A 134,258-nucleotide genomic window follows, 5' to 3' on the forward strand; every position below is an offset into this window, starting at 1 on the left:
CCCCCTGCCTGACTCACCCCGAGCTCGGTTTAGGGAAGCGCTTCCCCAGCGAGCAGAGCGGGGACACAAGCCGGACGCAGATCGCCAGGCGCTCTGCCACGGGACCCCCGCCCACGGGGACCCCAGGCCCATCCCTGCCGGCTCAGGGAGCCCGCCCTGCCCCACCTGGTCGGTCTGGTCTGGGGAGGCCCCTGGGAAAGGGCAGCTGCGGCATGGAAGGCACAGGTGGGCCGCCAGACCCAGGGTGTCACCTGCCAGGTGGCCTCCGAGCACCCTGGAGTCTCTTGAAGACACAGGGAATCTGGCAAGGCCAAAAGTCCATCGAAGAGAAGTGAGCTCAAAGAGTTTCAGCAGCTGGGTGCAGTGGGTCACCCCAAAAACGTTTTTACAAAAATGAGGTGAAACGTAGGTGGTGTGGGCAGCGAGGTCAGGGCCCTGTAGTGGGTCAAGCAGGCCCAAATCCTGTTTGAAAAGGCCTGGCGTTGCTCCTGGCCTCGGGCAGGAAAGTGAAAGTGTTAGTTGATCTGTCTTGTCTGACTTTGCTATGGACCTTATGGGATTCTCCCGGCAAGAATATCGGAGTGGGTTGCTGTGTCCTCGTCCAGGGGGCCTTCGGACCCACGGGTTGGACCTGGTCTCCTGCACTGCAGGCGGACTGCTTACTGAGGCCTGGGGTTGCTACGGGCTGTAGGCAGGAGGCTTTATCTTGATCTCTGTTCAGGGATCTGGCTGTGCATTCCCTGCCTTGGGTTCTTGTCAACAACCAAACCGCAGAGAGCCAGGCCCAGAAAAGCTGATCCCCATGGAAGACAAAAGAAGCAGTGAGGCGATCTAGACTCCCAGCCCAGCCCCGGATTGCTGGGCCCACGGGGAAGGCTCCCACCCCTACCCGGCACCAGCCTTCTGAGGAGGGGGTGCAGCTGACCTGCCTGTGCGGAGGGGGCTCTGCAGGCCTGTGGAAGGGGCCGGCGTGTCAGGCGGCAGAGGTCGGCCTTTTTCAGTGTCAACTGGCTTTCAAATGCACTTCCTCATTCCTCTCTGTTCCCTAGGAGCAGAGTCCCTACTGGGACAATACTGTCAGCCAGTCTGCCCCTGAAACTAGGCAAACATTCAGTCACAACGAGGCCCCCAAACACAAAGGTCGTAACTCCTCGAGGTGGCCTTTGAAGTATTTAGCGATCGAGGAGAAGGAGCGGACTCACCATGAAAAAGGCAGGCCGAGGCTCAAGCTCTGGGCTGTGGATGGTGCTGGGTGACTGTCCCTCCTGCAGGTTGGGGAGGGTCCCCAGACATTCTCTGGGAAGGGCCAGTTCCCTGGGGAAGATGACACCACAGCTGCGGGGCTGAGGGGTGGGGGGCTCAGACCCTCTCCTGTCACCTATGAGGACCACGCCCACCGTGGCTCAGAGAGGGGTCGCCCCTGCCCTGGGCCTGGGACACTCCCCCCCAGACATAAGCCAGCCCGGAGAGAGCGGCAAACCCAAGGGCCGACCCCAGCCCTGCCAGCGACCTCTGACCTCAGTTCCTCATCTGCAACACGAGGGGTAAACCTCCTGGCAAGCTCCCAGGGCCACCACGAGCTGAGACCCGCCGGGGCTGTGAGGAGGCTGGCCTGCCCTCGGGGCCCTGCCAATGAAACCTCCCCCCACCCGTGCCCACAGGCGGCAGTAACTCGGGGTGGCAGTCGGCGCTGAGTCTGCAGAAGCCTCTGTGGGTGACCCTGCATCCAGCCCCCCACCCCACGCTGTGACCCCAAGTCCAGGCCCCCACCCGGGGGCTCCCCCTTGGGGACCCAAGTCCCGCCCACTCAGGAGCCCTGCAGTTTGAAGCCAGGCCGCCAGCCCGGGCGCCATCTGGCTCTGGGTCCCGTGGAACAATGCCTGGCTCCTGAATCACATCGCTGCCACCTAAGGAGCAAACAAAGCCCAGCCCTCTTTGCTTCCAGGTGAAAGGGCCTGCGGGGGGCGGTGCGGCGGGCGAGGGCCGCGCCGGGGCACACGTGGGTCCTTGCGCTTTCCCGTCGGTTTGGGGCTTTCTCAAACTAAGATCGTTTTATAGCTCTCGATGAATAAATTGCCTTTTTTCACTATATGTAAAAGAAACAAACATCAAGGACCTACTTATATAGTGCAGGGAACTCTGCTCAGCGTCTTGTAATACACTATAATGGAAAAAATCTGAGAAAAAATGTGTGTGTGTAACGGAATCACTTTGTTGGACACCTGAAACCAACACAACTTTGTAAGTCAGCTAGACGTCAAGTGAAACAACAGGACAGACAAGAGAAGTGCCTCATTTCCAAGGGGCCCGCGGTATCTTGGACGCTGTCTCCAGGGCCTCGGCGCCCCCGGGGGAGACCCGGCCCCGCCCGTCCAGCTGAGGACGTGCTCTGCCTGCTGGCTGAGTGGCCGGCTCATCCGGGTGCCTGGGTGTCCCCTCGGCCTCCGGGAGCAGCGCACACAGCAATCCCTGCAAAGTCCCTGTCGGGTGATGCTAAAGACCAGCAGACCCCCGAGACCTGGCGGGGCGGAGGAAAGGAAGCGACATTAAAACAACACACGGCTTAGCAAGCCCAGGGCCTGAGCGCTGGAGGGCAGGACAGACAGACGGTCCAGGAGACCCCACGGAGCCGGCGGCGCGTCTCACCACCCACCACCCAAGGCTGGGGGGCCCTCACGCCGGCGGGCAGTACCCTCCTCGCCCGTATTGTGACTTCACCCCCAGCACTCCCAAGTTAGAACCGAGGGCTTCCCACTTCCTTTAAAGTCCAAGACCATCCTGCCCTCTAGCTCCACAGTAGCCTCTTTTCAACGAATCTTGAACAAACGTTCACTGTCAGCTCTGGGAACAGTCCTCACTGGCCCTGGCCAGGGTGGGACACGGGCGGGGTAGGGGGAGCAGAGCCTCAGGTTCCCGGTTCCTGCCCGACTTCCACCAGGAGGACCCAGAGCCCCTGATGAGAAAGCGGCGTCCCCACCCTGAGAAAGTTGGCCCTGTAATCTGAGGACTTTGCAAAGAGCTTTCCAAAACCTGCAGAGAAGGGACGGGGGTGGCGAAGAGAAACACTGGACCTGGCTGGGCCCAGCTGGATTCTTGGCCTTCGGCCTGCAGGACGTTCGGACGACTGGAGAAGCTCAGCCACCAGCCAGAGCCGAAAAAGGCCGCTCTGGGCGTGACAGACCCTGAGACGGGGGTCGCCCCGCCAGGAGAGAGAGAGTGGGACCAGGCAGGCCACGGCCCCACCCAGGGGGCTGAACTGAGCTGAAACCCCGACAAGGCTGGCTGTTTCTGGGGGTTGTTCCAGTGGGTTTAACGGGAAGAGGGTCAGGGCCCAGATCTGTGGGGGGACAGGGAGAGAGGGGGACCAGCTGCTCGGAGTGCTCTCAGAGGGGGCGCCCAGCCCTGCCTGCCTGGGGGAGGGCCCTGGGAGGGCGGGGTCGCGCGTGACACCGGGTCCAGCAGGCTGGCCCCACAGCACTTTTGTGAAACCAGATCTGGCCTGTGAGACCCTCCCTGGGAAAGATGCTCGTCTGGACCTCAGACCGCACACGGAGCTAAGACGTCCCAGGCAAGCTCGAAGAAGTCCTCCCCTGATCCACAGGATGTTCCAGGTCTCACCACGACGCTGAGGGACGCACCTCTGACAACATGGCGCTTTTCAAGCAGCGGGACCTGGGGGTGCAGAGGCCAGTCCTGCAGTCACTGCGGGCCCCGCCCAGCCCTATCCTGGGGCCACAGAGGGGCCTGGAAGCCCGGGGCCCTCATCACCCTGACCCCGACCCCCTGAGGGCCGTCAGCCCCACAGGGACCCTGGGAGCCCTCGGCCATGCACGTGTGTGACGCCGCCTCCCGTCCACCCCGTCTGTGTGCTCCCGTCTCCTCTCACCCTTGGCCAAGTGCCCAGCGGCCAGGCCGCCAAGAGCAGAGGTGACGCTCAGGGCCCCGGGGCTCGCAGCCCCGTCTCTCGCCCACCCTGCCCCCTCTGCCGTCTCCGGGGCAGCCCCCAGCCCCCTGCACTCCTGCCCAGCCCCAGCCCAGGCCCTGGATGGCTCAGGGCGAGGGCAGGGCACGGCTGCCCCCGCTGGACTTCCCGGGGGGTTCCCGGGTGGGCTGGCACCAGGAGTGTCAGCTTCAGGCTGCGGAGCCCCTGACCTCCCTTCAGGTCCAGCGGCTCCCCTCTGCTGCTCGTCCCCCACTCGGCCTGGCCCCATGCGGGGGGTCCCCAACCCTGCAGTCCTCCCAAAGGCCGTCGGGCTCCATGCGCCGCACTGGGGTCCCCCGGGGACCTTTCTGTTGATGCGGTAACCAGGCTCCCCTCTCACCCCTCAGAGTGCTGTGGGCTCCCCCAGGGCTGCGGGAAGCCCAGCCACCCGGCAGGCTCCCAGGACACCCCGTGGGGCGGCTCGGGGGCTCACCATCAGGGAGGCCCCAGGCCTGCAGCCTGAGCTCAGGGCTGCAAAACGCGGGCGTACTGAATCGTGTCTGACTCTGCGCGACCCCATGGATTTGCAGCCCGCCAGGCTCCTCTGTCCACGGGATTCTCCAGGCCAGAATACTGGAGTGGGCTGCCATGCCCGCCTCCAGGGTCTTCCCAACTCGGGGATCTCACCCACGTCTGCTGTGTCTCCTGCGCTGCCCGGCGGGTTCTTTACCATGGAGCCTCCTGGGAAGGCCACACAGGAGTGGAGGCTAGGGACTCCATCATGACCCGGGACGCTCACCAGACACTAGGTGGTCATGGGGACAGTGACCACTTCTGCACCTCAAAGACACGGCTGGGGCAGGAGAGTGGGTGCAGAGCCCACGGCAGCCGCGGGCTGGGCAGCCGACCCAGGCCTGTGCGGACCCTGGAAGGACCTCCCGGTGGAAGGGCGGGCGCCCAGCACTGCGGGCGGGCCCCGGGCGGGTGAGGGCGGGGCACGGGGCTCCCCGACGGGCGGGTCTGCAAACTGGGCTCTGTCACCGCCCAGCAATTCCACAGAACTGTGTGGGCCCAGAGACACCCCAGGTGTTCCCAGCGGCAGGTCGGCCCACGGCAAGCAACGCATGAGCCCGCTAAGAGCAACAGGCAAATGGGGAGCGGGTCCTTGCGGTGGGCTGTACAAGCTGAGGAGGCCAGAGGAGGCTGCGCCACCCTGCCTGCGTGACGCCCCGGGAAGGAAGATCAGCACCCAGCACGGACCGCTGCCGGGACAGCGCCTCCTTGAGCTGGACCGGGCTGCATGGGGCTCCAGGCGTGGACTGGGGTGAGCAGCCCTCACTGGAGAAAGACCACCAGACTCTGCCATCTGAGCCACCAGGGAAGCCCCCGGCTGGGTGGGGCTCCCACAAATACTCTCCTGTGTCCACATTAACTCATGGTTAAGCAGCCCCTACCACCACCTTCTTGAGGAAAGTTATGACCAACCTAGACAGCATATTATAAAGCAGAGACATTACTTTGTCAACAAAGGTCCGTCTAGTCAAGGCTATGGTTTTTCCAGTGGTCATGTATGGATGTGAGAGTTGGACTATAAAAAAAGCTGAACGCCGAAAAATTGATGCTTTTGAACTGTGGTGTTGGAGAAGACTCTTGAGAGAAGCTTGGACTGCAAGGAGATCCAACCAGTCCATTCTAAAGGAGATCAGTCCTGGGTGTTCATTGGAAGGACTGATGCTGAAGCTGAAACTCCGGTACTTTGGCCCCTGATGCAGAGAGCTGACTCATTAGAAAAGACCCTGATGCTGGGAGGGATTGGGGGCAGGAGGAGAAGGGGACGACAGAGGATGAGATGGCTGGATGGCATCTCTGACTCAATGGATATGAGTTAGGGTAAACTCTAGGAGCTGGTGATGGACAGGGAGGCCTGGCGTGCTGTGGTTCATGGGGTCACAAAGAGTCGGACACGACTGAGCGACTGAACGGAACTGAACTACCACCTCCATATCTGGGACTTTGTCATATTGCAAAACTGAAACCTGTCTCCCTTAAACATCAACCCCCACCACCCCCAACCCCCGCCCCAGGGACCCACCGCCCTAGACTCTGTGAGTCTGACCCTCCAGGCCCTCATGGGAGAGGCTCCACCTCCGTGGATCTGACCATCTGGGCCTTTACACCGAGACTGGCTCAGTGCCTCTCCTTCCCTGACAGCAGATCATCGAGAGCCTTCCACGCTGGAGTCTGTATCAGAAGGCCCTTTTTTTTTTTTTTTTTTTAAAATATTTATCTATTTATTTGGTGGCTCTGGGTCTTAGCTGCAGCATGTTGGATCTAGTTCTCTGATGAGGGATCAAACCCAGGCCCTCAGGACTGGGAGCTTGGAGTCTCAGTCACTAGATCACCAGGGAAGTCTCAGACATCCTTCCTTTGAAGGTGGAATCCCACTCCGTGGTCTGAATGGCCCGCGCTGTGTTCATCCATCACCATCGATGGACACCTGGGTTCCTTCCACCTCTGCTCACTCACTTTCCTCCGTGCTCCCCTGTACAGAGGCATGGGGAGTGCTTTCCAGGGTCTGTATCAAGCAAGAAACACGAGCATTTAAACTACACTCCTTGTGGTGAGGAGTCACACAGAGGTGCACACACGTGCACACCCTCCACCCCGGGAGGAGACAGGAGGCATCTCAGTGGCCGACTCTGCCCGACAGACGGGGGTACTGACTCTCCGTGGGACAGTTCTCTGGACCCGCTATGTCTGCTGACATGTGCCAGCCTAGTGGAGACAAAAATACTTCACAATCTTTTAAATGAAACAGCTGCTGCAGCCCGCAGATAAGCGGGCCACCCTCAAGTGCCCAGGGCGCTGATTTCTACCCTATTATTACCCACAGCGCAGATAGTGAGACCAGGGCCTGCCCCAAGGTCATGCCCCCCGTCCCGGGCCCCCAGAGAGGGCTGCAGCCGGGCTGGGGGCCGCAAGCGGCTCCGGCTGAGATCCTGGGCGCGAACCTCTGAGGGACACCTGTGTGTATCACAGGGGCGGGGGCACACACAGGCCCTGCTGTGGCCAATTCTGCTGAACATTCCCCACACGGGCTGAGCCGTCACCCCGAGTTTCAAACTTCAGATCTGCTTTGGCAAATTGAACCAAACCCACTTCTCTTCTCGGCTTTCTTTGATTCCGTGAGGAGAGAGACAAGGGAAGTGCGTTTGATGCACAGCCTGTGGGTTGGACAGCTATCTCTCGGCTTAGGGACCTCACTCCAGCCTTAAACCCTGGGCTCCAGTCACGTGAGCGCGGAGAAGGCTGTGCTGGCGCGCACGTCCCGCCTCTGTCGACAGAGAACGGCTTTCTGTATAGAAGCTGCAAGCCATTAATTTCTATTTTCTCAGGGCAATGAGTTAAAAATACATTTTAAAAATAAGCTCTGATTGCCGCTGAAGTTTGCCAAGGTCACACGGGCCTCTCAGAATCCACCAGCTCAGGCTGTGGCCCAACACAGGAGCCAGGTCCTTCAAGAGAGCAGCTCGGCCGGTCAGACCCTGGATGTGAGGGAACGCCGAGCCCAGAGGAAAACAAAACCCAGGGCAGACCGTCTGGTTGCTACTCTCGGCTCCCCGAGCAGAGAAGGGACGCATGTCAGGAAAGCAGAACCAGGAAAGCCGCGTGACTTCAGCTTGGGAGGGGTCACGGGAGGGGTCACGGGAGGGGGTCACGGGAGGGGGTCACGGGAGGGGCCAGGCCGGAGGGGAGGGGTCACGGGAGGGGTCACGGGAGGGGGTCACGGGAGGGGTCACGGGAGGGGCCAGGCCGGAGGGGAGGGGGTCACGGGAGGGGCCAGGCCAGAGCGGACGGGAAGAGTATTTCAGGCGCCCAAGGACAGCAGCTCCTCCGGTTCCCAGGCCAGCAAGGCCGGGCATCAAAAATGAAAGCCGCACACGCCCCAGTGTTCACTGCGGCGCGGCTCACAGCAGCCAGACACGGAAACAAATCAAGCGTCCGTCAACAGAAGAATGGATAAAGATGTGGCCCGTAATAGAACTGAATATGCTCAGCCATAAAAGCAGAAGAAATAACGCCATTTGCAGCGACGCGGACAGACCGAGAGACGACCACAGTGAGCGGGTAAGTCAGACGCAGGAACGCATCGCTCACACGTGAGTCTAAAAAAGACACAGGTGAACTCACTCACAGACCAGAAACAGACACCCCCCAACAGAGAAACAGGCCGATGGCCACCAGAGGGGAAGGGGGCGGGGCACGTTAGGAGCTGAGGACTAACAGACGCGCACTCGGGAATAACCACGCAACGCCCAGCAGTCAGCGTCTCGGGGGAAGCCACAGCCTGGCGGGTGGGGTGGAACTGACGTGATGGAGCCGCAAGGACACAAAGGATGTCGGCTGGCGTTACACTCAGACGCCAGGGACACCTGCTTCCAAGGCCTGCGTTATTCCTCTGCCCCGAAACCGGGCGATTCAGAGGCGCAGACGCCGACTGTCGGCAGAGGTCGGGGACCTGGGCTGTGCCCTGTCACCCAAGCCCTGGGCCGGGGGCCTGCGGGCGGGGCTCAGCCCACGGGTGGGGGGGGGGCGTGCTCGCTGGGGCAGCCCAGGGCATGGGACTCTGCTCTCCCCTGAAAAACCCAAGAAGCCTCTGGTGTTACCTGACGACTTCCTTTCTGGATGTGATTCAGAAAATAGGGTGAAAGTCACTCAAAAGTGCACCGGTTTGGTTTACAGGACTCTCGTCTCGTGACTCTCTGCTGCCCCGCCGAGGTGGCCGATTCGGCAGCTCTGGAACCTGGCAGGGCCCCCGAGCGAGGCTGACTGCGGGAGGTGCCCCCTTGCCGAGCACCAGGGTGGGGGCCGGGGGAGCTTCACGGGATAGGAGAGTGGGGTGCGGGGGAGAGGGAGGCAGGGAGGCCTCAGCTCAGGGCTCCCACACCCAGGAGCGAACACGCCCAGCCCTAAACCTGCCAGCCTTCTGCCTCGTGGCCCCAGTCAGGTGGGAGGAGAGGAGAACCTCCACTCGCCCCGAAGCTGCAGCCTCGGACACATGTGGACCTCGGCCATGAGAGGCCCCTGGGGAGGCCGGGGAGGCAGAGGACAAGGGCCACCAGGATGACGGGGGCGACAGGATGGGGCACATGGCCCAGCCTCGGGGGGGGCGCAGCTCAGAAGGACCCCGAACCAAGGGGGGCCCCCAGGCCGGTCTGATGGGGGCAGCCAAGGGGGCCTGAGGGCGGGCGTCACAGAGCCAGCAGGAATCTGTCCGGGGAGGGTGGTCTAGGGGGCAGGGCAGGGGCAGGGCACTGAGGTGGAAGTGGGGGAGACGTCCCGAGCTGAGCGGGGGCCAGCCGGATAGGAGAGGGTGTGGGCGTGACGGGGCGCGGCAGGGTTGGAACCTGCTGGAACACCTCTGCCTCCTGGCCGGATCCGAGAGGAACCTGGATGAGCGGCAGAGCCTGGCACGCTGGGCAGAGGCCCAGGAGGCCCACGGACAAGGCAGCTGCCCCTGGGGACACGGGCCGGAGGCAGGGCTGGGGCAGCAGGACGGGGCCCGGCCTGGGGGCCCGTCAGCGTCCTCCCTGCCCCCACCGGCCGTGTTACTTGTCCGACAGTCACTGGGAGGCCCCAGGGCCTGGACGCTGCCCGCCAGCACCACGGACCCACTGGAGGACTGAGGAGGAGGCCCGTGCTGGCCCCACACGCGGACGGTTCTGGAAACCCCTCCCGTCTCGCCAGCCCCAGGACACACGTCAGGCTCCAGCACGGGGGAGCTTTGAGGACTGGGTGCTCAGCGACGGGCGTGAGTCCCGGGAAGACAGACCCTGCAGGACTCGCTCACACAGGGGCCCAGAGGAGTCGGGCTCCCGGGACTGGGGGCGGGGAGCCGGTGTTCATGGGGACAGCGCTGCCGCCTCGCAGGACGAGGAGTCACACGGAGGCTGGCGTGACAGGGCTGGGAGCCAAGAACGTTCCGGGTGGTAAAAGCTGCGTTGCGTGCATCTCAGCACAAACAGGAAGCGAGGCTCGTACACGGCGGCAGGAAGGGGTCGGGTCTGCTGGGTGAGGAGCCCGCGTGTGGCCACGGGGCCGCGGGAACCCGGCGCACGGACGGAGGCGTGTGCACACACGTGTTACCAGCAGGCCCTGTGAGCGCAAACCTCAGTCCCCCTGCGGGGGGCGCCGCCAGAGTCCAGGTTCCAGCCTGAGCGGCCAGAAACCCAGCACCCCCACCCCCGCATCTGGACCTGCCCCGGGGTGGGGCGGCAGGCCGAGCAGGGCCCGTTAGCTCAGCCGAGGGGCTGCGAGCATCTCAGCTCACAACGTGGTGAGGTCCCTGATGCCCGAGGGGACAGGACAGGGGGCACAGGTGGTCAAGAGCAGGGCCCAGTGGGGCCTGGGGGGCCCTGGTCAAGCCAGGCAGGACGCGAGCATGTCTGGAACGGCCACGGGAGCCACCGCAAGGGGCAGCAAGTGTGCCTGGCAGGCAGACAGAGAAGGGAGGCCACAGCACCCGCAGCCGGGCGGTGGGGGGGCTCCTGCAGCCCCCAACTCAGGGCCAGGCCACCGCTGAGCCCCCAGGCCCAGCAGGCTCTCCCAGCCCTCAGCCTGCTACCTGGCGGCCTCCCCAGAGGGTCCCGCCCCCAGGCAGGCTTGGCGGTGGCAGGAGGGGCTGTACCCAGGCTCCTGACCCCCAGCTATCCACCCCCAGGAGGTCCGGTCTCCCCCACACAGTCCTCTCACTGCTGACGCGGCCCACCCTGTGGGAGGCCAGCCTCCTCTGCTCAGGACGTTCCCATCCAATCCCTCCTGAGGCCCTGCCTGTCAGACCAGGGCCAGCACAGCCCCTACAGACACACGGACACACAGACATGCAGATACAGACACACATGGACACAGAGACAGACATGCCTACACAGACATGCACACACACACGGACACACAGAGAGACCTGCAGACACAGACAGACACACATGCACACAGAAACACGCACCGACCTCCCACGTGGACACTCGTGCATGCGCAGATACACGACACCCCACAGACGCAGACAACCCCCCCCCCCCCCCGTGATCTGGGCCTCGCTCTTGCCTCCCCACGGGGGTGCCTGGCGCCGGGCTGGTCTCCGATCCCCGTGGACGTCCTCCCCGGGCCTCTGCCACCCAGGGCAGGGAGACGGCGGGGTGGGGTGAGGTGGGCAGGCCAAGCGTCACAGGCACATGGGGCGGGGCTGCACCCCTGGGGCAGGTGGGGGCCTGGGGCAGCCGGGAAGGGGCCTGGCGGGAACAGCCGCTGGTCGGATGATGGGAGGCCCATCAGCCCAGCCCCCACCCCACCCTGGGAGGGCGAGGGCAAAGGGCGCTTGTGTCTGCGGGGGTGTTCCCTCCACTTTGTGAACCTGCAGGGGAAGGAAGAATCCCTCTCCAGGTCACAGGCCTCCCCCAGAGGCAGATGGTCCGGCCGTGGCCGTGGCCATGACTCTGACCCTGACTGGCTGGTGAAGGCAGCCCCTCACGCCCCACCCCCTCCCGGGGCCTGTCTAGGCACGGAGCTGACAGCAGCGGTAGCTCCTGACTCTGCATCGGCAGGGGTTTCCTTGGAACAGAACCGCAGCCCCAGTCACGAGGAGGCCTGGGACCTGGGCGACATCAGCTCAGAGTGAAAGAGAGGCTGGCGCGGGCCGTCCAGCAAGCCCACGGGCGGGCGGGCCCTCCAGGCTGGCGGCTGGCCTGGGCCCCCTGCTCTCTGTTTGGCGGGTCTCCCACGGGGGCTGACGCCCCAGGCCCGGGCATTGCCCCGCAGGTCGTGGCCCGGCGCCTGCAGCCGTGGGGACTTTGCTCTGGACTAAGTGCCACCCAGCGGGGCCAGCGACTGTCCCCGGGTCCCCACGAGCTTCCACCCTCCCCGGGGCCCCCTGGAGCTCACGCTGCCTCTACCTCGGGGCTGTCTGTGGGGGCACGTGCTCCCCTCCACAAACCTGAAAACAAGCCCACGACTGACACATTCCGGTCGCGCTCTACGTGGAGCCCCATCACCGGCAGGGAGACCCCGAGGGCAGGGCGGCCAGCTCACAGGCGACCACGGATGCTTGGCCCACGGCCTCTGCCACCGCCAGCCCAGAAGCCAAACCACAGCTCAGCAGCGATGGGCCTGGCGGTCAGTGATGCGCCTTCCAGCTCAGGACCAATCACAGGGGCCCGGGGCTCCCCCCGCCAGCCTGGGGGACGCCCCCTCCCAGTCCCCTCAGTTTCCCTGGCTGCAGCACCCCCTCGGCTGGGACGCCCCCTCCCCTCCCCACACCCCCAAGCGAGCGCCCCGGCGGGGCCGACCCCCTCGTCCCCGGAGGTCCTCACTCCTCTGCACAGCAAGGCCTCTGCGCCAAGGCCCCTCTTCGTGCCAGCGGCCCTTGCAGCCAAGCCCCGCCTCCCACCCCCATCCTTCGAGAGCACCCTCAGGACCCCCAGTCAGGGGTAGGGAGAGATGGCCGGGCCCCAGGATCTGAGTCGTGGCCCCGCGCCTGAACCAGGGCCCCCACACAGCAGGCAGCCCCGTCCCGGCCGCATTTCCGAGACCAGCAGCATCCCCACCCCGCATAGCACCCCCCCTGCCTTTAGGTTGGGACGATCCCCAGGCTGAGGCTTGTGAAGTCCAGGCAGACACAGCTCCGGGGAGAAGCCGGGCACCGTTCTCCGCATGGTGGCCCCGCGGTGCTGGGCACCTCTGCTGCCTCGGCCAGTCTGAGGCCCACCTTGCTGTGTCCCCTGGCCCTGCCTGACCCGTTTGAATCTTCGGTGACCCCTCCCAGCCTCTGGGGCCAGTGGAGTTGCCCCCAGGGTCAGTTCAGTCGCTGAGTCGTGTCCGCCTCTTTGCAACCCCACGGACTGCAGCGCGCCAGGCCTCCCTGTTCATCAACAGCTCCTGAACGTGTGGGGCCCCTCGAGGACTGCGAGCTGCAGTGGGGCCACTCTCTAATGGGGGGTTCGCGTCATTCGAGGGCCTTCAAGAGGGGGCTCTCCTATCGCCAGCCCCCGGCCCCGTGGGAGCAGGGGTTGGGTGGGGGCAGCCCAGCTGCTCAGGGGCCACACTCTGCCGTCAGATCTGCTCCGGGCGGCAGGTCCTGATTCAGGTCCCCGTTTCCGCAGGCTCCTCGGTCACCCCTCAGCCCACAGCAGGACACAGCCATCCCCTCCGGGGGGCCCAGGTCTCCTTCTCCTCCTGGGGTGAGCAGATGGGGGGCCCCCGGAGACGGAGAACCAGGTTCTAGCGACAGAAGAGGAGCCGTTTGGGCCTGAGCTCCTTTGTCATTGAAACCTGAACGCAGCCTTGCCCTTGGGCAGGTCTCAGTAATCAGTGATCCTCAGGGAAGTGAAAGAACAGGAACAAAGGGAAGGAACAGTGGCTCAGCATAAAGCGCTCTGAGCCCTCCCAAGGGCCCCCGGGGGGTGGGGGGAGGATGGCGTTGCAGGGGTGACGTCCACCAGCCCCAGCCTGCGGTCTGTGGACTCTGCCCCGGTTCTGGGATGAGTCCTCTGCTCAGGCCCCTTCATGAACGTGCCTGTGCCCTTAGTTTAAAGCACTCCCACTCTCGTTGTCTGGGGGAGACCACTGGGGTTCTCCTCACTTGCTGTAAGACTATATCCTTCCTCTCCCGCCCTGTGACTTTTGGCTCACACCCACCAAGAGGTTCCAGATGTTCAAGCTGGATTTAGAAAAGGCAGAGGAACCTGAGAACAAATTACCAACATCCATTGGATCATAGAAAAAGCAAGAGAGTTCCAGAAAAACATCTAGTTCTGCTTTATTTACCACGCCAAATTCTTCGACTGTGTGGATCACAACAAACTGTGGAAACTTGTTCAAGAGATGGGAATACCAGACCACCTGACCTGCCTCCTGAGAAATCTGTGTGCAGGTCAAGAAGCAACAGTTAGAACCGGACATGGAACAACAGCCTGGTTACAAATTGGGAAAGGAGTACATCAAGGCTATATATTGTCATCTCGCTTACTTAGCTTATATGCAGAGTACATCATGCGAAAGCGAAATGCCGGACTGTATCAGTAACCTCAGATAGGCAGATGACACCACCCTTACAGCAGAAAGTGAAGAGGAACTAAAGAGCCTCTTGATGAAAGTGAAAGAAGAGAGTGAAAAAGTTGGCTTAATCTCAACATTCAGAAAACAAAGATCATGGCATCTGGTTCCATCACTTCATGGCAAATAGATGGGAAAACAATGGAAACAGGGACAGACTTTATTTTCTTGGGCTCCAAAATCTCTGCAGATGGTGACTGCAGCCATGAAATTAAAAGATGCTTGCTCCTTGGAAGAAAAGCTATGACCAACCTAGACAACATATTAAAAAGCAGAGACATTACTTTGCCGACAAATGTCCATCTAGTCAAAGCTATGGTTTTTCCAGTGGTCATGCATGGATGTGAGAGTTGGACTATAAAGAAAGCTGAGCACCGAAAAATTGATGCTTTTGAACTGTGGTGTTGGAGAAGACTCTTGAGAGTCCCTTGGACTGCAAGGAGATCCAACCAGTCCATTCTAAAGGAGATCAGTCCTGGGTGTTCATTGGAAGGACTGATGTTGAAGCTAAAACTCCAACAGTTAGGCCACCTGATGTGAAGAACCAACTCATTGGAAAAGACCCTGACACTGAGAAAGATTGAAAGCAGGAGGAGAAGGGGACGACAGAGGATGAGATGGCTGGATGGCATCACCGACTTGATGGGCATGACTCTCAGCAAGCTCCGGGAGTTGGTGATGGACAGGGAGGCCTGGCGTGCTGCAGTCCATGGGGTTGCAAAGAGTCAGACACAACTGAGTGACTGAACTGAACTGAACACCAAGAAGTGGACCCGGTTTTGGGGTAACACCGGGACCAGCCCGTGAAGCCCTCTGGGAGGCGGGTCCAGGGAGGACGTGTGGGCTCCTGGCGGCAGTGGGGGCTCAGGAGGGGAGGGGGTCTGAGCTGGGTCTGTGGCCCCCGGCCCCTCCAGCCCTGCACTTGCAGTCAGCGGTCCCCCCCGCGCCCAGCCACGCGTCCGGAGCGGCAGCGCACGTGAGGCCTCCTGGAGGGCAGCCACGACGATGCCGCCCAGCGGGGAGGCCCTGCGGGTCCAGTGAGGCGGGCGTCGTGCACCCAGTCTCCTCTGCACCCACCCCCCAGGGTCAGGGGGCACCTCCAGACAAACCCGCCCGGCCCCGCGGGCGCCCCTTGAGAGCAGGGTCCTGTGGGTGCTGAGACCCGTAACCACGGGCAGGTGGCCTGACTCAGAAACGTCCGCTCAGCTCTGGGGCTGGAGGCCTGCGTGGGGCCAGAGCTCGGGGGAGCGTGCGTCCTGCCTTGACCAGCTTCTCAGGCTGCAGGCGGTCAGCCTCTGCCCAGGGTTTTACCTGCCCTGGCATTACCCGCAGGCTCCACGGCCCCCGCACCCCCGGGAGGCGTCCTTCTGTAAACAGGGGACGCAGGCCCCGTGTGCCCGGCACAGCCTTGCTCAGCATCGCAGCACCGCCTGCTCTGCTCGTGAATCCAGGGGGACAGGAGCGCTCGGGTCTCCAGGCAACGAGGACAGGAGCCGGCCCCGGGGAGAGCTCAGGTGGCAGGAGGGGGGGTGGGCGCCCCGGCGCAGGTGAGGCAGTCGGCGGACACCTGGCCGCAGGGCCCCTGCCCCCCGTGGCTGCCAGAGTGTCCTGTGGGGCAGCGGGGGGGCCCCCCGGGGGCTGGAGGCGCTGCAGAGCCGGGTCCGCGGGGAGGTCGTCCCTCCGTGTGTCTGTGCCCCGAGCTCCCCTTCTCATAAGGACAGTCAGGACAAAGGCCACCCTAGTGGCCGCATCCACCTTAATCGCCTGTCTAGGCCTGTCTCCAGAGGCAGTCACGTTCTGAGGTCCTGGGGGGTCAGGCCCTGGGCGGAGGAACGCTGGGGACAGCAGGCAGGCCGGCACGCTCGTCCGTCATTGCAGAGGCCCGGGGCGCCCGCCGCCCGCTCCGCCGCCTGTGGTCCCGGGCGCTGCCTGGCCCCGCCCCCGCGGTGTGCCCGGCACCCGAACCGTTCGGCTCAGCAGCCGCAGAGCACACGTGGTCAGTTAGGTTTCACGTTAAACTAATTAAAAATTTAAAAAGTAAATCCCATTCCTGGGTTGCACCGGCCACGTTTCAAATGCTCAGCGGGCACCTTCCCCGCCCCTTTCTCGGTCTGCCTCTCCGTCTATCTTCCTGTTTCTCCGTCTCTCTCTGTCCCCCACCCCCAGGCTGAAGTTACCGCCCAGGGTGCCAGGCAGTGAGCTGCCCACTGACCCACCCCCACGAGCCCCCTCCCTCCACAGCCCACACTCTGCCCTTTGGATGTGTGTGGAGCTCCATGCAGACAAACCAGCTGAACAAGAGAGGAGAATGGACTTTACCCACCTGTTCCCCCCGCGGGGTGGCCGCCGGGTCCTGGGTGCTTGCTTGTGAGGCCAACAGGTCCGAGGAGGCTGTGGCCCTGTGCCAGCCCCCTGAGGCCTGGGGGTGTGACCCACCTGCGCAGGGGCAGGGCTGGGGAGCCTCCAGACCCCGATAAGTCCCCCTGGAAGGGGGCAGCCCGTACAGCCTGGGAGGCGAGCCCATGGGACACCAGAACCTCCCGAGCATCCCCTCAAAGAAAGCCGGAGAAGCCCCGAGCTGTGTTGTGTGTGAACCTCCCTGACGTGGCCTCTTCTGCCCCAGGGCCCCCCTGCTCCCTGGGCGAAGGGCAGGGAGTCAGTGAGGCTGGCACCTCAGCCCGCCAGCCCCACAGACAGCAGGACAGAGGCGGCCGGACGGCGGGAGGGGAAGGCCGCCTGGCTCCGAGCCCATCACAGGGCCCCTGTTGCCACACACATGTGCACACACAGACACGTGAACAGAGACACACATGCCCACAGACACGTGCCCACAGACACACGTGCACACAGACACAGGTACACACAGATGCACGTGCCCACAGACACACGTGCCCACAGACACACATGCCCACAGACACGTGCCCACAGACACACGTGCACACAGACACACATGCCCACAGACACGTGCCCACAGACACACGTGCACACAGACACACATGCCCACAGACACGTGCCCACAGACACACGTGCACACAGACACACGTGCCCACAGACACGTGCCCACAGACACACGTGCACACAGACACACATGCCCACAGACACGTGCCCACAGACACAGGTGCACACAGACACAGGTGCACACAGACACACGTGCCCACAGACACGTGCCCACAGACACAGGTGCACACAGACACACGTGCACACAGACACACGTGCCCACAGACACACGTGCACACAGATGCACGTGCATGCACGCACAGGTGCACACACACGTGCCCACAGATGTGCACACAGAGACACACTTGCACACACAGATGTACATGCACGTGCATGCGTGTACATATGCACACGTGTGCACGCACAGACATGTGTGCATACACAGACATTTGTACACACGCAAGCACACACACAGGCAACATTCCCTGCCCGTGGCCAAGACACAGCACAGAAGTCAACGCCGGGCCCTGTCTGCCTGCTGGGTCCTGCCTCGAGTGCCTGCATCCACGCCTCTCTAGGGCACGAGGCTCAGCCCACCCCCAAGCTCTGACCCCAGAGGTTTGCTGCATCCAGGGGGAAGTGTAGGCAGCTGCGCCTTCCCCATTTCTGGACCAGGCCCCCACCCCCACCCCACTCTGAGCAGAGGACAGACGACAGCAGAAACTGCAAGGAAGGGCGAAGAAGCTGAGCGGTCACGAGCACCAGTGCCCGCCCGCCCTTCCCTCTGACAGGCCTGAGCACCCGCCCCGTCTGTGGCTGGGGACAGCCGGCGGGAGTGGGGGTGCGGGCAGGGGGAGCCCGGTGTGTGCCCCCAGCTGAGGGCGGCATCGAGAGCCCCGCACATCCAGAGAGGAGGGCCCTGGGCGGGCAGGGAGGCTCGGGGGGACGCCGCCCCTTCCCGCAGGGTGCTCGGGCCATGGGCAGCGCCAGGGCCATGCTGACCTGCGCCCGCCCCTCCAGGACAGGAAGGGCCACATGGGGAGTCCTGTGAGACAGGAAGGCCTGTGGACAAACACGCTCTTGTGAGAGGCCTGAACCTGCACCTGCAGAGAGCAATTTAGGTTAAAAAGGACCACTCCTGGGAGGGCCTTGCGGTGTGAATTGATTTCATCAATCTGGCCTCTCCCGGAAGATGGAAGACGGGAGACCAGGGTTCTCTGGGCTGAATGGAGCCTGGGGAAGCACTTACTTTTCCTGTCTGCCTGGCCCCCCTCCTGTGTTTTCATTTTTGGGGTGTTTTTTTGTATTGTGGTAAAAGCTATATGGCATAAAAAAACACTTCGAGACATTTAAAAAGCACAGCTCAGCGGCGTTAAGGACACCCACACTGTTGTGTGAACACTGCCGCACCAACCCCAGAACTCTTCCGTCTTCCCAAGGGAAACCTGTCCTCACCATTGCTGACTCCCCTCTCCCCCCAGCCCCCGGCCCCACCTTCCTGCCTTCTGTCTCCACGGACCGGACTGCTCTGGGGACCTCACAGAAGCAGGACCCGGCAGGCTGTGCCCTTGTGTGTCTGTCTCAGCCCACTGAGCACAAAGCCCTCAAGATTCCCCCACGCTGTCGCAGAGGCCAGAACGTCCCTCCCGTTTAAGGTGGAATCACATCGTCTCCTGCATGCACACCATGGTCTGCGGATCCGCCCGTCTGGGGATGGTACCTCCGCTGTTTCCACGATGCCGCTGTGAATGCAGGTGTATGGATGTCCGTTCAGGTTCCTGCTTTCAGTTCCTTTGGGTCCACAGCCAGGAGGGGAACCTCCTGAGTGTGGTGGCAGCTCTGTTTAATTTTTCGAGGAATCGCCAGGCTGTTTTCCACAAGCGCTGCATGTTCTCCATTTTCACCAGCAGTGTACAAGCGCTGCTATTTCCACCTCCTCTCCAACACTTGGGATTGTCTGGGCTTTTTAACAGCCGTTCGGATGGGTAAGAAGTGGCATCGCCTGTGGTTTTGATTTGTGTTTCCCTGATAACCAGTGCAGCTGAGCATCTTTCCACGTGATTACTGGCCATTCATATGTCTTCTTTGGAGAGATGACTATTTCAGACCTTTGCCCATTTTTCAGTGGTTGCATTTTGTTGCTGTTGCTGAGCTGTGGGAGTTCTTTATATATCGTGGATGTTAATCCCTCATCAGGTGTATGAGTCGCAGGCCCTTCCTCCCATCCGTGCGTTGCCTTTTGACAGTGTCCTTTGATGCCCTGTTTGCAGTCACCCCTTTAATCACTACACTGGGCCAAGAGTCAACCCCGTGGACACACCTCTGGAGTGCCAGCCCAGGCCTGTTTGGGGCCACAGCCCTGCTCACGGGGACAGAGGCCAGGTGGGAGGCGGAGGGCAGGGGAGCCAGAGGCCAGGCAGGCACTGCCCATGGAGCGCAGGAGGGCAGCCTGGGGGTGGGGTGGCCCCCGGGGCCCCGCGGCAGCGCTGGCCTGTGCTCGCAGCCGCCCGTGGGCGAAGGGCGTCTCGTGGCCACCGACAGGGACCCCTTCGTGCTTGTTTGCCGTGTGCACCGGCACGTGCGGTGTGGGCATAGAGGGCCCACCCAGGGCGTCGGGGGCCAGGGGGCCGGGGCCCCACCCTACTGCCTGACACCAGGCCCTGGCTCTCGGGAGCTAAAGCCTCTATTTGAAGAAAAGTTTGATGTGTAAAGGGAGCTGGTGCCTCAGAACCCATGATGCCCCCTGCCCGGCCCCAGCCCCGGAAAAGAAGCCGAGATGAATGTTCAGTAGCAGAGAAGGGAAGCCAGGGACGCGCCGGGGGTGGTTTAAGCTGCAGCCGGAATCCTCCCCCAGCTCCCACAGGGGCCCGTACACAACACACACACACAGACAACACTCACACAACTGCACCTCTGCGAGCCTGGGCGCCGGGCACTCACACAGGTGCACACGGCTGCCACTCCGGGAGGCGCTTAAGCGGCAGGGGAGCGGAGCGTGCCTGGCAGCCGCAGGCTCTCCCACACCTGCTGCCTCTGTCCTGGATGGAGGCGCCCGCCTCCCATGAGGGCAGGAGCCCAGAGCCTCACTCCCCCCAGGAAAGGCCCGATTCAGCCAGAGAAGCGCAACCCCGTGCAGAGACTATGCTGACTTCCCGCATGAAGGCGTGAGCCACGCGCCCCGCCATGTAGAGGCACATGTGTCAGGCAGGCGGGGGCTCCGCCCGCTCACAGAGGGTGATGGGGGCCAGCCCCACACATACGCAGGCGTCGGGGCTGGAGAGGGGGCGCGGCGGGCGGAACTTGAGCTCGTCTCCGGCCTCGTCCCCCGCGTGCCCCTGGTCCCCGGTCCCAGCCCAGGATGGAGCGGCGTGCTTCAGGCCTGCACCCCTGAGCTGTGCCTTCAGGCGCACGGCCGTCCTCCACCGGAGTCACTCCCAAGGCAGGCGCCCGGCCCTCACCGTCTCAGCGGTCAGCACCGGGCCACACACACAGTGGACAGCACACACGCACACACACACTCAGACACACACTCAGACACTCACACTCACTCAGAGAACACGCACACACACACTCAGACACACACTCAGACACGCACACTCACTCAGACAGCACGCACACACACACTCAGACACACACTCAGACACGCACACTCACTCAGACAGCACGCACACACACACTCAGACACACACTCAGACACGCACACACACACTCATTCACACACACACTCAGACACTCACACTCACTCAGACAACACACACACACTCAGACACACACTCAGACACGCACACACACACTCAGACACTTACACTCACTCAGACAATACACACTCACTCAGACAACACACACACACACTAGACACACCTGAACATGCACACATCCACGCATAGACACTAGACACACACACACGCACACACACTCACGCACACACACACTCAGACACTCACACTCACTCAGACAACACACACACACACTCAGACACACACTCAGACACGCACACACACACTCAGACACACACTCAGACACTCACACTCACTCAGACAACACACACACACACACTCAGACACACACTCAGATACGCACACTCACTCAGACAACACACACACACACTCAGACACACACTCAGACACGCACACACACACTCAGACACACACTCAGACACTCACACTCACTCAGACAACACACACACACACTCAGACACACACTCAGACACGCACACTCACTCAGACAACACACACACACACTCAGACACACACTCAGACACGCACACACACACTCATTCACACACACACTCAGACACTCACACACACTCAGACAACACACACACACTCAGACACACACTCAGACACGCACACACACACTCAGACAACACACACACACTCAGACACACACTCAGACACGCACACACACACTCAGACACACTCACTCAGACAATACACACTCACTCAGACAACACACACACACACTAGACACACCTGAACATGCACACATCCACGCATAGACACTAGACACACACACACGCACACACACTCACGCACACACACACTCAGACACTCACACTCACTCAGACACACACACACTCACACTCAGACACACACTCAGACACGCACACACACACTCAGACACTTACACTCACTCAGACAATACACGCTAGACACACGTGAACACACACACACCCACGCATAGACACTAGACTCACAGACACACACACAGAAACAGCACAAACACACCCCCTCGCGGGTTCAGAGCGGGAGGCCTGCACTTCACTCCTCCAGCGTGACCCTGGGAGGCTGCAGGCCCCGCGCCCACCAGCATAACCACCCAGGCTCTAGAATGACCCGCAGGGCCTGACCCCCGATCACGGTGGAGGTGGGCGATGCTGGGGGCCGGTCCCCTGACCAGGGAAGCCAGTCTCCCTGCCCCGCCCCAGCCTCTCCAAGGGCACAGGGCACGGCCGCCCACGAGGGCTGGCCTCCCTGGAGCCCCTCAGCCCCGGGCCTCTGTGCACCTCCCACCCCCAGGCCTGCCACCCGCCCAGGCCAGCAGCGGGCAGGCAGAGGCGGGGGCCACACGTGGGCACCGCTGAGACCCTGGCAGAGGCCCTGCCGCGCCCTCACCCGCCTCTTCCCGAGGCAGCCTGGGGCTGACCCCGCGGCGCCCACCCTCCCCAGGCCCAGGCGGGCCCGACCAGGCTGCGTCCCTCAGCTCCCGCTGCCCAGACGGACAGGCTGGCGGGTGGTCCTCACATGCCCTTGGCCAGGCAGCCTGCCAGCCCGGCAGGAGGCCCCTCCCGGAAGTGACAGAAGTTACACGCCACTGTCCACTGGCCCTGAGAAGCAGGGCCTGGCCCCCGCTTCTAGGACCTTCTGCTCAGGGCCTGTTTCAAGGGCAGCCTGCCCCAGGCCCCAGAGACAGGGAGGTGGCCGAGGGGGCGTCTGGCCTCCGAGAGGCGCGACCTCTGAGTGGTGTGACACTCAGAGTGGGGACACACGGAGGAGGGTGGGGGCACGCGGGGGATCTGGCAACCCTACCGGTCCCACCAGAGGGCCTGCCCCGGGGTCTCTCCACAGCACCCCTCCCGGGAAGTCCCCACGCTCGCTGCCGGCGGGGTCCTCCCAGGCCATGTGACCCTGCCCACCCTCGCGCCCAGCCCCTCCCAGGCGAGCTGTGTGGCCGCCTCCCCGGCCCTGCGCGCGGGACCAAGTCAGCGACCAGCCTGGCCCGCGGCTCTTCTGGTCACTCATCAGCGGCCGGGAGGTCAGGGAGGGCTCCCGACACAGCCTCAGCCTGGGCCCCGCCGTGAGGGGGCACCCCTGGGTCACCCCGCCACCTGTGGGCGAAGGGCAGCCCAGGACAGGCGCCCTCCGTGCACCTCCTGGCTCCGGCCCCGGGCGCGCCGGTGAGACCTGCACTTGCTGTTTTCAACTTAGTTTGCGTTGTCTTCTTAATGGCAGCGTCAAATAATAGGGCCTTTGTTCTCATCCAGTGGGAACAACAGAAAATCGTTGGATTGATCCTCGGTGGGCGCTGAGCCCGTGAACTTCCCCCCCCCACCGTGAACTCCCGCACCGCTGGAGCCTGGCTGTCTATCGGCCGGGCAGCCGGGCAGCCGGGCAGTGACCCCAGGCTCAGCATGGTTTCCACCCCTGAGGGCTGGGCGCTGAACGGGCGGGGTGGTCCAGACCCCAGCGCGGGGTGGGGGGGAAGGAGAGCCTGAGCCCAGACAGCTGCCCCACAATAAGAGGCGGGTGGGGGCGGTCCTGGGTTCGGAGGTCCCCTTTCTCCCACCTGCAACATCGAGGACGCTGGGCGATGCCCTTCCTGCCCATTAGTGTGAGCACGGAGACGGCAGGAGGCCAGCGGAGGGCATCCCCAGGGGCACAGGCCAGCACACTGGGCGCCGAGGGTGGGCATCGCAGAGGGCACAAAGGGCAACAACGCGCGAGGAGGGTCGGAAGGTCAACCTGGCCCAGGTTATGTCCCTCTGCCGGGCCCTGCCGGGCGGGAGAGCAGCCCCATGCGGGACGGCGCCCATCGGGGTCCAGCCAACAGGCCAGGCTGAGGCCCTGCAGGGAGGGGCAGGGCGGGGGCCCGCGGGGAGCCTGGACTCGAGCCTCTCGCTGCCGTGGCCCCCAGAGCGCCCGCCCCTCTGCGCGGCTCCCGGTGTCAGCCGCTCACGTCCCCCAGAAGGGATGCAGGCTGGCACGACACCCCAGAAATACGGAGTGGCTCTGACGCGCACCGCTCAGCGCCTGCAGAATCCCCGCTCACAGGAGACTCAGGGTCTGCGGGAGCGGGGAGGCCCCTCGGAGGCGGGGAGGACCCCCTCTGGTTCTGAGGTTGAGACTTCTTGGTCAGACATCAGGTGCGCAAACCCCCACCGGAGCCCAGGAAATGGCTCCTGGGCCGAGCGCGGGACCCGAGACCCAGCAGCCTGAACAGTGTCCGGTGACCCAGCCCTTCGAGCAGACGGGCCGGCCACAGACGTCTGCGCCATCGCTCTCGTCTGGGGTCTGGAGGCTGAAGGTGAGGGCAGGTCGGGGCTCAGGGGTGAAGGGCAGGGGTGGGGGCACCGGGGGAGGACACAGCGGGGACTCGGGCGGGCGCTGGCACTCCCCCAAGCACGTCAGGCCACCGGAGGGGCCAGCGTTTCCCTGGTGGTCCCCGACTCCCCGCCCCACACACCAGAGCTGACTTGGCCTGGTCCCTGCCCTCCCAGAGCGGAGATGTCACTAGGAGCCCGGGGCTGTCACCAGCCACCCTCAGGGACAGCGGCCCAGGACCGATTCCTGTCCGAGCCCCGCGACAGGCAGGGGGGCCGTGAGGAGGGGCGCTAAGCCAAGGCCGTCCCCCACCTCCCCCGGGGAGCAAGGCGGACGGGCGCACCAGGTGGACCCCAGTCCCCCACCACCCAGCGCCCCGCCGTGGCCCCGAGGCCGGCGCCCCAGAGCCTTCCAGCCCGATCCCCGGCCACCGCCCGAGCCCGCGGCCCCAGACCCGGCCCCGAGCCCCGGACGCGGGGGAAGCGGCGCCCGAGGGGGCGCGCCTACCGTAGTAGCGGCTCGGCTCTCGGCAGTAGCGCAGGATGGGCAGCGCGTCCACCGCCGGCGGCCCCGGGGAGGGTGCGGGGTCCGCGTCGGGGCCCTGGCCGGAGCTGGAGCTCTGACCGCCGCCGCCCCCGGGCCCGGGCCCCGCGTCCCCCGCCCCGCCCGCCGCGGGGGTCACCACGAAGCGCTGGGACATGGTGGCCCCAGTACAGCCCCGGCCTCCGGTGCGGGCGCTGAAAAGACGGCGCGGGCGCGGGCGGGGCCGGGGTGGGGAGCGCGGGGCGGGGCCGAGCGGGGCGGGGCCGGGCGGGCTGCACCGGGAGGCCACCGGCCCTGAGCGCCTGGGACCCAGGACGGCGGGGTGGGGGCGCCCGGGAGGCCGCCGGCCCCGAGCGCCTGGGACCCAGGACGGCGGGGTGGGGGCGCCCGGGAGGCCGCCGGCCCCGAGCGCCTGGGACCCAGGACGGCGGGGTGGGGGCGCCCGGGAGGCCGCCGGCCCCGAGCGCCTGGGACCCAGGACGGCGGGGTGGGGGCGCCCGGGAGGCCGCCGGCCCCGAGCGCCTGGGACCCAGGACGGCGGGGTGGGGGCGCCCGGGCCGGGCGGGCGGGGCAGCCAGGAGCGCAGGGCGGGGCGCAGGCGCCGCGGAAAGCCGTCGGTCAGTGGGCAGAGGCTGGGCCCACCTTCGCAGAGCGCCCCTGCGCGCCCCAAGACGCAGAAGCCTTGTTCTGGAAGCCAGTACAGTCCTTCAGAAGAGCGCAACCGCGGGGGGCTCCTTGCCAAACCTTGGAGACCCCACCCCAGGCGCCAGGGCTCAGCTCGCCAGGGCTGGTCTACGGAGAGACAGGCCAGGGACGCTGGAGGTCCGGCTTTGGTGCGGGGAGTGTGGCCACCCCAGGGGCAGCCGGTGGCCTGGGGACCTTGAGAATGGCCACTGAAGGCCCGGACCACAGCTTCCCCGGTAACCGAGGGTGGAGGCCTCCCGCTGGGAGACTCTGGGGCCAGACCCTGGCCTGGCGATTCCCACCCCCTGCTCTGGCCTCTTGGCCACCAGGGTCCAGTCACTCAACCCAGGAGTCAGGCAGGTGGCCTCCCTTGGAATTCTACCTGGTGGAAGCCCCAGGAGGGCAGACAGCTGAGGTGGGACTGGGGGGCAAGGGGGCCCTGGGTAAGAACCGGCCCCCTCTGTCCTTGGGTGTCCACGGCAGGGCCCCCAGGGGTGCTCCAGTTTACTTTCCCTCCAGGTCTCAGGTTCATCCCTCAGCAGCTCCCCTTTACATGTGCGGCACTTCACACATTCATTCATTCACTGAGTGTGCCCTGGTGCCTAGCAGAGCCCGGGCCTGGGATGGCGCAAGGAGGCAGGAGTCCCTGCAGCTCTGAAGCCTGAGTTCCATAGGAGAGGCAGTGACAAGAGCTGAGTAAGATAGAGGGAGAGAAGGGGTCTGGGGGTGAGATTTTAAATGGGATGTTGGGGGCATTCAAGCAGTGACTTGAAGGAGGCTGGTGTTCAGCAGTGTAATAGCTTCCAAACATTCACCTCACGATCCATCATAGCTGTTCCTGGTCCAGCCCTCACATTTGTATTCCAGTATGAGAGGGAGGGAACAGTGGAAGGGACGATTACCACCCCTCCCCAGAGCATGGCCCAGAAGCCATACACCGCATCATTAGCCAGAATGTGGCTATGTGGCCACACCTGCCTGTTGAGAAGACTGGGACATGGACTGGCCATTGTTTGGGGCTCTGCTAACGAGGGAAGAGGAGAAGGAGGGTTAGAGGCCCCCGGAGCACGGGGGAGAGGTGAGAGCTGTGGGTGAAGACTGCCCTCTTGCACCTACCCTCTCGTTATCTCCCCCACCTCCAACCACATAGCAGCAGAGAGGGTGAGCGGAGCCCTGCACGCTCAGCTGCAGGCACACCCAGCCTCTCCCGCCTCGCTCCCGCTCACACCTGCGGGCACACCCGGCCTCTCCCGCCTGGCTTCTCCCGCCTGGCTCCCGCTCAGCCTTCCTGGCTTTTTCTCAGTCTCAGGAGGCCCTCCTGGCAGCAGTGGGGTCTCCACACACCCTCTGTTCTCCGTGACTCGCTGGGACGCCAGTCCTGCCTCCACCCTCCACTCTTCATTATTCTCTAGGCCATTTTCGCCCTTCAATCTTTTCCCCTCAAGATGGATGTTTGAATCGTGGAAAGTTTTCCCCCAAGTGCCTTCATGTTTTGGTTGAAAAGGCGTTCAGTCTGAAAGTAAATTTGCCCGAAACTGTCTTTAGGGTGTCTAATCTTTCCACCCAGGTCCCACGAGTCTTTCTCTTTATGTTAATTCACGCGTGTTCACATTTTTTGTTGCTACTGTAATGGATCTTATAATTATGCTGAAATGTAAAAACCAAAGCAAGACAAACATTACTGGCTGTTGTGTATTTGTTTTGTAACCTGCCACCTCCCAGAACTCTAAATTCCGTTGTTCACTTATTTTCCCAGTTTCCTCTGTGGTTTTCAGGGATTTTTTTTTTTTTTACCTGTAAAGAATGATAGCTTTGTCTTTCTTTGTTGCTTTTACTTCTTCTGTTTTCTTCCCTCCTTTTGTTCTTGTTTTGGAATTTTCTTGAAATTCTGGGGAAATATGAAATAACGCATTTTCCAGAACTGAAAAGGGAACAGCCCTGGGGGTCATCAGCCGCCATCAGAAGCGCCCAGCTGGGAGAGGACCACGAGCCGTCCTCCGCGCTGACACTCCGCCCTGAGACCACAGGCGGCCGGGGGCAGGCTTGACCCGGGAGGCCTTCTCCTCCCTCTGTCCAGGGCCTTCAGGTGAGGGGCGCTCCCGACCTCGGCCAGAGGGCAGCCTGCACCCGCAGCCTTGCCTCTGCGACGCCCGCAGCGGCCTGGCCCAGCCAGGCTCCCTGTCTGCAGTCCTGGAAATCTGGAAGACTCCGGGGCTGCGCTGACCTCGGCGGGTGGGCCTCGGGTGAACAGGTCCACTGCACCCCCAGGCCCTCAGCCCCGTGTGGGCAGGGTCTGGCTTCTGAGGATGAGCAGGGAAACGGAAACAGACAGTTGCAAGGCAGACGTTAACAGTGGCATCCCGGTCACACAAGCGTCCGAGGGGAGCACTGTGCGCCCGCAGCCTGACTTCCGGAAGCCAAGTCTCCAGGCGGCAGGCGTGGCGGCGCTCGGGCTCTTCAGGGGACTCGAAAGGCAAGTTTCAGAGTGATTTGTGGACAGAAGGTGATGGGCTGGGCCTGGGAGGGGGGCTCTGGGCGTCCGCGGGAGTCGGGGTGCCGTCAGCCGTCTGAACAGGAGCCCCGCTGCCTGCCTGACCGCGTGGTAGTCATTCTGGAGCTCAGACGGCACTGGCCTCTCTGACGGGAGTGCCCCTCCTCGGCGTCTCCCGCTGGCCCTGCCAGGGCAGCCACAGGGTCAGGCTGAGGAGGGCCGCCGAGGGCTGTGGTCCACACTGGCCCAGGGGCCCCACCGTCACCTGGAGCTGCCCAGAGGCCCCGCTGCACCCGGAGGGACGGGACCATTGTCATCCGAGCAGAGGAGCTGACGGCCTGGGCGGTGGCCTGTCTCCAGGTCCCATTCGGATGGCCTGGGCCCTTTGGAGCCATCCTCGAAGAAAACACGCGTATGCACACGCGCACGTGCACACACACACACACACACACACAAGGCCCCTGGGGGCTTCATCCGTTGCCAGGGAGGCCCAGGGTCACAGGCTGAGCTGTCACTCCAGGGGTCTGAGCTCTGTCTGGTGGGAGCCCGCAGGGGGCTTGCCACTGACCTGGAGGCCGCGCCCCTCCCCAGGAGCCGGTCCTGTGAGCACCTCAGGAAGGCGAGCGTCTCCTTGGAAGCAGACTCCCAGGGAGAGGGCTGGAGCGTGAGCAGAGGCTGGCGGGGGAACAGAAACCGAGATCCAGAGAGCAAGACGGCGAGGCGGGGGCAGGGCTGCTGGCCTCCTGCTGCCCCAAGCCGAGGGGCCTGCACGAGCCCCTGCTCGGCTGCGCTCGGGCCTCGGGACCCCTCTGGGCTGTCGTGGGGCTGACCTGCCTTCGGAGATGCAGCAGGACGGCGGGGGAGGAGGTGAGGGGCGTGCAGAGCCGTGGGGGTCGGGGGCTGCCCCCAGCACGTGAGGCAAATCCCGAGCACCAGAAAGCACCCACGGGGCTGGCCGGAGAAGGGGCTGAGCCTCCCCGCGGAGGTGCCCCTGGGGTGGAGGGCTGGTCCCGGGGGCTTCTGAGGTCTCAGGCTCAGACGACCTCCGCCCGCGCGTCTCCAGTCATCTCACCGCTGACCAGGGCTTTCGATTTTGTTCTGCCTGTGACTGTATCTATAAATATGGGTGGAAAGAGCCTGCCGGCTCGGGCCTGGGCAGTGGGCTGAGCTGGGTCAATTCCCAGCTGCCTGGAAGGGAACGGCGGACCCACCCCCCCAGGGCCCAGTAGCAGCTGGAGAGTCTGGGGTGGCGGGAAGCCTTCAGGAGTGTCCCTGACCCGGCCCCACTGGCAGCCACGAGGTCGGATGGGGCTACAGAGGCTGGGAGGAGCTCCCTGGTCATATCCCTAGGTGGGTCCGCTCCTGGGGGCAGCGAGGAGGAGGCCGTGCAGCTGGGGGTCCTCGCTGGGGACCAGGAGTCACTGCAGGAGCTGAGCCATCACAGGCACTCCCCTGCGGCCCTTTTCTGCAGGGATCTGACTGTGCGAGGCAGACGGTCTTGGGCTCAGCCACGTCCACCCCACTCGTGTCATCCTGAACAAGACCCAGCATCCCAGGGTTTCACCTGCGAGCATCCAGACAGCTTTGTATTTAGTAAACCCCCTCCCTCCCTCCAGGGACTCAAGCCTGATGCTCTCTAGCTGCCCGAGACCAGCCCCTCCTCCAAGAGGAAGGCGCGGCCACTGCGGGGTGGGGGGCGGGTCCCCCCCCGCTCTGCAGGTGGGTCCCTTGCAGCCTCTGCCTTCTAGGGTCCCTCATTCCAGTCTTCCGAGCCAGGGGTCCGGGAGCCGCTCTTCTCCTGGGAACACTCAAGTTCACAGGGGAGTGAAAAGGCATCATAACAGCCGTGCGCTGATAATGAGGAGGGCGGCTCCTCAAGTGCCCTGAACTACAGGCGGTTTGGAAACTGTGGCAGGAAGTGGTCGGTCCTCTCCAACAGATTCGTCTGCCATCCTAACGCTCCTCTAAAAATAAAGCCCACGAGTGACAACAGCGAGTGGAAGGGGGAGCACGAGCATCCTGCGTCTGGCAGGGGCAGGGTCCCACCTGAGCCGCGACCCCTGTGTGCACGTGGGGCATGGCGCGTTGGGCCCGGTGGCCCGAGGCGCCCGCCCTGCAGCCCTGCCAGGGCCCGAGGGCCTATGGCCTCCCTGGGCCGGACTCTGGGAGGGGACTGGGCCTGGGGCAGCTCCCGCCAGGACGCCCGCCTCCCTTTTCAGGGCTGCCCGGAGCCCAGGGCCCCCAGGACAGAGACGGGCGGCCAGTCCAGGCCGGGCCCCACTGCCCCCAGCCGCCGGGATGCCGTCACAGACCCCCCAGGAGATGGTGGACGAGGCTCCTTCATCCCCCAGGCTGGGGCGTTCTGCCCCCGGGCTGCCCAGGCCAGCCCATGGGCCCCCGGTCACTGGACACGCCCGAGGCCTGGAGCCCTGGGCAGCGGAGCCCGCTGAGGGCGTGTGAGCGGGGCGACCGGGGCCCGTTAGGCGCCCCAGGCAGGCGTCCCCAGGGCCCAGTGAGGAGGCGGGGTGATGGGGTGCCCCCCTCGGGGCTGGCTCCAGGGCCAGGTGGGTCAGGTCCCAGGGAAGAACTGCTCAGAGAAGCAGCAGCCGCCAGCCAATGGCCCGGCACCCTCCTAGTCCTCCAGGGCCAGGTGAGATGCGGGCCGCCTGGGGGTCCCAGCCCCGCAGAGTCCGGGAGGCTCCCTCTGGGTTACGTGTGAGGGAGCCCTCCCCACCCAGCCCTGGGGGCGCCTGGGGTCATGCCCTCTGGCCCGGGAGGGCGGCTCCTCTCACTTGCCTCCGTTTCAGTTTCGCTTCCTTTATGGCTCCAGGCTGTGAGGGCAATGCCCGCCTGTTGGCAGAAGGTGAGGCTTGCTCTGGGCCCACTGCCCCTGTGAGATCCTCTGCAAGGCTGGCCCCCCTTGGCAGCTCTGAGATGCTTCCCAGCAAGGGGCGGGCTAAGGGTTGGGTGTGTTTCGGGGATGGCACGGCCCTCGGGAAAGGAGACCCCTGCGTTGCAGGACAGAAAGCCCCTACTTGGGGGGATGGTGTCCCCAGCGCCGGCAGCCCCTCCGCTCAGCCAAGGCAGACACAGACTCGCGGCCACCGTGTCTCGACCCTGAGTTTGGGACGCTCCCCTGGGCCCTGGCCAGCTGCCCAGCCCGGCCCTCTGTGGCCGCCCATCGGGAGCCCACGGGCTGGCGCGGTGGGGAGGTTAAGGGTGAGGTGGGGGTGGGGGTGGTGGAGGTGCAGACTGAGGGGTGACGGGGAGCTCAGGAGGGGTCAGGAAAGTCCCCCCAACTCTGAAAGGTGATGCCAGGCCGTAGGGTCCTCAGTGCCAGGAAGGGGTGCCCCGGGCTTTCTGGGGAAGCAGAGCTGGGCCCCAAACATGCAGGGCCCCCTGGACAACAGCCGGAGGACTGGCTTTCTTTTCATATCCATCCCCCGCCTTCAGAACGTCCTCTTCAGGCTCTAAGGCACCCCGGTGCCTAAACCGGATGGTGCCCACCAGCCCAGCAGGACTCCGGGACGCAGCAGCGGCCTGTGGCCCCTGGTTCTCCCAGCGGACACCTTGGCGTTATTTCCTGCTTTGCTCCAGCACCCAGGACGGTGCGCAGAGCCTCTGACATTCAGAAACTGATGTGGGATGATGGGTGGATGCATCATGGATGGATGGGGGAGGGATACAGAGACGATGGACAGAGGGAGGGATGGGTGGATGGATAGATGATGGATGGATGGAGGGGTTGATGGTGGGTGAAGGGTGGATGGAAGAGTAAATGGAGGGAGGGATGCAGAGATGATGGACGGAGGGAGGGCTGCGTTTTGGATGGGGGTGGATGAATGGTAGATAGAGGGGTGGGTGAAGGATGAGAGGACGGATGGTGGATGGATGGATAATGGATAAATGGAGGAACGAATGGATGCAGGGAGGGTGGAGGAATGGATGGATGAGGGGTGGAAGAATAAAGGCCTGAAGCTCCCCTTACAGGGCAACGGTGCTTAGCCGCTCAGTCGTGTCCTGCCCTTTGCAGCCCTATGGACTGTAGCCCACCAGGCACCTCTGTCTGTGGGATTCTTCAGGCAAGAACACTGGAATGGGTGGCCATACCCTCCTCCAGGGGATCTTCCCAACCTAGGGATTGAACCCAGGTCTTCCCCCATTGCAAGCAGATTCTTTACTGTCTGAGCCACAGATTGGCACTCAGTAAATGTCAATTTTCATTCTTCTTTTCTTCTGAAACCTGTTGAAATTGCTCTTATCTGGCCTGGACCCCCATGGCTGTTTGGCTTAAGTTCCGCTTTTCTGCCTTAAATTGTGTGCTGAGCTAGGGTAGCGTGATGATTGTCCTTGGGGAGTTTAGATGAGGACGGAGAGGGGGCGGGCACACAGGCGGTGGGCTGTGGCCGGGCACGCTGGGGTGAGGCAGGATGGGTCCAGTGGTGGCGGGCTGGCCCTGGGACTGCGGGGACGATCCCGGGCGGGGCAGGGCGGCGGGGCTCCCCGTGGCCCTCTGTCGCCTCGACCTGCTGGGAAGCCCATTTCCTTGGGCGCCGCCTCTCTGGACGGCCTTCTGTGGACACCAGCGCCCCAAGCCCGGGTCTGAGCCCCGACCCCTGGCTTCTGCCGGTTTGGCTGCAGGTGGGTGACGAGGGCTGGCTGGTGAGCGGTGGGTGGGGGTGGGTGAGGGCTGGGGGGCGCATTTCTGCAGGGCCAGGGAGGCGGCCCCAGTTGGGGGGCACCTCCTCCTCAGGCCAGGCCTGGGTGTGGGCTTGGTTGGCGACTGGAGGAAGGGGGCTTTGCCCTCTCCGGGGCTCCCTCAGCAACAGAGTCCGGAGCTGCGGGGCTTCGGTCTGCCTCGGCTGGGCTGCTCTAGCTCTGCAATCAGGCCTGGGGCCCTGGGTCAAGCTGCTCAGACCCCCAGTGGCCCTTCTCTCGCCCCCTAACCCCAGATCCATCGCTCCCGGGTCTCGGGGTCAGCCCCAGCTGTGGGCCCCTCCCCAAGCCACGCCTGCCCCACTTTGGACTCTCGGACACGGAAACTTCGGCCACCCCGCCCGCCACCTGCCCAGCATGGCCACCCGATGCCGTGGGCTCCTCCTGCCCCCACTCCCTCGGGAGGTCAGGTTTCCTGGGCTGCGCGTCTCAGCCAGCTCCAGCGACGGGGCCCCGGGTGACCCTGGCCCCGAGCCTCCCCACGGCGCCCCCTGTGGCTCTGGGGACAGGTGGTACCTGGAGCCTGAGGCCTTCAAGCCTCAAGGGACGGCAGACCCCAGCCGGCTCTGCCTCCCACACCGGGCGGCCTGGGCACTGCACGCAGGAGGGAGACCTGAGCTGCAAAGAGTCCTCCCGCCAAGGCCAGCTGGCTCCTGGGAGAGCTCTGAGACAGAGGCGCCCAGCTCACACAGCCTCTGTGCACCATCCAGCCCGCGGTCCACTCACCAGCCAGCCGTTCCCGTTCATGGCGGTCGAGGCAGGCCTCCCAGAGCTAGGCCTTCTGGGCTTCAATTCGCAGTGGCCACAGGCAGCAAGCACCCAGCTTCCTCAAAACTCTACAGGGGTTCTAAGAGTAAAAAGAAATTCTTCTCATCCCATAGAGGGTCCAGCACTCTGATCAGTGAGGTGGCAGGAGCCTGGAACGCATGAGGACAGCTGGGAGGGAGAGGGCTGAGCAGTGGGTCTGAAAGGCCCCCCTGCAGGGGACAGGCTACGTTGGGGTCCTGGCGCTCTGAGGCCTGCTGGTCATCAGTTCGCTATGGTGTGTTTTTTGGTGACACTGGTAGATAAATGATGACATTTGAGAATGTGGCTTTCAGTTCAGTTGGCTTTCAGTTCAGTTTAGTAGCTCAGTCGTGTCTGACTCTTTGAGACCCCATGGACTACAGCACACCAGGCTTCCCTGTCCTTCACTATCTCCCCAAGTTTGCTCAGACTCATGTCCATTGTGTTGCTGACGCCATCCAGCCATCTCATCCTCTGTCGTCCCCTTCTCCTCCTGCCTTCAATCTTTCCCAGCATCGGGGACTTTTCCAATGAGTCAGTTCTTTGCATCAGGTGGCCAAAGTATTGGACCTTTAGCTTCAGCATCAGTCCTTCCAATGAATAGTCAGGACTTATTTCCTTTAGGATGGACTGGTTGGCTCTCCTTGCAGTTCGAGGGACTCTCAGGAGTCTTCTCCAATACCACAGTTCAAAAGCATCAATTCTTTGGCGCTCAGCTTTCTTCACAGTCCAACTCTCACATCCATGGAAAAACCATAGCCTTGACTAGACAGACCTTTGTTGGCAAAGTAATGTCTCTGCTTTTAATATGCTGTCTAGGTTGGTCATAGTTTTTCTTCCCAGGAGCAAGGGTCTTTTAATTTCATGGCTGCAGTCACCATCTGCAGAAATTTTGGAGCCCAAGAAAATAAAGTCTGTCACTGTTTCCATTGTTTCCCCATCTATTTACCATGAAGTGATGGGACTGGATGCCACAACCTTCATTTTCTGAATGTTGAGTTTTAAACCAACTATTTCACTCTCCTCTTTCACTTTCATCAAGAGGCTCTTTAGTTCCTCTTCACTTTCTGCCGTAAGGGTGGTGTCATCTGCATATCTGAGGTTGTTGATATTTCTCCTGGCAATCTTAATTTCAACTTGTGCTTCATCCAGCCTGGCCATTTCACATGATGTACTCTGGATTTAGAAAGGGCAGAGGAACCAAAGTTCAAATTGCCAACATCCACTGGATCATTGAACATGCAAGACAGTTCCAGAAAAATATCTACTTCTGCTTTGTTGACTATGCCAAAGCCTTTGACTGTGTGGATCACAACAAACTGTGGAAAGTTCTTAAAAAGATGGGAATATCAGACCACCTGACCTGCCTTCTGAGAAATCTGTGTGCAGGTCAAGAAGCAATAGTTAGAACTGGACATGAGAAAACAGACTGGTTCTAAACTGGAAAAGGAGTAATTCAAGGCTGTATAATGTTACCCTTCTTATTTAATTTATATGCAGAGTGCATCATGTGAAATGCCAGGCTAGAGGAAGCACAAGCTGGAATAAAGATTGCCAGGAGAAATATCAATAACCTCAGATACGCAGAAGACACCACCCTTTCGTCAGAAAGTGAAGAGGAACTATAGAGCCTCTTGATGAACGTGAAAGAGGAGAGTGAAAAAACTGGCTTAAAACTCAACATTCAGAAAACTAAAATCATGGCATACTGTTCCATCACTTCATGGCAAATAGATGGGGAAAAAATGGGCTCCAAAATCTCTGCAGATGGTGACTGCAACCATGAAATTAAAAGATGCTTGCTCCTTGGAAGAAAAGCTATGACCAACTTAGACAGCATATTAAAAAACAGAGACATTACTTTACCAACAAAGGTCCATCTAGTCAAATCCAATAGTCATGTATGGATGTGAGTGTTGGACTATAAAGAAAGCTGAGCTCCAAAGAACTGATGCTTTTGAAATGTGGTATTGGAGAAGACTCTTGAGAGTCCCTTGGACTGCAGGGAGATCCAACCAGTCAATCCTAAAGGAAATGAGTCCTGAATATTCACTGGAAGGACGAATGTTGAAGCTGAAACTCCAACACTTTGGCCACTTGATGCGAAGAACCAATTCACTGGAAAAGACCCTGATGCTGGGAAAGATTGAGGGCAGGAGGAGAAGGGGACGACAGAGGATGAGACGGCTGGATGGCATCACCGATGCAATGGACAGGAGTCTGAGTAGGCCCCGGGAGTCGGTGATGGACAGGGAGGCCTGGTGTGCTGCAGCCCACGGGGTCCCAAAGAGCTGGACACGACTGAGTGACTGAACTGAAATGAACTCTGCATATAAGTTAAATAAGCAGGGTGACTATACATAGCCTTGACGTACTCCTTTCCCAATTTGGAACCAGTCTGTTATTCTGTGTCCAGTTCTAACTGTTACTTCTTGACCTGCACACAGATTTCTCAGGAGGCAGGTCAGGTGGTCTGCTATTCCCATCTCTTTAAGAAATTCCCACAGTTTGCTGTGATCCACACAGTCAAAGACTTTGGCATAGTCATTAAAGCAGAAGTAGATGTTTTCCTGGAACTCTCTTGCTTTTTAGATGATCTAATGGATGTTTGATCTCTGGTTCCTCTGCCTTTTCTAAATCCAGCTTGAACATCTGGAAGTTTTCAGTTCACCTACTGGGTTGGAGAATTTTGAGCATTATTTTGCTAACGTGTGAAGTGAACACAATTGTGTGGTAGTTTGAGCATTCTTTGGCATTGCGTTTCTTTGGGATAGGAATGAAAACTGACCTTTTCCAGTCCTGCAGCCACTGCTGAGTTTTCCATATTTGCTGGCATATTGAATGCAACACTTTAACAGCATCATCTTTTAGGACTTGAAATAGCTCAACTGGAATTCCATCACCTAGCTTTATTAATAGAGATGCTTCCTAAGGCCCACTTGACTTTGCATTCCAGGATGTCTGCCTCTAGGTGAGTGATCACACCATCATGGTTATCTGGGTCATGAAGATCATTTTTGTATAGTTCTTCAGTGTATTCTTGCCATCTTTTCTTAATATTTTCTGCTTCTGTTAGGCCCATACTGATTCTGTCCTTTATTGAACCCATCTTTGCATGGAATATTACCTTGCTATCTCTAATTTTATTGAAGAGAGCTCTAGTCTTTCCCATTCTATTGTTTTCCTCTATTTCTTTGCACTGATCACCAAAGAAGCCTTTCTTATCCCTCCTTGCTATTATTTGGAACTCTGCATTCAAATGGGTATATCTTTCCTTTTCTCCTTTGCCTTTCTCTTCTTTTTCTGAGCTATTTGTAAGGCCTCCTCAGACAGCCATTTTGCCTTTTTGCATTTCTTCTTCTCGGGGATGGTATGGATCACTGCCTCCTGTACAATGTCACGAACCTCCATCCATAATTCTTCAGGTACTCTATCAGATCTAATCCCTGGACTCTATTTGTGAATTCCACTGTATAATTGTAAGGGATTTGATTTAGGTCATACCTGAATGGTCTAGTGGTTTTCCCTACTTTCTTCAATTTAAATCTGAATTTGGCAATAAGGAGCTCATGATCTGAGGCACAGCTGCTTCCTGTCTTATTTTTGCTGACTGTATAGAGCTTCTCCATCTGTAGCTGCAAAGAATATAATCACTCTGATTACAGTGTTGACCACCTGGTGATGTCCACGTGTAGAGTCTTCCCTTGTGCTGTTGGAAGAGGGTGTTTGCTGTGATCAGTGTGTTCTCTTGGGAAAATGCTGTTAGCCTTTGCCCTGCTTCGCTCTGTACTCCAAGGCCACACTTGCCTGTTACTGCAAGTGTCTCTTGACTCCCACTTTAGGTGTGGCTTTAGGCTTGCTGACTTTTTAAACTTAGGAGAATGAGGTCACAGTTGAAGCAGAAACGAGAACCTAAACCCTACTGTGTTCACAGTAGGTGGCCTCCGTCATTCTCTCGCCCAGCCGTGCATCTGCTGAGTGTCTGTCGCCTCAGGGCCACGTGGGGACAGAGAGGTCTGTACAGGCCGCCAGCCAGCTCTCAGGTGTCCCTGGCTGTCGCTGCGGACACGGCGTGCAGACAGCTCACACAGTGGTCACGGTCCCGCAGGCTGCCCTTCAAGGTCAAGCGAGCAGCAGACTTCACAGCAGCCTCAGCCCGCCCTCAAGCTCCCCCCAGAAGGACGCCCAGCAGGGCCCAGAGGGCAGGGGGCCCCAAGGCCCTCCCTGCTCTTCAGCTCCCCGGCGCCTTTCCCCGGGGACAGTGCTGCTGGGCTGAAGGTGCAGACAGACTTTCCTGGGTTTGGCTACCCCGTGTGAGCCCAAGGTTCCCATCGGCAGGGACATCTCACGCTGCACGAAGCCCGCGATGGACTCCAGCGAGGGCCACCTGGGGGTGGGGTGGGGGCGTGCACCCTCCGAGGTGGGCAGAGGGGCAAGCACCCCAGGTGGGAGTGGCTCAGGGGCCTGAGGAGGCCGATGGGGGCCAGAAGGGGCGCCCCACGCGGTGGCTGAGGGCAGCGCCTGGGCCCCTGCGGTCAGTCCTGAGCTGGGGGCCAGTGGAACCAGGGACACAGGGCTTGTAGGGGTGGATGGCTTCTGGGGCGGCCGTCGCAGGCCCAGGCCCGAGTTCTGCTCCCACGGCTGGTCTGGCCGCTGTCTTTCTGCATCTTCAGTCTCTCGCATACGTATTAAAATAGACGGCGCCATCCACCTCGCTTCTCGGGGTGGAGCAAACATCCCCTGCACTGTCAGCCCCACCGCTGCTGCTCACGGGGCACCGGTCCAGCTCCCCGCACCCCGGCCAGGGCCCCGCCTCTTCCTCGCGCCACCTCCAGGTCCTGAAAGCAGGGGCGCCGGCCCCTTTCCAGCGCCTTCCCAGGCTTCCCTGGCCAGGACCCACTGCAGGACTGGCTTTGCCTTTGGTGGGCGGGGTGAAGGGGGGCGGGGCGAGTGGTGGGCGGTGGGCGGGGCGAGTGGTGGGCGGGGCGAAGGGTGGGCGGGGTGAGGCGGTGGGCGGGGTGACGGATGAGGGAGGATGCGGTGGGCGGGGCGACTGGTGGGCGGGGCGAGGGATGAGGGCGGAGGCGGTGGGCGGGGTGAGCGGTGGGCGGGGTGAGGCGGTGGGAGGGTTTCCCCGTGGGCGGGGTTAGTGGGATTGGTGGCGCCAGTGCCCCCACCCCCCACCGAGACCCACCCAGGCGGGGCCTCTAGAACTCCCAGCTTTCGCTGATGCAGCTCCCGGGTCCTCAGGAGCGCCCTGGGGTGCCAGACCCTGATAGTTGACAATTTCCAGACGGGTTCGAGCTCAGGGCAGAAATGGTGGCGGGGTCTGCATGGCACAGACCCCCGATTTCCTGTCCCTAAGTGGAGGGCGCTGCACGTGAGAAAGAGCCTACAGATAGGTGGGGGTGGCCTGGGCCGCAGGCCAAGGAGCAGCCCGCAGAGCTCCCTGGAGGACCCCGTGCGCCACCCGCCCCGTGGAGGACACCGAATTCCAGCACAGCCGCGCTGACCTGAGGGCAGCTAGGACAGATCAGGTCCCAAACCAGCCTCAGGGCCCTGCAGGATGTCCAGCTGCTCAGTCAAGTCCGACTCTGCCACCCCATGGGCTACATCACGCCAGGCCTCCCTGTCCATCACCAACTCCCGGAGTTTACTCAAACTCAGGCCCACTGAGTCAGTGATGCCATCCAACCCTCTCATCCTCTGTTGTCCCTTTCTCCTCCACCTTCAATCTTTCCCAGCATCAGGGTCTTTTCTAGTGAGTCAGTTCTTTACATCAGGGGTCAAAGTATTGGACCTTCAGCTTCAGCATCAGTCCTTCCAATGAATATTCAGGACTGATTTCCTTTAGGATGGACTGGTTGGCGCTCCTTGCAGTCCAAGGCACTCTCAAGAGTTCTCCAACACCACGATTCAAAAGCATCAATTCTTCAGTGCTCAGCTTTCTTTATAGTCCAGCTCTCACATCCATATATGCTGCTGCTGCTGCTAAGTTGCTTCAGTCGTGTCCGACCCTGGGCGACCCCATAGACAGCAGCCCACCAGGCTCCTCTGTCCCTGGGATTCTCCAGGCCAGAACACTGGAGTGGGTTGCCAGTTACTTCCCCAATGCATGAGAGTAAAAAGTGAAAGTGAAGTTGCTCAGTCCTGTCCGACTCTTCGCGACCCCATGGACTGTAGCCTACCAGGCTCCTCAGTGCATGGGATTTTCCAGGCATGAGTACTGGAGTGGGTTGCCATTTCCTTCTCCAATCCATACATGACTACTGGCAAAACCATACCTTTGACTAGACAGACCTTTGTTGGCAAAGTAATGTCTCTGCTTTTTAAAACACTGTCTAGGTTGGTCATAGCTTTTCTTCCAAGAAGCAAGTACCTTTAAATTTCATGGCTGCAGTCACCATCTGCAGTGATTTTGGAGCCCAAGAAAATAAAGTCTGTCACTGTTTCCATTGTTTCCCCATCTATATACCATGAAGTGATGGAACCGGATGCCACAACCTTCATTTTCTGAATGTTGAGTTTTAAGCCAGCTTTTTCACTCTCCTCTTTCACGTTCATCAAGAGGCTCTTTAGTTCCTCTTTGCTTTCTGCCATAAGGGTGGTGTCATCTGCATATCTGAGGTTACTGATATTTCTCCTGGCAATCCTGATTTCAGCTTGTGATTCATCCAGCCTGGCATTTTGCATGATGTACTCTGCATAGAAGTTAAATAATCAGGGTGATAACATACAGCCTTGTTGCACTCCTTTCCAAATTTTGATCTAGTCTGTTGTTCCATGTAGGGTTCTAACTGCTGCTTCTTGACCTGCATACAGATTTCTCAGGAAGCAGGTCAGGTGGTCTGGTATTTCCATCTCTTCAAGAATTTTCCACAGTTTGTCATGATCCACACAGTCAAAGGCTTTAGCAGAGTCAATTAAGCAGAAGTAGATGTTTTTCTGGAACTATTTTGCTTTTTCTATGATCCAACGGATGTTGGTAATTTGATCTCTGGTTCCTCTGCCTTTTCTAAATCCAACTTAAACATCTGGAATTGCTTGGTTCACATAGTGTTGAAGCCTGAAAAGAAGGTGTTAGTTGCTCAGTTCTGTCCTGTCCAACTCTTTGCAACCCCATGGACTGTAGCCCACCAGGGTCCTCTGTCCATGTTATTCTCCAGGCAAGGATACTGGAGTGGGTTGCCATTTCCTTCTCCAGACGACTTTCCCAACCCAGGGGTCAAACCCAGGTCTCCTGCAGTGCAGTTGAAACCTTGCTTGGAGAATTTCGAGCATTACTTTGCTAGCGTGTGAGATGAGAGCAATTGTGTGGTAGTTTGCTCATTCTTTGGCCTTGCCCTTCTTTGAGATTGGAATGAAAACTGTTTTTTTTCCAGTCCTGTGGCCACTGCTGAGTTTTCCAAATTTACTGGCATATTGAGTGCAGCACTTTCACATCATCGTCTTTTAGGATTTGAAATAGCTCCGCTGGAATTCCATCACCTCCTTCAGGAAGAACCACCACAAATGCCGACTCAGCTGAACTGGGATTCTGTTTGTTTTTAGCTCGGTTGTGAAAATGTGAAGTCAGGCTGTGGCTTCCAGCCTTGGGGACTTGGGGTCCGTTTGTGTGGGGCGCGTGCAGACCTGCCAGGGCCTGAGCCGCACCCTCCCCGCGATGGGCCAGTGACCCGGGTGGGTCTGAGCCCACGTGGACGGCACCGCTCTGCAGCCATTCCCGCCAGAGCTGCAGAGCACCCCCCTCCTGACTCAGGCCCTCAGGGTGTCCCTCCTGCTCCCCCCGCCTCCGACGGCCCAGGGCCCTCTGCCCCGACCCTTCCATTTGCCGGGCAACCACCCGTCTCCTGGAGCTCCGTCTCCTGGAGCACCCCCAGTCTCTTTCCACCAGTGGGCCTGGGAGACAGACAGACAGAGAGACAGGGGCTGGGTGTCATTTCAGTGATTCTGAAACAAGAACTAGTGCTACTTGCTAAAGAATGAACATGTTTTAAACTTGAATGAGACTTTGGGACTTATGTCCCAGCCTTTTCTTTTTTCTTGGAGGAGCATCAGAACCTAGGTGAAAGCCCCAGGTGGCCGGGAAGCGGGCAGCGGAGTTACCCTCGGCCTGGTGCTCCTGCCCACCGCCTCGCCCTCCACACGGGGCTTCTCTGCAGGGCTCTGAGCTCGGGGCAGAGGGCGCCGGCCTCCCTCCCCCGGACCCAGTGAAGCCGGGGCCGGGGCTGGACCGGCGTGTGGATAATGACCTTGCAGCAGCAGGGCTTCCAGCAGCTGATGTGCAAACCCCAGTCTCCAGGGAGTCCTGGGGGCCCCGCTCGGGTGCGTGTGTGCACGCGTGAGCCTGTGTACCTCTGCCTGCGGGCGCCGCGTGTCTCCGAGCGCCCGCGCCCCCTGCTGGCCGGTTCAGACATTACCGTCAGCGACGTGTCCTCTGAGTGTAGTGACCCGGTTCAACCAGGACAAGCCCACCGCCTACCCCGGCCCCTAACCCTAACCTCCCGTGGCTGCCCGCTTCATGCCAGCGCCCCATACAGATTTGGAAGGCGATCGCTGGGGTCCCACCCGGTGGAGAAGGTCGGCACAGTGAAGACACAGGAGCCATGTCCATCAGGGTGCTGCCTGGAGTGAATGGAAACCCTGGTGCATCCAGTGCTGTTGCAGGGCGGCGGTGGGGGGACTTCCCTGGTGGTCCAGCGGCTAAGATTCTGTGTTCCCAGTGCAGGGGACACAGGCTGGGTTCTCCATCGGGGAACTAAGGTCCCACATTCCACATGGTGCAGCCAAAAAAAAAAAAAAAAAGGAGGGGGGCAGGGGTCTTGGCACCTGGCGGGCTGTGCAGAGAAGCGTGGTTTGCCTGCTTCATCGACATTCATGGTGACCATGATCTATGGAAGTGTCATTCTGAAAGGAACTGGGGACCCAGCTGCCTTAGCGCCCAGACGGAGGGAGCCCTCTGTCCAGTGCTGGTGGCCTGCAACCGTCCTCCTCTTCTGAGGACTCCCCGCGTCTTTATGGGACCCCCTCCCCTCCAGCCGCTGATCAAAGGTGCCCCGAGCCTGGGCGGCCGACTGAGGAGGGGCTGGTGACTCCACCTCCACCTGCAGAGGACCCGCCATCCTAGGTCTGCCCGCGTGGGCCACAACCGCCTCCTTCCCAGGTACCTGGGCTGATCTGGGGGAGCAGTACAGGGTCTTCTCTGCTGTGTCCTCCGCCCAGTCCCCGGGGCCCTGCTCTGTCCCCAGGCTCAGTGACCACCTCCCACTGGGGACACTGCCCGGTTCCGCTGTCTGGGAGTGAGGGTCCCCGGCCCCCAGGAAAATGCTCAGAAGAGGGAAACACCCAGCCCCACCCCCCAACTCCAGGCCACCCCCGCCTGCTCATCCCCAGGGCCTCTCTCCCCAAATCTAGCCACCCAAGCTGAAGCTTTCAGCTCCACCACGCAGCTGCCCCCTGCCTGCAGTGGAGGTGCCCTCTCCCCCTGGGAGGACGTCCAAAGTCCCGCCAGCAGGACCCGCCTCCGCCTCCACTTGCCGCGCCCCTCCTCCTCCCGGGCCTCAGCACCTTTCCCGGGTTAAAGATTAGCAGCACGGCCGCGGTCATGACAATAAGAGCCGGAATCGAAGGAGCTGATCCCAGCAGGGCGGGCTGACCCCTGGCTCAGGCCACGGGCGGCCTGCAGGCGTGCCTGCTCTTCCTCTCCGCCCGCCTGCCTGTCTGCGTGCTCTTGCCCGCCCCGAGCTCCGCTGTGCAGGTCCTGACCTGGCGGGTGACCGGCCCTCAGTCGTGAGCGGGTCACCCTGCATGGCTGGTGAAACCCTCCCCTGACCTCCCCCCGGGAAGCTCGGAGACCCTCAGAGGACGCCTGGGCCCCAGCACACTCCTTGCTGTGGACGGAGTTGTGTCTCCAGATTCACACACTGAGGCCTGACATCCTGTGGTCGCATTTGGAGGAGGGGCTTCTGGGAGATATTACGGTTAAACGAGGGCAGGGGTGGAGACACGATCCCACAGTGTCAGCGTCCTTATGGGAGGAGGGCCCAGGGAGTCTGTCTCTTCCAGGGAGGACACAAAAGATGGGGCATCTGAACCAGGAAAGGCCTCCCCAGGAGCTGGACTGGTCAGCACCTCGAGCTCAGATTTTCAGCCCCCAACAAACGTCTGCTGTTTCAGCCTCCAGGCTGTGGGTTTGCCACAGTGGCCGAGCAGGCCCAGCAAGCCCAACCCTGGGGTCCTTGGCGGTCAGGAGCCAAGATCCAGCCAGCTGTCCAGTGGTTCCAAGGCCCCAGCAACCAGACAGGCCCGGGCAGCCCTTCAGCCCCACCGGCATCCCTGCAGGGAGCTCCCCACAGCTGCACGGCTGGGGTCAGCTAGGAGCAGTGCAAGAGCATGGACCCCCATCACCCCCACCGTGGGCCCAGGAGACGGGCGGCCCCCAGGCTGGTGCTGATGGGCAGCATGCTAGCCCCCAGGCTGAAGAGGGGCCTTCAGCCTGCAGGCCTGCTTTCTCTCAGGTCAGCCGTTTCTGGGGTCTGGATTCGTTCCAGTGAACCCATCCGTCATGCTTAGCTGTGGAGTGAGTTTCAGGGTCAGAAACACGGCATAGAGAATCCTCTGAATAAACATTCAGGAGGACGGGGCGGGTGAGTGAGAAACCCTCTGGGTGGGGAAGGCGGGTGGATGTCCCAGCCAGCACCTGCCCAGCAAGGATGCGCTTCCCATGTCCCCGACCACAGGGGGGACCCTGCTGGCTCCTGGGCACTGAACCGTGCGCACAGCCCTGGCTGCAGCCAGCAGGACCCTGGGGAGGGGAGGCCAAGCCTCCAGCCCACCGGGTCTTCCCTCTGCCTCCTCTGCCCTGAGCTCCCCAGGAAGGGTGGGGAAGAGGCAGTTCACCCACAGAGAGGGGTGTGCCATCCACCTTCACACCGGGCTCCGGGTCCCTCTGGGGAGCATGGACAGGGGCAAACATCCTCTGAGGCTCTGTGATTCGCACAGGTCCATCCGCAAAGCACCTCCCAGGCCACCTGGTTGCCAAGTGCCCGGTCACCTTCCCTCCAGGTTGACCATCAGCCAAACAGGCAGTGGTCCCCAGGCACTGGTGTGGATGGTCCTCTAGTCACTACTCCTTCCTTTATTTTTTAGGCTCCAAAATCACTGCAGATGGTGACTGCAGTCACGAAATTAAAAGATGCTTGCTCCTTGGAAGAAAAGCTATGACCAACTTAGACAGCGGATTAAAAAGCAGAGACCTTACTCTGCCAACAAAGGTCCATCTGGTCAAGGCTATAGTTTTCCAGTGGTCATGTGTGGATGTGAGGGTTGGACTGTGAAGAAAGCTGAGCACTGAAGAATTGATGCTTTTGAACTGTGGTGTTGGAGAAGACTCTGGAGAGTCCCTTGGACTGCAAGGAGATCAAACCATTCCATCCTAAAGGAGATCAGTCCCGGGTGTTCATTGGAAGGACTGATGCTGAAGCTGAAACTCCAGTACTTTGGCCACCTCATGCGAAGAGCTGACTCATTGGAAAAGACCCTGATGCTGGGAGGGATTGGGGGCAGGAGGAGAAGGGGACGACAGAGGATGAGAGGGTTGGATGGCATCACTGACTCGATGGACATGAGTTTGCGTAAACTCTGGGAGTTGGTGATGGACAGCGAGGCCTGGCGTGCTGCGATTCATGGGGTCGCAGAGTCGGACACGACTGAGCCACCTAAGTGAACTGAACTGACTGGCTGTGCTCTGATCGCCCTGTGCTCTGATTGGCTGTGCTCTGATCGCCCTGTGCTCTGATTGGCTGGCGTCAAGAAAAAGCTTTGCGCATCAGCAACCTTCCGCCTGAAACTCATCCGCAGTCAGCCGCCTTCCTCGGTGGGGCCCGCTTCCTGCTGAAACACTTAGGAGTGCGTGTCGGGCCTGCGCCGTGTCTTCCGGGCCGCGGGGCCCGCCCTCGTCCTGGGAGGGTTTGTGGACGGAGGCGGCGCTGCCCTCGGCTCTGGGTCGTCGTCGTGGTCGTCGTGCCGGAAGCCCGGCTCTTGCGGAGCTCGTCCCCCGGCGCCTGTCAGGCCTGCTCGCCCAAGCCCTTCCCCCGTCCCTTTCCGGAGCGGCTGTGCTCGCCTACCCGCCTCGCCCGGACGCCCAGGGGCCTGGAGCCGGACGGATCCCTCGCCAGGGCGCGCAGGTCCAGCGGGGCCTCCCCAGACCCCGCCTCTCCAGACTCGGAGCGCCGACAGCATCCGCCCGGGCACAGACTGTGGCCTGTGGGAGACCTGGCTCTGCCGGGCGTGCGTTCAGGCCCTGCTGCTGCGAGACCCAGGGTTCCTTCGGGGCCCCAGGCAGCCTCACATCCCCGGGAGCCCCCAGGAATCCGCGGAGGCCACAGCCCACTGGCCGTCCTGCTTCCCCGCTGACCCCACCGCGCGTCTTACCCCAGTGGCCATCTGACGCGCACCTTCCACGCCGCCCGCAGCCTGCGGTGGTCTCTCCCTTTCACGGCCCAGGCTCAGGCAGAGGCCTCGGCAGGTGGGGCTGCTCCAGGAGGCGCCGGTAGGGGTCGCACCTGGGCTGGGCAGGGCTGGAAGGTCCAAGAAGGTCTCCCCGCCTGTCTGTCACCTTGGTGTCCCCCACCTGGCCCCTGGCTCTCCAGGCGGTGCCTGTCTCTCTCCGTGTGACCCCATCTCTCTCCAGGCCATGTCTTGCCTGAGCTGTGTTACCACCTGGTTTCCAGAACGGGGACTGCCCGGCTCCTAGCTGCTGATCGGAGCAAGCTGCAGCCCAGTCTAGATCCGAGGGGAGACCACGGGCCTCAGTGCTTGGTGGGAGCCAGGGCCAAGTGCACCAGGAGCGGAGGGGAGCAAACCCAGGACTCCCAGCACCCGTGGCGATGACACAGTGAGTGTGTCCCTGCCGTTGCTGGAGCGTCACCAGTCAAATGTCCAGATCAGACAGCACCGTGGAGCGTCTGGCTCAGCGTTAAGTCCTCAGCCAGCAGGGGACGGGAACACAGAACCCTCTAGCCTCCCATGCAGGAGGGGCGGCTGGCAGAGCCCGGGAACCCATCTCAGGACACCTGGGCTGCGGGCTGGGCCCCTCCTCCTGTGCCCGGAGCCCGCACACCTGCTGCGTCCAGATCTGGGTGCTGCCTGGGCTAGTCACCTGCTGCCCACGATGCTCTGTGAACACAGGTCCCAGCGTGAGGGCCAGGAGAGAAACTTCTCTGGCCGCCCAGACACTGTACCTTCAGAGAAACAGACTGGGCCCCCATCCCAGGGTGTGGCATGACTCCCGGGGACCGCAGGGCCCAGACCCTCACTCAGGCGCCCTCCCGCAGCGTGCAGGAGGGGCAAGGGCTGGGAGCAGGCTCACCTCTCCTCTCCTGCAGCATCCTGGTGGCAGGCACTCAGGGGAGTTTGGCCAGACGAGCCCCCATGGCCCAGGCCCATCATCACTTTCCAGACTCTGACTGCCCACCCTGCGTGACTGTCAGGGACTCTGCCTCTCGTGGGAACAGAGGCAGGTCCCGCGCAGACCATGTGGAGCCTGGCACCCGCGCCCACAGCTACCGTGAGCTGTGGGGTCTGTTCACCCATAACTGGCACTGTCATTTCTTGTAGCTTCTTAATAGCTCATTATCCGTCTCCCAACACTTCCCGTTCTCCACTTCCCACAGTACTATTAATACAGGAAACCACAATACTTAGTATTTAGGAAAACTGTTGTTTTTAAGAATGGCCAACTTCTCCCTGGATACCCTGAATCCAGAATCAGTCAGAGGCTGTCACACCAGCTCATAGTGATGCTGGGCCTGGGAGGACACTCAACTGGGAAGTGACGTCATTCATGTCCATGGCCCCATCCTCCCCGCCCTCCAGCCATGCCCCTCCCCCGCCAGGCACGGGCATCGGCCATGACTCTGCTTCCTCCTGGTCCCTGGTCCCGTGCCTGTCCCTGCCACCACCGTCCACTGGGGCCTGGCAACCTGAGCCTCCCACCCCCAGGCAGGGTGGGGAGGTGTGGGTACAGCTGCAGCTGTGCCGTGCAGGCCTGCAGCCCTAGCATCCCTGCATCCTTCATCCCTTCCTCCATCTCCTCCTCCCTCCATCCCTTCCTCCCTCCCTCCCTCCCTCCCTCCCTCCATCCCTCCCTCCCTCCCTCCATCCCTCCCTCCCTCCATCCCTCCCTCCATCCCTCCCTCCCTCCCTCCCTCCATCCCTCCCTCCATCCCTCCCTCCATCCCTCCCTTCCTCCCTCCCTCCCTCCCTCCCTCCCTCCCTCCATCCCTCCCTCCCTCCCTCCATCCCTTCCTCCCTCCCTCCCTCCATCCCTCCCTCCCTCCATCCCTCCCTCCATCCCTTCCACTCTTTGTCCAGCAAACACAGCCTTAGCTCCCATCACACTGGATGTTGGGGGCGCTCTCGGTTTTCTGCAGAACTGAGGAGCAGTCTATTCACTGCAGCATCGGGACCACCGCGGAGCAGATAGTACACTCACCTGGGTGGGAGGGCAGAGGCCCCCCCACCCCTCCTTCATGGAAAACTTCCCTCCAAAGCTCAGGGGTTGAGTGGGGTCCAGGGCCGACGGGGAGCCAGCCCACCTGCCTGGCCTCTGCGCAGAGCAGTGACAGAGCCCTGGGAACAGTGGGACAGAAGCGGGGGAGGGAGGGGGAGCTGAGGGAAGGAGAGACCGCAGTAGGGGAGGGGGGATGGAGGTGGGTCTGTCTGTGCCCACAGCAGGGTCAGCGGTGGTAGAGGTGTCGGGACGCCCTCCCCTGAACAGGAGGAGTGAGGGGAGAGGAGGGGGCCCTGGGCGGTTCCCCGACCTAATGTCCAAAAAAGGGACCCCTGGGTGAGTGCACTGGAATCCAGGCAGCCACCGTGGGCGCCTCTGGGAGGGAGATGCCCCTGGAGGGTGCAGAGGTGGGGCACCAGGCCCCCTCCCCCACAAGGACAGCGTGGCCCCCAGTGCACTGGGGTCTGGGGGGCCGCCAGGCCCTCCCCCACCAAGACAGTGTGGCCCCCAGCGCACTGGGGTCTGGGGGGGCGCCAGGCCCCCTCCCCCACCAGGACAGCATGGCCCCTGAATATGGCCTGGCTTCCCCTCCTGAGGACCCCGTCAGGGCAGGTGGCTGGGGGCAGGGTCTCCCTGAAGCCCCTTCCCCTCCCAGGAGGGGAGCCAGGGGCTCCCCACCCCCTCCCTCGGGTCACTGCTGGAACCCTCGGCGCCCCTCCTCGGGCGCCCCCACCCTGCCCCCCTTGCCCTGCACACCGAGGGCTGGAGATGGGGGGACAGTCCCCGCAAGGGGGACCGGCTTGTCCTCCAGAACTTCAGAGAGGAGTAGGGGGCGGGGCGGGGCTCGGGCCGACCCCAGAACAGCCCCTCCCGGACCATCATCCTGGACGGTCCCATCTGGCACCTTCGGGCCGGCAGAGGCCCTTCGGGCTGGGCACAGCAGGAGAAAGAGGGTGTGGGCCACAGCGACTAAGGGTCTGTGGTGGGGCCAGGCCTCAACGTGGGCCAAGGTGGGCCGTGGGGGCTGGCCCTAGGCAGAGCCCCAGGGCTAAGAGGCGCGGAGGATGTCGGGTCACAGAGGGGAGGGTGGGGGGGGGTCTGGATTCTCTAATGAGCCTCAGACAGGGAGAAGGGGGCTGGCTCCTGACCCCAGGATGAGGAGGGGCCTTACCTGCTCTGGGGAACTGAGGATGTGGGCAGGGGCTTTCCTGGGAGGCTGTCCCCTCCCAGCCCCGTGGACTTCAGGGCGGAGGACCCACCTGCTCCCCAGCCACCTCTGACCCTGCCTTTCCCAAACCTCAGTCTGAGTGGCCCCTCCTCCTTCCTCCAACCTCTGACCTCTGACCTGTCCCCTGTCTGAAGACCTTGGTCAGGCGCCCCACCCTCCTGGACACTTTGCCAGCCTCTCACGTGTTCAGAGCTGACTCAGGCATTGCCTGCCCCACGACCTTGCCCTGTGAACGATGGCTGCCACCCAAGGCCACACCCCAGGCCTGGCCCAGTTGACCCTGCAGCCCAGTGAACACAGGGCAGGCTCCTCCCTCACACTCCAGCCGCAGGGGCCCCCAGCCCGGACGAGCCCACCTCAACCCCTGGGCTCACCCCGGCCCTCACTGGTCGTCCTACTCCAGAGCCTTCACCCCAGCAGCACCTCCAAATGTCCTGCGTCTGCTCCAGGGCAGGGCTGTGTCCCGGGGGTGCGCCCCTGACCTCAGGAGGGTCCCCAGAGCTTGGTCTCCTTCCCCTCACCCACCTGAGGCTTTCGGTGGTGCCGCCGCCCCCTGACGTCCAGCCCAGGCTCTGCTGACCACCCTGACCTCCTGCCCAATGCTCTGGGGGCGGAGCCTAGCTGCCTGGGGGCGGGGCTAGCTGCCTGGGCGGGGCCTAGCAGTCTGCCTGGGGTGGAGCCTAGCTGCCTGGGGGTGGGGCCTAGCTGCCTGGGCAGAGTCTAGCTGCCTGGGGGTGGGGCCTAGCTGCCTGGGCGGGGCCTAGCTGCCTGGGGGCGGGGCCTAGCTGCCTGGGGATGGGGCCTATCTGCCTGGGCGGGGCCTAGCTGCGTGGGGGCGGGGCCTAGCTGCCTGGGGCGGAGCCTAGCAGTCTGCCTGGGGCGGAGCCTAGCTGCCTGGGGGCGGGGCCTAGCTGCCTGGGGGTGGGGCCTAGCTGCCTGGGGTGGGGCCTAGCTGCCTGGGCGGGGCCTAGCTGCCTGGGCGGGGCCTAGCTGCCTGGGGCGGGGCCTAGCTGCGTGGTCTGGGAGGCAGGAGGCTGAGTACAGCGGAGCTTGTGTCCCCACTGCGGCCCTGCCCAGAGCCAACGCTCCTCTACAGTTCTTGCAGAATGTGCGAGAGTAGGCTGAGAGAGGCCTTCTCAGGACGTCCTCCCCGGTCTTCCTCTCTTCACTCAGCTCTCTCTTTCGGGCCACTCTTGACCTCTAACCCTGGACATCCCTGAGGTCTGCCAGTCCGCCCCTCCAGGAGCCCCCAGACTGCCCCCAGGGGATTGGTGATGGGTCGCTTCCTCCACCCCGCTGGGGCTGGCACTCAGGTGCGGCGTCTCTGCAGCCCCTTCTGCGTCATTCCCAGGGCCCCTCAGGGTGAGCAACCAGCTCACCCCGGGTTGGGCAGCCCCTCTACCCCGCCCTCCCCACTCACCTGCTGCAGCCGCACCATCTCGGCCCCGGGAACTCCGAGGGGCCCCCAGCCTGCCTGACTCGGATGGCTGACCTCCGGGTGGTGAGCCGCGCTGCTGGCCTGACCCCCGCCCGCCTCTGCGGCCCAACTCTGACCCAGACCCCCTTGGTCATCCTTGAACATGGGGGCCCTGGGGGTCCTTCCCTGGCCCCTCTCCCCCACCTGCAGCGACCTGTCCTGAATGGTGCCTGCAAGGAGTAGGCGCTCCGGACAGGGCGCTGCGCTGAAGGTGGTCGGCGGCTGCTCCGCGAGGCGTCCTAAGACCGGAGTCCCGCAAACGTCTCCCTTTGTTCAGCTCTGCCTTCCGTTACAGAGGCTGCGGGACCCCCAGTGGAGTCCACACCTGGGGAGCTGTCGACTGGCCACTCTGGCCCATGGTCCGCGCAGCTCCCATGCCACGCGATCAGGCAGAAGCGGTTCTGAATGGTTGAGTGAACCTCGAATTTCATTCTCATGATACATATGCTCCTCTTGAACTACACCCCTTCGCAAGCAACCGTGGTACGCCTGAGGGGCAGCGGCGCCTGGTAAAGGTCACCAATATGCCTCGGGCCCCGAAGGGCAGTTCCTGCCTACGTGCAGCTGCCCAGGCCACCAGCAGCCGGGGTGCGGCCCAGGCACAAAGGCACAGCTGCTGCGCTCGGGGGACCCGCCTCCACCGAAGATCCCGCCCTCCCACCTGCTCTGTGAGGTCTCTGTGCGCCTAGGGTCTCCCCAGGTGCTGAGTGAGGAGCCCTGCCCCTCCCCCATCCCAGGGGGATTTGGGGTCCCTGGGAAGGAGGGGGTGAGGAGGGCAGCCCCAGGGTCCCGAGTCCCTCCGTGGGGCTGAGGAAGGGCACTGAGGGGAGCTGGGATGCAGGACGGGGTTGACCTGGGGGCGGGGCTGCAGTGCCCGAAGGCTCTGGGTTGGTCTGGGGGGGAGCTGGAAAGGCCAGGTTTGGGGAGAAGGGATCTGGACTGCAGGTGCCCTGTAGGGGCATATGGGGACCCCTAAAAGGGCCACAGGTGCGAAGGCGGAGTTCCTGGGCTGTCCCACCCACCCAGGCCCCTGCTCACTCCGCCCCCGGGGTTTTCCCCAGGGACACAGTCGGGGGTGGGGTGCAGGGCCTTTTGGAAAAGTACTGGCCTGGAGGCTGCTGAGAAGTCGGTTCCTCAGGTTGATGGTTAATCTGCAGCTGAAGCGTAAAAACAACTTGACCCAAGCAGGGCAGCTACTGATAGTGGTGGTGGGGGGTGGGGGTGGGGGCGGTGTTTGCGGACAACGCTCACCCCCCTCCTATGCTCATAAACTCGTGTCTCACTGTGGGGCAGAGGGGGCTGTGACCAGGCCGCCCCTCTGCTCCCGAAGCCCTAGGGTCAAGTGGATGGACGTGAGGACCCCTCCGCCAATACACACTCTTGCCAGGAGCCCCGGAACCTCTGTGCCCACCATCTGCCGTGTTTCTCTGGGCCACAGATGAAGGCTGAGACCTCCTCACCTGCGGATGGAGCTGCCACTGACCCCCTGGCCAGACCCTTGGAGGCTCCTGCCTGGTGGAGTCCTTGTCCCCGGTGGAGGGACAGGCAGGTGGGAGCTGGGAGGGACCCTGGGCAGCAGGGAGGAGGGACGCAGTGGGTACAGCCGCCAGCAGGAAGCGGCTGCCTGGCATCCCTGCTGGAAGTTGCACCACTGCGCTGTCAGCAGCAGGAGGAGAAAAGATCCTCTCCCGCCTGGCAACAGCTCAGCCAATGAGGAGCCCCAGCCTCCTCCAATGGGCTCCTTGTGTTAAGGCCCCGCCCACCTCCCCATCTCCCTATAAAAAGAAGGTCCTTTCCCTGGCTCCCGACTCGCCCCAGCTCGCCAAGCTCACGTTGCTCTTGCAGCCAGGGTGGGAACTCTTTGCTGCTCTGAGTAAACCTGTTTTACTGGTAAAAAAATGACCATTGCTTCAGGTTAGCATAATGAAAACCCTCCCACAGCTAAGAGACATGAAAAATGTTAATTCAGCCAGGACTCAGAGGCACAAATGGACCCTGTGAGATACCAACTCTTGATTCAGTTAGCAAAGGTTAAAATGATGCCTTGCTCAAGGGCAAGGGAGACCCACACTGCTGTGTGGAGGTCTTTCCAGAAAGCAATTTTCATACCCTTCAACCTGACAAGTCACTTCTAGGAAAAATCTGTCCCAGGATTTCAAGATTGGGGGAGGGGGTTTTGAACAAAGATGCTTACTGCAGCAAGATTAACGATAACTAAAAGTTGGAGCAACAGAACTGCCCAGCAATAGAAAAATGGGTATTAAACATTCTAATATGTCTGTACACGGGGGCTTCTGGGCAGTGTGAGCTTTGCAGTGTGGGAAAACACAGTATGCTCACTGGAAAATACAAAATGGTAATCACTGTAAGTATGTGTGCTGTGTGCTTAGTCGCTCAGTCGTGTCCGATTCTCTGCGACCCCACGGACTGTAGCCTGCCAGGCTCCTGTTTAAAGGGGTTTCTCCAGGCAAGAATACTGGAATGGGTTGCCATTTCCTCCTCCAGGGGACCTCCCCAACCCAGGGATTGAACCCAGATCTCCCAGACTGTGGGCAGATTCTTTACTGTCTGAGCCTGATTATAAGTATACATAAGAATATACTTATCATGTGTGTATATGCACATATGTGTACACACATACACATCATAAGAAAAATGCTGAGTTAGCTTTTGAAAACCGTCTATGGATGGTGAAATCATGAATGCTTTCTACCCATGTCTTCAAATTGTCCTGCATTTTCCAAATTGCATTGCACATTTCCGCTACAATAATCACAAGTTAATGTGCACATGTTGCTATCGACCTGACAAGCCTTCTTTAGAGCATTCAGCTAATGCCTCGTCTGCTTTTTCCAACCACACAAAGTAGGTCGGAGGGCTCAGCGGGTGGAGCGGCCCCCGAGGTTTCCCACCCCACCCCGCCCACCACTGCTCCCCGCTGAGCTCTGAGGGCAGCTGCCACCACAACAAAGGCAGAAGCGCACTGCAGCCTCCCTGCTTATCTGGGGTTATTTCCTCAAAGACCCAGGTTGGTGACTATCAGTTCTCTAGATAAGCCGGCAGTAAACAAACGGCGCAGGTGGGAGTGGGGCTCCAGGGGACTCTGGCCTCTGGCCGGCGGGGTGGGGGACAGCACAGAGGCAGCATCCTGGGGCGGGAGTTCCTCTGGGCCCGGGCGGGGACTGGGCTGCGCCTGGGAGCCCCGCTCCGGGGAGCAGGGGCGGGGACGGGTGGGGGAGCATGCCGGCTGTCCCCAGTCACCAGACACGGACCGTTCTCTGTCCCTGCCTCTCCTGCGCTGACCCGGCTCCTTCTTCCCCAAGAGGAGACTAAGGCAGAGCAAACACGGACACAGAGGGAGAGGGTCTCAGGTGGGGGGGCGGGGGAGGCTGGCGCGAACCCTGGGAGCTCTGCTGGGGGCTCAAGCCTCCAGCCCGGGGCTCGGGTGAGGTGGGGACAGCATGGAGAAGCATCAAAGGTCCCTGGGCCCGGAGGCCACGCCTCAGTAACTCGGGCCCTGTGACCAGCTGTTCCGGAGCACCCAGGCCCAGGAGGCAAAGGTGGCCGTCTCGGACACCAGCGGGCCGTGGGGCCCCACCCACCCCTGGTCCCAGAGCCAGGGTGGGCGGGGGACAGGACTCAGGCGTGCTCCTTTCTGTCCTGGCCCTGCTGACCCGGCCTAGGGCCACCATCCCCACCACCGCAGGGAGGCCACAACACTTGGCTTGTTTCTGAGGGCTTGAAGTCTGGGGCAACCTCTTAACATGAGTCTGAGAAAAATATGAAGCTGGCTGCCAGCCCTACTGAGATAAAATCTGATAGAAAAAACATAGAATTAATCAAGGATGGAATTCACTTATAAATGCTTCAATAAGCCATCTGGTCTGTTTCAACTACATTTTTAAAAAGTCAAAGGCAAAGATAAAGCCTTTGACTGTGTGAATCACAACAAACTGTGGAAAATCTTTAAACAGATGGAATCCCAGACCACCTTACCTGTCTCCTAAGAAATCTGTATGCAGGACAAGAAGCAACAGTTAGAACCAGACATGAAACAGCTGGACTGGTTCAAAATTGGGAAAGGAGTATGTCAAGGCTGTATATTGCCACCCTGCTTATTTAACTTATATGCAGAGTACATTGTGCAAAATGCCAGCCTGGATGAAGCACAAGCTGGAATCAAGATTGCTGTGAGAAATACCAGCAACCTCAGATATGCAGATGATACCACTCTAATGGGAGAAAGTGAAGAGGAACTAAAGAATTTCTTGATGAAAGTGAAAGAGGACAGTGGAAAAGCTGGCTTAAAACTCAACATTCAAAAAATGAAGATCATGGCATCTGGTCCCATCATTTCATGGCAAATAGAAAGGGAAAAAGTGAAAGCAATAACAGATTTTATTTTCTTGGGCTCCAAAACTACTGCAAATGGTGACTGCAGCCCTGAAATTAAAACATGCTTGCTCCTTGGAAGAAAAGCCATGACAAACCTAGACAATGTGTTAAAAAGCAGAGACATCACTTTGCTGACAAATGCCCGTCTAGCCAAAGCTATGGTTTTTCCAATGGTCATGTATGGATGTGTGAGTTGGACTATTAAGAAAGCTGAGCACTGAAGAATTGATGCTTTTGAACTGTGGTGTTGGAGAAGACTCTTGAGAGTCCTTTGGGCAGCAAGGAGATCAAACCAGTTAATCCTAAAGGAAATAAACCCTGAATATTCATTGGAAGGTCTGATGCTGAAGCTCCAATACTTGGGCTACCTGATGCAAAGAGCCAACTCATTAGAAAAGACCCTAATGCTGGGAAAGATTGAAGGCAGGAGGAGAAGGGGACGACAGAGGAGAATTGTGTTGTTATGTGTACTAGCAATATACTGTGAGAAGATAAACATTAAGAACAGTATTATTCATCAGTTCAGTTCAGTCACTCAGTCATTTCTGACTCTTTGTGACCCCATGAATTGCAGCACACCAGGCCTCCCTGTCCATCACCAACTCCCGGAGTTTACTCAAACTCATGCCCATCGAGTCGGTGATACCATCCAGCCATCTCATCCTCTGTCATCCCCTCCTCCTCCTGCCCAATCCCTCCCAGCATCAGGGTCTTTTCCAATGAGTCAACTCTTCGCATGAGGTGGCCAAAGTACTGGAGTTTCAGCTTCAACATCAGTCCTTCCAATGAACACCAGGACTGATCTCCTTTAGGATGGACTGGTTGGATCTCCTTGCAGTCCAAGAGACTCTCAAGAGTCTTCTCCAGCACCACAATTCAAAAGCATCAATTTTTCAGCACTCAGCTTTCTTCATAGTCCAACCCTCACATCCACACATGACCACTGGAAAAACCATATTCTTGACTAGACAGACCTTTGTTGGCAAAGTAATGTCTCTGCTTTTTAATATGCTGTCTAAGTTGGTCATAACTTTCCTTCCAAGGAGCAAGCATCTTTTAATTTCATGGCTGCAATCACCATCTGCAGTGATTTTGGAGCCCAAAATAATAAAGTCTGACACTGTTTCCACTGTTTCCCTATCTATTTGCCATGAAGTGATGGGACCAGATGCCATGATCTTAGTTTTCTGAATGTTGAGTTTTAAACCAACTTTTTCACTCTCCTCTTTCACTTTCATCAAGAGGCTTTTTAGTTCCTCTTCACTTTCCGCCACAAGGGTGGTGTCATCTGCGTATCTGAGGTTATTGATATTTCTCCCGGCAATCTTGATTCTAGTTTGTATTTCTTCCAGCCCAGTGTTTCTCATGATGTACTCTGCATATAAGTTAAATAAGCAGGGTGACAATATACAGCCTTGACATAATCCTTTTCCTGTTTGGAACCAGTCTGTTGGTCCATGTCCAGTTCTAACTGTTGCTTCCTGACCTGCATACAGCTTTCTCAAGAGGCAGGTCAGGTGGTCTGGTATTCCCATCTCTTTCAGAATTTCCCACAGTTTATTGTGATCCAGACAGTCAAAGGCTTTGGCATAGTCAATAAAGTAGAAATAGATTTTTTTTGGAACTCTCTTGCTTTTTTGAGAGTCGAAAAAAGTCAGATGCAAGAAGAAATGTGATGGAAGACCTCCACATCCTACACACACACACACACACACACAACAAAACGGGGACTTCCCTGGCGGCCCAGTGGCTAGGAATCTGCACTTTCACTGCCGAGGGTGCAGTTCAAGCCCTGGTAAGGGAACTAAAGACACCATAAACAACGAGGTGTAGCTGAAAAATAAAATTTAAAAAAAAATCTATGAAACATTATTGAGAGAAAAAAGACCTACACTAATGGAGGGATGAGCTACATTCATGGTTTGAAAAACCCTATATTGTTAAGATCTCATTTAAACCACACTATAGATTGAATGCACTTGAATCACAATTCCAGAAGCTTTTCCGTGGATACTTACAAGCTTGTTCCACAACGTATGTGGCTTTAAAGAACACGGCTGGAAGGAATGAGACCTGGGATAAAGCTTCAGGGATGACGGCTGTGAGTCCTGGAGAAGATGGTAGACAAAAAGACCGATGGAAAAGAACGTAAAGTGGAGAAAGAGACACCAGGCGTGAACGTTTGTGCCAAAGCCAGCTCTGCAGGAGGCAGGAAAGGGAGGCGCTTTGAGCAGTGGTGCCCAGTCACCGCCCCTCCCCAGGAAGGACTCCCGGCCGATCGAAGCCGCCTAGGCAACACGTGACAACTCTGCGAGGATTACTGACTTAACCTGAACGCTCCTGGACTAAACATGAGGATGTCTTCACGAACTTGAGGGGCCAAAGGGCCTTTAAACGAGGCAGGTGGGACAGCGCTATAAGGAGGGCTTCTCATTCCCAGCACCCCAAGTGCAAGGGAGGAGGCTCGTGGGGCCCCCGGGACCCAGGGAGCAGCACCGTGTCCTGGGGGCAGAGGGAGGGTCAGCACCCTGCATAGAAGGACACCCGAGTGGGCTTCACGGGAGGATGGTGGTGTCGCAGGTCAAAGCCAGCAGGGTCCCCGTGGCCACAGGGCGCAAAGGCCAGTGACTGGTGAATGTGTGTGTGGAGCGTTCCCGGCCGGCTCGGGGGTGACTGGCTGGGTCCCCTTGAATGCAGTCTGGCAGCATCTTCTGCAGATGGGCCCCGTGCCGCCCGGGAGGCGCCGTCTGCCTGTGGGTGCCTCCCCGAGGGCACCAGGAGGTGGGCAGGGGCTTCGGAGCAGCAGGAAGATGGATGAGTGGACAGACCAGGCCCTTCCTGCTGGGAGACAGCTGGGCAATGGTGTGAAGGACTCGGGGGCCTCGCTGAGCCCGGGAGCAGACCCTGCCGTGCCGTCAGAACGGCAGGGGGACAGACAGACAGACGGTGCTGGGTAGGCGCAGGGCCTCTGGGAGTTGGGATGCTCTGGCTCTCTCTGTTAAGATGCTGTATTTATTTATTATGGGCTGCTCCCGGTCCCCATGGCTGGCCGTGGGCCTTGCTCTGGTGGCGGTGCTTTCTCCTGGCAGGCATCTCCTGCCGAGGAGCGCGGGGTCTGAGGTGCAGGGGCTTCAGTAGCTGCGGCTCCTGGTTGCTCCTTAGCACATGCGATCTTCCTGGACCAGGGGTCGGACCTGTGTCCCTGGCCCAGGACCACCGGGGAAGCCTGAGGTTCTCACTCTTCATCCGGGTGATGGTTCCATGGATTTGCCCGCTTTATGAAAGGTCACCAACGTGTCAGTCAATAACAAAAGACGCGTGTTCACAGACACACCACAGCAATAGTTATAAGAGGACAAACTGCAAATGGCAGAGACGTGCCGTATCAGGGAACATTTCTGCAACAGTGGGCAAGCAGACAGGGCGCATGGGATGTTCCGTATCAGAAACAGTGTTTGAAAGAAAAGTTTCACAAAGTGTAAACAATAAAACAAATCTGATTTTAAGCTTAAAAATGTTTAATTTAATGAAAGGAACACTCAAGATATAAAGTTTACTAAAAATCATGCACGTTTTCACATGGTGGGTAAGTATGTGTCACTCATACTTAGAAAACTGTGTGGAATAAGGAGAAAGCTCCTGGCGGGAAGTCTCCGATTTTCCTCATCGAGCACATGTTTGTTTTGTGACAAAAGTCGTTGGGGCAAACGTGAGTGAACAGACGGGAAGAGGGGAGTGGATACAGGACGCAGGACACAAGCCGGGAGCCAGAGTCCCCATCCCGGGGGGCGCGTCAGGGGGCGTGGGCCGGGGCCGGGCGCCTGCGTGAGGGGGTGGACCTGATTCCCGGGGGAGCAGGAGGCGCCTCGGCTGGAGGGGGGCGAGGTGAGCGGGCTCAGAGGCCTTCGGCCCTCGAGTCTCGGGAGCTGGTGGAGGTTCCAGGGCCCGGAGCGTGGGGGCCGCACCCAGCCTCCTGCCAGCAGCTCTGACCCGGGCTCTGTTTGCGTTTCTGTCTCCCTCTCTGCCTCTGGGTCTCTCTCTGTGTCTCACTGTCTCTCTCTCTCTCTCTCTCTGTCTCCCTCCATCTCTCTCTCTGTCACTCTCTCTCTCTCTCTGTCTCTGTCTTTCTCTCTCTCTCTCACTATCTCTCTCTCTGCCTCCCCCGCCGGCCCAGCCGTCCAGTCTGTCTGTTGCAGGAACCAGATGTCCCTGGAAGCGTATCTGGTCTCTCTCTTGGGGCTTCCTCCCTCCTCAGACTCGCCTCCCCCATCCTGGGGGCAAAGGTCAGGGTCCCAACCCCCCCCCCCCACCTCCCATGACCCCCACCCGCCCTCCCTGGACAAGCTATTCCGGGAATGTCAGTGTGATCCACACAGTGGCGTGCGGGTGGGCAGCAGGGCTGGTTCAGGGCTGGCTTAGATGGAGCTCCCGTGAGTGCTCCTCTTGTGGCCCCAGCTGGGAGGCCGGGGGGGCCACCGCCCCAAGGGGGCCGCCCAGCTCTCTGGACCCACAGATGGCTCCCAAGTCTCCCGGCCTGACCGCTGCGCTCAGCGGGCGGGGACCCCGCTTCCCGCCCTGTCCCAGTGCCCGGCCCAGGCTCCTAGTGAAGGCACAGAAGCCACACCTCCTGGCGGGCGGCGGACAGGAGACATCAGGGCGGTGGCTCTGAGTCCCCGGGGGACCCACAGGGACTAGGGCCCCACCTGGAGGCCCCCAGCTGAAGCCGCGCTCCCTGAGGAGCGGCTCAGAGCCCGGGGGGCCAGGCAGCATCTGCCTTCGGGGGTCTCTGCCTCTGGAGTGCTGGGGTGCCCCGTGTGTGCAGGGGGCGTCGGGGGCCAGGTTCACCTGGGCCGCTGGGTCCCGTTTGCACAGGGGCGGAGCTGACGGCCGCCCAGGCCGGAGGGTCCAGGCGCCTCTGCAGATAAGGCATTAACAGTCTGGCGGCCTCGCCCTTGGGATCTGCTGACACTTCCTTTCGGCCCAGGTGCTGGGGTGAGGTGCCAAAGGTTTCCTATAAAGCCCCAGGTCTCCAGCCGGTGGCCACTCGCTGAGCTCACAGACCCGCCCGGACCACCATGGTGAGGCTGGCGCTGCCCAACCCCGGCCTGGAGGCCCGGATCCCGTCGCTGGGCGAGCTGGAGCGCATCGAGCAGGAGGAGAGCAGCTCGCGGCCCAAGTGGGACAACAAGGCGCAGTACATGCTGACCTGCGTGGGCTTCTGCGTGGGCCTGGGCAACGTGTGGCGCTTCCCCTACCTGTGCCAGAGTCACGGCGGAGGTAGGCGGGCGGGCGGGCGGCGGGCGGGACGACCCCCGCGGCTGCACCCCACCCGGGGCTCCCGCCGGAGCGCAGGCCAGCAGAGACATCCTCTGGGGCACCGCATCCCAGGTCGTGTGGGGTGGGCGGGCTGGGCCCAGGAGCCCTCCCGTGGCCCTGGATCTGCTCTGACCCGGGCAGGGGCATCAGAGGGGCCCCCCGCTCCTCAGGGGGGCCCCTCCTCTCAGCGAGGAAGGTGAGGCCAGCCCTCAGTAAGCCCACCACGCGGGCACCGGGCTGAGCCCAGCTTGTGTCATCAAGGGCACCCTGGCTTCAGCAGGCACTTAGCTCCCCGATGGACAGAGGAGCGGCCGGGCTGGGCGCAGGTGACCCCTGAGAAACCACGTGCATCCCGGGCAGGAGTGGGGCCTCTGCCCATCCCGCTGCCGCCAGAGGCCTTGGGGCCTGGCCCGGAGCCCAGGGGTCTCCCTCCACGGGGGCTGAGGCGCCCCGCCACCCACCAGGCTCTGGGCCTGGGTCCCCACAGCCCCGTTCCTCCACCTGCCCTCCTGCTGTGCGGGAGCTGCAGGGACAGAGGTCACACCGTGGTCCCTCTGGCCCCGCGCCGGCCCGGGGAGCTGGGCCCGGGAAGGGGATGCTCCTGGCTCTGGCAGCTCTTGACCCCGCCTTGGGCGGCACAAGCCAGCTCTCGTGGGGAGAAACTGCGGCTCCCTGCGGCTCTGTGACCTGCATGTCCTCCAGAGGAGCAGGTGGAAGGGGCCGCCCTGGGTCTCCCCGGAGACCCCCCTGAACTGCCAAGGGCTCGAGCTGCCTGGGAGGGAAGGTGTGTCGTCAGAACCTCTGGGCCAGCTGGCGCCTCCTGGACTGAGGCTGCTACCTCGGGGGCTGGGGCCCTGGGAGCCCAGGAGGTCAGGGCTCCCGCCTGAGTCAGCCTGTGCCCGCAGGGCCCTCAGGGAGGCCGCTGCCCCTCCCTCTGCAACGTGCCAGTCATGACCCCTCAGGCGCCGTCCTGGGGGAGGGTCCCCAGCTCGGGGACCAGGAGGAGGGCTGGCTGCTCCCCTGCGCGTGGGACTCGGGGGCTGCTCTGGATTGACCCCGCTGGCGGGTGGAGGCCCGTCACTGGTCCCTGGGAAGAGGGGGATGGACCCCAGAGCTGGGAAGGGACTCTCAGGGCGAACATGCTAGAAGCAGCTTAGGGGTCTTCCGGGCAGTTGGCCAGAGCAGACACCAGGAACTCAGACCCCCAGGAGGCCAGGTGCACACTGACTGGGAGCCGGGGGGCCTGGGAGGACGCTGCTGCGTGGACGCTGGCCCCCAGCACAGGGGAGGGGGACGCCGTGGCCCCCACGTGGGTCAGAGCCCTGCCCCCTGCACCCCTGTCCCTCAGGAGGCCCGTCCACTGTCCTCTGGGCCAGCTCCGGGCCAGGTCCCAAGGCCTCTGGCGGCAGCGGGATGGGCAGAGGACCTGAATGGCCCGCCCTCCACACCCAGGAGACCATCCCTGAGGCCAAGGCGGGGTGGCTGGTGACCTGTCAGGGTGACACTCCCATTCCCGAAGCCCCAGCTGTGGGGAGCGGAGCAGCTGTGTGGCTTGAGGAGCCCGCCTTCGAGGGTCTTAGGGGACCTCCCATCCCTGCTCATCCGTTCTGGTTTGGCGAAAGCTTAGTTAGTCTCCAGTTATTTCCAGGAGTTTTGGATAATTTAAAAAGTAAATGAATTTTTGCTTTATTTTTAACTTTATATTATGGGGCGGGGGGGGAAGTCTATACAGAAAAGTAGAGAGAGCCACGATGAAGACCCACGATGTAGGCTTGACCGTCAGCGGTGTTCTGTGGCGTTTGCTCGGGGTGGCCGTGAGCGGCCGTGTGCACATCGCGTGACCCCGGCCGTGGCGTCGTCTCGGTCCCCTGAGCGGGAGCCCGGTCCGGTGAGCAGGCGCTGTGCCCTGCCTCCCACAGGCTGGCCGCCCTCCCGCACTCCCCCGGGGCCTGCGCTCGCCCTGGCAGGCAGCCGGGCCTGTGAGGCTGAAGGAGCTGGCCCCTCTAGGCAGGCTTGCTCCCAAGGCAGGCGGGCAGGATGGAGCGTGGGTCTCAGCTTGCTCGGCTTTGAGGAGGACCGTCTGCTGCCTCCCTGGGCTCAGGGAGGTGGGGGCTCTCCCGTGGCTCCCGCACCCGGCCCCCCGCGGGCCAGGGTTGTCCTCCCGTCCTCTGTGCCCCTCGCTGGGCCCCGCCGCCAGGCCTGCACGCGCCTGCCTTCCCGTGTCCCTGGGTGAACGCCCCTTCAGGCTGCCGAGCCGGGGTCTCACACTCGCCTGTGAGTGGAGGCAGCAGGCGGGCAGCGTGCAGGCTGCGGCCCACCCCTTGACCGCGAGTCTGGGGTCTGCAGGCCAGGTGCTGCCTCTCTCCATCTCCCGAGCCCCATCCTGCCCTCCCCAGCGCCAGGAGGTGTGCCCACCCGGGGTGCCTCCCCATCCAGCTGTGTTCATCCCAGCACGGCGCCACCTCTGCCCATCCAGCAAGCCTGCAGGTGCACATGGGCTGGGCGCCGCCCTGGGGGACCCGGCCGAGTAGGGCCCTCGGAAGTGCAGGGCCCAGGGGTCGTGACCCTAGACCCTGAGCCAGCCTTGGGCCTCCTCTCTGCCCCCAGGCCCTCTGGGCAGCGCCTCGGGCTCCGGACTCCCCAGTGTGAGCCCGGTGCCTGTAACTTGGAGGCCGCCTGGGCCCCCACAGACATGCAAGGACCAGGCCCCGGCGGCCAGCAGAGGGGACCAAGGGAGGCAGGACATGCCACGCGGCTTTGCCCCCCGCCCCTCGAGGGCCGGCTCCACGGCCTAGCAGCCCGAGTCCTGACCAACGGTGGGGTGGGGGTGCAGGGGAGGCCACGGGTGAGGGCGGGCGGTGGCTCCCCACTGCGCTTCAGAGAAGTGGAAGAGAGGCCCGTGGCCCTGCAGGGCTGGGGAAGCAGGCGGTGTCCTGGAGAGCCCGCCCATGGGAGCAGGAAGGCCCCCTTGGCTCCTGTCCGTTCTGGACGCTGTGGGCCGGGGGAGGGCAGGGGGCAGCAGCCTCCGTTTCCACTGGGTTTCCCTCCTGGAAGTGGCTGAGGGTCTGTGGTCACAAAAGCCGGGCGCTCCTGGGAGACTCAGAGGCGGAGAGGTGCCCCACCTAAGCCTGCGGTGGGCTTGACCTGCGCCCCAGGGGGCTCTCTCGAGTTCCCTCCCCCACCCCGCCGCACTTCCTGAGTTCCTAGAACTCCTGCTCCCTCCAGGGCGTGTTCACCCTCCTGCCCCCGCGTCTCTCTGCACGTGTGTCCTCCCTCGGGGCTGACGGTCTCTTCTCTCATCTCCCGGGACCTTTGGAACCCACCGGGCGCCGGGCACTCCGTTGCTTTCCTGCCTCCTAAGACCTGCAGCCCGCCCCACGCCTCTGACACTCCCATTCCCGCCCCCGCAGCAGACCCAACCTCCAAAGGGAGCCAAGAGCCGCCCATCCAGGAGAGAGCAAGGGGCCGAGGACCTGCCTCCGGCTGGTGCTGCCAGGGCTGGGGGTGCCCGCCAGGCGGGGCCCACCACGGGGGACATGGAGGGCTTGCTGGGCCCGGCCCACCTCTGGGGACTGCGGTGGACGTGTCCTGGCCCCACCCTCCCGCCTCTGTAGAAGCTGAACCTCCGGTCCTGCAGGAGCTTGTGGGGGTGGCTGGGGGGCTGGTGTAGGTGCCAGGACCACGGGAACAGGGGAGGCTTCCTGGAGGAGGGGCCGTCTTATGAGTGGGGTTTTCAAGAATGAATAGGAGTTTCCCAATGGCGGTGAAGAGGCAGGGAGTCCAGGAGTAAAAGTGGCATCATGAGAGGAAGGGATGGGATGGGGAGCATCTTTTTTTCTTGGTGGTTTTGCTCCACAGGTTTTCAAATCCAGCTCCTGAGAACCTCAGACAGGCAAATCTTACTTCACCTTTACCTCCATGGACAGAGGGACAGGCGCTGAGCCCGCAGCTGGCTGAGCCCCAGACCCAAGGCTGCTGGCTCCCCTCCATTGAGGCGTCTGGCCTGGAGGACGCCCGTTCCTGGTGCCTGTCCTTATGTCCCAGCCCACACCCTCGCCCCCTGAGCCTCGGCACACCGCTCCCCGCCCCACACAGCACCAGCCCTGGAAGAAGCCTGTGCCTGGAGCCCCAGGTGGGCGGCAGCCCGCTGCCCCGCAGCTCCCTGGCATGGGGACCGAGGGCGGTCCACAGGTGGGAGAAAGTGCCGCGGGCCCTGGGGCCCGTGCCCCCAGCGAGAGGGCACCAGGGAGGCAGATGGAGGAGGAGAAAGAGAAAAGGCCGAGGGATTAACCCAGGAGCCAAGCGGGGAGCCGGGCCAGCAGACTAGGAGCCCCCTGCACACGCGTTCCAGGTCCCCCTCAACACACACACACACGCACACGCGCACACTCAGGTACAAGAGTACACACAGTCACACTCTCAAACACACCTACACACACCCTCAGCTTTACATGTGTACATCCATGCACGCCCATACATACACAAGGACACACTCACTTGTACACACAAGCGCACACTTGTACACACTTGTGCACACTCGCACACACGTGTCACGCTTACACCAAGTGTCTGGATACATGTGGAGGCACCCACATGCTCACACATACACACTCATTCGCATACACGTGGACACAACACACACACGTGTGGATAGGCACATGCACTACACACTGATGTACTCACGTGTATACACACGTATACACAGTGCCACGCCAGTAGGGACCTCCCGCTCAGGCCTGACACCCATGCTGCCCAGGAGGCCAGTGTGCGAAGGCTGCGGCCTGGCTGGCGTCCGGGAGAGACGCGGGCACAAGTGAGGGATCTAAGCTGCTCGAGGGGGAGCAGAGAACCTGTGTTTCAGGAGGTGGAGGCGGGGCGGGGAGGTGAGCGGAGGAGGGCGGGGAGACGGGGCTGCACGAACAGAGGGGGGGCCTCGCCAGACCCCGGGACAGGGCGGGGGGACCTCAGGGCGGGCGTCCCAGGCCACTGCTGGCGGTTCGGGTGCCCAGGGAGCCTGACCACAGGCCCCTCAGACTGGACCTGAATCCACTTTTAAGCCCTGAAGCAAGTGTTTCCAGTCCTTATCGGCCAGTTTCAGCTCTAGAGCCGGTGACCTTTGGTAACTGTCCCTGTGCTAATCTCAGCGGGACTGTGCTCAGATGGGGCCAGGCTGGGTGCGCTGGACAAGGCCCCCTCCCCCTGGCTCCCCCAGAGCCTGGGTCAGGGGGCCTGGGGAGGGAGCTCACCCCCTGGGGGGTCTGGGATGGTGGGCCCACGTGCACCACGAAGGCAGGTGTTCACGGGGCCCCTGCTCGGGGCGGGCCGGCCCTGGGGCCCATCAGCGAGCGGAGACACAGACCCCAGGTCCCGCTGCTCCCTGGCCCACAGCGGGGTCCCCAGGGCTCAGATGCAGACCCCTTTCTGTGCGGGGCCTGGGCCGGCCTCGGAGCTCCTGGCCTTTGCCCCTTCCCCAGCCTCGAGTGAGGGTGCCACGGGCCCGCACCCCCAGGGGCTCACCCCGGCGCGTGCCCCTCCCTGGGCTCCTCCCGCACGCGGACGCCATCCCAGCTCTCCAGGGACAGGGGGTCAGGCAGCGTCCTGCGGGGGCCGCGGACAAGCCGGCCCCCGCGAGGAGGCGGCACGAGCCCCCCCAAGCAACGCCGAGGACCGTCACGGGCGTGGCCAAAGGCGGCATCCTCGTCACGTGGCCACCCAGGGCCCCGCCCTGACCACGCCCCCGCGCCGCCCCGCAGGAGCCTTCATGATTCCGTTCCTCATCCTGCTGGTCCTGGAGGGGATCCCGCTGCTGCACCTGGAGTTTGCCATCGGGCAGCGGCTGCGCAAGGGCAGCGTGGGCGTCTGGAGCGCCATCCACCCGGCCCTCAAGGGCGTAGGTGCGTCCGCGCCCGGGCCCAGCCTGGGGTCCGTGCTGGCCGCACGCGCCGCCCGCTGTTCCCTTCAGGTTTCAGGGAGGAGACAGCCCGGGTCTGCGCGCCCCCACCCTGAGGCTGCTGCCGCCCCTTTCTTAGACTCCCGTGGGGGTGGAGGGTGGGCTGCAGAGGCTGTCCTGGGTCCCTGGGGTCAGCAGTGACCCCCACTCCAGTAGGGACCCCCAATCCTCGCAGCGACCCCCACGTCAGCAGGGACCCCCAACCTCGCAGCGACCCCCGCGTCAGCAGGGACCCCCATCCTCGCAGCGGCCCCCGCGTCAGCAGGGACCCCCATCCTCGCAGCGACCCCCGCGTCAGCAGGGACCCCCAACCTCGCAGTGACCCCCAACCTCGCAGCGACCCCCGCGTCAGCAGGGACCCCCAACCTCGCAGCGACCCCCACGTCAGCAGGGACCCCCAACCTCGCAGCGACCCCCGCGTCAGCAGGGACCCCCAACCTCGCAACGACCCCCGCGTCAGCAGTGGCTCGCCCCAGCACTGACGTCCCCTCCCCCAGGCATCGCGTCCATGTTCGTGTCCTTCATGGTGGGCCTTTATTACAACACCATCATCGCCTGGGTCATGTGGTACTTCTTCAACTCCTTCCAGGAGCCCCTGCCTTGGAGCCAGTGTCCACTCAACGCCAACAAGACAGGTGAGCCCTGGGCGGGCTGGGGGGGGGCTGGCCTGTGAGCAGCGCCCCCTGAATCTCTGACAGCCACGTGGTCGTCGCTCAAGTGTAGCAAAAACTCAAACACAGTAGGGGGCAGACCTGCTCCTTGGCCTCCCTGGCTGCACCCGGGGCCCTTCAGGGGATGTGGGCGGGGTAGGGCGGGAGGGTCTGCCAGGATTAGACCGCTCCTGCCTTGGCGGGGTCTCACTGGGGTCCCATGAGCCCAGGGGAGCAACCAGGACCCTGAGATGCTAGGTCTAGAGCAGAGAGAGTGCGTGAGGCTGAACAGAGCCACCCGGTGCAGAGTCTGGCTTGAGACCCCCAAAGACTGCTGGCCTCCTGAGTGACTGAGTGCCGTGCCCAGGGCTCTGACTCCCAGCTAAGCCCTGGGTCTGCGCCTGCCTGGGGCAGGGCTGGGGTGGGGCGGGGTTGGGGGAGTGGCAGGCCGTCAAGGCCCGCTGTGCACGCTCCCTGTGTGCACGAGTGTGTGCACGGGTCTGCACTTGACTATACATGCAAGTCTGGTTTGTGCATGCTTATGTGTGCCTACAAGTATGTTCATGTGCACATGAGTGCATGAAAGTGTGCGTGTGTGTACATACATGTGTGTTGTGCATGCTGTTGGGTGTGTCTCTGTGGGCGTGCATACACACACGTGTGCACATAGTGAATTCTCTCTGTTGTGTGCGTCTTTGTGGGTGTGCACGTGTAAGTACATTGTGCATGTTGTCTGTTGGTATTCCTGTGTGGGTGTGCACACGTATGTATGTGGTGCCTGCTGTCTGCTGAGTGTGAGTGTGCACACGTGTATAAGTGCATTGTGTGTGCTGTTTGTTGCATGTATCTGTGGGTGTGCACACACGTGTGAGTATGTTGTGGACATGTCCATTGCGTGTATCTACGTGGGTGTGCACACACGTGTGTAAGTGTGTTGTGGTGCTGCCTGTTGGGTATGTCCGTGTGGGTGTGCACACACGTGTGTGCACAAGTTCAGTGTGTCCTGGGGTCGGTGCCCTGGGCCCACGCTCTCGTGGCCCTCACTGGTGTGGTACGGCGTCAGGTTACGTGGAGGAGTGTGCCCGCAGCTCCTCCGTGGACTACTTCTGGTACCGCGAGACCCTCAACATCTCCACCTCCATCGACGACTCGGGCTCCGTGCAGTGGTGGATCCTGCTGGCCCTGACGTGCGCCTGGAGCGTGCTCTACGTGTGCACCATCCGGGGCATCGAGACCACGGGGAAGGTGGGCGCTCTGGGGGACGGGGCGGCCCCTTTAGCATCTCGAGGGTCCGACCCCCCGCCCTCTGCCTGGGCAGCCTTTGCTGGTGGCCCAGGGCCGCGCCCCAGACTCAGTGCTGGGCCAGCCGGCTCCCAGACACACGCTTCAGAAGCCGCAGGCGGGGGCGACAGTGGTGCCCGTCCGGGTGGCGGGAGCTGAACAGTGACCGTGGTCACGAGAGGACACGGAAACCAGAGGGGGAGGCTGGGGCCAGGGCGCGGGAGGAGGGGGCGCGGTCCGGGGCCAGCCCTCCTTCCGGCGGTGGCCCCACCCTGCCCGGCCCCCGGCCCACGGCCGCCGCCTCCCGCAGGCCGTGTACGTCACATCCACGCTGCCCTACGTAGTCCTCACCATCTTTCTCATCCGGGGCCTGACGCTCAAGGGAGCCACCAATGGCATCGTCTTCCTCTTCACGCCCAACGTGAGTCTGAGCTGCCTGCCCACCCCTGGCTCCATGCCCCCGCTGGTCCCTGGACACCAGACCAGCACCTCCTGGGCTGTTCCCGCTCCCTGGCTGCTGTGAATGTCTGTCCAGCGCCCCTGGACGCCGGCCGGGCCTGCGCGGGCAGTGCGCGCCAGCTCGCGTGTGGCTCGGGGCAGAGGGCCACCAGCTGTCGCCTCAGGGTCGTTTTCCCTCTGGCCTCTGTTCAGTGGCCTCAGCTGTCACCTCGCCTCCAGGCTCCTGTGCCCTCCTTGGATGCCCCTCCTGGGTGCCGCCCCCCCACATCCCGTGGTACACGGCTGAGGGTCTCTGTTTGGCTGCAGGTCACGGAGCTGGCCAACCCGGTCACCTGGCTGGATGCGGGGGCCCAAGTCTTCTACTCCTTCTCCCTGGCCTTCGGGGGCCTCATCTCCTTCTCCAGCTACAACCCTGTCCAGTGAGTACGCTGGACAGGGGTCCCACGGGGAGCAGGGGGGCAGCTCCTCCAGGCGCGTGGCGCTTGGAGCTTCGGTCTCCCCGTCGGACCTGCTGTAAGGCTGCAGGGGTTGGGCAGTCTCCAGGGATGCCAGTCCAAGTCTCCCGGATGGTGGGCAGCGGGGCTAGAGGCAGGCAGGCCAGCTCCCAGCTGAAGGCATTCCCCCGGCCCCCCTGCACCTTGGCCTGCGTGTCCGTCTCTCCCGAGGCCGGCTTGTCCTCGGCCTGCGTGTCCGTCTCTCTCCCGAGGCCGGCTCATCCTTGGCGCATGTCCGTCTCTCCCCTGAGGCCGGCTCGTCCTTGGCCTGCAGACGGGCCTCGCTGGGCCGTCCCTGCTTTCTGGTTGCTGAGAACATCTGTGCTCGGGCTCCGTGGGCACCTGTTTTCGTTCCCCCCGTGTGTGCCCCGAGGCGGAGCATGGGCCTCGTGGCGGTTCCAGGTCTAACTGTCTGACAGCCGCTGCCCCCTTGCAGCCCCCGTAGGGCCGAGTGGGAGCCTGGGTCCTCCCCGCCCTCGCCCACGCCCATGCTCTCAGATGCTTGGGTTCCGGCCGCGGGGTGGGTGAGGCAGCCCACTGAGCTTTGCGTTAGTTTTTTGGTATTATTTTTTTTTCCCGCCTGCCCTGGGTCTTTGTTGCGTTGTGTGGGCTCTCTCCAGTTGCAGCGAGCAGTATCTTCTCTTGTGGTTCACGGGCTTGGTTGCTTGCAACCTGCAGGACCCTCCCAGACCAGGGATCGAGCCTGTGTGCCCCTGCGCTGGCAGGCGGGCTCCCATCCGCTGCGCCACCAGGGAAGCCCCTCACTGGGGTCTGGTTTGCGTTTCCCTGGGGGTTCTTGACGGAAGCACCTGGAAGGATGGTGCCTCAGCGGGTGGGAGGTCAGGGGTCATGCACCGAGCTGAGGGAGGCTTTAGGCGGTGAGGTGGAGGTGGGCGTCCTCAGCCATGAAGGCCTGGGGTGAGCTGGGGGACGGCAGCGTTTGTGGCGGCAGGGAGGGGGGAGGAGGGGGAGGGAGGCGTCCAGGCCTGGGGATGGGGGCACCAGGCCCAGGCCGCCTCTTCGAGGCCTCTGTGGCTGGTGGTCAGAAGGTCCAGGCTGTCCTGCATGAGCAGGGCTGATGCATCACCTCCTGAGCCCAGAGCAGACGCCGGCCGAGCGGGGACCTGAACACAGGGTCTTCAGCCCCAGCTCCGGGGTCCCCAGGGCATGGGAGCACCGAGGGGCTAGCAGGCTGCAGCAGGCGTGGGGGCCGTCACCTGGTGCTCGGCGAGCCCCCCCACCCCGCCCAGCGGCGGCTCAGCCTGTCCGGCTGACCCAAGATGCAGCTCTGACCACCTGTGCCGACGCGGGCTGGCCAGGTGGACACCACGCCCTCCGGCCTGTGCTCACTGATGCCGCTTCCGTCCACAGCAACAACTGCGAGATGGACTCGGTCATCGTGTCTGTGATCAACGGCTTCACGTCCGTGTACGCGGCCACCGTGGTCTACTCCATCATTGGCTTCCGGGCCACCGAGCGCTACGATGACTGCTTCAGCACGTGAGCGGCCAGCGGGCACCCTGGCAGCTGTGGTGGCCTCACCCCCTCCTCCGCCTCCGAGGAGCCCGCCCGGACTGGTGTCAGCCTTGCTCTCTTTCCAGGAACATCCTGACGCTCATCAACGGATTCGACTTGCCCGAAGGCAACGTGACGCAGGAGAACTTTGCTGAGATGCAGCAGTGGTGCAACGCCTCCGACCCCGTGGCCTACGCCAAGCTCAAGTTCCAGACCTGCGACATGGATGCCTTCCTCTCAGAGGTAGGGCCAGGGCAGCGGGCACCTGGGGTGGACACTGAGCCTCGCCTGGAAGTCCAATTAGGACAGACCTGCCCCGTGCCACATGGCCGCCCACCCTGGCCGTCCTGCCCCGCGGGGTTCAGACACTGGGTCTAGGGCACCAGCACCTACTGGGCCACGAGCCCCGCGCGTGAGGCCATGAGATGCCCTCCATGGGCCTGACCTCTCCCGTGGCCTCATGTCAAACACACAGAAACACCCCATGGTCCGATCTTACCATAATTCTGCTACACAAAGGTCAGAGTTGTCGTCGCTGTCCTGAAATCACTGGTGGCCATCAGGCTCCCGGGATGCACACAAGCGCAAGTGCCAGCCCCCAGGACAAGCGACATTTGCTGCTGTGATTGCTCGTAGGCTGGCATCTACTAGTCTTAGCTTTGCAGTTCTCTTATTGGGAGCCGCGCCTTTCAGGGGCGTGTTGAGCATTTTGAAGGCCTGGCACTGCTTCTCCAGCGACAGCACCATCTTGTTAGGAGAGGACACAGCAGAGGGTCCTCCCTGCCTGGCTCTCTCCGGGGAACGTCACAGGGGCTGCAAGTCTCAATCTCCCTTCCTTTTAAAAAGAGACCATCTCGAGGTGCCAGTTCTTGCCTAGAAGCTCAGTTGTGGGGGTTTAGTGAGTTTACGTGGTCGGTTTATGCCCTCCTGCACCCCTGGTAGTCTTCCATCAGCCGTGAGCGCCCGCCCCAGCCCTGGGCAGTGCTGACGGACTTCCGCTTTCCCACGGGTACAGGCTGTTAGACCTCCCGGACTGCTCCTCTGCGATGCGGGCTCCACGGTGCTGGGACGACCCCCCTCAGCCTCCCCACGGCTCTGAGTCCTTGCGTCCCAGGAATGTGGGCAGATGCCGCAAGGGGGATCCTGTGGGATCCCCCCGGACCCACTGGCTCCTCATTCAGCCCCTCCGAGCTCAGGGCTCTCTGCGGAACTTCAACTCCCGGGAACCCTGAGCCCTAAGAAGGGGGGCCCAGTGCCCGAGGCCTCAGTCACCTGTGTGGGCCACTCCACGCAGAGTGTGGTCATTAGGCACCCACGAGCAGGTTTATGGCGCTACCTGCCCCGCGGGCCGCTCTGAGCACTGTGGGCGCACTTCCAGGGGGTCTGTTTCGGGGACTCGCTCAGGCCCGCTGCAGTCAGTCCGCACAATGGCCTCGGCTGTGGGCGGGGCAGGGCGGGGGACTCCCCCTGGTGAGCAGATGGCAGTCCATGCCCTTCTGCCGAACACCTCTGTCTGGGCTTCACGGGGCCCCAAACACCGCCGGACAGTGTGGTCAACTTCCCAGTGATGTAACCAGTTCAGCCTTTTAAAATGCACCTGGAGCTAAAAGGCCAGAGCTGCGGTCACTCCACAGAATGGCTCGCAGCAGCCACACTGCGTGGGTGCCGGCCTGGCGGGTGCGGAGCCGTCCAGGGTCAGGGCCAGACCGACCAGCGGGCACCTCGGAGGGCCCCGGTGACACGCCCGCTGCCCTGCAGGGCGTGGAGGGCACCGGGCTGGCCTTCATCGTCTTCACCGAGGCCATCACCAAGATGCCAGTGGCGCCCCTCTGGTCCGTCCTCTTCTTCATCATGCTCTTCTGCCTGGGCCTGTCGTCCATGTTCGGCAACATGGAGGGTGTGGTCGTGCCCCTGCACGACCTCAGAGTCATCCCCAAAAAGTGTCCCAAGGAGCTGCTCACAGGTTGGCGGGGTCTGTGGGGATCGTGAGGCCTGCGGGTCTGTGGGCGGGTCTGTGGCCTGTGGGCTTGTGGGCGGGGCCTGTGGACACTGTGGGCGGGGCCGTGGGCGGGGCCTGTGGCAGGTGGGCGCGGCCTGTGGGTTGGTGGGCGGGGCCTTGGTTGTGGGCGGGGTGTGGGCGCGGCCTGTGGGATTGTGGGCGGGGTGTGGGCCGGGCCTGTGGGCACTGTGGGCAAGGCTGCGTGGGCGGGGTCTGTGGGGATCGTGAGGCCTGCGGGTCTGTGGGCGGGTCTGTGGCCTGTGGGCTTGTGGGCGGGGTTTGTGGGCACTGTGGGCGGGGCCGTGGGCGGGGCCGTGGGCGGGGCCAGGAGGACCGGCTTGCGGGGCACGGTGGGGATCGAGGCCGTGGCGCAGCGGCCAGAGGGAGACTGCAGCGGGCGTGGGGGCAGACGCCCGTGACCGCACCCCCGCCCTCTGCCGCCACAGGCCTCATCTGCCTGGGGACGTACCTCGTCGCCTTCATTTTCACACTGAACTCCGGCCAGTACTGGCTGTCTCTTCTGGACAGCTACGCGGGCTCCATCCCCCTGCTCGTCATCGCCTTCTTCGAGATGTTCTCCGTGGTCTACGTGTACGGCGTAGACAGGTGGGGGCCGGGGATGGGGAACCCCACGGGGGGCGCACGCAGGGCCGCGCAGGTGTTTCTTCTGTCCGACGTGGTGTGGGGGTGGCCTGGCCCTGGGAGGGCAACGGAGAGGCCATGAAGCTCGCGCGGGGTGGAGGGCGGGGTGCAGACCGCGCCCTCTGCAGCATCCAGATGCCTCCCCCCAGGCCTCGGGAAGGGCCCTGACAGCAGCAGCAGGAGGCAGCTTGGCCTCGGGGCGAATGGGAGAAGGCAGGACGGTGCACAGGTTTGCTGTGGGCCGAGGGGCTTCCCCAGGACCCCTCCCAGGACCCTGCCTGGAGGATGGAGGGAGCTGGTGTTTTACTCCAGCCCCACTGCTCTGCCGGGCCTGCTCCCAGGGGTGTGAGCAGGGTTCCTCTGCCAGACAGAGGCTCAGGCGAAGACAGGCGGACAAGTGCGGCAGGGTCAGCCATCCCTGGGCCAGTCATTCAGGGCATCACGGATTGGCACTGTGTTCTTAATAGGAGTTGGACTCACCACTGCTCCATAAACGATCTGGTGAATCAATTAAGGTTAAATGCACAAGCCTGTGGAGGCGGCCCCGTTAAGACCCCCAGTGCTGCACCACTAAGAGTGCTGGTGAGGGTGCCTAGGGTCAGAGCCACTGCCCTGCCAGGAGACTGAGACAGGGAGCCGGACAGCTCCCTTCCTCAGTCCCCAGCAGCTCTGCCTGGGGCTGAGGAGGATGTGGCCTCTGACGAGAGTCCACGGATCCAGCCCGGCAGTAGCACCGCAAGATGGCGGGGCTTCCCAGAGAAGGCGTGGCTGCCAAGATGGATGTGAAAGGTCAGAGTGCAGCATCGCAGAACAGAGACCGTCTCTCCAGGCATGGAGAGGCTGCCGCTCTCTGCCTTCCTCTGCCTTCCGGGGACTAAAGGCCCTTCGGCCTCTGCTTCCAGGTTCAACAGGGACATCGAGTTCATGATCGGCCACAAGCCCAACATCTTCTGGCAGGTCACGTGGAGAGTGGTGAGCCCCCTGCTTATGCTGGCCATCTTCCTGTTCTTCTTCGTGATCGAGGTCAGGGAGGAGCTGACATACAACATCTGGGACCCAGCCTATGTGAGTCCTGGGCCTCTGGGGTGGAAAGGGGCAGGCTCCCCCTCCCTCTAGAAGCCAGGAGGGAATCACGAGGGGTGGGCACCTTGCCTCAAGGGAGGCCCCGGCTGCCTGGTTGCTCACCCAAGGCCGCTCTCTCTCCAGGAGGGATTTCCCAAATCCAAGGAGATCAAGTACCCGGGCTGGGTGTATGCTGTGGTGGTCGTTGTTGCTGGGGTCCCCTGCTTGGTCATCCCCTGCTTCGCCATCTACAAGCTGATCAGGAACTTCTTCCAGAGGCCAGGGGACCAGCGGGCACTTGTCAGTGCAGTGTCTGCGGCCTCAGTGAACGGTGACCTGTGGTCCTAGGCAGCCCAGCCTGTGGGGTAGGGGTGGTGTCTGAGGAGGGAGTGGGCTGCACATGTGTGTATTTTGTGAGGGTGCATGTGCGGGAGCGTGTATACATGGGGGTGTGTGTGTCTGTGGGTATTGTTCATGTGAGTGTGCACATGTGTATATGTGCACATGAGCACATGTGTGAGCAGGTGTGTACATGAGCCAGTGTGAGTGTATTTGCATGTGTGAGTGTGTTTGCATGTGTGTGTGTGTCTGCATGTGTGTGTGTGCGTGTGTGTGTCCCAGTGTGCAAGCATCTGTGTACTGTGCCTGTGTGCGCGTGCTTACGTGTGTGCGCACAGCTGTGTGTGTGCATGTGTGTGCATGCGCTGCCTTGCAGCACACACTCCTGCTAGCAGGGCCTGCGGAGCTGACGGGCAGTCCATCTCCGCCCCGCTCCCGGAGAGTCAGCTGCCGTGGGGGTGGGGGCTGCTGTGCACGGCCCGCTCATCTCGGCCCCTTGGATCCAGTCTTGGTGCCTCCGCCCTTTCCTCTCGAGGTCCCCTGTGACCTTGGGGTTCTTGCGGTGAGATTGGGGCTTTCACCCCATGACCAGGAGCACCCTTCTCAGGCCCGTCCAGAAGAGGCCAGTGAGCTTGAGAGAACTTGGCCAGGCCGGTGGGGCCCCACCTGTCCGACAGCGTCTTGGCCACACCCGGGCGGTGTGAAGGCTGATCTGCTTAATCCCTGCATCTGGCTGCCAGCAATAGATGAGCAGTTAAATAAAACTCAGCTCGGGTGACTTAAGGCAGACCTCCCCATCACACTTTGTACATTCTTGAGAGGACTTTAGCTGCGTGAATATTTACCCAGATGTTGGAAAAGACGGGTTGTAGGATAACTCAGCCTTGGCCACCGAGGTGGAGGACCGTCCATGCGTCCCGAGAGACATCAAGGACCGTGAGGGCAGGGGGACTGTCCACCTGCTGCTGCTTATTGAAGCCGGCGTTGGTGCCTCCCTCCCGTGGGGGACGGGATGCCACACCCAACCTGATCCAAAGTTACGTGAACTTGGGTGTTTGTTTCCAAGAACCGGTCACCTCCACTTTCCATGCAAAAATCTGCAAGTTTATGTTAAATTGGACTTTCCGAGGATTCTCTGTGCAGGACCAGAGAGCCAAGTGGTGGGTGGGAGACTCCTGGCCAGGCATCCTTGGGACCCACTTCCTCTACTCCCAGAGCTGTCCAACCCTGTTGGGAAAACTGCTCAGGACCACTTAGATACACCCCACCCCGCCCCCGGGGTACATGGAGGGGAGACACACTCCCAGACGTGACCTGGGTGGGGCTTGGCCGTCTTTCTCTGTCTCTTGGTGAGGGGTTCTTTCACAGACTTGATGTTTTGCAAATTGTTAGAAATTTGGGTTTTGTGGGTGTCGTGTGTACGTGTCTGAATAAATCACTGTCTTTCATAGTCTTGGCCTAAGTGTTGTCTAAACGAGAGGCAGACAAGCTCCAGCCTGAGGGGCCGTGCAGGACTGCGGGTCTGCTGCGTCCACGGAGGGCCCCCGCCCCGCACCACTGCCCCAAGCTCCCGGCGAAGTGCGGGATGGGTCTTGGCCTCCGGTGGGGGCTGCTGGTGAGGTCCCTGGGCGGGGGGACAGGGAAAAGCGGGCCTCGCCCGTCACCTGTCTTTCCTCTCCCACTCCTTTCCATCTGACTCTCCCTTCTGCAGCGGGACCCGCACTCCCGGGGCCCCGTGTCTGGGACCACGCAGCCGGCCGAGGGGAGTGTCTGAGGAAAGTGAGATTACGCATAAGGGGCCTGATCCTGTCCTGATGGAGGCGTCCGCTGGGTGGCGGGGGCAAGGATCCGGGGAGCCCCCAGGGGGAGGCCTCAACTGAACCCACCGTGTGGGCTCGTCACCGCTCCAGCCCCCAGACAGGAGGGCACCCGAGCTGAGGGAAAGGCTCACATACCCCCCGAGCCTGGCCGAGCTCCTCCCCACGCCTAGTGTCACCCCCTCCGTCACCCTCCCAGGGAGCCCCTTGGGGACGCAGGCCACCATTCCACCACAGCTCACAGTGAGCTCACAGCGGCGAGGATTCCTGGGCTAGGGGCTGGTGGATGCTAAGGGAGGGGTGGTCTTCTGGAAGTCATCTGGACATCCTCTGCAGAGGAGCACCGGGAGCCAGCTGGAGGGGGAGCACCAGGAGTCAGATGGAAGGGGAGCACCGAGAGCGAGATGGAAGGGGAGCACCAGGAGTCAGATGGAAGGGGAGCACTGGAAGCCAGATGGAAAGGTCACATTCAGACCATCTGAGAGGTCTGGACATCTTTGGAAAATAACTGTGGCTTAAAAGTAGATATGGCGCCTGGCCTGGCAGTCCTACTCGGGCATTCGCCCACGTCCACACGCAATCCCGTTGCAGATGTTCATTGAAGCTCTTCCTCACGGCCACCCCAGTCAGTGCGTGGTGGACACAGAGCCCCACAGGCCATACGACCGCCTGCCAGGCGGGTCTCCAGAGACCGAGGCCTATAGACCAGCTCACACTGTTTACACAACGTCCCTCCATGGGGAGGGACAGCAGAAGCAGGTCGTCGGGGGTGTGGCCACACGAGGGACGGGAGCCCCTCCGGGGACGGCCGTGTCTGCCGCGTCAGCCGCGATGCTGGTAGGTGCCTGCAGGGTGTCGAGTGGGGGCACGTGGGCGCTCTGAACGGCTCCTCTCAGCCACACGTGCGCCGACTGTTATTCCGGAAAGTTTATTAAGAGTGAACAATGTTTATGGAACAGGTAAATGGGCCCCTGCCTTGGAACCCCTGAGGTTCTTGCATCAGTGGTTGTGGCCACAGACGTCGGGCGGGAACGAGCGGGGGAGGGCTCAGGGTCAGGAGGGCTGCGCGGTCGGAGGGGCTGTTACCAATTAACCGGGTCCACTAGTTCTCCTTTAAATCATGAAAAAGCACGCCCGCGGGGCAGAAGGCCGCGGCTTCCCACTGCCGCGGAGGCTCCAGGCCGCAGCAGGCATGGCAGGCGCCCCGGGGCCCGCTCCACCGGCGGAGGGCGGCGGGGAGGCGCGGCCAGCCTGGGACAACAAGCTCCAGTACCTGCTGAGCTGTGTGGGCTTCGCCGTGGGCCTGGGCAACCTCTGGCGGTTCCCGTATCTGTGCCAGACGTACGGGGGAGGTGAGCCCCCCAGATAAGCCCCTCACCACGGCCTGCGGGGTGTGGGGGACTCCCACCCCGGGGATCTGTCCCGCAGGGCCCAGCTGGCATCAGGTTTGTGGTGCTGCTCAGTAGGCTGCCAGCCCAGGCTCCGTGGGGATCAGGGTGCCCGGTCCCCCTCACCGGCGCTGTGTCCTCACTGACCAGGCCCCAGAGGGCAGCTGGGGGGCCGCGGCCATACGAGGAGCTGAGATGGGCGCCCAGGCTCCAGCATGAAGCCTGCGGCTGCAGCCAAAGCCACTCGGCGGGGCACCTCGCTCAAGGGCCTGCGGCTGTCGGTGTCACGCCTGGTGTTGGGGACAAGAGGCGCAGACCAGGTGGATGGCTCCCCTCGGGGGACAGATGTGGGGTGTGGCTCGCTGTGTCCCCGGGCTCAGGGTGGGGGTCTTCCTGGGCAGAGTCACCCTCTGTGGGGTCTGACCTGAGGCGTCCCCGAGGCCCGCGCACCCCAGTGCTTGCAAAGCTCCCGGCCGAGGCAGGCGCGGGTTTAGTGTCCCCTGCGGGACAGCGGCTCTGGTCTCCCACCTCAGAGATGGGGAGGCCGAGGTGGTGAGGATTCAGCCCGTGTTCCGGTCAGCATGTTGGCAGGGGGTCCTTCCCCTTCAAGGGCAGAGAAAGCCGGTTGTCCGGCCAAGATGGATGGGCAGGGGGTCAGCATGGACGGCAGAGCCCACGTGAGCACCGCCCACCAAGTTCCTGGTCATCCAGACACTGCGTCCTTGAGGTCTCTTTTTCCTGATGATAAGATCTGGGGCACGTGGGAAAGTCTGAACATGCAGATAAATGGACAGACATTCCCCTGTAATGGTTACCCCGGCGTCAGAACCTCCGCAGGTCCAGGGAGGGGCGGGCGCCTGGGCCCGGGTCTCCCGGCCGCACCTCTGTGACCGCGGCGTGGAAAGCACAGAGCTCTCCTGAACGCCAGCGCGGACCTGAAGCAGGGCTCCCGGAGCCCTCAATGCCCGTCATGTCAGGTCAGGGCCTCGGCGAGCCTCCACGCACGGGGCTCCGCCATCTGCAAGCATAGCACTGCCCACAGCAGCTGGAGCGGTCTTCTCTCCCTCCATCCAGACAGCGAGGCCACGGGCATCACCCGCCGTGCCTGGGGCTCTGAGACACGCCTGTAGGATCCAGGATCCAGCTTTCCCGGGCTGGAAGCTGTCGAGCAAATGCCACAAAACAAGCTTCTCACACGGCGAGAGGCCCCTCTCTGTCTGCTTTGACCACCTCCGGCGCCCCCGAGCTGAGGGGGAGGTGACAGGCAGCCAGGGCATCCGCTGGTTCACCCAGCAACTCCCCGACATCAGGACTGCGCCTCCACATCCTGGAGGCAGGCAGCGTCGTCGCAGAGCTGAGCAGATGTTGACGCGGGGCCGTCGGGGGCGTCACATACACTCCACTCCGCGACGAGCAGAGGAGGCAGAAGCACTGTGCCGGGTGCTGACCCTGGCCGCTGACCGCAGGGCTCCGACCCGGGCTGTGGCCGGGGGTCCCCCCAGGGAGCCGCAGAGGCCCCGATCCCTGCGCTGCCCTGCAGGCCTGTGGACACTGGTGTGGCGTCCAGCAGAGCGAGCCCTCGCGGCTCTTGCTCCAAGCTGCGGCCGCCCTTCCACGCAGACTGCAGCCGCGGCATGCCGGCCTGGTGTCCGGCCAGGTGTCGGGCCTGGTGTCCGTCCTGCTGTCTGGCAGGGTGTCTGGCCTGGCATCCGGCCTGGCATCCGGCCTGGTGTCCAGCGGGGTGTCCTCTGGCCTGCTGTCTGGCAGGGTTTCCGGCGGGGTGTCCGGCCTGGTGTCCGGCAGGGTGTCTGGCGGGGTGTCCGGCGCAGACCCGCCGCAGGTGGGTGGCGGCCGGCCGTCTGATGACTGTGGGCTCCTTGCCGCCGGCTCTGCAGTGGCCCTTCAGCTCTCAGGGCCGAAGCACCGAACGTGCTAGGCTTTCCCCACAGTGACCAGGCCTCCGGTTCGCAGTGGACACCGACTGGGTGCCCCAGGACTTAACCCCACTCTGCCCGCAGAGGTTAAGGGCAGCCCCACAAGATGCACCCCCCCCCCCACCTCAGATGCCAATCTGGAGTAGCAGGTCCCCAGGTCACCGTGGCTTCTTCCGATTTGGCTACAAATTCAAGGGGCCCCACAGCCCCTCTTAAGACTCAGCGATTTGCTGGAAAGGCTCACTGGACTGACTCAGGAAAACACTCAGGACTATAGGTTTTTCATGAAGGGTGCAACCCAGGAACGCCGCCTGGGAGTGATGCAGAGGCAGGGCAGGAGGGCAGGGCCCCTCCTGTGCCTCCGCCAGGCAGGCACCCTGACGGGACCCTGGGCCGCAGGCTGGTGACTCTCAGTCTGCTGCTGGGGGAGGGCGGGGCTGGGAGTCCCAGGCGTGGGGTCACCCTGCCCCTCCAGCTCCCAGCCTGCGGGGTCAACCGGGTGAGGTTGAAGGGCGTCAACACTCTGCACCCCTTGCCCGACCCCCCAGTATGCTGAGGGAGCTTGGAGGCCCAGCCAGGACAGGACCAGACACTCCTCTCTCAGTTCAGCGTGGTGTCCCAGATTCGGGACCCCAGCGCGGGGTCCACGCCCGGGTGGACCAGCTCTCCTCCTGCCTTCCAGTCCGACAGAAACACGCCTGCCCTGTGCCGCCCCCACCGGCTCCTCCCGGAGTCAGCGTGAGGGGGCGGGCGCCCCCCCCAGACTCAGAGCCCCCCGAGCCGGTCCCTCAGCACCCCAGTCAGGTCCGTGGCCTGGGTCCCCGTCCGTGCGGCAGTCGTGATGGGGCTGAAATGAGACTGATGCTCAGGGTGGATGCTGCTCTGCACTGGGTCACAGAAATGCCTCCTGTCCATCCCCCCGTCCCTCCCCTCCCCTCCCTGTCCATCCCCCCGTCCCTCCCCCACTCCCCTGACCTCTCCTTGGGCCATACCCTCTCACACTGCCCTCAGCCAGCCCCTGAAGCCTCCGCCTGGACCTCATCCAGCTGGGGCCTCCCCCTCAGGCCAGGCAGAGACGGGGGAAGGGGGCCAAGGGTCAGTCAGCCTGGAGGCTGCACCCTTCCCGGATGGAGGCTCAAATGTGTGGGACTCAGGCCCTGGGCGTGTGGCCGTTCCAGGCCTGCCTTCGCCACGGAGCAAGGTGTGCATCCGGGGGCCTGAGCGTGGCTCGGGAGGGCGCCTCCATCTGTGAGCTGGACCCCGGGTCCCCGGTGACCTCTGCCCACAGCCCCCGCTGCAAGCCCTGCCTGCAGGGGCCCTCCCGCCCCTGGGAGGCTGTCCTGGGGCCTCTGGGGCCTCCACCTGGGCTGAGTACCTCCAGAATTTAACTCTCTCCTTTGACGCACTTTGCCTTTTTGCTGTTACTTGGGAGATACTGAGACGCACCGTCTGCCCGCATGCTGACCCGAGGGTCCTGTCGGGCTGACGTGGGCCAAGGGCTCCGTGGCCACTGGCTCTGTCCAGGGCTCTGACGCTCATCCACACTTCGGACGGTGACAGAAAAAGCCAGCACGGGGCCTTGGTTCGTGGGAGTGGCTCTTGGAGGCTGAACCCATGCTTCCCGTGGACAGTGGGGAGAGCCGTGCCCACTGTAGCCCTGCCGTTGCCGGGGCCTGAGGGTCTGTGCTGCTCCCTGGGGTCAACTGGGCCCGGCGAGCGGGCAGCAGCCGTGCTCAGCAGGGCAGCGCTGAAGCAGCCACGCGTGCAGGCCCAGAGCAGGCGGGTTTCCCGGGTCTGGACAGGGGATGTGCGGCTGAGACGCCGACGGCGCGCACAGGGCCGATTCCACTTCTGGGGACTCAGTCCTCCTGACAGTGCGGGAGCGTGCCACGGGGACCCGCGTCTCCCTAGCAGGCCTGTGGGCTCAGGGACACCAGGCCCCCCGCCACCTGCCGGGACCCGCTCTGTCCATGCGGGCTCGCGGTGCAGAAGGGAGCCGCCATGTCTGCCTGCCTGCCCTCGGGTTCTTCCCAAGAGGCAGCTCTGTCTGAGGGGCTCGGCACCCAGGCCCACCTGCTGTGTCCACTCCCAGCGTCCGGGCAAGGGTGAAGGGTTGGGAGGGGCTTCCGACCCCAACCCAGAGTGCAGCTTGGGGGACCTCTGGTGACCCCTCCTGCATGGCCCCGCTGTGAGCAGACCAGCTCCCCATCCCAGGAGCCCGGGAACCAGGGGTGTCAGGGCCCCAGTGAGAAAGCAGCTCAGCCCACGTGTCAATGGGAACCCCACACGGCCGCAGAGGGTGGGGAGCCATGGCTTTAACACAAGCAGACCCCCAAAGTCGGATGGTCTCCCTCGGCGGCCACGAGAGCTTCTGCTCACCACTCCCAGCACCCACGTCACACTCGCCGAGGCCGGGCCGTGCGCACAGCCCACTGACAGCCACGTGTCTGCAGGCGCCTTCCTCATCCCCTATGTCATCGCCCTGGCCTTCGAGGGCATCCCGCTGTTCCACATCGAGCTCGCCATCGGCCAGCGCCTGCGCAGGGGCAGCATCGGGGTGTGGACGGCCATCTCGCCCTACCTGGGCGGCGTGGGTAGGTGCCCCCCGTGACCCCACCTGCAGCTGCTCGGTAGCGGGGGCTGCGTCTACACGTGCCACGCGTGTTTGCTGGGTGTTCGCTCGTCACGCCAGTGCACGCCTGGTGGTTCAGAACCTGGAGGGGCCCAGTCGGGAAGGTGCAGGGGTCCCGGACACGCAGGTCCCCGAGGGAGGAGTCAGGCGTGATGGTGGAGCCAGGGGTCCACCCCAGAGGTGGTCAGCAGCAGACTGACCCATGTTGCCCAGTCCGTGCACACGGGGCCCTGAGCGCACGTGACCCGGGACCTCACGGCACCTGGGGAGACTGGGCAGAGGGCAGAGCCGGTTCCCCGCGTGCCCGTGAGGTGGGCCCTGCCGCAGAGGGTCCCAGCGTCGCCGTGCAGGCCTGTGCCACGCCTGGCGGCTTTGGGCTGTCCGAAGGCCCCGCTGGAAGCAGGCTGAGGCTGGGGGTGGACCACTGAGGCCCAGCCAGGAGGGCGCCGCCCGGCCGGAGAACGAGGATGGCCCGCGGGCGATGCAGCCGGGTGCCGGCCAGCAGGCAGGCAGCAGGGCCCTCGGGGCCGACGCAGGGGGCAGACCTGGGCTGTGCGCGAGGGGGTCCGTCGGGCAGCCGAGGGAGGCGCTGACGGTGGCCGGGGCCCGCAGGGCTGGGCTGCTTCACCGTGTCCTTCCTGGTCAGCCTGTACTACAACGCGATCCTGGCCTGGGTGCTCTGGTACCTCCTCAACTCCTTCCAGCACCCGCTGCCCTGGGGCGCCTGCCCGCCCGACCTCAACCGCACAGGTACGCTGTCGGGCGGGAGCCCAGCGCGGCCGCTTCCCTGGAGCTGGGTCCTGCTACCCCGTGGCTGCCCGTTTGCGGTGGGACCCCGGGCCCCGGGCGCCCCATGCCCACACCGAGTAACACCCAGGCCCCCGCAGACGTTCACACACCTGGCAACGACAAGCGTGCGGGTCGGCCGCTCATCCCCCTGAATTAGGTCTTCAGGGGCCCCCGCCAGCCCAGGGTGTGTCCCTCTGCGGGGACCTCAGGTGTGGGGCGCACTCACGGTTTTCGAGTGTGCTCGGGACCCCGGGTGGGCGTCTGTCCCCGAGGGCCCCCTGTGCCAGCTCGTGCTTGGCACCTGCCGGACAAGTCGGGCAGCCGCAGAGGCCCCCGGCGGCCAGCCCCCGGGCCCGCTCCCGGGGTGGCGGGGTCCTGCTGGGTCCCCGCGGCCCACGGCCCAACCGTGCGGGCCCTCCCGGCCCCAGGGCTCGTGCAGGAGTGCCGGGACAGCAGCCCCGTGAGCTACTTCTGGTACCGGCGGACCCTGAACGTCTCGGCCGACATCAGCGACAGCGGCCCGGTCCAGTGGCGGCTGCTGCTCTGCCTGGCGGCCTCCTGGGCCGTCGTGTACCTATGCGTCATCAGGGGCATCGAGACCACCGGCAAGGTGAGCGCCCGGGCCCGCCCCCCACCCCCCGGCCCCCGAGGGCCCCTCCCCACTTCCTTCTCCTCGGCCTCTGGGGTTCAGGGTTCTGTCCGTGTCCCTGGAGAGCTGGGCTCCTCTCAACCGTGAGGTGAACCTCCTCCGCTTGGCAAGTCTGCTCTGAAGTCCACTGTGATGTTGGAACAGCCGTTCCAGCTTCTTTGACTAAATTAATGTGGTTTTTTTTCCCAGCTACTTTTCTTTTCGTCTGCTTGGGTCTTTGTGCTTCAAGTGTGATTCTTGTAGACAGCATGCAGTTGGGTCTTGCGTTTTTATCCAGTCTGATGATCCGCTTTTTTCTTTGGGGTTGTTAGAGCATTTACACTGAATGCGCTATTGATTTGGCTGGGGGAAGCCTGTCACCTTGTATTTATTTTCTGCTCTTTGCTCCCGTTTCGCTTTTTCTGCTGTATTTTGATGCCGCTCCGTGTCCTTTGCTGGGTGGTTGGATCTGGGGCTGCAGCGCACGCTGTCTCCTAGCAACGCGGCACCAGCCCGCAGAGGAAGCCCTCGGCAGCACCCTTCTCCCCTCAGTGACCACGCCATCATCATACCTTTTACTACAGCGTCATAAACAGCAAGCGCAGTCTCAGCATGTTTTTTTTTTTTTGCCACACCACTCAGCTTGTGCGATCTTAGGTCCCAATCAGGGACTGAACTCAGGCCCCGGCAGAGGGAGAGGTGAATCCTAACCCGGGAACGCCCGCATTCTCAGCACTTTTGTTTTAAACACTGCATTATCTTTTAAAGAGACTGAGGCAATGATAAAAAAATATCTAAAGTCAGCTAGTTTCCACGCAGAAAGGGCCAGGGGAGCCTGACTCTGCACCTCCCGAGTTTGCCTTTCAAACCACCCAGCACAGCCCTTCCCGCCTCTCCTCCTCCCGGGCTTGGGTAAGTCCAGTATTTGTATTTGTCCTTCAGCGACTGTGACCACACTCTACGCCTTTCTGCGGGGCCTCCCGACGCCGGTTGTGGAGGTTTGCGGGTCTGAGTGTGTGTGAGCGCCTGTACTTTGTTTCGGTTAACGTGTGAGGGTGATAATTACTCTCAGGTGAGGGGCTCCACACTCGAGGGGATTGGAATTTCAGACCCAACCAGCCAGTGAGAAACCCGAAGAGTCCTACACAAACGTCCCTGAAGATGCCCCGGGCGGCCCCCCGTGTCTGCGTTTGGGGTCTGGGGCTGAGGAGGGAAGGGTGCCCGTTTGCCGATTTATTTTCTCAGATGCCGTGTGTGTAGACCCCTCCCCAGCCCTGAGAGAAGTGGGGACTGGTCCTGCTGGGGGAGAGCGTGTGGGCAGGTGTGCGGCCCCCGGACCCCACGAAGAGGCCCGCTGGGGCCTCAGGGTAGGAGGAGGGGCCTGTGGGCCAGAGGGAGGCCACTGCCCACCTCGGCAGAACCCGCACGTGAGCGTCAGGGCAGCCCAAGCCCCCGAGCGTGACCGGAGCCCGCAGCCCGCCTTCTCCAATCAGACCCCAGGACCCGGCAGTGGCCCGAGGCCTCTCCCTCGCCCCGCCGTCTCAGGAGTGCAGGCAGGTAAGGCTAATGACCGGCCTTTTCCAGGCAATTTATTTCACGGCCCTGTTCCCTTACCTGGTCCTCACCGTCTTCCTGGTCAGAGGGCTCACGCTGCCCGGGGCGATGGAAGGACTGACCTACCTCTTCACCCCTGACGTAAGTGGGCCCACACCCAAGCTCCCCACCGCGGCCAGACCCAGGCTCAGGCAACAAATAAGCCGGGCCCCCCAGCCTGGCCCGTGCCACCCTCAGCCACGGGAGCAGAGATGGCCACAAGGAGGGGTGGCCCGGCATCTCAGGGGCCACGTTTGGAGGGCAGGGGGCAGAGGAGCGTGTGGTCTGGGAGGCGGGGGCTGCGTGAAATGGGGGTGCAGGGGACCTCGATGCCCCGCCAGGGTCCCAGGCCCCACATTTCTGAGGGGCTTGTCCAGGAACATGAGCCCACCACGAGAGGAGCCACGGGGCCATTCCGCGGTGTCTGGAGCCCCAGGGGCCGCACGGCTCAGTCCCCCATCTCCCAGGCTGGGCCCCCTGGTGGGCACGTGGACAAGTCTGTGGGTCCTGCAGTGGGAACACAGGCCCTGTGTGCAGGGGGCCCCGCCAGCCCGCAGCCTGCAGGGAGCTGAGCCACCCCTTGGATCTGACTCCCAGCCCTGAGAGGGCCGTCCTCCTGTGGATGGGGCCTGGGGGTCTTTCCGCATCAAAAGCAGGGAGCCCGAACTGGCCGTGTCATCCCATGCGCTCCTCACGCGTGGTCCCAAGCTGTCTCGGGGCCTGAGTGGGCACACGGCTCGTGGGAGAGTCCTGATGAGGGCATTGTCTGGACCAGGAGGCACCAGGCTGGGGGCCTGACTGCGGACCATGGGTCCCTGTCCCCCTCCAGATGCAGGTCCTGCAGAACCCCCGGGTGTGGCTGGACGCGGCCACCCAAATATTCTTCTCCCTGTCCCTGGCCTTTGGAGGACACATCGCTTTCGCCAGCTACAACCAGCCCAGGTAGGCTGGGGCGGGGCCGGGGGCCGCGCTGCTGAGGCCACGCTGAGCAGCTTGCCGTGACATCCTTCCTGGAACGCGGGGTCAACCCGCCTGAGCTGCTGATAAGCCCAAGCGCTCGGGGTTCCGGCAGTCACTGAGTCACCCCGAGGGTTGGGAGGCTGTGGCCCTCTGAAGCAGCTTGCCGGAAGGGAACTGGGGTCATCAAAGCCAGGAGCAAGGCCATAACCGGGGGCTGCCCGTGCGACACACGGCCATAAAAGCAGAAATACAGCCTGTGTCAGCCGCCCGGGCACTTAAAATAGACGCCCGGGTGTCCGCCTCCTTACGACGCCCGAGCATGACCGTGGGTCATAAAGCACATGGCGTGAGCGATGATGCAAACAAAGCAGGCTCCGCGTGGGCCCGTGGGGGCATCGAGGGGGGAGCAGAGGGGGCGGGGGCGCGGGGGCCCCCAGTGGTCGCTCCTGCTGCGCTCTGCCTCGGCTGCTGCACATCCGTTCCTCATCTGGAGGCCACGCACCCACACCCAGGGCCCCCAGCTCGCTCCCGCCCCAGGGCCCCAGGGGAGACGGGCCCTGAGTGTTGGCGCCAGCAGCAGCCTTGAGCTGGGGTCCCGGGGAGGGCTCTGAGACCAGGCCGAGCCCCGCCCCAGGCGTCCTGCCCCGGGGCCCTAAGGCCGCGCACGTCTGCACAGAAACAACTGCAGGAGGGATGCGGTGAGCGTGGCGCTGGTGAACAGCATGACGTCCCTCTACGCGTCCATCGCCGTCTTCTCTGTCTTGGGGTTCAAGGCGGCCAGCGACCACGGGCAGTGCCTGGACCGGTGAGTGGGGCCCTCGGGCGCTGAGGAGTTAGGGTGGGGGGGGTCCGCCTGGAACGGGGGGCAGGACCTGAGCTGGAGGTCGGGTCTTGGCCAGAAGTCCGGTTCCGATGAGGGAGTTGTGGACAGGGTGGGCCCGCTTCCGACGGCCGGTGTCCTGTTGGGAGAGGGGGGCGCACGCAGACACGGAGGAGGATGCGGGGGTTGCGGGGAGGTGGCCACAAGCGCAGGCACACCCGGGCCCTCCCCTGGGCCCTCTGGGGGGACCGCAGCCGTGCCCACGCCTCGTCTTGGACGCCCTGCTCCAGAGCTAGGAGGTCACACGTCCTGCGGCTTCCGGTTGCCCAGGCTGCAGTCATTTCTCACCACAGTCCAGGAGCCGGCCCAGTGAGGATGGCCCCACAGGGGAAGTCACTGCGTGGGACTGATGGCCCGGAGGCCTCCTGACGCGGGTTCCCGGGCGAGACCCCCAGAGGGGCACAAGCCCGCCCTCCGCGTGCGGCTGGATGTCCAGGGCAGCTCGTGGACGATGGCCTCGTCGGCAGTGTCGGCAGGCCACAGGGGGGTGCCTGACATGAACCCCTGGCCACGCAGGGGAGGAAGGGAAGCTGCCCGCACCCGTCACAGGGAGCACGTGTGCGGCTCAAGGACCCCGAGAGACCGCAGTGGCCGTGCCCGGGGAGCAGTGAGCGCCCCGCAGGCCAGCTCTTCCTGCCGCTCCCCCCAGATGCCCAGCGAACAAAACCGCAGACCAGACAGCGCCGGGCTCCCGCGCGGCCGCACCTCGGGCGGCGTCACCGTCTTCTCCGCTGCAGCGGGGTCACTAAACAGCCCTGACACCGCAAAATCACAGACGGAATGCACACACACGGAGAAAGCCACGGCCCCGGGCAGCCTCTGAGAGGCTTGTCCACGGCCTGGGGGCAGGGCGTCCGAGGGGCCTGGCAGGAACGGGCGCGTTGGCCACCCCAGACACCTCTGCAAAAGGCTGTGGGACTCGGCAAGCAGGATCTGCCAACACAGACGCCCCCGCGGCGTCTGAGCCGTGAGCCCTGAGACGGACGTGGTGTGAGGAGCTGGGGACCCACCCGCCGGGGTGGTCCGAGCCCGCAGGCGGGGGCCGAGGCCGTGTGGCCCGTTCGCACCCCGGCCCGGGGGTAGCCTGCGTCCCCCACGTGTGCAGGGGGCCCCGGCCCTCCCCCAGCCCGCCCCTCCGGGGTCCGCTCACCCGCCTCCCCGCCCCCGCAGAAACATCCTCCGCCTCATCAACGCCTTCGACCTGCCGGAGCAGAGCGTCTCCAGGGACGACTACGCGGCGGCCCTGGCGCGTCTGAATGCCTCGCAGCCGGCGCGGGTGGCCGGGCTTCCCCTGGAGGTCTGCCGCCTGGAGGACTTCCTGGACAAGGTACGCAGGGGCCGCGGCGGGGCCGCGGGTGGCAGCAGGCGTTGACCCGGGGCCGGGGTGGGCCCCGTGGCCTAAACACAGCGCCTCTGACAGGCCCTGCTCTGCAGGCGGGGTCCGGGCGGGGAGAGCGGGCCTTGGGGCTGCCCAGAGCCCAGAGAGGGGAGCCAGGCCTCAGCCGGCTGACATGGGGCAGGGACAGTGGCTGGGGGCGGGCAGGCCCCTGCAGGCAGCTGTCAGATGGGCTCCTGAGCCCCGGGCCGGGGGCGCGTGCCCCGCCGCGGGTGATTTAGGGGACAGGGCCCCTCCCAAGGAGGTGCACCCGCAGTTTGTGGTAACACGGCCCGGATGAGGCGGGGCCACCTCAGCCTCACCGAGGAGGGCGCCCTGGCCTTCCTGCAGGGAGCTTGCGGGTGGGTGTGCGTCCTGGCGTGGCCTGTGCTGGCACACGCGTGTGTCCTGCAGGGAGCTTGTGGGTGGGTGTGCGTCCTGGCGTGGCCTGTGCTGGCACACGCGTGTGTCCTGCAGGGAGCTTGTGGGTGGGTGTGCGTCCTGGCGTGGCCTGTGCTGGCACACGCGTGTGTCCTGCAGGGAGCTTGTGGGTGGGTGTGCGTCCTGGCGTGGCCTGTGCTGGCACACGCGTGTGTCCTGCAGGGAGCTTGTGGGTGGGTGTGCGTCCTGGCGTGGCCTGTGCTGGCACACGCGTGTGTCCTGCAGGGAGCTTGTGGGTGGGTGTGCGTCCTGGCGTGGCCTGTGCTGGCACACGCGTGTGTCCTGCAGGGAGCTTGTGGGTGGGTGTGCGTCCTGGCGTGGCCTGTGCTGGCACACGCGTGTGTCCTGCAGGGAGCTTGTGGGTGGGTGTGCGTCCTGGCGTGGCCTGTGCTGGCACACGTCTGTGTCCTGCAGGGAGCTTGCGGGTGGGTGTGCGTCCTGGCGTGGCCTGTGCTGGCACACGTCTGTGTCCTGGCAGGGAGCTTGTGGGTGGGTGTGCGTCCTGGCGTGGCCTGTGCTGGCACACGCGTGTGTCCTGCAGGGGGCTTGCGGGTGGGTGTGCGTCCTGGCGTGGCCTGTGCTGGCACACGTCTCTGTCCTGGCAGGGGGCTTGTGGGTGGGTGTGCGTCCTGGCGTGGCCTGTGCTGGCACACGTCTGTGTCCTGCAGGGAGCTTGTGGGTGGGTGTGCGTCCTGGCGTGGCCTGTGCTGGCACACGTCTGTGTCCTGCAGGGAGCTTGTGGGTGGGTGTGCGTCCTGGCGTGGCCTGTGCTGGCACACGCGTGTGTCCTGCAGGGAGCTTGTGGGTGGGTGTGCGTCCTGGCGTGGCCTGTGCTGGCACACGCGTGTGTCCTGCAGGGAGCTTGCGGGTGGGTGTGCGTCCTGGCGTGGCCTGTGCTGGCACACGCGTGTGTCCTGCAGGGAGCTTGCGGGTGGGTGTGCGTCCTGGCGTGGCCTGTGCTGGCACACGCGTGTGTCCTGCAGGGAGCTTGTGGGTGGGTGTGCGTCCTGGCGTGGCCTGTGCTGGCACACGCGTGTGTCCTGCAGGGAGCTTGCGGGTGGGTGTGCGTCCTGGCGTGGCCTGTGCTGGCACACGCGTGTGTCCTGCAGGGAGCTTGCGGGTGGGTGTGCGTCCTGGCGTGGCCTGCGCTGGCACACGCGTGTGTCCTGCAGGGAGCTTGTGGGTGGGTGTGCGTCCTGGCGTGGCCTGTGCTGGCACACGCGTGTGTCCTGCAGGGAGCTTGTGGGTGGGTGTGCGTCCTGGTGTGGCCTGTGCTGGCACACGCGTGTGTCCTGGCAGGGGGCTTGTGGGTGGGTGTGCGTCCTGGCGTGGCCTGTGCTGGCACACGCGTGTGTCCTGCAGGGGGCTTGTGGGTGGGTGTGCGTCCTGGCGTGGCCTGTGCTGGCACACGCGTGTGTCCTGCAGGGAGCTTGTGGGTGGGTGTGCGTCCTGGCGTGGCCTGTGCTGGCACACGCGTGTGTCCTGCAGGGAGCTTGTGGGTGGGTGTGCGTCCTGGCGTGGCCTGTGCTGGCACACGCGTGTGTCCTGCAGGGAGCTTGTGGGTGGGTGTGCGTCCTGGCGTGGCCTGTGCTGGCACACGCGTGTGTCCTGCAGGGAGCTTGTGGGTGGGTGTGCGTCCTGGCGTGGCCTGTGCTGGCACACGCGTGTGTCCTGCAGGGAGCTTGTGGGTGGGTGTGCGTCCTGGCGTGGCCTGTGCTGGCACACGCGTGTGTCCTGCAGGGAGCTTGTGGGTGGGTGTGCGTCCTGGCGTGGCCTGTGCTGGCACACGCGTGTGTCCTGCAGGGAGCTTGTGGGTGGGTGTGCGTCCTGGCGTGGCCTGTGCTGGCACACGCGTGTGTCCTGCAGGGAGCTTGTGGGTGGGTGTGCGTCCTGGCGTGGCCTGTGCTGGCACACGCGTGTGTCCTGCAGGGAGCTTGTGGGTGGGTGTGCGTCCTGGCGTGGCCTGTGCTGGCACACGCGTGTGTCCTGCAGGGAGCTTGTGGGTGGGTGTGCGTCCTGGCGTGGCCTGTGCTGGCACACGCGTGTGTCCTGCAGGGAGCTTGTGGGTGGGTGTGCGTCCTGGCGTGGCCTGTGCTGGCACACGCGTGTGTCCTGCAGGGAGCTTGTGGGTGGGTGTGCGTCCTGGCGTGGCCTGTGCTGGCACACGCGTGTGTCCTGCAGGGAGCTTGTGGGTGGGTGTGCGTCCTGGCGTGGCCTGTGCTGGCACACGTCTGTGTCCTGCAGGGAGCTTGTGGGTGGGTGTGCGTCCTGGCGTGGCCTGTGCTGGCACACGTCTGTGTCCTGGCAGGGGGCGTGCGGGTGCACACATCTGACCCTGCGTGGGGGGGGTGTGCGCTGGCGCACACGTGTGTCCTGGCGGGGGGGCGTGTTGGCACATGTGTGTGTCCCAGGGGCATGCTGATACACACGTGTGTCCCGGGGGGGCATGCTGACACATGCGTGTGTCCCAGGGGGGCATGCTGACACGTGTGTGTCCCGGGGGCATGCTGGCACACGCGTGTGTCTCAGGGGGCGTGCTAACACACGCATGTGTCCAGGGGCATGCTGATACACACGTGTGTCCCGGGGGGGCATGCTGGCACACGCGTGTGTCCTGGGGCATGCTGGTACACACGTGTGTCCTGGGGGGACATGCTGACACGTGTGTGTCCCAGGGGCATGCTGGCACACATGTGTGTCCCAGGGGTACATGCTGACACACGCGTGTGTCCTGGGGCATGCTGGCACACATGTGTCCCAGGGGGGCATGCTGACACGTGTGTGTCCCGGGGGCATGCTGGTACACACACGTGTGTCTCGGGCGTGCTGGCACAAGCGTGTGTCCCGGGGGCATGCTGGCACACGCGTGTGTCCCGGGGGGGGCATGCTGACACGTGTGTCTCCCGGGGGCATGCTGGCACAAGCGTGTGTCCCGGGGGCATGCTGGCACACGCGTGTGTCCCGGGGGGGGCATGTTGGCCCACGTGCGCTGTGTTGCAGAGTGCCTCGGGCACGGGCCTGGCCTTCATCGTCTTCACGGAGGCCGTGCTCCACATGCCCGGCGCGCCGGTCTGGGCCGTGCTTTTCTTCGGGATGCTGTACAGCCTGGGCCTGTCGTCCATGTTCGGGAACATGGAAAGCATGACCACGCCGCTCCTGGACCTGGGGGTCATGCCCAGGAGGGTCCCCAAGGAGGCGCTGACAGGTGAGCGCACAGCCAGGCCTCCTCGCCAGACGTCAGACGAGCCTCCCCCACGGGGGCTCGAGGGCTGGTCCCCGCAGCTGAGGCGGACCCCGGAGGTCAGGGAGGGCGGGCGGGGCACTGCGTCCCGCACGGCCCCCGAGGGTGTCCTCCAGGGGGGTGCCGGGAGCACGGGGGCCACTGGAAACGCCTGACGGGTCGCCTGCAGGCCTGGCCTGCCTGCTCTGCTTCCTCACATCCTCCTGCTTCACGCTGCGGTCGGGGAGCTACTGGCTGGAGATCTTTGACCAGTACGCCGCGGCCCTGAACCTGATCCTTCTGGCGTTCTTCGAGGTGGTCGGGGTCGTTTACATTTACGGGATGAAGCGGTGAGTCAGCCACCCAGCCCGCCCCTCTGCTCCCGGCGTCTCCCGGTCCCCGCGTGGGCCTTGGGCAGCGGTGGGTGACACAGGCCACCTGGGGTCCCCCCAGCGAACCTGTCCACAGGCACAGCCTGGCACCACCGCCTGACTGTGCGGAGGCCGGTGACTAAGGAGCGGTCTCCAGCCACGTGCGGGTCTCCTGGTGTCTGAGGACAGGTGGACCCCAGGGCAGGACGGCCTGCCCAAAGCATCAAGAGCCAACCTCCCCTGGAGGTCTGCGAGGAGGCCCAGCGACATTCTACCACCCTCAGCCGACCCAGGACCGAGGCACGACCGCACTCACACCTGCTTCTCTTAGCTGCACTCACATCTATCACACCTGTCACACATGCACTCACACGTCACTCCTGTCACTCACACCTACACTCACACCTGTCACACCTGTCACTCAGACATGCACACACCCCTGCACTCACACCTGTCACTCACCCCTGCACTCACACCTGTCACTCACACTTGCACTCACATCTGTCACACCTGTCACTCACACCTACACTCACGCATGCACACACACACCCCTGCACTCACACCTGTCACACCTGTCACCCTGCCCAGATGGAGACCCTAGAGGTTGTGACCCCTGACCTTGTGTTCTAAGGGCTCCTGGGAGGCCCTGAATGCTGGCCTCCACGCTGCTCTGTGGGCAGAGGGACAGCGGGCTAGTCCCCAGGGGGACACGCCTGAGAGCGCTGGGAGGAAGAGGCAGAGCCAGCAGTGTGTGGGGGACAGGGCGCCCCTGGACTCGGGGGGCCACGAGGTCTCAGAAGGGGCCCCTCAGGCGCCCTGAGGAGGAGAGCTGGGAGGGGCGTGGGCAGGCAGGCGGCCCCGGGGAGGGGTCCTGAGCAGCAGAAACTCCCTCCTGTGTGTGCGGCGGCTGCTGTGTGTCCTGGGCCGCTGTCCCCGTTCTGGGACCCAGGTCAGGCATCGCGTCCCCCCGACAGCTGGTGGGGGCTTCCCTGCGCTCACCAAGCCAGAGCTCCCCGACCAGGGCCAGACCACAGGTCCTGCCGCTCCCTGGGCTGGGTCCGCCCCCTCGGGCCTTTCCCACCATTGACCTGTGGGTGGGGCGAGTCTTCACCAGAACCCAAGGCGGCCGCCTCATCCAGGGGCCACTCGGGAAGACGGGGACCGAGGTCAGAGTGGAGGCGGGGACAGTCCCGTGGGTCACAGCCTGGCGACAGGACGGAGGCTGCCGGCCTAAGCTCGGCGTCTCTGCAGCAGGCTCTGTGATGACATAGCCTGGATGACCGGGAGGCGGCCTGGCTTCTACTGGCGGGTGACCTGGAAGGTCGTGAGCCCCCTGCTGCTGCTGACCATCTTCGTGGCCTATGTTGCCCTCCTGGCCAGCTCGCCGCCAGGCTACAAGGCCTGGAACCCCCAATACGTAAGTCCTTTGGGTGGGGGGATGGACCAGGGGCCCAGGACCCAGCCTGACCCCCCCCAGTCCCCGCCACGCCCAGAGGACAGTCACAGTGGACATCGGTGCCCTGGGGTCAGCCCCAGGACTGTGCGGCCCCTCGGATGGCCCAGGGCAGCTCTCTCCAGAACACTCCCTCTGACCTTGGGGCTGACCTTGGGGCTGACCTTGGGCGAGGGCCTCGGTCAGTGTCAAGAGAGGAACAGGTTCCACACTCTGGTGACCCTGCGGGTCCCTGCAGCCCCTCTCCCGGGGATGTGGCTTCAGGCCACACTCCCCACCTGCTGTGGGGCCGGCTCTGCAGACACCCGGCCGATTTGGGTGGGACTCCGCCACCGAGCCAGCCAGAGCATGGGGTGTGGCCTGGACTCTGGAGCCAGCTCTTGGCCCCAGGCTGTGCGCTGAGCCCGTGAGCTCCGCCAGCCTGCCTTCCATCTGCCAGCTCAGATCTGCCCCTCCTCCGGGGTGTGCACGCAGCCGGCTCTAAAGTCTCCCCAGAGAGCAGCCACTCCACACGGCCAGGCGGGCATAGGAGGAATGGCGCCATCTTCTGGGGGCTCAGCGCGGGGCCTGAGCTCGGGCGGGTGGTGCTCCTGCCACGGAGGGAGCACGGAGTCTGACTGGGCCCAGTGGTCAGCCCCAGGACCGTGCGGCCCCTCGGGTGGTCCAGGGCAGCTCTCTCCAGAACGCGACACCCCCAGGTCCCCGGCCTGCCCGTCGGAGCCTAACCCCGTGGGTGGCTTGGGCGGCCAAGTCCCCGAAACTTCAGTTGCCCAGGAGTCCACTGCCAGGGAGCCCATGCCTTTCCCACCACTCACCCTGGGGGCTCCGATAGAGGAGATGGGCTGAGGCTGCCCCCCACGCTCACGGCCCCTGTGGCTGAGGGCCAGCCTCCTCCACGCAGGGAACGCACGTGGGGCGACCTGCCTGCTTCCCAGACGTCCCCCTCAGTCAGGCCGCGTGTCCTGCAGGAGCGGTTCCCCTCGCGGCAGGAGAAGCCCTACCCCGGCTGGGTGCTGGCCGCCTGTGCACTCCTGTCCTTCCTGCCCACCCTGTGGGTTCCGGTGGTGGCACTGGGCCAGCTGCTCGCCCGGTGCAGAGAGAAGACGCGGAACCCACCACAGGACGGACGCCCGAAGCCGCAGGGCAGCAGGGCCTGCTGAGCATGGGGCCGGGGTGGCAGGGAGGCCTGCCTGTGCCGCAGCCGGGGCAGCACCAATACATGTGCGCTCAGCCCCGACAACCCGTGGTCGTTGTTCCTGACGCTGTCGCACCCGCCGGACCCGCTCACGGCACCGCCCAGCTCCCACATCACAGTCCACGCTCCTCTCCTAATGGGCCAAGTCCGCTGTCCGCCTCATGGGCCCTGAGGCTGGCGGTCCTGCGTGGGGCCCTCGGGGAGGCCGTGCACTGCGTCCACGGGCAGAACGGCGGGGGTCCCGACGGCCCGGGCGGTGGTAGTGGGAGGGGCGTGTGGGAAGGCCCACCCGCACCCCACACCGGATGGACAGCCTGAGGCAGGGCCACTGCAGGGCCGGGATGGAGGCCCGGCCCCACGCAAGCATCGCTGTGTACCCGAGCCCTGGCCCCGGGGAGGGTCTGTCCTGGGTGTGCGTGATGCGGCCCTCAGGGCACCTGGTGCAGAGAGAATCATCCCAGAAGCACGGGCCGCCCCCGCAAAGGCGGGGGAGCCGGAGCACTGACATGCTATCTGCGAGGCTGGCTCTTCGCAGGCTTAGCCCAGAAGCCCTGCCCTTTATTCTTCCGAGACTTTCAAGTCAAGGAGAGAAGGGAAGGCTGATCATCATGCAGGTCTCCATTCTCTCCAGGGGAGGAAGGCCAGCCTCCTCCCCGAGCGTGGGTCCCTCCCTGCACCAAGCCCTGCTCCCAGCAGCCTCAGACAAGACCTGCCCTTTCCAGGGCCCGCTCGCCTCCACCCGCCCCCCTGCGCTCTGGCCCTCCCGCACTAGCCGGGGACAGTCCTGAGGGGCCCTGGACACACAGCTGGGCTTCCGGAGACCCTGCCTGTCTTCCGCCTCGCGCTGGGAGCACATCCCTCTGCGCCCAGCCCCAGGCAGGCGAGAGCTGTCCGTGGTGCTGAAGGAGGCCCGCAGACACGGCCCCGCTGGAGGCCAGCACAGCGCTGGGGCCCTCGGACTGGGTAAACGGGGCTGGTCATGCTGCCCGCCTAAGGGGAGTGGGTATTAAAGCCGGGTCAGCGCAAGCTTCCCCGGAGTGAGCCCTAAGCCGCGTGGGGTGGGCGGGCCTGCATTTCACCCCCATGCCGCCCTTGGTGACTCAGGACCCCCTCTTCCAGAGAAGCACCAACACGGCCGTCTGCCTCAGCCTATGTCCTCCATGTGTAGGGACCCCAGGCTCACACTAGCCCACCCGTGAGGCGGGTCCGGATCACGTCCCACCACCAGGCCAGCTGATGACCACTAATCCCCAGGCACTCTAATGCCCCTCCACCACGTCCGGGACGGGCTCTTGGGTTCTGGGGTTCAGATGTCCGGGTCCCTGGGCGTGTTTGGGGGTCACCACCTTGCCTCCCACCAGCACCTGGAGAACTCTGAGCTGTGGGGTTTGGGAAGCCCTCTGCCCCACACTGAGCTTCACAAGTGAGCCTCCCAGGGCCAGGTGCCAGCATGCTCCAGGGTCATGGCAGGGAGGGGGCAGGCATGTGGGGCTGGGGGCCCCCAGGGTGTGGTCTGTGTCCTGCCTCCTCCTCACTCCCCTCTCACCTTGACTCTTGGCAGCACAGAGGTGGGGGCTCCTGAGGGTCTACTTCACATGCAGTTTAGAGCTAGTGAAGTAAAAGTTGCCCAGTCCTGCCAGGCCCCTCTGCCCATGGGATTCTCCAGACAAGCATACTGGAGTGGGCAGCCGTTCCCTTCTCCAGGGGACCTTCCAACACAGGGATCGGTCCCAGGCCTCCCACACTGCAGGCAGATTCTCACCAGCTGAGCCACCAGGAAGCCCGTTTAGATCTAAGGAAGCCTGAAAAACTACTTTGTTTGTTTCTCAGAATTCTATCATTTTCACGTTCCACCCTGAGGAACTGCATGGCAGTTTTAAAAATGATAAATCAAAGTGAAGTCTTAGTTGAGCCCAACCAGAACACAGGCCCTTTCTAAGGGTTTTACACTTCAGGAAAAATACAAGTGATTGTGAGTAAAATTGGGACAAAATGCATTTAGTAGACAGAGTTTTGGAGGCATGTGGACGCTGGAAAGCTGAGTGATGACTGACCTTTATGGAAGTGCCAGAAAGAGGTGCGGGGTGCAGGGAGCCTGCAGGGGCTGCTGGGAGTCAGCGGGATGCAGCTGAGGGGTCCTGGTCACCTCCCGCTGCCCGAAGCACCTGGCACCCTGAGCGAGCCAGGCCTCCCCAGAGGGGGCACCGCCAGGCTGGCACGCGGCACGTGGGGCCCGCCCCTCACTGTTCATGATGTGCTTCTGGACTTGGGCCTATCATAAACGAACACACCAGCCCGGGCACTCGGACGCAGCCTCTGGCAGCGGCAGCTAACAGGCAACAGCCATAAACCCGGCCGGCCGGCGCCGGGCACCCGTGCTCAGCGGAAGTGGGCGGCTCCCACGACCCCACCCGAGGTACGCTTGACAGCGTCTGCCTCAGTGCACGGCCCCGTCAGCAACACCCCAGAAGGAAGCCTCGGGAACCAGTCACTGTCATCAAAATGCCTCTGGAGCTGGTGCCGGGCACAGGGTGGCCAGCCGCCCCAGGCGGCACCCTGAGCTGCACCTCCTGTTCCCATGCCCGCAGGGGTCTAAGGGCAAGGACAGAGCAGGTCAGGCCAGGCCCACTGTCCCGATGAGCAACGGCAGCTCCCAACGATGGATCCTCCAGGGGGCGGTGGGGGGGTGCCCCACAGACCTGAGCCTGGGGCGACAGAGAGGCCTCCAACAGGGGGCACAGGTGGGGACCCCCACTCTCACACAAGCCCCTCCATAACCTCACAGCCTTCTTCCTGCTGGCTGAGCCGCACGCCCACCACCTCCCCCGAACCACCTCCAGCATCCTGACCCTGACCCTGACCCTGGCCCCACAGTCACTGTCTGCTCTGGCCCCGGGGCCACTGCAAGGGGGGATGGTCCCCAGGGCAGCCTCAGAAGCATGTGGGACTCAAAGATTCACACTCCCAGACCAGCTGAGCCAGAGCCTGGGGCAGGGGCACCTGTGTGGTTCACCAACCCTCCCAGACCAGGGAGCCAGCAGCTGTGTGGTTCACCCCACCAGACCAGGGGCCCAGCAGCTCTGTGGTTCACCCCACCAGACCAGGGGCCCAGCAGCTCTGTGGTTCACCCCACCAGACCAGGGGCCCAGCAGCTCTGTGGTTCACCCCACCAGACCAGGGACCCAGCAGCTCTGTGGTTCACCCCACCAGAGCAGGGAGCCAGCAGCTGTGTGGTTCACTCCCCACCAGAGCAGGGGCCCAGCAGCTCTGTGGTTCACCAACCCTCCCAGACCAGGGGCCCAGCAGCTGTGTGGTTCACGAACCCTCCCAGACCAGGGGCCCAGCAGCTGTGTGGTTCACCAACCCTCCCAGACCAGGGGCCCAGCAGCTGTGCGGTTCACCCCCCACCAGACTAGGGAGCCAGCAGCTGTGTGGTTCACCCCCCCAGACCAGGGGCCCAGCAGCTGTGCGGTTCACCCCACCAGACCAGGGACCCAGCAGCTCTGTGGTTCACCCCACCAGACCAGGGGCCCAGCAGCTGTGCGGTTCACCCCACCAGACCAGGGACCCAGCAGCTCTGTGGTTCACCCCACCAGACCAGGGGCCCAGCAGCTGTGCGGTTCACCCCACCAGACCAGGGGCCCAGCAGCTCTGTGGTTCACCCCACCAGACCAGGGGCCCAGCAGCTGTGCGGTTCACCCCACCAGACCAGGGACCCAGCAGCTCTGTGGTTCACCCCACCAGACCAGGGGCCCAGCAGCTGTGCGGTTCACCCCACCAGACCAGGGGCCCAGCAGCTCTGTGGTTCACCCCACCAGACCAGGGAGCCAGCAGCTCTGTGGTTCACCCCCCCAGACCAGGGGCCCAGCAGCTCTGTGGTTCACCCTCCCAGACCAGGGGCCCAGCAGCTCTGTGGTTCACCCCACCAGACCAGGGGCCCAGCAGCTCTGTGGTTCACCCCACCAGACCAGGGGCCCAGCAGCTCTGTGGTTCACCCTCCCAGACCAGGGGCCCAGCAGCTCTGTGGTTCACCCCCCACCAGACCAGGGGCCCAGCAGTTCTGTGATTCACCCCACCAGACCAGGGGCCCAGCAGCTCTGGGGTTCACCCCCCCCCCAGACCAGGGGCCCAGCAGCTCTGGGGTTCACCCCCCACCAGACCAGGGGCCCAGCAGCTCTGTGGTTCACCAACCCCCCAGACCAGGGGCCCAGCAGCTCTGTGGTTCACCCCCCCAGACCAGGGGCCCAGCAGCTCTGTGGTTCACCCCCCCCCAGACCAGGGGCCCAGCAGCTCTGTGGTTCACCCCCCCAGACCAGGGGCCCAGCAGCTCTGTGGTTCACCCCCCCAGACCAGGGGCCCAGCAGCTCTGTGGTTCACCAACCCTCCCAGACCAGGGAGCCAGCAGCTCTGTGGTTCACCCCCCCCAGACCAGGGGCCCAGCAGCTCTGCGGTTCACCCCCCCAGACCAGGGGCCCAGCAGCTCTGGGGTTCACCCTCCAGACCAGGGGCCCAGCAGCTCTGGGGTTCACCCTCCAGACCAGGGGCCCAGCAGCTCTGTGGTTCACCCCCCAGACCAGGGGCCCAGCAGCTCTGTGGTTCACCAACCCTCCCAGACCAGGGAGCCAGCAGCTCTGTGGTTCACCCCCCCAGACCAGGGGCCCAGCAGTTCTGGGGTTCACCCTCCAGACCAGGGGCCCAGCAGCTCTGGGGTTCACCCTCCAGACCAGGGGCCCAGCAGCTCTGGGGTTCACCCCCCCAGACCAGGGAGCCAGCAGCTCTGGGGTTCACCCCCCTCCCAGACCAGGGGCCCAGCAGCTCTGGGGTTCACCCCCCCAGACCAGGGAGCCAGCAGCTCTGTGGTTCACCCCACCAGACCAGGGGCCCAGCAGCTCTGTGATTCACCCCACCAGACCAGGGGCCCAGCAGCTGTGGGGTTCACCCCCCTCCCAGACCAGGGGCCCAGCAGCTCTGTGGTTCACCCCCCCAGACCAGGGGCCCAGCAGCTGTGGGGTTCACCCCCCTCCCAGACCAGGGGCCCAGCAGCTCTGGGGTTCACCCCCCCAGACCAGGGGCCCAGCAGATCTGGGGTTCACCCCCCTCCCAGACCAGGGGCCCAGTAGCTCTGGGGTTCACCCCCCCAGACCAGGGGCCCAGCAGCTCTGGGGTTCACCCCCCAGACCAGGGGCCCAGCAGCTCTGGGGTTCACCCCCCAGACCAGGGGCCCAGCAGCTCTGGGGTTCACCCTCCAGACCAGGGGCCCAGCAGCTCTGTGGTTCACCCAACCAGACCAGGGGCCCAGCAGCTCTGTGGTTCACCCCCCCAGACCAGGGGCCCAGCAGCTCTGGGGTTCACCCCCCACCAGACCAGGGAGCCAGCAGCTCTGGGGTTCACCACACCAGACCAGGGAGCCAGCAGCTCTGTGGTTCACCACACCAGACCAGGGGCCCAGCAGCTCTGTGGTTCACCCCCCCAGACCAGGGGCCCAGCAGCTCTGCGGTTCACCCCCCCAGACCAGGGGCCCAGCAGCTCTGGGGTTCACCCCCCCAGACCAGGGGCCCAGCAGCTCTGTGGTTCACCCCCCACCAGACCAGGGAGCCAGCAGCTCTGTGGTTCACCCCACCAGACCAGGGGCCCAGCAGCTCTGTGGTTCACCCCACCAGACCAGGGGCCCAGCAGCTCTGGGGTTCACCCCCCCAGACCAGCGGCCCAGCAGCTCTGGGGTTCACCCTCCCAGACCAGGGGCCCAGCAGCTGTGTGGTTCACCCCCCCAGACCAGGGGCCCAGCAGCTGTGTGGTTCACCCCCCCAGATCAGGGGCCCAGCAGCTGTGTGGTTCACCCCCCCAGACCAGGGGCCCAGCAGCTCTGGGGTTCACCCCCCCAGACCAGGGGCCCAGCAGCTCTGGGGTTCACCCCCCCAGACCAGGGAGCCAGCAGCTCTGGGGTTCACCCCCCCAGACCAGGGAGCCAGCAGCTCTGGGGTTCACCCCCCCAGACCAGGGAGCCAGCAGCTCTGGGGTTCACCCCCCCAGACCAGGGAGCCAGCAGCTCTGTGGTTCACCCCCCCAGACCAGGGAGCCAGCAGCTCTGGGGTTCACCCCCCCAGACCAGGGGCCCAGCAGCTGTGGGGTTCACCCCCCCAGACCAGGGAGCCAGCAGCTCTGGGGTTCACCCTCCCAGACCAGGGGCCCAGCAGCTCTGGGGTTCACCCCCCCAGACCAGGGGCCCAGCAGCTCTGTGGTTCACCCCCCCAGACCAGGGGCCCAGCAGCTCTGGGGTTCACCCCCCCAGACCAGGGGCCCAGCAGCTCTGTGGTTCACCCCCCCAGATCAGGGGCCCAGCAGCTCTGGGGTTCACCCCCCCAGACCAGGGGCCCAGCAGCTCTGGGGTTCACCCCCCCAGACCAGGGGCCCAGCAGCTCTGGGGTTCACCCCCCCAGACCAGGGAGCCAGCAGCTCTGGGGTTCACCCCCCCAGACCAGGGAGCCAGCAGCTCTGGGGTTCACCCCCCCAGACCAGGGGCCCAGCAGCTCTGGGGTTCCCCCCCCCAGACCAGGGAGCCAGCAGCTCTGGGGTTCACCCCCTCAGACAGGGGCCCAGCAGCTCTGTGGTTCACCCCCCCAGACCAGGGGCCCAGCAGCTCTGGGGTTCACCCCCCCAGACCAGGGGCCCAGCAGCTCTGGGGTTCACCCCCCCAGACCAGGGGCCCAGCAGCTCTGGGTTTCACCCCACCAGACCAGGGGCCCAGCAGCTCTGGGGTTCACCCCCCCAGACCAGGGGCCCAGCAGCTCTGGGGTTCACCCCACCAGACCAGGGGCCCAGCAGCTCTGGGGTTCACCCCCCCAGACCAGGGGCCCAGCAGCTCTGGGGTTCACCCCACCAGACCAGGGGCCCAGCAGCTCTGGGGTTCACCCCACCACCCAACCAGAGGGCTCAGGCTGAAACCTGTCCTTTGCCTGAGCCCCGGCCCTCCTGGGACAAACTCTCTGGGACAGCTGGCTGCACTTCTCCACAACCTCAGGGCCACCTGTCCGCCCCAGGCCCTCCTTGTGGCCCCCAAAGCACAGCCCTTGGCCTAGAGCCCCGTGTGACCCCCAGAGGTCTCACCCTCAGGCACCCAAGCAGCCCCGATTAAGGAGCCCCCAGCTCTGCGTGCCCCGCCCCAGGCCTGTCCTGCTTCTCCGCAGGCGCTCCGCCCGAGACCAGCTCAGCGGACAGGACGGCAGGTGAGCAAGGGAGCCCCCAGTAGTCAGGACACACGGGGAGAGGCAGGGTCACCCGGGTGATGGGGGGGAGCCTGAGTGGACACACGGCGGCTGCCGCCGAGCCCGTCCGCCTGCCCGGGTCCAGCTCGTGGGCACCGGTGAGGGGACAGACACCTGGCGGAGGGCCAGGCCCACGCCTGGACCCCGCGTCCATGGCCCGTGCCGTCCACTCCACGGGCCTCTGGGGAGACGAGGAGTCCGAGGCCCGCTGTGAAGGGACGGGTGGGGTCGGGGGTCCTAGACCTCGGAATCTCCGGGTCCGCCGTCTCCCGAGTGTGCCCAGCGCACGGCCAGGGCCGCTGCAGGCAGGGTGGGCGCTGGGCCGGCCCCACAGGGGCATCCTCTCCGGGCCTCCGGGCCCCCAGCCCCTCCCGCCACCTCCCGCCCCCAGGAGGCCCCCTCGGACTCCTGCCAGGCCAGGGACCCAGGAGAATCTGACACCCCAGCGGGTGTGCGTTTTCATAACCACAGAATCCAGTACTGACGGATATGCCTTTTAACACAAACATCCAGAGAAAAATGGCAAGCTGTGGAGACGACAGGCGGAGGCCCGCTGGCTTCCGGTGCTGCGGTGACTTGGGGTCAGTGCGGGGTAGGAGGAGGCGCAGAGGATCCCAGCACGGTGCTGAGTGGGGACCAGCTGCCCACGGAGGTAAGGGGGGCAGGCGGCGCAGGGCGGGGGGGCGGTGAGACCAGGGCGAGGGTGGGGCCCCCAGCAGCTGACTGAGGGGAAGGCCCAGCAGGCTGGACTTCGAGCTCAGCGGGGGTTGGAGGGGGCAGGCGTGGCCCGAGCGCCGGGCGGGGCGCAGGTGCGGTCAGTGGCAGGAAGGGCCCACTCAGCCCCGAGTGCCCCCCCGCGCCACTGGACAAACGTGTGTCCTCGCTGCAGGACAGGGGGCAGGGGGCAGGGATGACAACCCCCCAACTTCCTGTTCCGACGCCCTGCCACCCCGCCAGGTTCTCCCGCGTGTTGCCGGGCCTGGCGGTCAGCTGTTGGAGATGGACGGTCTCTGGAAGGCCACGGGGCACCAGCCTCGCTCCCTTGAGGATGTGGGGGCCAGCCCCCGCTCCAGGGCTCTCGGGGGGGGCCAGGCTTTGCCGTGGATCGGGCCTCAACCATGGGCTCCGGAGCTCACCCTCAGCTGTGGGCAGGGCTGACTGTCAGTCCAAGATGGTCTTGAAGTCCGCGGTCAGGGCGGGGTCGGCCGCCGCCTCCAGGGCGGCCCGCGTGGGCCCCGGGAGCTGCTGGTGCAGCCGCGCTCGGGCTGCAGGGGGGGGACTGGACTCAGAGCCCCTTGCAGAGGCCGCCAGAGACTGCCGCTCACAGGGGCCAGGCACAGCGCTGAGGCCACGCAGGCGCCCACGCTGGGCCAGACACCCCGTGCGCTGGCGGGCTAGGGGGTGCGAACCTCAGCGGGACAGACAGCCCCTCACTCCCGGGGCCACGGGGGCAGCTGGGCAGTGCCCAGGGGGACACGGTGGGGAGCTGGTGGGCAGACGCCATGGGAAGAGACCCGAGAAGGGCAGTGAGAGGCAGCATGACCCGGGTGGGCATGCCCTGGACGAGGCGGGGCTGTGATCCTGGCTCCTCGGGGCTCCTGGACCCACCCACCTGCTCGAGGCGGGTGCCTTGTGGCCGCCCACACCCACCTGTCCTGAGGGCCCCCAGCAGGCGGCTGTAGGTGACGCGGTGGCGAGCCAGCTTGTGCAGGAAGGCGTGGAGACACAGCCAGTGCGCGGCTTCAGACGGGAACGGGCCGGAGGCACCCCTGGCCCCCAGCGACACCCCTGGGGACACGGGAGACTGAGGCCCCGCCCGATGCTGTGCCGGGGAGACTGGGGGGCCTCCGGGTGGAGAGCATCAGTGCAGGTTTGGGGACAATGCAGGGGCGGGCGTAAACTGGCCGTTTCATTTCAGGGGCCGCCCCAATAGGAGCCCAGGGAATTCTGACAACTAACGCGTTTTCTTCAACTTCTCCAAGAAACCTCCACAGACATACTGACAGGAAGTCTGTGAAACCCAGGACCTCACAGACCGCAGAGCTGAAACCTCAGACGCGTCGGCGAAGCCCCGGCCAAGGCCGTGGCAGAGCTGAGGGCTGGAGACCCCAAAGCACACGGGGGCCCCTCAGTGGCTCCTCCCCAGCATGAGCAAGGGTGGCCCAGGGCCTCCTGCTGCCCACTGGCCTGGCTGACCCAGTGCCCAGGGCGCCAGGGCAGGAGGGCTGCCCACGAGCAGGCGGGGCGCGCGGGGCAGCACCCCCGCCGGTGCCCCAGCGCCCAGTCACTCCAGGCCAGTGGCGGAGGACGGGCCGGCGGACGGGCCGGCGGAGGGCCTGAGCCCCGTCTCCCGCCCCGTGGGGTGTGGGGGGCGTGCACCCAGAGTCCCAGCCCCCCGCCGACCCTCAGCCCAGGGCACCCAAGCACCTGCGTTCCTGGCTTTCAGGAGGGCGTAGCCGCGGGACGCAGTGTCGGAGATGACCCGGAGGAAAAACGCGGGGCTGCTCCCGACCGGCTGGTGGAAGGGGAGCTGCAGCACGCAGGCGTGGAACCTGGAGGCGGTGGCCCCGTCAGGACACGGCCCCCCGAGCCGCCGGTGCGGCGCTCCCTGGAGACCACGCAGGCCAAGCCCGGCTGGGGTCCCCTTGGCGGGCGGGAAGGGGTCCCGGTCAAGGGTAGACGGGCCCCGGACTCCATGGTCAGCTGCCTGCGCCCCGGCTCGGCTCCTGGAGGGGTGCATGGTCCCAGGGCAGGGAATGTTCCGGAAGCTGGTCTGCTCTGACTGGGCGGCTTCCCGCCGGCTCCCTTGGGGTCACCTGAGGGCTGGGGCCACTGCATGCACTGACCTCTGCTCCCTGACCGCCCCCCACCTGCAGCCCTCCCGCTGCCCCGACCCCCACGGACCAGGCCCCCCAGCGCTCCCTGGGGACAGAGCAGTGTCCCGGGACAGTCGGGGACACCAAGGACGCAGAGGCTGCCTCCTCGCACGGGGGAGCGGCGTGCCCCCAGGTCCCGGGCGGCCCCGGGCGAGCGCAGCACTGCGGCTGAGGCCTCACCCCCCACAGGCGCACCTGTAGGCCTGCAGCAGGAATATCTTGTAAACGTTTGTGAAGACCGTCTGGAGGCTGTTCACCTGCGGAAGGGAGAGAAGGAAACGCTGGTGACGCCTCTGGCTGCGTTTCTGATTTTGCTTTACAGCCACGTCACGTGGAGCAGGAGAAAGGACTGCCCTGATGACAGCCCAGTGGCCTCTTCGGGGTAACCGACCAGCTCCCCCGGGCCCTCAGAGGCGGCGGTGCGGGCAGGCCTGCAGGAAGCGTGACGGTGGGAGCCCGGCCGGACTGCGGCCCAGACCCCACGGCTCCACGGCTGAGGCCACAGAGGCCCCGGCCCAGGGGGACCAGCAGGGGCCAGGCCAGGCCAGCGGGTGAGGGCTGTGGGCACACGCATGCACACACGGGCACACCCACACACTCAGTCACACACGAGCACACGTACGTGATGACTAATGTTCTTTCACACACAGGCACACGCGCACACCCACACGCTCGGTCACACACACATGTAGGTGATGACTAACGCCCTTTCACACACAGGCACACGCGCACACCCACACGCTCAGACACACACACACACGTACGTGATGACTAATGCCCTTTCACACACAGGCACACGCGCACACCCACACGCTCAGTCACACACACACACACGTACGTGATGACTAATGCCCTTTCACACACAGGCACACGCGCACACCCACACGCTCAGTCACACACACACACACATACGTGATGACTAATGCCCTTTCACACACAGGCACACGCGCACACCCACACGCTCAGTCACACACACACACACATACGTGATGACTAATGCCCTTTCACACACAGGCACACGCGCACACCCACACGCTCGGTCACACACACACGTACGTGATGACTAATGCTCTTCCACACACAGGCACACGCGCACACCCACACGCTCGGTCACACACACACACACACACGTACGTGATGACTAATGCCCTTTCACACACATGCGCACCCACACACCCACCCCCAGGATCTACACCACGTGGGGGTTCCAGCTGCTCCCACGCCCCGTGGCCACGCCCACCCACCAGCCACCGCCCACCTGCAGGTCCAGGAAGAGACCGTGGCACTTGAGCTGCAAGACCGCCAACAGCTTGCGACGCATGTTCCTCCCGGGCCTGAAGCCCTGGGTGAAGGTGAGACTTGCTCTGATGGACGTCCGGGCGTAGCTGTGAGACAGGACGGGTCCCGGGAAGCGCACGTGTCCACCCCACACTGACCCACACTCGGATACCCCGCCTCTCGGCTACACTGGCCAGCCAGGCCGCCCGTCCCCTGCACGGTCACAGCGTCACAGGCAGCCAGCCACGACGGTGGGCGGGTCACGACTCGCTGGTGTGGTCAGCGCATGGACACAAGAGGCGGTGTCGGGACCAGCAGACGGACACACGGAACCACAGAACCACAGATGAAAAGCGTCCGCCCCTGCGTCTTCCCAGGGAGCGCCTGGTGAGGGGCCGGGGGCAGACCCCAGCTCCCCAGCAGGAAGGGTCGCCCCACCTAGCACTGCCCTGAAACTGCTCGCAACTCACAAAGCAGCAGACTCGCCTGCATCCACGTCTCTCCTCAGCCCCTCCCGTCTGTGCACAGCGGGGGCTCACCGCACGCTCTGAGGGCGGGGATCGGAGAGGGCCACCGGGGGCTGAACTGCGTCCCCAGAGTCACAGGGTGAACCCCGCCCCCCGCGACCGTTCGGGGACAAGGCCTTTGAGATGGTGATTAAGGCAAAATGAGAGCATAAGGAGGGGTGTAATCCACTGGGTCAGGTGCCCCAAGAAGAGACGCTGGGATGCTGAACACAGAGGTCGACCACGTCGGGGTTGGGGGTGCAGACAGATGCATCCACGTGCCCCGGCAAGGCCCCAGGAGGGATCGGCCAGGGAGGGGCCCGTGACATCGCCAACAGAGCCGACCATGTGCCCTGAAGCCCTGTCCCCGACGGACCAGAGGGGACCCCCGAAGCCCAAAGCCCAGTGAGACCTGGGGCTCGTGTCCTGCCTCTCCAGATCACAACCACACGCCTCCCCAGGAACATGCTCACCCCAGAACCCGCCACACAGTTTCCTTTTATAGAAAACGCCCGGAAAACTGCTGCCTCAGAGCGTCGGTGCCCGCCGCCCTCTGTGTAGCCTCTGAGCCCCAGGGCCTCGGGCCCCATTGCTCACCTGGAGAGGTCGCCATGCACCTCCAGGGTGCGGGTGTCCAACAGCAGGCCGCACCAGGGGAACAGGCAGTGGGCCGGCAGCTGCAGGGGCGCCGCGCCGCCCAGGGCCCCGGGCTCCACGGGGAAGTTCACCACCGTCTTCCGCAGGTTCACTTGGCAGCCGTACTCAGGTACACCGCGCACCAGCGTCCTGGGGCCGGGCGCCGTGTTAGTGCCGCGTGGATGGGATGCACCGGGTGTCTCGGGGGCGCTGGGCAGTGTCGCCCGGCACCCGGAGAGGCAGGCAGGGTGCGGAGGGCGGACTGGGACCGCAGCCCCCGAGGAAGGCTGGACACAGCCCAAGTCTGACCTCCAGGCTTCGGGGCGACTGGCTGCTCGTGATCAGGGGTTGGGAGGCCGGTGGCAGGGGAGGGAGCAGGGGCAGCCCAAGGATCGGCCCTGGAGCGTGAGTGGACGCTGGGACCACACGCCAGGCTCTTGGAGCCCTGGGGCCGCGCTGTAGGATGCTCCCCGGAGGTTCAGGGACGCAGGGAGGACCGTGCTCACACGCCCGCAGGACACGCCCGGGAGGTGCGGCAGAGACACACGGGGGCCTCACCTGAGGAAGTCTCTGGCCCGCGTCAGGTGAGGGGTGACCAGCAGGAAGTCGTCCACCAGGCGCAGAAGCACCCTGGGCACGGAGAGACCCCACGGCGAGGGCAGACCCTGAACACACTGCCGTGCGCCCGCACGCAGCGTCCTCGCGGGGGCGGGCGGACGGTGCGAGGCTTAACGTCTGAATTCAGCCGGACGCAAATAAAGGGACCTTCTCCAGAGAAGCCGACCACAGACCAGTGTCCGTGGGATTTGGCTCCGGCCGGGGCGAGCAGGGCCCAGCAATCCAGCTGGGAGCTGACGGGCTTGGTGCCGGCCAGACGTCCCGGCTGGGCTGCAAGCCACGCTCACTCCCTGCTCAGGCCTGCTGAACACCGCCCCCCAGCCCCGTGCAGCGCCCCCTGCACCCAAGACCAGGAACAGGGGGGCCCCACCAAGGCCGCGCCCGCCGACACGGGGGTGTACGGGCCGACACGGGGCCGCGCCCGCCGACACAGGGGTGTACGCGTCGACACGGGGGTGTACGGGCCGACATGGCGCCGGCACGGGCCATACCCGTCCTGCTGGACTCCGGGAAACAGCCTGTTCTCCATGTCCCCGTAGCAGAAGCTGCAGAGCAGAGTGGACAGGATGGAGCCCTGGGGGATGCCTTGACACTGGACGTAGGACCTGGGGGGCAGGATGCGGTCAGCAGGCGGGCCGGCCACGGCGAGCCTCACCTTCACATCATACACGCACAGACAGCTGTGCACACGCCACTCCCACCTGGGGGAACGCGCATCAACACATTTGTCACACCCCCCACGAAGCCCCGCCACACGCCCGCCCGGCCACACGCGCGGCAGGACCCTGCTCCACGAGGGGCGGTGGCCCTGGGGAGGAGTCAGGCTCCAGGCCTTTCCCGCGAGAAGGATCTCCTCCCGCGGTGCCATTTCCACGCGTGTGCAGACGTGTGCTCCTGTCAGAATTTGCAGCGGGCACGCATGCCTCCCCAGGGGTATCTGTTATTTTATGTTACTGGAACTGCCTTGCCATAAGCATTGCAGTTACTTCGAACGTAATAATAACGAAGGTACATCCTTTAACCAGAAAGTCCCCTGAGCCTGGAGCACATTCACAACCCCTGAGAAGGACCCAGGGTCTAGACTGACCTGTAAGGGCCGTGGCCACGAGCCCGAAGGCCCCTGGACCCCTACAACCCCCGGACGCAGAGGGGTCTCACACGGGCGCCACCAGGCCAGGCGTGCATTCACACACGTTCGGAGAACGACCAGGTGGCTTCTGACCACGAGCACGTCCCACACGTGGGGGGCCATGTGCTGCCGCCCTGGCCCCGGGGCTGTGGCGCCTCCCGGGTGCTGACCGGGCAGGCGGGGCCCAGACTGACCTGCCCCCGATCCTGATGACGTGGTTGCGGACCAGGTGCAGGAAGAGTTCAAAGAGACTGCTGCCAGGCTCGTTCAGGGAGCAGCTCTGCGGAGGCAGGCGGGCGCTGGGCCGGAGCGGAGGCCGCTCTGGGCGGCGCGTGGCCCAGGGGACAGGGCCTCACCCAGAGGGAGGCGGCAGGGAGCCCCGCTGGGGAACCCGCTCACGCAGGAAGTGGGTCAGCACAGGGGTCAGTCGGGGGCGGGTCTGTGGGGCAAGCCCTCTGCCCTCCTGGAGGAGGCGGACGTGCCTTCTTGTGGCCTCAAGGCCAAAACGGAGGGAGAAGACGGGCAGCAAAGCACAGAGGGGCCATGGGCAGCGGGGATGCGGGAGGCCCGGGAGCAGGAGGAGGTGCCCAAAGGCAGGGGCGCGGGGGCCCACACCCACCTGCTCGATGACCACAGCGTCCCTCAGCGAGCCAGTCGCCTGCAGATGCTCCACGAGCTGCCTCAGGTACGGCCGGAAGTCCGAGAAGGTGGACACCTGCCGGCCGAGGGCGGGGGTCAGAGCCTGGGGGGCTGGCCATGGCCACTCGGACCAGGGAGGAAATGCCAGGCCGCCGGGGGTGCGGGGAGGTGCGGACACAGACGGGCTGGGTGGGGTCTTGGTTTTCGGGGTGCATCCCGCCTTCCCCCGAGCTCGCCCCAAGGCCGGGACCCACCGAGCAGGAAGACCATGGGGTTCAGGGCCACTAAGTAACAATGACTAAGGGCATCCCCGGGGGGGCTTGCAGAGTAAGGACCCTCAGTCAGGCACCACGGGGGCCACGCTGAGCCACGCACATGGTCCTGGCAGCCAGGGGGCTGGGCCTGGGGGCCCCTCGCAGCAGACACCAGGGAAAGGTGAAGTGAGGCAGGCCAGACGCCGCACTGTCCGCAACGAACCCTTGCGGGACTCAGGTCACAGTTCCACTGGCAGAGAACCTCCACCCACCCTGGAGGAGAACTCACAAGCCCACACGTTACAATTCCTATTCACGAAGTCTGGCGCTTTGTGGAAAAACAGGCCCAGGTGTGACCAAAACCTCTCGCAGGACAGCTCAGACACGCGAGAAACCTGCCTGGGGGCCGGGGAGGCGCCAAATTTCTGGGATTTTTAAAATCAGTCAAGACAACACTGCTAACAAAACAGAGGCAAAGCTGAGGGATTTTACCAGAGACGGAACCTGTGAGAAAAACCAGCATGGATTTCTAAACCTGCAAAACAGGCTGTCGAACTTAAGGGTTGGTTAAATGCATTTAAAACTGGAGACAGAAAAGAACAGGCGAGTGAACCACAAGACAGGTCTGCAAAAGTCCAGACTGGAGAAGGGACGGAACACGCTAAAGCATCAGCACAAAAATTAGTTCAAAACAGACCCTGGGGGCTTCCCTGTGGCCCAGGGGCTAGGACTCCAAGCTCCCAATGCAGGGCCCGGGTTCAGGCCCTGATCAGGGACCCACATTCCCCACGCTGGAACTAAGACCTGGGGCAGTCTAGTTAATTAATTTAAAAAGCCAGCCCCCGCCCGAATGCGGCGGCTCGCATGGCAGATGTCCTAACGGAGCACTGGGGTCAGGCAGCCAGCAAGCATAGCACGGTTTCAGCCCAGAACGACAGAGAAGCTGGGTCCATCAGAGTGAAAAACATCTGCTCAGAGACTCTGCTTCCAACGGCACAGGCAGGGTAGGCTGAGACCGCATCTAGGGCTGCCCCAAGGCTTGTCCCCAGACCGGGGCTCATCCCCTCAGACAGACGACCAAGGAGACAGCCGGCTCCACATGGGGAGACTGGACAGGCGCCCCCCAACTCCCCCAGAGGACGTGCAATCTGGGTGGCTGACAGACGAGGTACCCAGAGCCGGATCCCCCAGACCCGGTCCCAGCACAGCCCCCAACACCGCCCGCTGGACCCCCTGAGGCCCGCGGGAGCGCACCTGGCACCTCTCCCGCGACATCTCCTAAAATGACACAAGCCCGGAATCCGCCCGCGGGAACGAGGGTTTGTCCCCACAGAGAGCGCATCACAGGGGTGCTGGCAACCGCCTGGATCCACATCCCGGCATGAATCCGCAAAAGCCCACCCGGCAGAAGGCCGGGCCTCACCCGGCGGCATCAGAGGCTGCCACACTGGGCCCCAGACACCCGAAACCAGACCGAGAGAGAGCTTGCCTGCTTCACATCGCAAGGTTAGAAACAGGTGAGCCTGCTGCCCGGCGGGGGAGGGCGCCTGGGGGGCCCGGTGGGAGTGGGGGTCCCGTGGGTGCTGCCTCACCCGTGTCACACACCCAAGCTCCCTACATCACACACCCTGGACTCACAAACCACGCTCAGCGGTGCCTGTAGCCAGGTCTTCTGTGCGCCCTCCCCGAGGGCTTCCGGGGGAGCCCTCCCACGCCTGCCTCCTGGTACACACGCTGCTCTGCGCGGGGGACAAGCGCTAGGAGCCCCGGGGTCCTCCTCCAGCTCTTCCTGGCCTGAGGCCCCCATTTCTGGGGGGAGGAGCGGCCCCGCCGCCTGCCCCATGATGCACGCGCGCAGAGGGCAGCGCACCCTCCGAGCCGCAGGCAGGACTCCTGCCCCGCCCCCCGGGGCACACACGGTCCTGCTGCGTGGCCGTGGGGACACCTCGGGACGCCCGTGTGGCTCTGCTGCCGCCAGGGTCCCCCGCTCTGCGCAGCCCACGTGCTGTGGGGCCTAGGGGAGGGGCGGACCCAACGGGGATACCGGCAAGTCCTCCTCGGGCCTCCGCGGTGCTGAGCGTGCGCTCCGCCCCGCCCCACAGACCACACCCCGGCACCGCGCGGGCCCCATGGGTCTTACGTGTCTCTTGAAGGATTTCCACATGCGCCCGCGCGCAGTCCGGACCACGGCACAGCGGCGCACGCAGTATGCGTTCTCCTGTGGCTGCAGCACATTAGCGATCACCTCTGCCAGCCTGTCCTGGGGGAGGGCGTCGTAGGCCCCCACCACGTCCGCCTATGTGGGAACAGGCGTCCGGAGGACACGTTCACCTCCAACCCTGAGCTTTGGGTCCGGCTAGTCCTGACCTGCCGTCAGCGAATGCTGGGGTGAATCGAACATGCGGGATGGGGAGACCCCATTCCGCTGAACGCAGCACCCCCAGGACTGGCCTGCATGCCCTCTCTGAGCTGCAGGCTGGTGTCCCGGAGGACCCAGGGGAAGACTAGGGCACCGCACAGGGCGCCCGGCACAGGGGTCTGAGCAGGTGTCTCCTTCCCTGGAGGGGATCCCCGAAGGCAGGAGCCCCTGCAAAGTGGGGTGCACTCCCAGAGTACTTCAAAGGCACAAAGCCTCTGCCCCGGGAGCGGGGGTCCCCCGTCTTCCAGCTCACAGGACAAGCTGTGGGACCTGGACGTGACTCCACCAGGGGTGACCCATCCCGGCACACACGGGGCTGCAGGAGGCGGTCACTCCCCACATCGGCTGGGACGGACCCACAGGGTCACCTGCGGGCCCGGTTCCCTCCATGGGGGTGGGAACGGGCACCCACCTTGACAAAGTAGAGTGGGGGGGCCGGGTCCCGGGCCCTCAGGGGCAGCACAAAGGCCCGCCAGGCCCTGTGGATGTCGTCCATGCCCAGCACCGAGGCCCCCAGGAGGCCAGGCCGCCGCGCTCGCTCGTAGTTCAGTACCGCGAACAGCGTCTTGACCCGGGAGCTGAGATGCTGCACCTGCAGGTCCAGCCCAGAACAGCAGTGTCACCAGAGCGACCACAGCCACGGGGACCGTCCCCAAGGGGACTCGGTGTCGGACAGCCCCAGGGACCGTCCCCGAGGGGACCCGGGGTCGGACAGCCCCAGGGACCGTCCCCGAGGGGACTCGGGGTCGGACAGCCCCAGGGACCGTCCCCGAGGGGACTCGGTGTCGGACAGCCCCAGGGACCGTCCCCGAGGGGACTCGGTGTCGGACAGCCCCAGGGACCGTCCCCGAGGGGACACCAAGGGTCAGACAGCCTCAGGGACCATCCCCAAGGGGACTCGGTGTCGGACAGCCCCAGGGACCGTCCCCGAGGGGACACCAAGGGTCAGACAGCCCCCAGGGACTGTCCCCAAGGGGACACCAAGGGTCAGACAGCCCCAGGGACCGTCCCCAAGGGGACTCGGGGTCAGACAACCCCAGCGATAAGGGGCAGGTCCCCTGCTCCATGCTCCCCCCTGCACACCAGCCCCCCTCAGACCCCAGAACCATACGGCCAAGCTGCCCACACCCACTTGAGACCCCAGGGTCTCCCCATGGACCCAACCTGGGATCACGGACACCTCATATAGAAAAGGCAAGCAGTCACACCCTGGGTCCCTCCCCTCCCCTGGTACCCCCACCCAGCAAGGAGGGACGCTGCCTCCTGGGGGACCACTCCCATCGCGGTGAGCAATGCGTCACTGCTTGTGGACAAGCCCGAGTGACGGCTTCTCTTTGTCACTAATGGTAGAACCACCCCAATCGCTTCAGGGGGCTCTGGGAGGGGCGGGAGCTGCTGGTGATGCAGGGGGCTGGGGGGAGCGGCAGGGGAACAGTCACAGGGGCCAAGCACGGGGGTGAGGTCCTGTGGGGTCCTGGGGACCCCAGCAGGCTGGTGACAGCCGTCAAGTAGCCTCTCTGCCACGGCAACCAGAGAGCACACTGTGCCCCTCTGCCCAGGAGCCAGGGGGGCACAGAGGCGTCTCAGTCTGGTTGGCACCCCCCAGGACAGGCCTCACTGGGAGCTCCTTCTCTGGACCCCGGAATCCTCTGGCCACACCCCCTGGCTCCCCAGGACCGGACACCTCGGGACTTTGACCACACCCACTGGGCCTGGGTTTAAACGCGCTTTGCCCGGAACAACACGAGCAGCGACCTTCTTGTCTTTGGGCGGCGCCGGGGCGCCCACAACACAGCCCATGTTCACGATGGGCCGCAGCCCGCCGGGCTTGGGGACGAAACGGAGCCTGGACGTCAGCAGAACCGGCCTGCCCTCGTGGTGTTGCCTGACCTCTGCTTCTGACAGTTCTCGAAGCCGCACACAGTCTAAGTGTTGTCTGAAACAGAGGTGCCCGTGGGCAGCCAGGGCAGGTCAGCCTGGTGGACGCCCATGCCCTTGAAGTGGGCAGAGCCCATAACCAGCATGCCTGGTTCCCAGTGGACAGAGCCCAGACCAGGACTGGACAGGACCTTGGGCCAGAGAACGGCTCACTGGGGAGACTCTGGGGTCTGGAGTGAGTGTGGGCAGCTTGGCCATCAAGTGCTTCTGGGGTCTGAAGGAGGCTGGTGGGCAGGGACCCCACGTCCTCCACATGGAACAGGCAGGGAGTGCTTGGTGGGGCCCCCGGGAGAAGCAGAATCGTCTCCCTGCAGACCAGCCGGCTCCTGGTCACCCATAAGCTTCAGCCTTTACCCCACAACCATCCACGGGAATGGGCAGGGGTCCTCCCACCTCCTGGCCATTGCAGGGAGTATGCTCCCTGAGCTGGTGGCCCCGAAGGAAGCCCGTGGTGGGACCTGAGTGTCCCCAGGCAGGGACAGGCTGCAGGGGCCCTGCGAGAAGAGCGGCGCTGCCCGCTTCCGTTTACATGCCAGGAAATCCTTTAATGGGGTGCCTTCACTCAGACCCACGATAAGGGCCTCCAGAAGCGGATACCACCCCGGCCCACGTGCTCAGGGACCCCTGAACCGCTCCTGACCCAGGGCACCTCTCCCTCTCGTGGGACGCCTGGGTAGCCCCGGCTGGTGTCTCAGGCGACCCCCCCCCTCCCCGGCTGGTCCCCGTCCAGTGACAGCTGCCCAGGCCTTCGCGGAGGACACAGACGGCGGTGGGGACAGAGCTCGTGGCCGCCGCGCGAGCACTCAGCCCCTGGGCGGCCAGCTTCACGGTGCCCCCAGCGCCCCGGGCGGCCAGCGTCAGACAGGCGGGTCCGTGCGCGCTGGCGCGGGCGGCCCCGCGCCTACCTGACGCCCAGGCGCTGCAGCTGGCTCCAGACGCGCTTCCGGAAGAAGAAGAGCCGGTTCTTCTGGAACGTGGTCTCCGTGACGTAGAAGAAGCCCCTGAGCAGCTCCACCACGTAGGCGCCCATCAGCCAGCACAGGAAGCGGCCGAGGATCGCCTCGCGCCGGCGGTGCTCCGCGGCGGGCACGCAGCGGGCCCCTGGGAGGAGAGACGCCGGCGCTCGCCCACTGCGGCCGCCACGGGCCGGACGGCTGCCCACGGCCTCCGAGTCCAGGGCGACTCGGAGCCGGGGGCAGAGGAGAACGCGGGTAACTCGGCCAGGAGCTTCCGCGGGGCACGGGCTAAACAGATGCTAACCGGATCACTGCGCTTTGATAAAAAATGCTTTTAAATGAGGCTCCCCTCTCTTTTTGCTTTCTTCTTGTGGCTACTGAAAAATTCTGAATGAGGCATGTAGCCCACGTACGTCCCTGCCGGAGCCCCAGCACTTGTCCCGTGTGCACTCAGACGCGGGGAACCGGGGCTGCTCTCCACAAGGAGGGCTCGAGGTCGGGGCTGCGCTGCACTTCCAGGCATCGCCACTGGGCCGCAGGGGCTGGAAATGCCCGGGGTTTCCCCAGGCTGAACAGGAGGGGCACGCAGAGGCGGCTGCCGGCTGGGGACACACGCCTGCAGGAGTCGAGGGCCCGCCCCGCCGTCCCCTGGGGTTTAACTCTGCACTTGGAAACCCCTCGAGCCGCGGGGCACGGCGGCCACAGGGGCCTCACTGCCAGCAACTGGCTCAGAGGACAAGGAAGGGGCCCGGAGGCGGGTCCGGGGTAGGACGGTGAATAGCCAGCGAAGGAGAGAGAAGGGGGCGAAGCCACATCCACACTGACCGCAGGAGCAGTGAGAGCAACGTCTAATTTGAGACACGGCTGGCTGAGCGGGGAAACAGTTCGCCTGTGATGTGATCCCAACAGGAGAGACCTTTATACGGTTGGCAGGAAACCACCCGGAGGGCAAGGAGAACACAGATCTAATTCTAGACGCGACACCCACTCACACGGCGGAAAATGCAGGTCAAGAAACGGAACAAGGACACGGGAAAAGTGGGCAAATTGGGAAGATGAGAAAGATGCACCCACACGGGCGATCAGCACAGAGAAGTGTAAGTCAGTCACCCCAGGAAAGCGGTGAAGACCGGCAGGCGGGGTCGGGAAGAATCGTAAAACGTTGGCCCAGTGCTGCGACAGGACACCTACACCGTGCATCCTCACAAGACGGGAAGACGCTGAAGTTAAAAACTAGGTCGCGAAAAACAAGGGGTAAATACTGACTAGTGGGGAGGCAGGGAAACAGACTTTAAGGTAAAAAGCGCCACTAGACACTAATGAGTCAACATGAGAGGGCCAAACCTGGCTCTCACAAAGGCGCTGCCTCCTTCTAGAAGTCGGGGTCTCAGGAGTTTATGGGTCAGACGGGGAGCGTATGGGAGGGGCTGGCCCTGTCGCTCCTGCCCCTGCCCTGCGGACATGCTGGGCGGCAGCTGCACGGGAGGAGCCCCAACATCACACCCAGACCCCCACGTGGGGAAGGGACGCTGAAGGCTCAGCTTCACAGAAAGTCCTGCCGCGCCCCAGCGGCTGCCCCGTCCTGGGGCCCAGCCGGCGGCCGGCTTCCCCTCTGTGCCCACCCAGCCTGGCGCCTCGGGCAAGGACACAGTCCTCTCTCTCCGGCCATCAGTGGCCCTGGCCTGGTGGACGCACAATAAAACTCACTGGGTCTGCAGACGGCTGACCACAGCCGGCTGGGGAACCCCGAGCCTTACCTCCCGACCCCGGGCACGGGGGTTCTCGGCCCAGCCCCCACTTCTATCAGGGAGCAGGGTTCAAGGCGGTTAACTTGAGGTCAGAGAGGGACGATGAACCACCGCAGCCACGCCCACGGGGTTCCAGGTGCCCCGCCTGCAGGTGCGGCCCTGCCCTCCCCGAGTCCCCGGCTTCCACCTCCCCTTCCCGGGCCCAGAACCTCCATCAACTCCGGCATTCACGCAGACTGGGTGGGAGACGGGGTCAGAGGCCGAGAACGCGGATGGGGCGCTACCGAGGAGACCCCGCCCCCTCCCCTAGTGCGGGAAGCCCTGGGCGCCTCACCTGGGCTCGCGCGCAGCCAGGCGCAGTCCTGCACCTTCATCTTCCACGTGAGCTCCTGCTGCGAGAGCCTGCCGTGCTTTCCCAGGGCGAGGAGCTTCTTCACGTTCCGCAGGAAGCGCCGCTCGTTGTGCTGGGAGCCCCAGAGGCCGGCGGGCACCAGGCGGCGAAGACAGGCCCGCAGGAGGCCATACACCTGCCAGGTGCTGCTGTGCTGGCGGAGCAGCCGGACCAGGCGCCCCGAGCGCGCCTCGCCCGCGGGCGCAGCCTCCGGCCTCTCCGCGGGACGGCCGCCGGCGCCCCGGGGGTTCTGATGGTCTGGCCCCGCCGGGGGCGCAGAGGCGGGCAGTGGGCAGTGCGCCCTGAGCAGCGCATCGTAGGGGCACCGGGCGTGGTTCCCAAGCAGCTTCCGGAACAGGGGCCGCATCTGCCAGTAGCGCGCAGGCAGGCGGCGCGGCCGGCGGGGAGCCCCTGGAGGCCCGGGCTTCAAGTCCAGAAAGATGGTCTCCACGAGTGTCTGCGCCCCGGCCAGGCTGGGAGGCAGGGAGCAGAGCAGGAAGGAGCGGCGTAGCTGTTCGCCGCCGCCGGAGCAGTAGAGGAACCGCTTGGTCTCAGCGCACGCTCCGGCACCCGGCTCGCCCTCCGGGGGTGACAGCCGCCAGGACGCGGAGCCCACACCCCGCTCGCCGCCCGGGAAGGGGCGGCAGGGCCCGGGCACGTCGCCCTCCCGAGACTCGGCTTCCGCAGCGTCTCGGGTAGGTGTCACCACGCGTGGCGGGCCGTAGGCCGCCTGCCCTTCGGGATCCCGCCCGGGCTCCAGGCCGCGCCTGGGCCTCTTGGCTGGAGGCAGTCGTCCCCGCGCGCTTCCCCGACGCCGCCTCGTGCCCTGGGCCCGCGCCTCCAGGAGTCGCCCGGCCTCCCCGTGGCAGCCGTTCGACGAGGCCGGGCGCGGGAGTCCGAGGCCCGCCCGGGTCCCGCCCACTCGCCGCGTGGGCCGAGGCGCGGCGGCGGCGCGGAGGTCGTAGAGCGGCGGCCCACACACCTGGTAGGCGCAGGTCGGGGGCACCAGCAGGTAGAGCGCGCAGCGCGCGAGCAGGTGGCTGAGCACGTCGTCGCCCACGCGGCGCAGCAGCAGCCCCCAGGCGCCGCTGCCGCGCAGCGCGTCGGTCGCCGAGTTGGGCAGGCAGCTCCGCACGCTGGTCGTGAAGGCCGCGGGCGGCCCGCCGCGGGCCCCGGCCAGCAGCGCGAAGCCGAAGGCCAGCACGTTCCTCGCGCCGCGCTCGCAGAGCCTCTGCACGACTCTGGCCACCAGCTCCTTCAGGCAGGACACCTGCGGGGGACAGTCCGTGAGTCACGGGGGACACGGGGACGGCTTTCCCCACCCCCTCCGCCATCACCCCGCCGGGCCCGCCCAGGCTTCCCGGGGACGGCCCACCTGGCGGAAGGACGGGGCTGCAGGGGGCGGCTGCGCGTCCCAGGGCACGCACACCAAGCACTGAGCTACCAGCGCGCGGAAGGCCGCCGGGTCCCCGCGCCGCACGAGCCGGCAGCCCTGGGGTCGCAGGCGCCGTACGAAGGCGGCCAGGGGCAACACCTGCCGGTAGTTGGCCCGCAGAAGGGCGCGCACGGCCCGGCACCTGGGCGCGCGCGGCATCGCGCGGAGGAGCAGGGGTCCCGGCGGAGGAAGGGGCGGGGCCGGGAGGAGGAAGGGGCGGGGTCGCGGAGGCCCGCAGCCCCGCCTCCTGCGCGCCCTCGGGGCCGCGGAGGTGGCCCCGGTGTCTGCGCCCAGGTACGGCGAGGACCCGGCCCCTCCGCGCGGCTGCTCCGGGGCGGTCTCCCCAGCCCCGCGCCGCCAGCCCTCTCAGGGCGCAGGGGTCGCGCGAGGGGTGGCACAGTGGAAAGGCTCTGTGGTACCGAGAGAGGGGGCCAGAACGCGGGGTCCCTGGGAGGCCTGGTGCGTTCGGCGTCCGCGGGGAGTAGGTTCTTCGGGTTGGTTGCTTTAACACGCGGGCCGTGACCGCGCAGTGAGGGATGCTCTGGGGCCCAGAAGGGGCTCATGGCAGCGAATGCGTAACTTTGTACGAAGAAGAGAATGGACCACCGCCCCTGCCTGGTGGGCCTGGGGAAACCGAGGGGGCGCAGGTGCATCTTCGACCATCCCGCGAGGGAGTTCATGGAGCCTTCCCCGGCGCGGGCGGCGGTCAACGGGCGGTGGACAGCGGTCAACGGGCGGTGGGCAGCAGTCAATGGGCAGTGGGCAGCGGCCAACGGGCAGCAGCAGCACTTGGTTTGTAGGCTTGGTTTCCTTGGCTCCAGGAGGCTCCAGGCTCCTTTCTCTTTGCGGGTTCTTTCGTGGTCCTCACCATAAATGGAAATCCTCCGACCAGTTCTCTGTTGATCACCCATCCCCTGGGTAGGGCAAAGGAAGGGGAGACGTGGAGCACCGGGTTCCCTGGGGCACCACCCGCGGGCTGTTGGCACCCATCCGTGGCCCGCTTTACACCCAGAGCCGCCCTGCCCTCTACAAGCACCACGAGGATGGGTCAAGGGCCAGCCCAGAGACTCGTGGCCCCAGGAGGAGCAGGGCCTCACCTTCCAGCCCAGCCACAGAGACCCTCCCAGGCCCAGGGCATGGTTCAGAGCAGTCACCCAAATGACGTCTCTCCCGAACCCAGACGCTTGCAGGATGTTCTGGGTCTTGGGGGTTTGCACAAATGATACACCTGAGTTCCGCAAACAGTGAATGGCTGAACAAATGGTTAATATTTCATAACGTTACGAGACTTGGTCAGAAATTACTTTTCTTCGTGGCCACAGCATTTAAAGAGGCCTCCACTCTCCCTCCGTCACCGGCAATGTTTCATGTCCATCCCGCTTGCTTGGGTCTGCCCTACTGGTAACCCTTGGGACCATGGGTGGCTCTCCTGGAAGTTCACAGTGTGAGCACCGTGAGGTCTCAGGCTGGCTTGTCTCCGCCAGTGGGGAACTGAGGGTAGCCTTGGGAAGTGTGTTCTCCAGCGACTAGAAACCAGCATGGGAAATAGTTTTAAAAGGAGGAGAAGCAAGCTGTGTGATTAATACCATGCTAGCTGAACCACAAGGGAAGCCTTTGAGACTTTTCTCGCGTGAGTGGAAATCATTTGTCTCTTGAACACGGTGTCCACTGCCACATGGACGGCTACTCTGTCTCCGCAGAGCTGACAGTGGTGTTCGTCACCATGTCATAAAACCCGAAAGTGTTCCAGAAAAAAATTCATATTTTTGGTTTATGATGAAATACAACAAATCTGATGCCAGAACTTCCAGGAGGCAGTGGATGGGTGTCACGCTTCACACCTGGACGTTTCTAAATGGAATTCTGTCGTTCAGTCACTAAATCGTGTCCAAATCTTTGCAACTCCATGAACTGTGGCATGCCAGGTTTCCTTGTTCTTCACTGCCTCCCAGACTTTGCTCAAACTCATCTCCATTGAATTGGAGAAGCCATCCAACCACCTCATTCTCTGCTGCCCTTTTCTCCTCCTACCCTCAATCTTTCCCAGCATCAGGGTCTTTTCCAATGAGTTAACTCTTTGCCAGTATTGAAGCTTCAGCGTCAGTCTTTCCAGTGAATATTCACAGTTGATTTCCTTAAGGATTAACTGGTTTGGTCTCCTTGCAGGCCAGGGCACTCTCAAGAGTCTTCTCCAACACCACAGTTCAAAAGCGTCAATTTTTCAGCAGTCAGCCTTTTTTATGGTCCAACTCTCACATCCGTACATGACAACTGGAAAAATCACAGTTTGTTGACAAAGTGATGTCTCTGCTTTTTCTTTTTTTGGTTGTCTCTGCTTTTTAACTTGCTGTCTAGGTTGCTCATAGCTTTCCTGCCAAGGAGCAAGTGACTTTTAACTTCATGGCTGCAGTCACCATCCTCAGTGATTTTGGAGCCCAAGAAAATAAAATCTGTCACTGCTTCTACTTTTTCCCTTTCTATTTGCCATGAAGTGATGGGACCAGATGCCATGATCTTAATTTCTTTAATTCTGAGTTTCAAGTCAGCTTTTTCACTCTCCTCTTACACTTTCATCAAGAGGCTCTTTAGTTTCTGTTCACTTTCTGCCATTAGAGTGGTGTCCTCTGCATATCTGAGGTTGTTGATATTTCTCCCGGCAATCTTGATTCCAGGTTGTGATTCATCCAGTCCGGCATTTCACATGATGTAATCTGCATAGAAGTTAAATAAACAGAATGACAATATGCATCCTTGTCGTACTCCTTTCCCAATTTGGAACCAGTCTGTTGTTCCATGTTGGGTTCTAAATGTTGCTTCTTGACCTGCATACAGGTTTCTCAGGAGACAGGTAAGGTGGTCTGGTATTCCCATCTCTTTAAGAATTTTCCAGTTTGTTGTGATCCACACAAAGGCTTTAATGTAGTCAATGAAGCAGATGTTTTTCTGGAACTCCTTTGCTTTCTTCATGATCTAATGGATGTTGGAAGTTTGACCTCTGGTTCCTCTGTGGATTCTATGCTGGGAGACAAATACTGATGTGTCATTTGACTCCGAAGGGGCGAGCAGAGACCCCCCACCCACCCCCAAGTGCGAAGCTTACAGAAGCATGTGCAGTGGTTGGACACTGGGGATCCCGTGGGCATCTGGCAGGGCGTCTGCAGGGCTGGCCATGGACCATCACCCCTAGTCTGCGGGGAGCTGCCACAAATGGTGCAGAGGGTGGAGCCGGGCAGAGGGAGGATCCCAGAGACTCTGACCCCCTGGGAGCGTGGCCGGAGGCCTGGCTGGGGGTTTGTCCTTCACGAGCAGCAGGTTCCATCCTGTGTTCACTGCCACTGGCCTGGGAGGCACTGCAGCCCCGAGGGCACGGGCGGCCAGCTCTGGAGGGCGGCCCGGGGGCGGCGGGGAGTGGGGCGGGCCACAGTGGCGTGCCGGCACTGGCCTGTGCCCTCCGGGCGGCACACCTGGTGCACGGTAGCTGCCCCCCACCCAGGCGCCCTCAGATCTGTGGCCGCGGTACGGGGCGGCCCAGGCTGCGACCAGGACCCAGATGGGTCTCAGTGGAGAGAGAGGGTGAGATGGCCCTCGGGCCCCTGGACTCAAGCTCCCCGAGTCCAGCCTCTGCCCCTGAGGCACCATTTCCCTCCCGGACCCTGATGAGGACCCTCTAATTCACTCAGGGTCCACCTCGCCCAGGGTCATCCCGCTGCCTCAGGTCACAGGCCTAGAAAGGGGCAGCCTCTGCCCATGAGACTCAGCACAGCAGAGAGCATGCAGCTCTGCCCGGGGTCAGTGTCCGTGTGACACAGGCCGGGACCGGGACCCTGCCCCGTGGAGCGTGTGGCTGGAGGGCGACGTCATTTTGTCCCCCGTGCGGACGCGCGTGACCAGCCCCGCCCTGGCATATTGAAACGTCCCAGCACCTCCCGTGCGTCAATCGTGCGATCTCGGAGCAGCGTGCTGGGCCGGGCTGGCAACCGATCCAACCGCTGGCCCAGGGGTGGGTGTTGGGGCTTTTCCCCGCTCTGGAGCCATTGCCAGCTCAGCTCTGTGAGGGGCTGCATCGGTGTTGGATGTCACGTGTATAATCGCATGGCTTCTCGTTGCTCAGGACGGATGCCCAGGGGTCTGGTCACCCCGTGAGCTTACGTCTCCTTGCCTGTCTTGCATCTCGACCAGCGACGTGAGAGAGTCCCTGCCCGCGCTTGGTGGAGACAGGATAAACCGGTCTCTGGGGGCCTGGAGATGCCTGGGAAGGGGTGCCGGTGTGAGAGCAGGGCTGCCCGTGGGCGGAGAACAGAAGGTACATAATGCCCAGGGCACTGCCCTGCGTGCGGCTCGGGGCGCCGCTTCAGGGAAGGCATTCAGGACCTGGCTCCCTGGGCAGCAGAGGGCGGAGGGGCCGGACCTGCTCTCCGCACGGAGGGACAGCCCAGGGGCTCTGGGAAGGATAGAGCAGAGGACACGGGCCAGTCCTGGCGCAGGGACCCCCAGGAGGAGGGCAGCCCTGGGGAGCTCCACTTGGGCCCGGCACCCAGGCTCTTTGAGGCCGGGGGACCCATTGTCCCACCTGGGGACTCAGAGCAGCCTGTTTTAGCATCCCCTAACCCGGGTTCCTGGATCAGGGGCCTGGCGGCTCTGTGGGAGCTGAGGGTGTTTCCCGCCCCTGTTTTTGGGGGGTTTTTCCTGTCTTGGGTTTACTGAGAAGGTTGTTTAATTCTCAGAGGGGAAGATAGTTTACAGAAAAAGCGGTCTTTGTTTACACGGGGCTTCACGATTCACACGGCACTCCCGCACGCTGGCTCCGGCCAGCCCTGGAGGAGGTGGCAGGCACAGGGTGCTGGCTTCCTGAAACCCCCTGATAACTAGGGGCAGAGCTGGGACGGTGTCCCACACTCACCCGACTGGCGCTGGGAGACGCCAGGAGAAAAGGCAGCGAATTGGGGGCATGGAGGGGCTTTCCTGGGGTTCAGCTGGTAAAGAACCCACCTGCCAACGCAGGTGATAAAAGATGCGGGTTCGATCCCTGGGTCAGGAAGATCCCCTGGAGAAGGAGATGGCAACAGCTCCAGCATTCTTGCCTGGAGAATTCCATGGACAGAGGAGCCTGGCGGGCTGCAGTCCACAGGGTCGCAAAGCGTCGGACACGAATGAGCACGCAAGCACTTCACTTCACTTTGGTGGGGAGCGGGGTCATGGGGGCAGCCCCAGGGAGAACCCTCATCTCCTCCCAGCTCCTTAGAGCACGAGGCCTTTGATCTGCCCGCCGAGGCGGCAGGCCAGCCAGCTTACCACTTCCACACCTTTGTGTACTTTCTCTTGGACCTTAAACCGCCTCATGAAAACCAATAAAGAGTGCTTAAGACTGAAAATCCCTCTGAACGGGGCACTGTGTCCCGCACTTTGGCAGACATGGCTCGGCTCCTGCTGTGCACACACCCCTGGCTTTCCGCACCCTTGAAAGTTATTTGATGAAATTTAAGAAGGCGCTGAGATAAAATTACCTACCCTGGGGCTGAGCGGTGAAATTTACTTACAGAATTAAGCGCTCCAGGCCCAGCCACGACCCAGCTCCCTGGCAGGCATGGCTCCGGGTTGCGGCAGGGACACTCTGGGAAGCCCTTCAGAGGAGGGGTCCTCACCAGGGTCACCAAGAAGCCAGACCAGGCAAGTTCTGAGCTTGACGGCTGCTCTGTCCTGGGACAGAAGCGAAAGGGGAGTGGGGAGAGGCCAGGTCCGAGCTCCACTGAGAGGAGGCATGAAACAGGTCGTCCCCATGGACACACTCGGTCCCGGTGGGGACACATGACGCTGCAGCCCCCTCTGGGCCCCAGCTGCGCTCAGAGAAGCCCAAGTGAAAGCCTGGCACCCCCCAGAGCCGCCTTCTGCTCCTAGAACAAGGTCCAGCTGCAGCACCCACTTCAGTCACTCAGTCGTGTCCGGCTCTGTGCAACCCCATGGACTGCAGCACACCAGGCCTCCCTGTCCTTCACCATCTCCCGGAGTTCACTCAAACTCATGTCCATTGAGTCGGTGATGCCATCCAACCATCTCATCCTCTGTCGTCCCCTTCTCCTCCTGCCCCCAATCCCTCCCAGCATCAGGGTTTTTAAATGAGTCAGTTCTTCTCATCAGGTGGCCAAAGTAGTGGAGCTTCATCTTCAGCATCTGTCCTTCCAATGAATATTCAGGACTGATTTCCTTCAGGATGGACTGCTTTGATCTTCTTGAGTCCAAGGGACTCTCGAGAGTCTTCTCCAACACCACAGTTCAAAAGCATCAATTCTCTGGTGCTCAGCTTTCTTTATAGTCCAATTCTCACATCCATACATGACCACTGGAAAAACCAAACTTTGACTAGATGGACCTTTGTTAGCAAAGTAATGTCCCTGCTTTTTAATATGCTATCTAGGATGGTCATAGCTTTTCTTTCATGAAGCAAGCATCTTTTAATTTCATGGCTACAGTCACCATCTGCAGTGATTTTGGAGCCCCCAGAAATAAGTCTGCCACTGTTTCCGTTGTTTTCCCATCTATTTTCCATTGTTTCCTCATCTCTTTCCCATGGTAAATAGATGAGGGAAGATACCATGATCTTAGTTTTCTGAATGTTGAGCTTTAAGCCAGCTTTTTCACTCTCCTCTTTGACATTCATCAAGAGGCTTTTCAGTTCCTGTTCACTTTCTGCCATAAGGGTGGTGTCGTCTGCAATCTGAGGTTACTGATATTTTCCCTGGCAATCTTGATTCCAGCTTGTGCTTCATCCAGCCTGGCATTCTCACGATGTACTCTCATAGAAGTTAAATAAGCAGGCTGACAACATACAGACTTGACAGACTCCTTTCCCAATTTGGAAGCAGTCTGTTGTTCCATGTCCAGTTCTAGCTGTTGCTTCTTGACCTGCATACAGATTTCTCAGGAGGCAGGTAAGGTGGTCTGGTATTCCCATCTTTTTAAGAATTTTCCACAGTTCATTGTGATTCACACAAAGTCTTTGGCATAGTCAATAAAGCAGAAGTAGATGTTTTTCTGGAATTCTCTTGCTATTTCTATGATCCAGCAGATACTGGTAATTTGATCTCTGGTTCCTCTGCATTTTCTAAATCCAGCTTGGACATCTGGAAGTTCTCAGTTCATGTACTGTTGAAGCCTAACTTGAGAATTCTGAGGATCACTTTGATAACATGTGAGATGAGTGCAATTGGGCAACAGTTTGAACATTCCTTGGCATTGCCTTTCTTTGGGATTGGAATGAAAACTGACCTTTTCCAGTCCTGTGGCCACCGCTGAGTTTTCCAAATTTGCTGACATATTGAGTGCTGGATCTGAATGGCGGGGTGGAAGGACGTGTATTCATCTTCTCCTGCAAGAACTCCAGAATGGCAACTAACCACTAAACACCATCAACAGGAGAATGATGGATCCTACCAAAAGATACACCTGTCCAAGGGCAAAAGAGAAGCCCCAACAAGTTGGTAGGAGGGATGAAATCACATTTAGAATGAAACCCATTCCCGCCAGAAACGCTGGGAGGGCTCAAACAAAACCTTGTGCACGCTAGGACCCAGCGACCCCACGGAGACTGAGCCGGCCCTGCCTGCGAGTGAACGAGTGTCTGCTGCAGAGGCCAGCCACGGGGACAGGGGCTCTGGCTGCAGCAGAACGGGGAGGCGCGGCATGTGGCCTAAGTCCTCTTAGAGGAGATTGCCATTGTCCCCACCACAGAGCCACTGAGCAGATGACCCACACACTGCAGAACAACTATACCAAAGAAGTTCTCGCACTTACAAAGCTCTAGGACACACAGCAGGTTTGCCAAGCTGGGGACCCGGCGAAGCGACTGAGAACCCCAGGGAGTGTGACTTTGGAGGCCAGTGGGGTCTGCTCACAGAACTTCCTCAGGACTGGGGAAGCAGACTCTGGAGGGCCCGAGCCAACGCGTGTGTGCACCAGGAGAAAGGAGCGGTGACCCCACAGAGACCGAGACAGACTTCCTGTGAGTGTCCAGGAGCCCCGGGCGGAGGCGTGGGTCTGCAGTGGCCACTGCGGGGTCAGGGGCACTGAATACCCCAGTGCTGGCCTAAGTCATTCTGTGGGAGGTTGCCATTGCGGCCTTTACCCCCTGTACATACTTGGGCCTCAGGCCAAACTTCTGGGAGGGAACACAGCCCCACTCGTCAACAGAAAACCGGACCAAAGGTTTATTGAGCAGGGTCCAGCATGTCAGAGCAAGACCAGGATTCCCCCACAGCCAGTCCTTCCCCTCAGGGAGCTGCCAGGAGACTCTTATCCTCATCCATCATCTATACACATTCAGTTCAGTTGCTCAGTTGTGTCTGACTCTTTGTGACACCATGGACTGCAGCACGCCAGGCCTCCCTGTCCATCACCAACTTCCGGAGTTTGCTCAAACTCATGTCCACTGAGTCAGTGATGCCATCCAGCCATCTCATCCTCTGTCGTCCCCTTCTCCTCATGCCCTCAATCTTTCCCAGCATCAGGGTCTTTTCCAATGAGTCAGCTCTTCTCATCAGGTGGCCAGAATATCAGAGTTTCAACTTCAACATCAGTCCTTCCAATGAATATTCAGGATTGATTTCCTTCAGGATGGACTTGTTTGATCTCCTTGCAGTCCAAGGGACTCTCAAGAGTCTTCTCCAACACCATAGTTCAAAAGCATCAATTCTTCGGTGCTCAGTTTTCTTTATAGTCCAACTCTCACATCCATACATGACTACTGGAAAAACTCTAGCTTTGACTATAGGGACCTTTCTTGCCCAGTATGTCTCTGCTTTTTAATATGCTGTCTAGGTTGGTCAGAGCTTTTCTTCAAAGGAGTGTCTTTTAATTTCTTGGCTGCAGTCACCATCGCCAGTGATTTTGGAGTCCAGGAAAATAGTCTGTCACTGTTTCCCCATCTATTTGCCTTGAAGTGATGGGAGTGGATGCCATGATCTTAGTTTTCTGAATGTTGAGTTTTAGGCCAACTTTTTCACTCTCCTCTTTCACTTTCATCAAAAGGCTCTTTAGTTCATCTTCACTTTCTGCCATAAGGGTGGTGTCACCTGTGTATCTGAGGTTATTGATATTTCTTCCAGCAATCTTGACTCCAGCTTGTGCTTCATACAGCACAGGATTTTGCATGATGTACTCTGCATATAAATTAAATAAGGTGGTCTGGTATTCCCATCTCTTTAAGAATTTTTCACGGTTTGTTGTGATCCACACAGTCGAAGTCTTTGGCATAGTCAATAAAGCAGAAGTAGATGTTTTTCTGGAACTCTCTTGCTTTCTTGATGATCCAATGGATGTTGGTAATTTGATTTCTAGTTCCTCTGCCTTTCTAAATCCAGCTTGAACATCTGGAAGTTCTCAGTTGACATACTCTTAAAGCCTGGCTTGCAGAATTTTGAGCATTACTTTGCTAGCATGTGAGATGAGTGCAATTGTGTGGTAGTTTGGCATTGCCTTTCTTGGGATTGGAATGAAAACTGACCTTTTCCAGTCCTGTGGCCTCTGCTGAGTTTTTCAAATTTGCTGGTGTGTTGAGTGCAGCACTTCCACAACATCATCTTTTAGGATTTGAAATAGTTCAACTGGAATTCCATCACCTCCACTAGCTTTGCTTATATGGATGCATCCTAAGGCTTACTTTGCCTTTCTTTTTCTTGGGGATGGTCTTGATCCCTGTCTCCTGTACAATGTCATGAACCTCTGTCCATAGTTCTTCAGGGACTATGTCTATCAGATCTAATCCCTTGAATCTATGTGTGACTTCCATTGTATAGTCATAAGGGATTTGATTTAGGTCATACCTGAATGGTCTCTGGTTCCTCTCCCTTTTCTAAATCCGGCTTGAACATCTGGAAGTTCATGGTTCATGTACTGTTGAAGCCTGGCTTGGAGGATTTTGAGCATTACTTTGCTAGCATGTGAGATGAGTGCAATTTTGTGGTAGTTCAAACAGTCTTTGGCATTGCCTTTTTTTGGAATTGGAATGAAAACTGACCTTTTCCAGTCCTGTGGCCACTGCTGAGTTTTCCAAATTTGCTGGCATATTGAGTGCAGCATTTTCACAGCATCATCTTTCAGGATTTGAAATAGCTCAACTGGAATTCCATCACCTCTACTAGCTTTGTTTGTAGTGATGCTTTCTAAGGCCCACTTGACTTCACATTCCAGGATGTCTGGCTCTAAGTGGGTGATCGCACCATCATGGTTATCTGGGCCATGAAGATCTTTTTTGTACAGTTCTTCTGTGTATTCTTGACACCTCTTCTTAATATCTTCTGCTTCTGTTAGGTCTGTAGCATTTCTGTCCTTTATTTTGCCAGTCTTTGCATGAAATGTTCCTTTGGTATCTCTAATTTTCTTGAAGAGATCTCTAGTCTTTCCCATTCTGTTGTTTTCCTCTGTTCCTTTGCATTGATCACTGAGGAAGGCTTTCTTATCTCTCCTTGCTATTCTTTGGAACTCTGCATTCAAATGGGTATATCTTTCCTTTTCTCCTTTGCCTTTAGCTTCTCTTCTTTTCTCAGCTATTTGTAAGGCCTCCTCAGACAACCATTTTGCCTTTCTTTTTCTTGGGGATGGTCTTGATCCCTGTCTCCTGTACAATGTCATGAACCTCTCTCCATAGTTCTTCAGGGACTATGTCTATCAGATCTAATCCCTTGAATCTATTTCTCACTTCCACTGTATAGTCATAAGGGATTTGATTTAGGTCATACCTGAATAGTCTAGTGGTTTTCCCTACTTTCTTCAGTTTAAGTCTAATTTGGCAAAAAAGAGTTCATGATCTGAGCCACAGTCAGCTCCTGGTCTTGTTTTTGCTGACTGTTTAGAGCTTCTCCATCTTTGGCTGCAAAGAATGTAATCAATCTGATTTTGGTGTTGACCATCTGGTGATGTCCATGTGTAGAGTCTTCTCTTGTGTTGTTGGAAGAGGGTGTTTGCTATGATCAGTGCGTTCTCTTGGCAGAACTCTATTAGACTTTGCCCTGCTTCATTCCGTACTCCAAGGCCAAATTTGCCTGTTACTCCAGGTGTTTCTTGATTTCCTACTTTTGCATTCCAGTCCCATGTAATGAAAAGGACATCTTTTTTGGGTGTTAGTTCTAAAAGGTCTTGTAGGTCTTCATAGAACCATTGAACTTCAGCTTCTTCAGCGTTCCTGGTTGGGGCATAGGCTTGGATTACCGTGATATTGAATGGTTTGCCTTGGAAATGAACAGCGATTATTCTGTCATTTTTGAGATTGCATCCAAGTACTGCATTTCGAACTCTTTTGTTGACCATGATGGCTACTCCATTTCTTCTAAGGGATTCCTGCCCACAGTAGTAGATATAATGGTCATCTGAGTTAAATTCACCTATTCCAGCCCATTTTAGTTCACTGATTCCTAGAATGTCGACATTCACTCTTGCCATCTCCTGTTTGACCACTTCCAATTTGCCTTGATTCATGTACCTAACATTCCAGGTTCCTATGCAATATTGCTCTTTAAAACATCAGACCTTGCTTCTATCACCAGTCACATCCACAACTGGGCATTGTTTTTGCTTTGGCTCCATCCCTTCATTTTTTCTGGAGTTATTTCTCCACTGATATCCAGTAGCATATTGGGCACCTACCAACCTGGGGAGTTCCTCTTTCAGTATCCTATCATTTTCCCTTTTCATACCGTTCATGGGGTTCTCAAGGCAAGAATACTGAAGTGGTTTGCAATTCCCTTCTCCAGTGGACCACATTCTGTCAGAGATCAAATTGCCAACATCCACTGGATCATCGAAAAAGCAAGAGAGTTCCAGAAAAACATCTATTTCTGCTTTATTGACTATGCCAAAGTCTTTGACTGTGTGAATCACAATAAACTGTGGAAAATTCTGAAAGAGATGGGAATACCAGACTACCTGGCCTGCCTCTTGAGAAACCTATATGCAGGTCAGGAAGCAACAGTTAGAACTGGACATGGAAAAACAGACTGGTTCCAAATAGGAAAAGGAGTACGTCAAGCCTGTATATTGTCACCCTGCTTATTTAACTTATATGCAGAGTACATCATGAGAAACACTGGGCTAGATGAAGCTGGAATCAAGATTGCCAGGAGAAATATCAATAAGCTCAGATATGCAGATGACACCACCCTTATGGCAGAAAGTGAAGAAGAACTAAAGAGCCTCTTGATGAAAGTGAAGAGGAGAGTGAAAAAGTTGGTTTAAAGCTCAACATTCAGAAAACTATGATCATGGCATCTGGTCCCATCACTTCATGGGAAATAGATGGGGAAATAGTGGAAACTGTCACTTTTTCAGGCTCCAAAGTCACTGCAGATGGTGACTGCAGCCATGAAATTAAAAGACGCTTCCTCCTTGGAAGGAAAGTTATGCCCAACCTAGGCAGCATATTAAAAAGCAGAGACATTACTTTGCCAACAAAGGTCTGCCTAGTCAAGGCTATGGTTTTTCCAGTGGTCATGTATGGATGTGAGAGTTGGACTGTGAAGAAAGCTGAGCACCGAAGAATTGATGCATTTGAACTGTGGTGTTGGAGAAGACTGTTGAGAGTCCCTTGGACTCCAAGGAGATCCAACCAGTCCATCCTAAAGGAGATCAGTCCTGGGTGTTCATTGGAAGGACTGATGCTGAAGCTGAAACTCCAATACTTTGGCTACCTCATGCGAAGAGTTGACTCATCGGAAAAGACACTGATGCTGGGAGGGATTGGGGGCAGGAGAAGGGGACGACAGAGGATGAGATGGTTGGATGGCATCACTGACTCGATGAACATGAGTTTGAGTAAACTCTGGGAGTTGGTGATGGACAGGGAGGCCTGGCGTGCTGCGGTTCATGGGGTCACAAAGAGTCAGACACGACTGAGCGACTGAACTGACTGACTGACTGGTCTAGTGGTTTTCCCTACTTCCTTCAATTCAAGTCTGAATTTTGCAGTAAGGAGTTCATTACCTGAACCACAGTCAGCTCCCGGTCTTGTTTTTGCTGTCTGTGTAGAGCTTCTCCATCTTTGGCTGCAAAGAATATAATCAATCTGAATTCAGTGTTGACCGTCTGGTGACGTCCGTGTGTGGAGTCTTCTCTTGTGTTGTTGGACGAGGGTCTTCGCTATGACCAGTGTGTTCTCTTGGCAAACTCTGTTAGCCTTTGCCCTGCTTCATCCCACACTGCAAGGTCAAACCTGCCTGCTACTCCAGATGCCTCTTGGCTTCCCACTTGTGCGTTCCTGCCCCACGTGATGCAAAGGACGTCTTTTTTGGTGTTAGTTCTAGGTCTTACAGGTCTTCATTAACCGTTCAACTTCAGCTTCTTCAGCGTTACTGGTCGGAGTACAGACTTGGATTACTCTGATATTGAAGGGTTTGCCTTGGAAACGAATAGACATCATTCTGTTGTTTTTGAGATTGCATCCAAGTACTGCATTTCAGACTCTTTGGTTGGCCATGAGGGGTACTCCATTTTTTCTAAGGGATTCCTGCCCACAGTAGTAGATATAACGGTCATCTGAGTTAAATTTGCCCATTCCAGCCCATTTTAGTTCACTGATTTCTGGAGTGTCGACGTTCACTCTTGCCATCTGCTATTTGACCACTTCCAATTTGCCTTGATTCTTGGCTCTCACATTCCAGGTTCCTATGCAAGATTGCTCTTTACAGCATCGGACTTGTCTTCCATCACCAGTCACATCCACAACTGGGTAATGTTTTCGCTTTGGCTCCGTCTCTTCATTCTTTCTGGAATTTTTTCTCCCCTCTTCTCCAGGAGCGTATTGAGCACCTACCGACCTGGGGAGTTCCTCTTTCAGTGTCCTATCTTTTTGCCTTCTCATACTGTTCATGGGGTTCATCTCTACACAAAGACATTATCTATGTCACCCCTGGAGGGTCTCCAGGCATTTCTGCCCACAGGCCCAGCTCTGATGCTCCCTGGAAGGAGTCACCAACATGCTGGCCTCAGATGAGCTTTCTTTGTAAAGATTTTGTCAATTCTTTTCCTTTTTGGCTGCACTGGGTCTTCGTTTCATTGTGCAGTCTTTCTCTAGCTGTGGTGCATGGGCTTCTCACTGTGCGGGCTTCTCTTGTTGCAGAGCGTGGGGTCCAGGCACAAGAGCTTAGTTGCTCCGTGGCAGGTGGGATCTTCCTGGACCAGGGATCGAACCCATGTCCCCTGCACTGGCAGACAGAGTCTTAACCACTGGGCCACCAGGGCAGCCACCCCGAGATCCATAGTGAATATGAGCACAGAACCAAAACCCCCCAGCACACAGAAGGAAGGACCCAGTACCATGAGCGAGAGCAGAGGGACCCCAACAAGCAAAGCCGTTGCAGGCGTCGAAGGACGCTGACCCCAGCGCCGGCCTGTCCTCTGTGCAAACACGGAGGCAGGCTGAGAAGGCCTTCGGACAGACCAGGAGGCTTAACAGAAACCGTTAAAATCAAACAGGACATCTAGAACCACATTACTGAATAATGGAAACTTCAATACATGAACTAAGTACCAAGCAGAGAACGTGAGTGCCGTGGAACATGCGCTGTGTCTCTCTGGAATGCCCCCGAGGTCAGCACAGAGGGTCCCGGAGGCTGAGGGCAAGAGGGGAGATGAGAACGGGTCACTGCGGAGGGGCGCCGTGTGGAGGAGGCGCTTCTGAGACGGCCCCAGGGCCCCCACTGCCGCGGGGATCAGCGCCTCGCCTGGAGAGGGGGGCGGATGGGACGCCACGCTCGGCAGAGCGCGCCCAGGCCTCAGAGGGAGGAGCCGCGACCGCCCGAGAGGCCACAGGCTGTGTCTTTCAGGAGCAGCCGGTTTCTAAAGGACGCGCTCCAGGCGGGGAGGTCTGACCTCCAAAACGCGGGCCCGGGAGTGGAAGCACGCGGGTGAGAGAAGGAGACTTGATCTGTGAGGCTCAGCAGAAACGGCCGGGAGCCTGCGGGGCCGCTCTGG

At 62.4% G+C, this 134,258-nt stretch overlaps 4 protein-coding genes across 6 annotated transcripts; 2 read left to right on the plus strand and 2 right to left on the minus strand.

The window, feature by feature from the left end:
- Positions 1 to 20,163: 20,163 nt before the first annotated feature.
- Positions 20,164 to 29,800, minus strand: LOC136146726 (collagen alpha-1(I) chain-like). Its single transcript, XM_065905762.1, has 12 exons — positions 29,768 to 29,800; positions 28,290 to 28,555; positions 27,873 to 28,008; positions 27,238 to 27,530; positions 26,347 to 26,458; positions 25,305 to 25,338; positions 24,316 to 25,233; positions 23,842 to 24,167; positions 23,249 to 23,526; positions 23,002 to 23,120; positions 22,492 to 22,790; positions 20,164 to 20,361 (listed from the first exon to the last, which is right to left on the minus strand). Exons 1-12 carry the CDS (start codon positions 29,798 to 29,800, stop codon positions 20,164 to 20,166), a joined length of 3,012 nt encoding a protein of 1,003 aa, XP_065761834.1.
- A 29,608-nt stretch (positions 29,801 to 59,408) lies between these two features.
- Positions 59,409 to 75,980, plus strand: SLC6A19 (solute carrier family 6 member 19). The gene is made up of 12 exons (XM_065905605.1): positions 59,409 to 60,112; positions 65,905 to 66,045; positions 66,599 to 66,736; positions 67,815 to 67,996; positions 68,343 to 68,453; positions 68,798 to 68,910; positions 70,357 to 70,485; positions 70,587 to 70,743; positions 72,259 to 72,463; positions 72,946 to 73,105; positions 74,044 to 74,206; positions 74,348 to 75,980. Exons 1-12 carry the CDS (start codon positions 59,911 to 59,913, stop codon positions 74,549 to 74,551), a joined length of 1,905 nt encoding a protein of 634 aa, XP_065761677.1. The 5' UTR covers positions 59,409 to 59,910; the 3' UTR covers positions 74,552 to 75,980.
- Positions 75,981 to 77,516: 1,536 nt separating this feature from the next.
- Positions 77,517 to 95,652, plus strand: SLC6A18 (solute carrier family 6 member 18). 3 transcript variants are annotated; one of them, XM_065905487.1, is made up of 12 exons: positions 77,517 to 77,711; positions 82,135 to 82,275; positions 82,926 to 83,063; positions 83,531 to 83,712; positions 85,315 to 85,425; positions 86,153 to 86,265; positions 86,960 to 87,088; positions 88,334 to 88,490; positions 91,980 to 92,184; positions 92,390 to 92,549; positions 93,825 to 93,987; positions 94,925 to 95,652. In XM_065905487.1, exons 1-12 carry the CDS (start codon positions 77,552 to 77,554, stop codon positions 95,534 to 95,536), a joined length of 2,271 nt encoding a protein of 756 aa, XP_065761559.1. In that variant the 5' UTR covers positions 77,517 to 77,551; the 3' UTR covers positions 95,537 to 95,652. The 3 variants fall into 3 exon arrangements, with proteins under 3 accessions (XP_065761559.1, XP_065761560.1, XP_065761561.1); XM_065905488.1 differs by having other exon boundaries at positions 94,992 to 95,278; XM_065905489.1 differs by lacking the exons at positions 77,517 to 77,711; positions 82,135 to 82,275; positions 82,926 to 83,063; positions 83,531 to 83,712; positions 85,315 to 85,425 and adding an exon at positions 85,152 to 85,287.
- A 7,478-nt stretch (positions 95,653 to 103,130) lies between these two features.
- TERT (telomerase reverse transcriptase) lies at positions 103,131 to 119,462 on the minus strand. Its single transcript, XM_065905477.1, has 16 exons — positions 119,244 to 119,462; positions 117,812 to 119,138; positions 115,679 to 115,874; positions 114,591 to 114,771; positions 113,248 to 113,427; positions 112,557 to 112,712; positions 110,143 to 110,238; positions 109,718 to 109,803; positions 108,886 to 108,999; positions 108,335 to 108,406; positions 107,738 to 107,926; positions 106,615 to 106,741; positions 105,552 to 105,613; positions 104,908 to 105,032; positions 104,131 to 104,268; positions 103,131 to 103,745 (listed from the first exon to the last, which is right to left on the minus strand). Exons 1-16 carry the CDS (start codon positions 119,460 to 119,462, stop codon positions 103,642 to 103,644), a joined length of 3,372 nt encoding a protein of 1,123 aa, XP_065761549.1. The 3' UTR covers positions 103,131 to 103,641.
- Positions 119,463 to 134,258: the final 14,796 nt, after the last annotated feature.

This window comes from Muntiacus reevesi, chromosome 14 (assembly GCF_963930625.1).
Source record: "Muntiacus reevesi chromosome 14, mMunRee1.1, whole genome shotgun sequence".
In the NCBI taxonomy this organism is placed as follows: Eukaryota; Metazoa; Chordata; class Mammalia; order Artiodactyla; family Cervidae; genus Muntiacus; species Muntiacus reevesi.

Bases quoted from the DNA above. Each gene is read 5' to 3' on its own strand.
- LOC136146726 (XM_065905762.1), bottom strand. From the start codon at position 29,800: ATGCCCCACGTGCACACAGGGGTCGCGGCTCAG. The intron at 25,234-25,304 runs GTGGGGTCTCCA...ACTGGCTTCCAG, and splicing joins GCTGAGCCCTGGCGCCTGGG to AACAAGGCTTCTGCGTCTTG. The intron at 22,791-23,001 runs GTTCACGGGCTC...CTTCGCCCACAG, and splicing joins GTTCACGGTGGGGGGGGGAA to GTGGCGGGGTGACCCAGGGG.
- SLC6A19 (XM_065905605.1), top strand. From the start codon at position 59,911: ATGGTGAGGCTGGCGCTGCCCAACCCCGGCCTGGAGGCCCGGATCCCG. The intron at 67,997-68,342 runs GTGGGCGCTCTG...CGCCTCCCGCAG, and splicing joins GCATCGAGACCACGGGGAAG to GCCGTGTACGTCACATCCAC. The intron at 68,911-70,356 runs GTGAGTACGCTG...TTCCGTCCACAG, and splicing joins TCCAGCTACAACCCTGTCCA to CAACAACTGCGAGATGGACT.
- SLC6A18 (XM_065905487.1), top strand. From the start codon at position 77,552: ATGGCAGGCGCCCCGGGGCCCGCTCCACCGGCGGAGGGCGGCGGGGAG. The intron at 82,276-82,925 runs GTAGGTGCCCCC...CGGGGCCCGCAG, and splicing joins GCCCTACCTGGGCGGCGTGG to GGCTGGGCTGCTTCACCGTG. The intron at 83,713-85,314 runs GTGAGCGCCCGG...GGCCTTTTCCAG, and splicing joins GCATCGAGACCACCGGCAAG to GCAATTTATTTCACGGCCCT.
- TERT (XM_065905477.1), bottom strand. From the start codon at position 119,462: ATGCCGCGCGCGCCCAGGTGCCGGGCCGTGCGCGCCCTTCTGCGGGCC. The intron at 109,000-109,717 runs GTCAGTCTGGGC...CCTGCCCCCCAG, and splicing joins GTCATCAGGATCGGGGGCAG to GTCCTACGTCCAGTGTCAAG. The intron at 103,746-104,130 runs GTGGGTGTGGGC...CCCCCCCTGCAG, and splicing joins GCTGGGGGCCCTCAGGACAG to CCCGAGCGCGGCTGCACCAG.